This window comes from Passer domesticus, chromosome 13 (assembly GCF_036417665.1).
Source record: "Passer domesticus isolate bPasDom1 chromosome 13, bPasDom1.hap1, whole genome shotgun sequence".
NCBI lineage: Eukaryota > Metazoa > Chordata > Aves > Passeriformes > Passeridae > Passer > Passer domesticus.
In genome coordinates this window covers 495,653-636,383 of record NC_087486.1, presented here as the reverse complement: position 1 = coordinate 636,383, position 140,731 = coordinate 495,653, and the positions used below count along the sequence as shown (strand labels likewise).

At 55.0% G+C, this 140,731-nt stretch overlaps 2 protein-coding genes and 1 long non-coding RNA gene across 4 annotated transcripts; 1 reads left to right on the top strand and 2 right to left on the bottom strand.

Annotated features, from left to right (window-relative positions):
• Positions 1 to 51,766: 51,766 nt before the first annotated feature.
• Positions 51,767 to 58,218, bottom strand: YIPF5 (Yip1 domain family member 5). Its single transcript, XM_064387783.1, has 6 exons — positions 58,061 to 58,218; positions 57,759 to 57,867; positions 56,414 to 56,586; positions 55,372 to 55,517; positions 53,633 to 53,814; positions 51,767 to 52,815 (listed from the first exon to the last, which is right to left on the bottom strand). Exons 2-6 carry the CDS (start codon positions 57,857 to 57,859, stop codon positions 52,653 to 52,655), a joined length of 765 nt encoding a protein of 254 aa, XP_064243853.1. The 5' UTR covers positions 57,860 to 57,867; positions 58,061 to 58,218; the 3' UTR covers positions 51,767 to 52,652.
• Positions 58,219 to 63,795: 5,577 nt separating this feature from the next.
• KCTD16 (potassium channel tetramerization domain containing 16) lies at positions 63,796 to 118,871 on the top strand. 2 transcript variants are annotated; one of them, XM_064388370.1, is made up of 3 exons: positions 63,796 to 64,590; positions 65,811 to 66,956; positions 117,922 to 118,871. In XM_064388370.1, exons 2-3 carry the CDS (start codon positions 66,125 to 66,127, stop codon positions 118,371 to 118,373), a joined length of 1,284 nt encoding a protein of 427 aa, XP_064244440.1. In that variant the 5' UTR covers positions 63,796 to 64,590; positions 65,811 to 66,124; the 3' UTR covers positions 118,374 to 118,871. The 2 variants fall into 2 exon arrangements, with proteins under 2 accessions (XP_064244440.1, XP_064244439.1); XM_064388369.1 differs by lacking the exon at positions 63,796 to 64,590 and adding an exon at positions 64,937 to 65,539.
• On the bottom strand, positions 89,468 to 91,314 carry LOC135280453 (uncharacterized). The gene is made up of 3 exons (XR_010347387.1): positions 91,150 to 91,314; positions 90,930 to 91,035; positions 89,468 to 89,604 (listed from the first exon to the last, which is right to left on the bottom strand). It is a non-coding gene; the product is annotated as an uncharacterized LOC135280453 (long non-coding RNA).
• Positions 118,872 to 140,731: the final 21,860 nt, after the last annotated feature.

Sequence of the window (140,731 nt, the reverse complement as noted above, 5' to 3'; positions counted from 1 at the left end):
GGTTGTGAAGTGAATACAGAACATCCCAGAACCCCAGGGTGGTTTGGGTGGGAAGGGACCTGAAAGTCCATCCTGTGCCAGCCCTGCCATGGCAGGGACACCTTCCCCTGCCCCAGGGACACCTTCCCCTGCCCCAGGGGCTCCCAGCCCCAGTGTCCAGCCTGTCCAGGCTGGATAACCACACAGCTCCATGGACAATGGACATCTTTGCAACTCTGATTTGTAGGTACCAGCCTGGTCCTCCTGCTCCTGGGGCAACCCAGGGATGGCCATAACTGGACACAGCCATTCACTAAAAAAGGACAGAGTGGTTTTGTACAGAACATTTTGCCTCGTTCAGGTGTCTCACAGCCTGTCAGGGCTGAATCTGAGTGGGAAATGAGCTCTGAGGTGCTGCTGGCTGCAGGCTCACAAGAGCCCAGCTTCTGCTGGACTCAGTAGAAATGCAGAGGGGTGGAGCAGAACCCTTCCAGTGCTACACGGTTGTAACCTTTACACACTCTTCCCTCTCTGCCTGGCCTGGCCTGGGTCAGTGGGTTTCATTTTCTGAAAAGCGTCCTCGCCTGGAAAAGCTGCCGGGAAATAAAACCCAGAGTGGTTTTATTTGGCTAAAGCTCACCAGGCAAGTTTTGCACATCCTGAAGCCAAAATCACTTGTGTGGTTTGCCTAAATATTCTAATTCCAACTTGCAAAGTCACGGGAATTTGGAAAGTAACTCCAGCTTTGGCCCACCTCTGTCAGCAATCCGAGCTGGGGTATCTGCTCTCAGGGCTGTGGGTTTCTGTCACTGCAATATTGCAGCTTGAGCGAAGTGCAATGTCTGGAAGGGCCACAGACGTGTTTGAGAGGTGACACGAGCTGTGATGTGAGGCTATCGGTCACTCCCAGCACTCACAGTGCCCGTGGGCCGTGGGTGTGAGGAGCTGCTCCACACTGGGTCTGCCCTGCCCATCCTGCAGGCAGACAGGAGCAGCCCCAGCACCCTGTGTGCAGCAGCTGCTCCTGGAGGCATTGTCAAACACAGGGCTGGGATGTCCCCTCTGAACACAGGCAGTGGGACATCTGTATCTGCATCTGTATCTGCATCTGTATCTGCATCTATATCTGCATCTGTATCTGCATCTGTATCTACATCTATATCTATATCTGCATCTGTATCTGCATCTGTATCTGCATCTGTATCTACATCTATATCTGCATCTGTCTGCATCTATATATCTATATCTATAATTATATCTGTATCTACATCTACATCTATATCTGCATCTGTATCTATATATCTGCATCTGTATCTGCATCTGTATCTACATCTATATCTGCATCTATGTCTGCATCTATACATCTATATCTATATATCTATAACTATAACTATAACTATAACTATAACTATAACTATAACTATATCTATATCTGATCTAATCTATATTATCTATACTATATATATCTAACATATCTATATCTAATCTATATCTATATTTATAACTATATTTATAGCTATATCTAATCTATATCTATATCTACATCTATATCTATATCTAGGTCTATAACTCTATCTATCTATCTATCTATCTATCTATCTATCTATCTATCTATCTCCTTAGAGCCTGGAGAAGCAAATGTAAAGAATGACTAATATAACTGCTTTTTTAAATTAGCAAATGAGCAAATGATAGGTTTCATGGAGGTTTTCAAGGTCAAGCACATTGTCAGCACTGTGCAACAACACTGTGCATCAGTCACTTCACCCGAGGGGTTAAAAACCAGCCCTGAGACCAGAGCTCAGGGCAGAGCCCCCTCCTCGCTGCTCACTCAGTCATTTTCTGAATGCTCAGCTCCTCCTTGAGCTCAGCTCAAGCAGGGTTTGCTTCAAGCCCTCTCTGTTTGGTTCTTGCTGATGGAACTGAAGGTTTGGCTCAGCCTGGCTCTGCTCAGTGGCTGCAGCTCCCCCTGCCACCCCATCCCCACGTCTGGCTTCTCTGGGGAAACACCAACCCAAGGCCACTCTGCACCACAACAAACCCACCAAGCCATAGGAGAACAGAGAATATTTAAATATTCAAATATTTAGAGAGGTGGAGCTACATCCCCAAGAGGTTCAGACCTTGACATGTGTGAAATTACAGATTTTGTCCAACTATTTGCACGCTCAGTTGAAATGTAGTAAAAAATTCCCCTAAAAAGAGGGGAAGGAACATTTGGAAATACTGAACCATCTAAATTCAACTCTATTTTTTGAGAAATTCTTGGAAATCATGCAAAACAAGAAAGAAGAAGTCATGCAGTCCATTCTCTTGCTCCAAGTCAAGATCAATTATAGTTAAATCATTCCTGATAATAACTGCCAAAATGATTCTTAAAGACTTCCCCTGATGGAGTTTCCTTAAGCTCTGCTGGCAGCCCAGCCGTGCCTCACCATTTCAGTCATTAGCAAGGTTTTCCTGATGTCTGGCCTAAACTGCCCTCGCTGAAATGGGATGTTTCATCAGATCTGCTCTCCTGAATAAAGAGCCTGATTATATTAAAATGCATCTGCACACACAAATCCCAGATTTCTTTTGTAGGAAACTGCTCCATCAGGACAAGCGTTCCCAGCTGCTCAGTGCCAAGGCAAGGAGCTGCACCACGGGTGCCAGGGCTCAGCTGAGCACCCAGGGAGCCAGGGAGCCAGGCCTTTTGTCACTTTGCTTGCAGGTGACACAGGGAGGGGTCCCATGGCACATTCTGGAATGTTCTGGGACGCTGCTTGGGCTGACAGCTTCTAACCTGGCCCCAAAACAGGGGCTGGGACAGGAGGGCACAGTGAGCTGGGATTTCTTCTCCAGAGCCCTGTGAAGCACAGACCAGTTCCCTTCCAGTCAGGGGGACTGGGACAGGCTGGGGCAGGCTGGGACAGGCTGGGGCAGACTGGGATAGACTGGGATAGGCTGGGGCAGGCTGGGGCAGGCTGGGACAGGCTGGGACAGACTGGGATAGACTGGGACAGGCTGGGATAGACTGGGACAGGCTGGGATAGACTGGGATAGACTGGGACAGACTGGGACAGGCTGGGATAGACTGGGACAGGCTGGGATAGACTGGGACAGACTGGGATAGACTGGGACAGGCTGGGATAGACTGAGACAGACTGGGACAGGCTAGGACAGGCTGGCAGGGGGCTGCAGGGCAGGGCAGGGGGCTGCAGGGCAGGGCAGGGGGCTGCAGGGCAGGGCAGGGCAGGGGGCTGCAGGGGCTGCAGGGGCTGCAGGGGGCTGGGCTCTTCCACCACTCTCATTTGGTCTCACTGTTCAAACTTTGCTGAAGCAAAGCAGATAAATACTGTTTTGATCAAGCTCTGAAACAAATGATAAAAGTAATGCTTTAAATACCATTTTGTGACTCCCAGCCTGCCCCCTCCTTGTGCAGTGCCTCACAAGAGACAGCTGCTCTTGGATTCCCTGGGAATGAATAGAGGCTGCTTTTGTACTCTCAAACCAGTCTAGGAGAAGAAAATTGCAAGAATATTTTCAGGTTAATGAGTCTGAATTACAAAATCCAAGACGAACATGACACTAATCACCAAATCAATGCTGCTCAGAGCACAGTTTCACCCTGCAAGTCTCTTCTTCTTGTTATTGTGACAGCGTGCAAAGAAGCGTTTGTCAAATAAATGACATTTCTTTAAAAAAGAACATGGATTTCAGCAAATCATGCAACAATTATCATGTTACCAGTCCCAGTGAGAAACACTTGGGGCCAATTATGATGGATTTGGAGATGGGCTGGGAGGGTCTGGTGCTCTCTGGCAGGCACGGCCCCGTTCCCTGGGCTCCTGTTTGTGGCAGACCCTCTGGGCAGGGACCCCAGGGACCAGCCCCGAGCAGGAGAGCACCCCAAGCTGCAGGGGCACCTGGCCAGCCTGAGGAGGACAGCTGGGCCCTGGGCAGGACAGCAGAGCCCCTCTGCCAGGGCGAGAGGGGTGGAGAGGCCACGGGGGGGCTGGAGGTGGGTGAGGGAACCCTGCAGGGACACACACACAGCCAGGGTGACACAGGGACAGCCAGGGTGAAACAGGGACAGCCAGGGTGAAACAGGGACAACCAGGCACAGCCAGGGTGACACAGGCACAGCCGGGGTGACACTGGCACTGCCAGGGTGACACAGACATTGCCAGGGTGACACAGGCACTGCCAGGCACAGCCAGGGTGACACTGGCACAGCCATGGTGACACTGACACTGCCAGGGTGACACTGGCACAGCCAGGCACAGCCAGGGTGACACAGACACTGCCAGGGTGACACTGGCACAGCCAGGGTGACATAGACACTGCCAGGGTGGCACAGACACTGCCAGGGTGACACAGGCACTGCCAGGGTGGCACAGACACTGCCAGGGTGACACTGGCACTGCCAGGCACAGCCAGGGTGACACTGGCACAGCCAGGGTGACACTGACACTGCCAGGCACTGCCAGGGTGACACAGGCACTGCCAGGGTGGCACAGACACTGCCAGGGTGACACTGGCACTGCCAGGCACAGCCAGGGTGACACTGGCACAGCCAGGGTGACACTGGCACTGCCAGGCACAGCCAGGGTGACACTGGCACAGCCAGGGTGACACTGGCACTGCCAGGCACTGCCAGGATGACACTGACACTGCCAGGGTGACACAGACACTGCCAGGGTGACACTGGCACTGCCAGGGTGACACAGGACATGTTCTTGGGGAAAAGCAGAATAACCCACAGGTCCCCCAGCAGGGCCAGCCAGGCCTGGTGGCACAGGGGGGGACAGACAGACAGACAGACAGACAGACCCTCTGAGCTGAGGGGCCCCTCCTGCCACGCTCCCACCGAGGACAGGCGGCCAAAACACCAACATCCCTGGGCAGGGCTGGAAACAAAACCAAAGGCAGGAGAGGTGGAGCCCAGAGTGCCCAGAGCCTGCGGAGCTGGGGTTTCCCTCCCGGAGCTGAGTGTGGCATTAAAGGCACACAGGAAACTGTCCAGCCCAGAGAACCACAACACCACTTCTTCAGCTGCTCCACAGATTGCTGACATTTCCAGGGACTCTGTATTTTGAAAATATCCTTCAATAAGTGGTATTTTCCATAAGTATTTTTTGCATCTTTCCCTCTACCCAGCAAATGTTTTTCTCCAGCACTTTTACCAGGAGAGAAGTGTCTGGTACTAGAGAAAATTCAGTTTTGCACTTTCAAATGCAAATATTAACACAAGCAGCCTGGCTTCTCTTGCTGCTTTTGGCAACACAACATGAGTTTTTTCAACTGCAGGCAGAACTGTCACAGTATGAATAGCAAATATTAAATAACCACGGAAAAATACTCAGAATTAACTCAAGGAAATAAAAATAGGGAAAAAATATTATCCTGGTATTACAGGAGGAGGAAAATAGAGTAAATTGGAAAAATTAGAGCACCAGAGATCAAGTTGCATAGGTTAATTCTGGAAGACACTCTCCAGATTGTTAAATTCCAGAGGGCCCAGCGGTGGAGGCTGGAACAGTTGGTTTCTTTCCCATTGCTTTGGTTTGGTTGGTTCTCCCTCTCCTTGAGTACATTCTGCTCCTATTCCATACAAGGTGAATGCTTTTTAGTCTTTTCAGTCCCTTTTGTTCTACTCAAATGTGCTTCTGAAGCCGAGCACGTCAATTTATGTCCAACGAGCCTTCTGCCTGTATTTTCAGTTTCTAATTGCACACAAACAGGGACAAAAAATTCCCCCAAGGATGAGCTGAAAGATTATGTTCCTGTGGAGATGCAGTGTGATCATCTTTTCTCAGAAACCATCCTTTCCAGTGGCCACGGGGAAGTCTGGTCCCTGCAGGGTGAGAGCTGGGTTAAGGCAGCACCCTGGTGGTGCTGGGGCTCCTCTGCCACCACAGCCCTGAGAGCTGCCCCAGAGGCACAGGGCAGCACCAGGGCAGCTCAGAGCCCTGCTGAGCCTCAGCCTGGCCTGGGGACGTGCCCCAGGTGTGCCCCAGGTGTGCCCCAGGTGTGCCCCAGGTGTGCCCAGAGCTGGCACTGCTCACACAGGCTGTGATCCCCGCTGCCCCCTGCCCAGCCAGCTCTGGCTCTGAAGGGATCCCGAGCATGTTCCTGGAGAGGGAAGGGCTCCAGGGGCACGAGAGCTTTGGGACCATCCACAGAACACCCACAGAACATTCACAGAACATCCACAGAACATCCACAGAACATCCACAGAACATTCACAGAACATCCACAGAACATCCACAGAACATTCACAGAACATCCACAGAACATCCACAGAACATTCACAGAACAATTCACAGAACATTCACAGAACATCCACAGAACATCCACAGAACATTCACAGAACAATTCACAGAACATCCACAGAACATTCACAGAACATTCACAGAACATCCACAGAACATCCACAGAACATTCACAGAACATCCACAGAACATTCACAGAACATCCACAGAACATTCACAGAACATTCACAGAACATCCACAGAACATTCATAGAACATTCACAGAACATCCACAGAACATTCACAGAACATTCACAGAACATTCACAGAACATCCACAGAACCATCCACAGAACCATCCACAGAACCATCCACAGAACCATCCACAGAACATCCACAGAACATTCACAGAACATCCACAGAATATTCACAGAACATCCACAGAACATTCACAGAACATCCACAGAATATTCACAGAACATTCACAGAACCATCCACAGAACATTCACAGAACATTCACAGAACATTCACAGAACCATCCACAGAACATTCACAGAACATTCACAGAACATTCACAGAACATCCACAGAACATCCACAGAACATCCACAGAACATTCACAGAACATTCACAGAACATCCATAGAACCATCCACAGAACATCCACAGAACATCCACAGAACATCCACAGAACATTCACAGAACATTCACAGAACCATCCACAGAACATTCACAGAACATTCACAGAACCATCCACAGAACATTCACAGAACATTCACAGAACCATCCACAGAATATTCACAGAACATTCACAAGCTTTCCCTGTTTGCTGTTGCCAGCCCCAGCTCCTGTTCCCACCAGGGTGGGCCAGGCTCTGCATTATTTATCCATCCCTGATGCTGCTGGGGCTTTAAACATTATTACAATTATTTTCAGATGGTAATACTTTAAAACAATAATTCAGATTTCTTTCTGGCATGGTCCATTCCATGTGCAAACCCATGAAACATCTATCCATGGAGGAGCTGCTCCAAGCTGAGATCTGCTGGTGCTCAGGAATCTCCATTCCTGTGCTCCAGCTGCAGCTTCACACACTCAGCGCTCAGACCTCAATGAAGTGTTGATGAGGGCAGCAGTTGGTTTCGTTTTGACTTTTGCAGCCATAACAGTTGTAACCACAGCCTCACCCTCAGCCAGAAGAGGCCAGAGAGCAGCAGGGCCTGGCTGGGTGCAGCTCTGCTGGAGTTCACCCAGTGCTCACTGCCCAGCACATGTTTGTCATGCAGATTAAAAGCTTGTTCCCCACTTGGAACAACTACTGTGCTTTGCTTTTGAAAGAATTCAAGTTGGTGCAGAAGAGTGAAAACCTGGGAACAAACATTCACAAAACCATCTAGAAACTCAGATGCTTTTTCCCCCGTGTATCTATTTATGATGAAATAGAGACCCTGAATCTGAAGATGCAATTTAAGAGTTGGGTTCATGGTCATAGAGGAAGAAACATGCCTTTCCATTGATTGCCACTGTTACTCATCATCCTTTCACTGTTATCAACAAGACAGGAATAGAATGAACAGACAGCTAAACAATAAGGCAAAGTTCTGCAGCTGCTTAAAATAAAATAACTTTTATTGACGAGGTTATCAAAATGTCAGCTGTGCCAGCTCAGCTGGCATTCTTCTCTGCCTTTTCATTAAAATCTCCTAACAGAATGGAACAGGCAAGCAGAGAGTTCAGCATTCAGAGCCTTCCCTGACCTGATGGTTTAGGATCTCTTTTTAAGAATTAGTTTTCAATTTGCATCTGTACACAAATAAAATGCACAGATGGATGGGCGCAGTGATTTGGTTTGGGGCTTTATTTTGGTTTTTTGGTGAGCAAGAACCCCGTCTCTGCTGCAGATGCAAATTCCCACTGTCTCTCCCCCATGGTCCCAAAGGAACAGCAGGACTGGGGAGGAATTCTCTGTTTCTGGGCTGTTTGGAATGGATATTGCTGCTGAGCACAGACACTCCTTCCCGAGGAACCTGCCTGCTCCTTCCCAAGGAACCTGCCTGCTCCTTCCCGAGGAACCTGCCTGCTCCTTCCCGAGGAACCTGCCTGATCCTTCCCAATGAACCTGCCTGCTCCTTCCCAAGGATCCTGCCTGGCTTCCAAGGATCCTGCCTGCTCCTTCCCAAGGAACCTGCCTGGCTTCCCAAGGAACCTGCCTGCTCCTTCCCAAGGACCTGCCTGGCTTCCCAAGGAACCTGCCTGCTCCTTCCCAAGGAACCTTCCTGCTCCTTCCCAAGGAACCTGCCTGCTCCTTCCCAAGGACCTGCCTGGCTCTTCCCAAGGATCCTGCCTGGCTTCCCAAGGATCCTGCCTGGCTCTTCCCAAGGATCCTGCCTGGCTCTCCTGCCTGCTCCCCCTGCCCTGAGGAAGGGGAGCCCCCAGCCCCCAGCCGTGCAGCCCCCGAGCTGAGCCCTGCTCTGCTGCCAGCCCACGGCGAGCAGCTCCGGCCCTGGCATTGCCTTGGCAACATTTTTCATGCTTTGGTGAAGGAGCAACTGATGCAATATTTCAGGAGACAGGGGGAAAATGGTTTGATACTGAGAAAAACATTCTGGCTGTTCTGTATTGTCCTTGAGGACTTCGGCGTGTGCCGTCACCCAGTGCTTAGCAACAGATTGGTAGTGGCTGCAAATCAATCTCTGCAGAGCAGCAGGCACAGTTTACAATGCAGCCTGTTCCCATTCAAGAGATGCTATTGGGGAGCTATATAGGCATCAATTATGGGGTTTTAGATGGAGTTAATTATAGCAGGGAGAACTCTGATCAGAAATCAGCTTTCCATACTTCCCCTACTGCCTTTTAAAAATCACAGGAGAATTACTATAGATTAGCAAATTAGAAATCGCAAAAATGTAATTATCCAAAATTAAGATGGGTTGTCAGGCTCCATTTCGGAATGGATTTGTGCTAGAAAAGTGAAGAAAAATAAACTTGCCATCCTTTAAAAACTTTTAAATTGAATTGTAATTATTCTGTGGTTTGGGTTTTGATTTTTTTTAATGTACTATTAAAAACTATTTTTTAAAATTAAAACTATTTTTATATAGGGCTCTATTCCCAAAATATACACAGATATCAAAATAGAAAAAAAAAAGCACAGTAATATTGAATGGAGAGGAGTTAAGGAGAATAAAACATGAGAATCAGCCACATCCCTGAGGAGCTGGCCCTGGCACAGGGCAGGGCCCCTGTCCCTGCTGTTTGTTGGGATGGGAGCTGCACCGGGCACAGCCTCCATCCCGGGAAAGCCACGGATTGACCCTAAAATGTGAATACTCTGGGTCCTGCAGGAGCAGCAGGGCAGGGACTGAGTCCTGTGCAGGACCCACGGAGCTCTGCTGGCCCTGGGCACCCACAGCCCCAGGGACAGACCCCACAGCCCCAGGGACAGACCCACAGCCCCACGGAGAGCACAGACCCCACAGCCCCAGGGACAGACCCCACAGCCCCAGGGACAGACCCCACAGCCCCACGGAGAGCACAGACCCCACAGCCCCAGGGACACACCCCACAGCCCCAGGGACAGACCCCACAGCCCCAGGGAGAGCACAGACCCCACAGCCCCAGGGACAGACCCCACAGCCCCAGGGACAGACCCACAGCCCCAGGGACAGACCCCACAGCCCCAGGGACTGATCCCACAGCCCCAGGGACAGACCCCACAGCCCCAGGGACAGACCCCACAGCCCCAGGGACTGATCCCACAGCCCCAGGGACAGACCCACAGCCCCAGGGACTGATCCCACAGCCCCAGGGAGAGCACAGACCCCACAGCCCCAGGGACAGACCCCACAGCCCCAGGGACAGACCCCACAGCCCCAGGGACTGATCCCACAGCCCCAGGGACACACCCCACAGCCCCATGGACAGACCCACAGCCCCAGGGACAGACCCCACAGCCCCAGGGACTGATCCCACAGCCCCAGGGACACACCCCACAGCCCCATGGACAGACCCACAGCCCCAGGGACACACCCCACAGCCCCACAGCCATCCAAGCACCAAGTGGGATTTCTCATCCCTCTTGGCTCTGATGGAGTGAAAATCATGGAATGGAGTTTGCCACTCTGAAGGCTCAGCCAGTGCCTGAAGAGTCCAACAACGTGTGAGCTTACAGACTCTCCCCTGTGACTTCCATTCCCAAAGGCTTTCTTGGTGGGTTCACGTTCTGGCTGATTCACAGTTGGACAGAAAGAACAAAATAAGTGGAAATTACAGCACGTTAACAAAAAGGAATCTCACTTGTGCTCCTGTATTCAAAGAGGATTTAATTTCTCTTTTGGAGTTTCTCCTGGTTTAAAAGCTTGAAATGGAGATTAAAAGCTTCCCTTTCCCGGCTGCATCTTATCAAACACGATTTCATATCTCCACAGCTTTCTGGAATCCCTCAACTATATCCCTTAAATTCTGTGCTAATTGAATTTAAAATTAGTCCCCAGTGGGGACTAAGTAGAAGCCAAGTAATTTAATGGTCAGACAATTAACGGCTCTGCATTAACCAGAGCCCTGAACAGCGGTGCTGGGTTCTGCAGGCAGGCTCACCCTGGGCAGGCTCTGCCTCCCTTCAGAGGAGGGACACCACAGCTCAGAGAATGAAAAATGCCACTTTTACTGCCACAGGATGATCAAATGGCGCTTTTTTCCCCAAACAGAACAGCTCTGTGGGCCCCCTCAGGCCGATTTTATCTCAGCAGCTTCTTGCTCTGTTTCCATGTCTGCCAACCATATCTGGGCCATTTGCAAGGGGTTCACTGCAGGCTGGGCAAAACGTGCTTTGGTAGCAGCAAATGCCAGCTCACAGCCTGGCACTAACTCCGTCAGCCCTGGCAGTGGAGTTTCCATCTACTCTGAGTGTTCTGGAGCCATGGAAATGTCAGGGCTTTAAAAACAGGAGCCGTCCCACATGGATGCAAATATACCAGCATCGCTGCCCGCCGTGTGGGTACACACACCACCCCTGGAACTCAAACAAAGCCTCCTGGAGAGGCTGTTGTTGCTAAGAGCTGCTCCTGCAGCAGAGGCTGCCTGCCATCTCACAGGGAGCAGCCTGCACAGCCTCGCTCCCTGCACCCCCAGTTCCACCAGTGGAGCCCAGCAAGGCTCCAGTCCCTGCCGGGACCCCACTGGGGATGGGACCAGCCCCTCACCCCTTCCCCAAAGGCTTCCCCCTCTCAGAATCCCAAACGGTTTGGGCTGGACCCTGAAGATCATCTCGCTCCACTCCCTCAAACCTGTTTTTAGATACATTACAGCAAAGTATTATTTCCTGCAGTGGTTACAGCTCTGTTTGCTGGGCTCAGGACTGCAGCCCTGGTCTGGGACCCAGAGCCCCCCAGACCCCTGGAGGCTGCAGCTCCCAAACAATCCAGGAATTCCACTTTTTCATTTATTTGGGACTAATGAAGACAAGACACGCACTCCAGAGCCTGAAGGGTGGAACTCTTGCAGCTTAAAGGGTTTTTTACAGCCTCCTCCCTGCCTGCTCCACAGGAACACCAAATTCCCTTCCCCTCTTCCCAAAGTATCAAAAACACCTTCAGAAAGTTCCATTCCAACCCAAGGATCCAGCAACAAAACGGGCCAACCTTCACCACAGTCATCTCTGTCAGCACAGGCTGTGCCCCACTATGACCCTCCAGCCCTGAGCCACACACAGCAAAGGTCACAATTGCTGGGAATCCTTTCATGAAATCCATTTGTAAAGTCCCGTTCACTGCACGATGCTCCAGCAGAGCGGAGGTGCCTTTCACACTCTCCTGTCCCCCGCTGGTGCCCTGTCTGTCCCGGCCCCAGCTCGGGGGTTGTCCCTCGGGGAGGGCAGGCACGGTGCAGGGGAGCAGGGAGAGCTCTCCAGCCTGGGATGGCAGTGGGAGCAGGGGGAGCACCAGGGAGATCAGCACGGGAGCAGCACAGCCACAGCCCTGGGGGTGCACAGGAACCTGTCCCAGCAAGGCTCCCCTGCCTGGAGGCAGCACAGGAGCGTGACTGCCGTGGTTTCACCCAGCAAATAAACCCTGCTCTCCTGCTGGCACTCAGTGAGACACCACTGATGGCAAAATTACACACAACCACTCATTAGAGGGGGCACACACCAAAGCAGAGCTGCCACCTCAGTGCCTGCACCCCAGAGCCCTCGGTGCTGTTGTGGTGACCCTGGAGCAGGAGCCCCCCTGTGCAGCTGCCTTTGCTGTCACCAGAGGCAGCTCTGGCTGAAGGTGGCACTGCCTGAGTGCCCAGGGGTTGGGGACACCCCGGGGCAGGGGCTGGGTGGGGAGCAGGGCTGGGGTCTGAACATGGAATATGAAATCCCCCTCCTCAGCACAGCCTGGCACTGCTCTGCCCTGCCTGAGTGCCAGGCAGCCCTGGCACGGGGGTGAGGGCTGGGAGGGGGCATCTGCAAGGCCAGTGTCCCCACAGCCCTGCCACCAGGGCCACCACAGCCACCAGGGCCACCAGGGCCACCAGGGCCACCTGCCCTGGCCTGGCCACACAATGTTGAAGGAACAGGACATGTTCAGCTGCTCAGGCAGATCTGGCAGGTAACTGCAGTCATTCCTTAATTAGCTCAACACCTTCCATCCATAATTAAGCAGCGTGGTAGGGAATGGACTTTAAGGTCCTAATTGTGCACGTTCACAGGAGGGGAGATAATTGAAGCACAAATTAAACAGGCTTTCCTTTAAAAAAAAAGTAAACAGCTATTTTTTGTTAACTTGAAGCTCTGTCAAAGCCAGAACTTGTCTTTTCTAAACGCATTTCCCCTGCAAACCCTTCGGTGCCAGCCTGTGCAGATTTCCTCTTTGAGCAGGCACGAGGAGCGTTGCTGCCTCCTGGAAAGGCAGTTCTCCTTTCCCCAAAAGCACTTGGGACAGCCTTGGGCACTTCCAGAGAGATGATTCTTTCCCCTGCAGAGCCCAGGCAGTGACACGAGGAGGAGGAAGAGGAGGAGGAAGGAGCAGCTTGGTCCTGCTGGCCTGGACCCCTGGCACCTGTCCTACCCTGTGCACACACGGCGCCAGTCTCAGGAGAGGGCAGCCAGCCCTTCCCTGAGCTGCAGCACCAGGAACGGCCCCAGGCCAGGCTCACCTGCTCAAGGGCAGCCCGGGAGTGTCCCCTGCCCTGCCCTGCCCTGCCCTGCCCTGCCCTGCCCTGCCTGACCCTGCCCTGCCTTTACTGTCCCTCTCTGGGTCTGCAGCCTGTCCCCTGCCACCCTGCACAGCTCCTCTGCCATCCCAGCCCCACACCAAGCCCAGGAGTGTCCCTCTGCTGCCTGGCAGCTCTGGGTGACCTCTCCAGCCCCTCCCCAGGTGCATCCCAGGGCTCAGCAGCCCCTGCTCCCTGCTGTGGCAGCAGCCACCCCCGGGCTGGAGCAGGGCTGGCACCGAGGCCCCTTGGAGGAGCCTGGTGCACCAGGGACTCCCAGGTGTGCCAGGAGCACCCAGGTGTGCCAGGGACACACAGGTGTGCCAGGAGCACCCAGGTGTGCCAAGGACTCCCAGGTGTGCCAGGGCTGGAAAGGGTTTTCTCCATAAAACCCCGCTGGGATTTGGGCAATGATCAGCAATGGGTTTTTGTTCAATGCACATCCCACAGGTCACACCCATGCCGGGGCAGAGCCGTGCCTGTCCCCACTCTCACCTCACAGCTCCTCTCTCCTGGCTCCCCATGGCAGGAGCCTCACTCCTCATGGTTTTACCCCACTGGCAGCAAGTGCCATTTATAACTCAGACAGGCTGTTTCCATTTTTACTCTGACCAGGCTCCATGGGTCTCTGCAGAGAAATCCCTGCACTCTGAGGCAGGAGGAGCCTGTCCAGCTCCAGGGATGCCACTCGCACAGGCAGAGGGTTTGAGCCCCGTCCTCCTGCCCCTCCTTCATCCCCTGCCTTCAGGGCTGCCAGTTAAACCCTTGGGATCCACTGAGACATTTATTCATCTTCCCCATCTCTTGAATGGTGCAAAATGCACATCTGAAGGATGAGAAAAGGCAAATGGAACGAGCTGAGTGTGAATGTGGGAGGTGATAAATGGGCACAGCATCAATTTTGCAGAAGGAGGGATGATCTAACGCGCTGCTCTGTGCAGCCCCACGTGGAGCAGCTTCACCTAAACCAGCCAAAGCCCTCCCTCCAGCCCCTGCAGGGTCCCTCACCTTGCCCTGGGTGCAGAGGGGTGCAGGGGGGCACCCCCCCCGGGATGGGCACAGTTCTGGGGGAGAAGGGGCAGTGCCACAGCGTCTCAGGGTTTGTCACCTCCCCTGCCAAGCTCTGAGAGCAGCCTGTGGCGAACACGAGCTACATCTGCATCTCATTCTCACTGAATCCTGCATGGGCACCTCCAGCTCCAGGAGCTGCCTTTGAAGCTGGAGCCTCATAATTTCATGAGAGGAGTTGGAAAAAATTGTTTCACTCCTTTGAAAATTAATGAAGATTTTGCATTTCATGCTGACGCTGGGTTTGATCAGAGTGTTGCCAGCCTCTGGTGAGCAGCTCCTGGTGTCCATCCTCTGGAATTTGGGATATTTCAGAGCTGCCCCAAGTGGGTGGCCCTGCAGGGGTGTCCTCTTTACCACAGGGAAGGAAGGGACTGGGGGGAAGAACCCGAGGGCATTCCAAGAGCTTCATAATTGTCTAATGCTTAAACAAGTGAGTGAAATGAGCTGGGAAATCAAGGAGGAAACCAAGGTGAGTGTGCACGAAACTGAGCAGGAGCTGGGCTTCCTCCCCAGCCTGCCCTCCCGGGAGGAGCAGGGGGAGCAGTGCAGCTCCCCGTGGCTCAATGGCAGCAGCTTTCATTATCACAGTGACTACATGCCCTGCGTGGAGATAAGGTGCTCGTGCATGAAAAATAACAGAAAATATTTTATTGAAGAGACTTTCTCAGGTGAACTCATTTCCTTTTGCATGGCATTAATTTTTTAATCTCTCTGCTGCTTTTCTTCCACTTCTCATTACAGCACAGTTATTTAAAGCTCCAGTTTATGGTTACAATCCCTATGCAAAAATTTTAATAAATACTAATGCATCATTAAATACCAATTAATAAATTCTTTCCACGTATCGTTGCTATTAACTTCCATTTGAAGTTAGCTCTTCTCCTCTCTGCATGGAGCAGGATTTTGCATTGCAGCAGCCCTGATTCACACACAGAACCATCTGCTTGTGCTGCTCCATTCGCAGTTGGACTGGGCAGAGAAATTCTGCAGATTCAGAAAAATCAAGAGCCTGAGCGCTGGAAGGCTCTGGGAGCCTGCACTCGCTCAGCTTTTCAGTCCAGAACATTCCTTGAAGAAACACCCTGTACCTGTATCCTTGTGCCTGAGCAGGCAGAAAACGTTTTCCTTTCAGCTGCGTCGTGGTGAAACATTCTGAAATTTCCATGCCTTGGCAAGCCAATGGATCCAGAGAAAATACAGCATCCACAGCCAAAGTATGAACTTTCCCCTGACTGCAGGGGAAACTCGCTCCCTGTGGAGCTGGGACCCCTCCAGCCCTGGGGGCTGCTCAGCCCGGGGGGGTCCCAGGGCTGGGGGTCCCTGATGGGATTACTGACAGAAACCCCAGAAAGCTCTCTGAGTACTGAGCAGCCACCAAACCTGCTCCAGGAGCTCTGTTCCTAGCACCTCTGCTGCCAAGCTTTGTGCTCAAGTGTCTGCTCTGTTCGCTGCCTCCCAGCTGACAATCCATCAAGGGCAGCGAAGAAAATCCTGCAGGAACCACAACAAGCCTCGTGCCAACAATAATTGCTGTCTCTGTTAACACAGGCTGAATAACGCTGCCATTCATGCTGGGAAATGCAGACTTGCTCCTTCTCCTAAGAGAGGTGCCTTGCAGAAGCTTTTTCTGCTACACTGGGTTTCAGTTGAGCTACCAGAGCAAGGAGATACGTCTGCAGGAGTCACCTTGTTTGTACTCCAGGGGAACAACACAGCCCCAAGAAAAGACACCCTGATCCTCCTCTCCTCTCCTCTCCTCTCCTCTCCTCTCCTCTCCTCTCCTCTCCTCTCCTCTCCTCTCCTCTCCTCTCCTCTCCTCTCCTCTCCTCTCCTCTCCTCTCCTCTCCTCTCCTCTCCTCTCCTCTCCTCTCCTCTCCTCTCCTCTCCTCTCCTCTCCTCTCCTCTCCTCTCCTCTCCTCTCCTCTCCTCTCCTCTCCTCTCCTCTCCTCATGAATTCTGCCTCAATACCAGATTTCTTGAGCAGCCACGTTCCCCAGCGTTGCCTCTGAAGGTTTTTACTGGTTTATCCCCGTTGCTCTCCCCACACCAGAGACCAAGGCTGTCCTCTCAGATGAGCACAAGCACAATTTCTGAGCAGCAGCGAGGGGTGTGCCAGTGACACTGCTCAGGAGCTCCTCGTGGGCAGTGGGGATGGCCTGGGGAGCTCTTGGGGAGCTCTCCCCCCTCCACCCCCCGACTCCAGCCACTGTTTTCAGTGCTGCTCCAATAACAGCACCCAGCCAAGCGGACCTCAAGCCCTGCAGCTGTACTTTTTAGTTTTTGTGCCTTCTAGGAATGTTAAGCTGGCTGGCTGTCCCTGCCGTGGAGCTCTTCTCACAGGCTGAGGTGGGGATTTCAAAGTGTGGATTCCAAAGGAATTACCCACGGGGAATAATTCCAGCCTGAGGACTCAGAGACGTTATTTATTTTTAACCGAGGTGAGACTGTGTCTGTGCTCATTTTGTTGCCTTGCAGTTCAATAGATTACAATTATATTTTGGAACAGCCTGCGCTCAGTTTACCTGCACACAGCTTTGGAAATGGCGTTTCCTGAGGGGAGCTCTCAGCCCTGCCCAGGGAAACCCCCCTGTGCAGTGACCCAGAGAGACTGGGGGTGACTCCAAGGCAGTGGTGCCATCGAGGTTACCTCCCCTGGAGTGATTTCCTTTGCTGTCAAAGGCTTTAAGGGTGAGGTACAAGGTAAAGGGGAGCCCAGGTACCAGAGGGTGCCCATTCGACCAAGCCACCAGCAGAAGAGGAAGCTGGAGCTGGAGAGGAGCCACCAAACCCCTGCCCATGGCTCGTGGAGCAATGTTTAACATTTTACAGCTGCACTCACTTAACCAGGAGGATAAATGTTTGCTCCAGATCTCAGGGAAAAGTCAACAGCTCAGGACAAAAATCCAGGTCTCCCTGACTGCACTGTCGTCAGCTCTGGGATCAGAGGAATCCCAGGCTGCTGCTCCCAGCTAACGAGCTGCTCACAATTAACCCCGGGCCCAGGGACCCCCCACCTGGACAGCCGCACCAGGGACACCTCTGCTTCCCTGGCTTTGGGATTGTCACCACTGCTGGGGAATGGATCTGATTTTAATGTGAATTAAATACTCCATATGACATCAAACCTTGGAATTCTTTTTCGTTCCAGGTGCTGATTGATAGGCTAAATCCATATAAACTCTGGAAGTAAACCATTGTGAAATAGATTCCTGCAATTTCTTTTTCTTAAATCTCAAAAGCTCAACCCCTCTCTAAAACAAATACAAGCCTCATTGTGGTTTTCTGAAAGTTTTATCCTCCTTTTTTAAAAATGAAAATAATTGCTAGCTTAAGTCCCAAACAGGTTTTCTTCTCTTGAATAGAAACTTTGCAGCTGAGATTGAATAAATATTCACATGTTATAGAAGAAATCAGTTAAAAATGAATTCAGGCTTGTCCATTTGTCCTGGAGGGGGATAAATGGGGATTTTAAGAGCAAGGAAGGATCTCTCCCACTTCAGCTTTTTGAGCCTTTTCCTTGTCAGCACAAAGCAGATGTTTTTCAGCAGATCAGCCTGGACACTCCATTGAAGACAAACAAATAATATCAATTTCAGGAAATACGGCAATCGCTCAGGCTGACATGGATTCTGCACAGGCAATTGTGAATTTAACTCCTAATAATGGCATGAAGAGCCACCTTTCCCCAGGCTGAGGCACACAGCAGGGCAGGGTATAAACAGAACATCTGGAGGACACAGATAACTCCTGCTCTACAACACAAATAAACTCCCTTTGCCTTGGAAGCTTTCCTTCCCTGCTCCCGGAGCCTCAGCCAAGGATCTCAGAGCTGCTCAGAGCACTTGAAACTGGAAATTGATTTCTTTTAGGTGCCCTGGATTGATTCTGATCCCGAAGCACATAAGAGAGGCCCTGGCTTGGCCCCAGGCTGGTTTTCACAGCCCTTTTGCTGATCAGTAAACACAGTGTAATTTGTGTCACAGAGATGATTTGCAATTAAAAACTTATTAACGAAGTGCAACGATAACAAGAGCAATAAAATGCCAAGATGTGGAATTGCTTAATTATGTGAAATAGTTCTAGCAAACCCAGGGCTCCGCGGAACATTTTCCCCCTCTCTGGTGAACAATCAGTTCTCTCTGAATTCTAATTAGCCTCAATAACGTTGATCCCTCCCGATATTAGCAGCAGAAAAGCAAAGTGCTCCGCTGAAGCGCTGCCTTCAGGTGGCAGGAGCTGCGCAGAGCCAGGGCTGGGGTGCCAGGCAGCTGCAGAGCGCCCAGGAGGAGCAGGGGACCCCTCCTGGCAGGGCACCTGTGACTGCAGCGAGCCACTGGCACGTCAGCCTCTTGCCCAATCTGTTCCTCCCGAGCAGATTAAGCCTGTGAGCTTATCCAGACCTGTTTTAAAGCCTATTTGATCTTGAAATAGGACTGAAGAATCCAACAAGAAGAGGCTTGCAGGAGATTTTCTTGTTTAATTGACACTGGAAAGGCAGGAATTGGAAACTTAAGAACAGACCCCCTTCAGCACCTTCCTTTTGCCAAGATTACAAAGTACTGAAGCACTTGAAAATGAGATGACAACCTCTCTGATCTGCCAAGCCCGAACTGCTCCCCAGCCCCAGCAGCCACGGAGCACAACAAAAGCCACTCGGGAGGAAGTTCTGGGAATTCTGGAGTTACAAAAGCAGATCCCCCGTCCTCTCTGGGTGTCACGTCCCCTCCTTACCGTGGGACACGCGCTCTGCCTCGCTAATCCTGTGAATCTCCTGCCTCTGGTGCTCGCAGCACCCTCACCCTCCCCTCCTCATACAGATCAAATGTTGTATTAAATAGGAGGGGAGACCTGCAATACAGCCTGCAAGAGTGACAGGAGTGAGAAATCATTCATCTGCTCCTGGGCAGTCCAGCAGGGTTTTATTCCTGGGACTCGGAGGGGATTTCATCCACATTCCAGCTGAAGTCCAGCGTGTCCATGAGCCCAGCACCAGGGGCTGCGGGACCCGAGCAGGCTGTGCCAGGACAGGGAGCAGAGCTGCTCAGAGCTGCTCCTGCCCGGCTCTGACCTCGGCTTAGAGGTGCTCCCATTTCCATCCCCCAGCTCCCACAGCCCCCGGCAGGCAGAGACACAGAGCAGGGAAACCCTCCTGCCCTCTGCCCAGCCACAGCAAACAGAGACTGAATGTGCCAGGCCCAGCCTCTGCAGGGGTGCCCTGCCCTGAGCCACCTCCCCTGGCTCCAGCACCTCTGGCTCAGTCACATTTGCACCATCCCATCCCATTATCCCATCCCATTATCCCATCCCATTATCCCATCCCATCCCATCCCATCCCATCCCATCCCATCCCATCCCATCCCATTATCCCATCCCATTATCCCATCCCATCCCATTTCCTTGCACTGCACCTGCAGAAATCAGGTTTTGTTTGCCACTGTGGTGCCCCCGGAGCCCAGACATGGTCCAAGACCTCAGGCTCCTTCCCAAATGAATTCCTCTCTTCGATATTCCATGGGGAACAGCAGCTGCAGAGAGGTGATCTGGTTGATTACAGCTTGATTTCTGTAGTGCAGTGTTTGGAGAGCTGAATACACAGCTCCAACAAACCGAAGGTGCACAGAGCCCCAGAGTGCTCACACAAAGGGGCCTTTGTGTTATTTTGGCATTCTGCTCATCTCAGACCTGTTTTCTGTCTGAAGCACCCTTTTATCCCAATCTGATGCAGCACACACAGCATCTGGCTTTGCCCACTTGCCTGGATGTTCTCAGAGCATTTTCCACAGAAACTTTTGCTTTTTCAGCTCCGAGAGCAGTGGGGGAGCCCTGTGCTCCCAGGAGGAGCCTGCCTGAGGTGGGGACCCTCAGTCCAGCCTGCACCACCCTGCACCCTGCCTGAGCAGGCAGGAACTGCAGTTCAACCACAATTCTTCCACATTCCCTCTGGGGCACCCAGACTTTTCTCATACAACCCGAGCAAAACTATTCAGGGAACATTTGGAACTTTCTCAGGCAGCAAAGGGGGGATCCTGAGGGCTGTGGTGTCAGCTTGGCAGGGATATTTACCCCAGTGATGCCCTTGGGAGCCCGTGGGCAGTGCAGCACGTGGCCACCTGGGAATGCTGTTTCTGCCAGCCTGGGCTGCTCACCCAAGGTGCCCGTGAAGAGTGACCCTCACCCAGCTGCGACTCAGGAGCATTTTCTGTTCTTATCATCCACTTTTCAGCACAAAAAATAGGACTAAGATCAATCCTACCTGAATGTCTGATTACAGCTGGAGATGTTGTCTGTCATCCCTCAGGGATCCCATAAAATCCATGAGCTCAGTCCTGCCAGGATCCTTCTGCAGCTCTTCCATCTCCTCCTGGGCACGGGGGTTTATTTCCAGCTGTGCAGATCGTCCTCTCCTGGGCCAGGTCTCTCCAGGCAAGGGCAGCACAGCAACCCCTCTGTTCTTGCTCCATCTCTTTTTGGGAGTCCTGGCAGCAGGCAGGATGCTCCTGTGCCGTGGAAGGGAGGCTGGAATCCTCACCAGGCCAGCAGCACCACTGGATTTGGGGCTGGAATCCTCACCAGGCCAGCAGCACCACTGGATTTGGGGCTGGAATCCTCACCAGGCCAGCAGCACCACTGGATTTGGGGCTGGAATCTTCACCACTGGATTTGGGCTGCAATCCTCACCACTGGATTTGGGCTGGGATCCTCACCAGTGGATTTGAGCTGGGATCCTCACCAGCCCAGCACCACGCTGCCTGGGTTCAGGGCTGCATTCAGGGCTGCATTGGGGCGCTGGGAGCTCCGTTCAGGCCAGCAGAGGTGACCCCTGCTCTGGCAGCAGGCAGTGCTGCAGATGGTTTCCCATCTCCTGCTGGGGAAAACAGCTTGGATCAGATCTAACATCACCGTGTGTGTGTGAGCTGCAGTGCAGTGCCATCCACAGCAGGGACAGCCAGGGGAAGGGCAGAGGTGCAGGGGCTCCTGGGGGAGTGAAGGGCACAGGGCTTCCCTCAGTGATGGCTCACAGGTAAATCTCAGAGCGCAGAATGAAGCACAGTCTCCCAGTGAAAGCCCTCTGCACAGGGGGGTTTGTGCTGCAGGTTTGCCCTGTCAGTGCTGAGGAAACCTTGCTGCCATTCACTGAAAACCCAAAGTCCCCGAATTCATTACTGGCATCCCCTCCCCTCCTCTGGGCACCAAGCACCATCATTCACTTCTCCAGGCCCCACCTGCATTGAGTTCATAAAAGTAAAACTTTGAGGCAGTATTGTTTAAAATCAAAGAAGATGATAGGTAATACTTAATTTTTATTGCAAGTGGTGTCTGTTTGTCACACTGGGAAGTGTTTCCACCTGATACTTTGAAAATGAAGTCATGACCTTTAATAACTCCATTTAGCCTGAATGAATAAATAGAGCTGGGAGTGAACTGCAAGCCTTCCCCAGTGCTAACCACAGTATATTCTCTATGTCTTGCTGTCATTAATAGCTGATGAATTCAGCTAATAATGTCAGAGGACATTGTCAAGGTTGATGGACCCAAAACTTGTCCTTGTTTCGACAGTGTTTCCATGGAAGAGGGCTTTTTAGGGAAAGCCATTACCCAGGCAGTGAGAGTGCTCTCCAAGGAGCAGATCTGATGGATGGGCACGGGGAGATGGATAAAACAGGATTTATTACTTCCTTTTCTTTTACAACCTCAGATTCTGATCCACCCTGATGTTCAGTTCTGCTCTTTGCCAGGACTCAGTGTCAGCTCTTGGGACTCCCCACGGTGCCATGAGCAGCAGAGCAGAGCCAAGGCCTCCCAGATTTTGTCAAGAATTGTTTTTTCCTAATGCTGCTTTTTTCCTAATCTGTCACCAGGTCTTTTCTGACCCCTTGGCCTCCCCTGCCTGGCACGAGCCCTCCCCCTGCTCTGGGTGCCCAGTGCAGCACCCTTGGGGTATTGCAGAACGCTGAACACATTGCAGAGCTGCTGGTGGGCACTGGGAAACCACCAGCCAGGGCTGGGAAAGACAAACTCCCCAGGCTGGGAAAGGCTGCCCTGGCAGCTCTGCTGAGGGGAGTGACAAATCCCAGTGTCAGTGCCAACCTCTCACCCAGGAGTGCCACCAGGGTAATCTGTAATCTGACTTTTTGTGTTTATCACACTGACCTGCCTTCTACCAAACACTCCCAAGGCAGCAGAAGCCGTGGGAGCTGAGCACTCACCTCAGGGCTTCCCTCACTGAGGGGCTGGCTCAAATGTTCTAATGGCACTGCATGCTAATTGTTAAATCAGGCACTACAGCTGGGACATGGGCTTTAAAAAAATCTACATCAATCTTTAATTTTACAGAAAAAATACATTTATTTTGCCAAATTTTTAATCTAAAGCCACTTTACATGTCAGGGAAATAAGAATCGTGGCTATAAATCACTCAGCATTGGTGTGGGGAAACAAATAGATACTGGACATGCTTTTATGTTTTTCATATCATTCTGTGCAAGATAAGGTCTTACTTTATTTGGAATATCTCTGCCTTGATCTCCCCAGTGAAACAAAAAGGCTTGGTGAAGTCAGGAGGAAAAATGTGTTTGTGGGGTGAGTGCAGGTGGAAATGAAAAAAGAGCACAAAGAAAAAGGAGTGTCAGCAGCAGCTGGGGCTGGGCTTCACTGCCGCTGCTTCCCAGCAGAAGGTGGGAAGGAAGGAGACAAGAATGTTCAACTACTTGGATTCGTTTCAGATTTGCAAATATCTGTGATTTTGCAGGACCCCACAAGTTGGGATTTTTCGTTTTTTAATTACAGCACAGAATCCCAGACTGGTTTGGGATGGAAGGACCCTAAAGCTCATCCCAGTGCCAGCCCTGCCGTGGCAGGGACACCTCCCGCTGTCCCAGGGACACTCCCGCTGTCCCAGGGGCTCCCAGCCCTGTCCAGCCTGGCCTTGGGCACTGCCAGGGATCCAGGGACAAGTGCTGATGTCACCTAGAGTGGGAATGGTGTCACCTAGAGTGGGGTCACACAGGAAAATCCCCCCAAACCTGGAACTTTTGTCCTTCTAAGGTGAGGATCCTCTCACGTTTTGCCTACAAGAGGGCTCTCTGTGGAGCTTTGAATTTTGTGGCCCCAACTAAACTGTGAATGCATTATGAAGTGACCCTGTATAAATTAATAATCATTAAATAAAATGCTTTGAACTGCTAAACACCATTACACAGCGTGCACTCTAATTATTTAAGTGACAGAGGCCAAACTCTCATCTCGACACCAGCACCAGCTCAAAGCAAATCCATTATTTAGTGGGGAATTACTTTGTGTGACACGAGCGCAGCTGAGATGGAAACCTGGCCCCTGGTTTTCCTGCTCTAATGAAGTTCAATTGTGCAGAGCACTTGAAAGCTTTTTTCCTCCAGTCTGCAGTGTGTACAACCAGGAAAACTGGTCATTTAAAAGACAAAAAAGCTAAACACCAAACCTGAGCATATGTAGATGTTTAGGCCACCAGGAATAAAATTCTACAATTAAAATACTAATAAATGCAGAATATCCCCTCCCTTAATTAATTGGTTAAATAAACAGTGAGACTAGGTGAAATACTGCCATGATTATTTAACACAGAGAAAAATCAAGAAGCTTGACTGAATAACAATTCCTCAATTAACACACAATGAAGAACATTTGAGTTTTAATTAATCCTTATTGGCACTGCAGTAACTTCCACGGAGAATCTATTCCGACTCATTTCATGGGCAGGCCTTTCAAGTTTAGGCAATTTTAACATTTGGTGTCCAATATAAATCTCCTTATTAAAGCTGATACAAATACAGGATTAAACTCAGCCCCCAAGGGCACTTGGGGAGTTATTTCCTCACACGGAGCATCGCTGCTGTTGACAGAACACGGCTCCATTTCCTGCCCTGCTGATGAGAAATGCTTTGCAGCATCATTATTATCAGGGCTATTATTATTATTATTGTTTGAAATGCTTTCTTGTGAGTGGTCAGAAATAGATAAACTGAACTGTGACTGGGTGCAGCTGGGGCTGCCCCGGGGTCCCTGCAGTGCCCCAGGCCAGGCTGGAGCAGCTGGGACAGTGGGAGCTGTCCCTGCCATGGCAGGGGTGGCCCTGGGTGGGCTTTGAGCTCCCTCCCCACCCAAACCGTCCTGGGATTCTGTGCAACAAATAATTTTAATTTCTGGGTTTTGTTGGCATGAACATGGGTAATCTAATGGCAAAATATATTTAATATATATTGACAACAGTGTATATTTCATGTACATTGTATAAACGTATTGTTGTATAAATAATGTACATGATATAAAATGTATTAAATATACATTTTATGTATATTTAATATACATTGACAACAGTGCTACAGGTAGGACTGGGTAACAAATATTGTAAAAGCCCTTTCAGGTAAGATCCAATGACTCTGTAACTAAATGTTGCTTTTATGAACAGCACCTGCAGCAGATTTGCTGCTGTGCTGCATCTCAATCCTCAAACCAATTTCTGAGCTGTGAGTGAGGAAGCTGAGAAGTAGTTCCTTGATACCACAGACTTTTTAAAATTTTAATTCTGATCTCTCATAACCTTAATTCCTCTTTCTTGCTCAACAAAAGTCTTCATGTCTGGATTTATGGCTATCTCACAGAATTCTTTCTGTGTTCTAGGCTGGATAAAGAAAGGGAAACTCGGTGAAGTCCAGAGGCAGGATGGGGCTGGGCAGGGCTGGGAGAGTCTGGACATGTCCCTGTCTCAAGGGAGGTGAGGCTGCTCCCTCCTGACAGACAGAGAATTCCTGGACTGATCTTGGTTTTTACTGTGTGTTCACTTAGAACCAAGACACGCTCAGAGCTATTCAATAGCACAGGACATTCAACACCATTCGAATTCCATAAGCAAGAGCAGGATGGACAACAGAACAGCAGAGAAACTCTTCAGAAAATCTGCAGAGAGCAGATTTCCCCCAAACTGCAGTGCTTGGCAAAGAGCCCCTTTCAAACTGAAAATCTCTCCTTTCTTTGGCTCCCGATGATGCAGCCCAGCTCCCCCACCTCAAACCCCTCGTGGGGAGAAGCTCCTGGGTCTGGCCAGGGCTCTGGTGCCTGGCCCTGCCCTGGCTCCAGGCTGGGGGCACTCAGAGCCAGCCCGAGGGCGTGCAGGGCCCTGTGCTGGTGTGCTGCTCAGTTGTCCTGTTCCATGGAATCCCAGAGTGGTTTGGGTTGGAAAAGACCTTAAAAATCATCCATCCATCCATCCATTCATCCATCATCCATCCATCCATCATCCATCCATCCATCATCCATCCATCCATCCATCCATCCATCCATCCATCCATCCATCATCCATCCATCATCCATCCATTCATCCATCATCCATCCATCCATCCATCCATCCATCCATCCATCCATCCATCCATCATCCATCCATCATCCATCCATCATCCATCCATCCATCATCCATCCATCCATCATCCATCCATCCATCCATCCATCCATCCATCCATCCATCCATCATCCATCCATTCATCCATCATCCATCCATCCATCCATCCATCCATCCATCCATCCATCCATCATCCATCCATCATCCATCCATCATCCATCCATCCATCCATCATCCATCCATCCATCCATCCATCCATCCATCCATTCATCCATCATCCATCCATCATCCATCCATCCATCATCCATCCATCATCCATCCATTCATCCATCATCCATCCATCCATCCATCCATCCATCCATCCATCCATCATCCATCCATCATCCATCCATCCATCATCCATCCATCCATCCATCCATCCATCCATCCATCCATCCATCCATCATCCATCCATCCATCTCCATCCATCCATCCATCATCCATCCATCCATCCATCCATCCATCCATCCATCCATCCATCCATCATCCATCCATCTCCATCCATCCATCCATCCATCATCCATCCATCCATCCATCCATCCATCCATCCATCCATCCATCATCCATCCATCCATCATCCATCCATCATCCATCCATCCATCATCCATCCATCCATCCATCCATCATCCATCCATCCATCATCCATCCATCCATCCATCATCCATCCATCCATCCATCCATCCATCCATCCATCCATCATCCATCCATCCATCATCCATCCATCCATCCATCCATCCATCCATCCATCCATCTCCATCCATCCATCCATCATCCATCCATCCATCCATCCATCCATCATCCATCCATCCATCATCCATCCATCCATCCATCCATCCATCCATCCATCCATCTCCATCCATCCATCCATCATCCATCCATCCATCCATCCATCTCCATCCATCCATCCATCATCCATCCATCCATCCATCCATCCATCCATCATCCATCCATCCATCCATCCATCCATCCATCATCCATCCATCCATCCATCCATCATCCATCCATCCATCCATCCATCCATCCATCCATCCATCCATCATCCATCCATCCATCCATCATCCATCCATCATCCATCCATCATCCATCCATCCATCCATCCATCCATCCATCCATCCATCCATCCATCATCCATCCATCCATCCATCCATCCATCCATCCATCCATCCATCATCCATCCATCCATCCATCCATCCATCCATCCATCCATCCATCATCCATCCATCCATCCATCCATCATCCATCCATCCATCATCCATCCATCCATCATCCATCCATCATCCATCCATCCATCATCCATCCATCCATCATCCATCCATCCATCCATCATCCATCCATCCATCCATCCATCCATCCATCCATCCATCATCCATCCATCCATCATCCATCCATCCATCCATCCATCCATCCATCCATCCATCTCCATCCATCCATCCATCATCCATCCATCCATCCATCCATCCATCCATCCATCCATCATCCATCCATCCATCCATCCATCATCCATCCATCCATCATCCATCCATCCATCATCCATCCATCATCCATCCATCCATCATCCATCCATCCATCATCCATCCATCCATCCATCATCCATCCATCCATCCATCCATCCATCCATCCATCCATCCATCCATCATCCATCCATCCATCCATCCATCCATCCATCATCCATCCATCCATCATCCATCCATCCATCCATCCATCCATCCATCCATCCATCCATCTCCATCCATCCATCCATCATCCATCCATCCATCATCCATCCATCCATCCATCCATCCATCCATTCATCTCCATCCATCCATCCATCATCCATCCATCCATCCATCCATCTCCATCCATCCATCCATCATCCATCCATCCATCCATCCATCCATCCATCCATCCATCATCCATCCATCCATCCATCCATCCATCCATCCATCATCCATCCATCCATCCATCCATCATCCATCCATCCATCCATCCATCCATCCATCCATCATCCATCCATCCATCCATCATCCATCCATCATCCATCCATCATCCATCCATCCATCCATCCATCCATCCATCCATCATCCATCCATCCATCCATCCATCCATCCATCCATCCATCATCCATCCATCCATCCATCCATCCATCCATCCATCCATCCATCCATCATCCATCCATCCATCCATCCATCATCCATCCATCCATCATCCATCCATCCATCATCCATCCATCATCCATCCATCCATCCATCCATCCATCCATCCATCCATCCATCCATCCATCATCCCTCCATCCCTCCCGGTTCTGCTGCTGCCTCAGCAGGGCAGAGCCCAGAGCTGCCTCTGTGGATGGCACCAGGTGGATTTCCGTTCACTTGCTCCATGCAAAGCCCCGTGTTTGCACAGCTGCAGCTCTCTGCTAAATACCAGCACTTTCTGAGGGGCTCAGCATTTTCACCTCACCCTTTTTTTTCAGGAAACCTAATGCCTAAATGGGAAAGATGAAATTGTATCCGTAGTGGGGAATGGAACTGCATTAATCCAATCGCTCCTTCCAAAAAAGGGGCTTTTGTACAAGAAATGCCACGGCAGAGTTATGTTATTAGGGCATGTTTACATTAGAGATGAAAAAGCCTGTCTCATAATCAAATAGGAACCAGAGCATGGCTCTCTGCAAGGCTTGTCTAGACAGCCCAGCAGCGGCCAAACCACAGCGGGGCCGTGGCAGCTGCGGGGCTGTCCCAGCACTGCCGGGCTGTGCCCCTGCTCAGCCCTGGGGCTCGGGGATCACCGGGGCTGCAAGGGACCCACGGGACTCCCAGTGCAACCCCTGCCCTGCCCACACCCCAAAATCCCACCCTGGCACCCCTGGAGCTGTGCCCAAACCCTCCTGGAGCTCTGGCAGCCTCGGGCTGTGCCCATCCCTGGGGAGCCTGGGCAGTGCCAGCTCCTCTGGGATGAACCTTTCCTGACCTCCAGCAGCTGTGCTGAGGGGGAGCAGAGCTCCCTGTGCCCCAGCTGTGTCAGAGATGTGATCCCAGCATCGCTGAGCTCACACACTGCTGGCAGCAGGACCTCAAAACCTTCTCCAAAAAGCCTGAACTTTGTTATTACACTTCATTAAGAGCCCTGCAGAGCTAAAAGGAGAGGTGTGCGAAAGGCTTTGCAAGCAGCAGAACACTTGACATCCACCCTTGACTGAATTTGGTAAAGATCAGGCGTGAGGAAAGCCACAGGCTGCTCTGGGAGCAGGAGTGTTTTTGGAGGAGGGCTGCAGGGGTGCTCTAGGAAGGAGGGCTGCAGGGGTGCTCTAGGAAGGAGGGCTGCAGGGGTGCTCTAGGAAGGAGGGCTGCAGGGATGCTTTAGGAAGGAGGAATGCAGGGATGTTTTAGGAAGGAGGGCTGCAGGGGTGCTCCAGGAAGGAGGAACGCAGGGATGCTTTAGGAAGGAGGGCTGCAGGGATGCTTTAGGAAGGAGGGCTGCAGGGATGTTTTAGGAAGGAGGGCTGCAGGGGTGCTCCAGGAAGGAGGAATGCAGGGGTGCTTTAGGAAGGAGGAATGCAGGGATGTTTTAGGGAGGAGGGCTGCAGGGATGCTTTAGGGAGGAGGGCTGCAGGGGTGCTCTAGGAAGGAGGGCTGCAGGGGTGCTCTAGGAAGGAGGAATGCAGGGATGCTTTAGGAAGGAGGGCTGCAGGGATGCTCTAGGAAGGAGGGCTGCAGGGGTGCTCTAGGAAGGAGGAATGCAGGGGTGGTTTAGGGAGGAGGGCTGCAGGGATGCTTTAGGAAGGAGGAATGCAGGGATGCTTTAGGGAGGAGGGCTGCAGAAGCTGCCCGTGCCCAGAGCACAGCCCACGCTGCTGTCCCAGCTCCAGCCTGCCTGCCAGGGGCAGCTGGAGTGGCCCCAGGCCGGGCTGGCCCTGGCACGGGGAGGAGCAGGGGGATGAGCAGGTGTGCTTCACCCTGGAACTCCCAGCCCTGCTTTTCTTTGGTAGCCACGTGCTACACACAGAGTCATTCATTCCACTCCCTTCCCTGCATCCCCATCCTACCGAGCTCTGGGCAGGATTTTTACCAAGCACCAACAGCAGCCTGTGTTGAATTACTGAGTCTGAAAGAGCCTGTTCAACCCAATTTAGTCAAACCAGCCCCCAAACTGCACATGCTGTAGGAGTGGGAGCCTTTTTCACACTGCTTTTGTCTTAATTCTGCCTGGACACCTTAATTTCAAAGTTTCTTTTGCTTATCTTTAACTTCCAGCTCTTACAGCAGAATGTTCCCCTTCCTCAATCTCCACCTGGAGCTCAATGATTTCTTCATTATCTGCTGTCAGTAGCAGAGCTGAGAGCTGAACCCGTGCAGAGCTGCTTCCACAGTTTCACACAGCTTGGAGAACATTAGGTGATAGATTTGTTAATGTCTCCTCTCATCCTGGCCCTGCTAAAATGTCTTTGTGCACCCTTTAAATGTTCAATAACTGGAGTATGAGGTTAGGCACATCCAGTTTGGGGGCCAGGAAAAGGGAAATAAAATCCCAAAACTACCTCTAAAAAAACCGTCCTAAGGTAGCTCTGAGCAAACGGAGAGGTGCCAGGGCCTGTGCCCTGTGTGCTGCCCAGGTGCAGAGGAAATGCCTTTGCTCCCTACAGGTGCAGCAGTACAGCCAGCAGCGAGGAGCCAGGAGGACCAAACCTCCAGGAGCTGTTCTCAGTGTTCATGTCCCTCTGGTTCTGAAGGAAGCCCGGCTGAAGGGGCTCTGGGGCTCACAGCAGCCCAGAGCTGCCCAGGAACAGGCCTGGCACAGACTCGTGCAGGGCATTGCCCTGAGCCATGGGAAACCCTGTGCTGGCTGAGAACACCTGGAAACTGGGAGGCTGCAGCCCAGAATGACCTGCTCAGCACCCACAGCCCTCCCAGGCAGAAACCCCAGAGCTGTGAGCCCCTGTCCCGCTGTGCACAGCTCCAGAGCCTGGCCAGCCACGGGGGCTGGGTGATGCCTTTGGGGTCACTCTGGGTGTGCAGAGCACTCTGCCTTCAGCAGGGCGGCTGCAGGAGCAGCCTGGGAAGAGGAGATGAAAGTCAGAGCCTGGGGATGGAGCTGTGAGGGGACACTGAGCTCCCTTTGTACTCAGTCATGGGCACGAGGAGTGATGCTCCTGGAGCTCCAGAAATGCCACAAGGACCTGGGTCCAGGCCCAGCAGGGACCTGCCACTGCCTGCCAGCAGGGTCACAGAGGTCAGACAGGATCTCTCTCCATCTCCCAGCCGCCAGGATAACATGAAACAGCTTGTGGGGAGGATTCTGTTTTATTTAAGGGTGTCCTCCAGCTGCTCGGCAGCGGCCGAGCCGCATTCCTGCCAATCCTGCCTGTAAATGATGCAGCTCCTTGCGTGACCAGAAACTGTAAAGAAACCCATGTAAGGGCAGGCAGGCAGCACCGAATGCACAAAAGCAGCACCAGACTTCATACCCCGGCTTCAGGCAGGAAAACTTCACAAAGTTTTGCTCGTGCAAAAGCTCTGATTCCAGCAGAGGACACAGGGCAGGAGCTGGCCTGGGCACAGCCCTGCAGGCACCTCCTGCTGCCCCTCGGAGCTGCAGCTCTGCCCCTGCTGCCCCTGGGAGCTGCAGCTCTGTCCCTGCTGCCCCTGGGAGCTGCAGCTCTGCCCCTGCTGCCCCTGGGAGCTGCAGCTCTGCCCCTGCTGCCCCTGGGAGCTGCAGCTCTGCCCCCGCTGCCCCTGGGAGCTGCAGCTCTGCCCCTGCTGCTCCTGGGAGCTGCAGCTCTGCCCCTGCTGCCCCTGGGAGCTGCAGCTCTGCCCCTGCTGCCCCTGGGAGCTGCAGCTCTGCCCCTGCTGTGTTTGGGCTGAAAGGAGCCCTCTGCCCCCTGAGCCCCTGGCACTGCAGCCCGGGTGTCCCCTGGCACAAACACAGCGGGCAGGGGACACTGGTGTCACTGGGTGTCACCCCTGCTAGCAGCCCTGCCAGCTCTGCTGGGACAGTGGCACAGCTGGCACCCTCACAGCAGGTTTGGTGGCAGATGACAAATCCTGGAGGAGGCACAAGAAGGGACCTGGTGCTCCATCAGAAAGCTCCAGCTTGAAGGCATAGCTGTGGCTCTGCCCAGAGGTCTCAGTGTGACTTCCACGATTCCATGGGCAGGAGTGTTTATGACAGCTGCATAAATCAGAGCTAACTGGAGATGTTTACTCCAATGCTGAAGCTGAGGAATGAGATATTTGACCTGGGTTTGAATGCCAGCCATCACATTTAATAACTGCAGGGAGCCCATTTATTCCTTGGGCTCTCCCAGCACCCACGGCAGCGTGATCCATCCTGTGTGGAAAGCAGGGGGATGTTTGTGTAGGCTCTCAAGCTGCGAGCCCGCAGATTGAATTATCAACCTCTCGTTCTGGCTGTGCCCCAGAAACGTGGATGTTTGTTCCTGCTGCTGTCCCTGCCCGCTGCAGCGCCGGCCGGGGCACGGCACGCACACAGCTGTCAGCATCTGCACAGAGCTGCCACTGCAGCAGCAGGACCCCCAGCACAGGAGACGAGGGGGCTGCCACATCCCCGAGCTGTGTTCAGTGTCTCTGCAGAGCCAGGAGATCAGGGGAAGGAGCTGCGATCAGAGCTGGGGCAGAGCCCTGCACAGCAAACACATCCCTGCTCACCCCCCTGCCAGCCTGCCTCACCCTGCTGCTCACACCCCAGCAGCGGCTGCCACCTCTTCCTGTGGCTTGCAACCCGAAATCAATCGGTGTTCTCAGGCTCCCTGAGCAGCACCTCGCCCCCAAGGAGCAGCAGCAGCATCCCTGGCTGCTGGTGAGGGCTCAGACACCACAGGAACACGGCCCAGGAGCAAAGCCCCGTGTAAACAGGGCTGCATGAGTCATCCCATTACAGCTTTCATTTAAAAGGAAAATAAATTAAACACCTCCTCAGAAATTAGGAGGTTTGAGGCCCTAGCAACAACAAAGTGCACACGTGTGTTTTGATGTTAGAACAACGCTGGGCTCCATCCTCATCCCTGCCTGGCTTCCCTGCTCAGCCTCTGCAGGTTCTGTGGGCACCTGTTGGCAGGTTCTCTGAGCTGGAATCTCTGGAAATGATCTGAGACAGAATCCCAGGACTGGTGAGGCTGGAAAAGGCCTTGAAGACCATCAGCTCCAATTGTCACTCAGCCCCACCACGTCCTGCAGTGAGCACAGCCCAAACCCTGCCTCTGGCCCTGCAGCAGCAATAAAACGTAAACCCTGCAGATTTACACCTCTTCCCCAACGCCATTCTGCTAATTGCACCTTACGTCACCGCAGCTAAAATAGTTCTGTGACTGGGCACATGCATTGCTTCAAAAACAATTATAGAAATTACACAGATTTCCCCCCATTACCTTCCTTACACCCCTGGTGATTTTAACTCCTGGCAAAACACGCCTCAAACTTTGCTGTGCTGCTTTGGCAATACCTGGAGTCAGATATCTATCAATCAATCAATCAATTAATCAGTCTCTCTCCTCAGGTTCCTATTGGTTTCATTGGACAATTTATGGCCCCTCTGTCCAGCTCAGTGCCACCACTCTGCCTGTCATTGTCCCCCAGCACCAGCGCTGTTCCCTTTTGTCCTGCTGACAGCACAGCACCAGTGGCAGCAAGGATGTTTGGGTTGTTTTATGATTGGATTATACAACCCCAGATTAATTCACATACATTATCCTAAGCCAAAATGGAAAAAGGAAGCAGAATGTCCTCTAGCCAGTTAACAAAGATGATTAATTAAGGAGCAATTCAAGAGTAGAGAAACATCTTTTTGCTAAATATTTTATTCCAGCTGAGATTTTAATCAAGATTCTAAAGAGCATCTCTCCAAAGGCTTCACAAGTTACTGAAAAGATTTGCATAGGTAAATTGCAAATAGTTACTGTCACTAATATAAATATTTTCATTCTTAGCCTTTTCTTTTTTTAAAGGACAAGTTTGTGATGTTTGTAAAACTGTTGTGCTATGCTTTGAAAGCCAAGATGACAAATCTCCCTCTAAAAACAGCAGAACAAAACAAATCTGGCCTGATAAAAGCCCAAACACAAACAATTGTGGAATCATCCTCAAGCACCAAGAGATTCCCAGGTGAGAAATGGGCACAGAACCCCAGCCCTGCCCGGCCAGGGCCCCCCCTGTCCCTCGGAGAGCTCACACAGCCTCCCATGGGGTTTTGGGGCTATTTCTGCAGAAATGCTTGAATTGCCCACAGGTTTTAGACATGAACGTGCAGAATTCCTTCCCCAGGGTTGACTCATGAGCTTTTAGAGATCCAGTGGCAACACTTTAAAATAATGGCCAGGCCATTATTCATCACCACATTTATTTTAATAACATTAATCATAATGAACTCATTTGGTATTAATGCAGGTGTCACAAGGCCTTTTCTAGAATTCCTCAGGCATTCATTAGGCTGGGCCATTATTTTTATTATTTCTCTAAAAGTTAATTGAACTGTGCCTGAAAGGTTCTGGACTGGCAGAGCCCGGCTGGGTTCTCTGTTTACCCAGGGAAAAGCATCAATCAGCTCCTGGGGCCCAGAGCTTTGGCTGCTTCAGGGGACGTGGGGCCAGGAGCCATTTCCCTGCCTGTGCCCAGCCCACGGGCACCTGCTGGCACCAGGAGCTCCTGAACCCATCCCTCCCTTACAGAGTCTCTCTGCTAACAACCTTCTCTCCCAGGCAGGCCCAGGTTGCCAAGCAGCTGAGCAACGGTGCCAAATGCTGCATCTCTGCAGGAAGCTGTAAAATCACAAATCCCAGAGTCCCCGGGGCTGGAAGAGCCCTCCCAGCCCATCCAGCCCCAGCTGTGCCCCATGCCCAGCCCAGAGCCCCCAGTGCCACCTCCAGGACCTCCCTGGGCACTCCAGGGATGGGGATCCAGACCTCCCTGGGCAGCTCCAGGGCCTGATACTCCCTGCCATGGAGAAATTCCTCCTGAAAAACGAGCCTCTCTTCCTCTGGGCTGCTCTTTAAGGAGTCGAGGCTGGGATGGTGTCTCAGAGCACAGCCAGGGCTCCTCAGAGCCTTTCTGGGCAGCTCTTTGAGGAGTCGAGGCTGGATGGTGTCTCAGAGCACAGCCAGGGCTCCTCAGAGCCTTTCTCTGAACCAGATAAGCAAAGCAGCTGATGCAGACTCCTCATTCCCTAATCCAAACACTGCCTCGTCCATAAATATTTGTGTTTTACAGTTCCTCGCTCTGCCAGGAGCTCGCAGGGAGAAGGAAAACACTCTAGACATTAAAACTACAGTCTGGAGATCCTGAGAGAGAAACCTGCTCCTCAGGGAAATCCTTCTTAAAGGAAAAATGTCCCGTTTGGAGCTGGATCCCTGAAGAGGAGGGTGCAGCCAGCCCAAGATGGAAAAGTCAGAAATACAAGAGGGATAGAAGAGAGAAATCAATGCAAAAGCCACAAAAAGAAACCCCCAGTACTGCTGAAATCTCTTCAGCTAAATTTTAACTCAACAGCCACATACCCCTTGGATGACAGCTCCTGTAGGGTGTAACAAGGAAATAATGTGAATTCTGGCTTCCTTTGCTGCTTTATGGCACATTTCAAGGGAGACTTTATAACCACCCACATCCTTGAAATTCTCGGATTGTCATAATCTTGGAGAAAGCACCCAAACCTCCCAGCAGTAGCACATTAAAAGACTGTTTTTCAACTCGGAAAGAATTAAATGCGAGGGGAAGGCAGCCTCCCGACTCCTCTGTGATGGGAATCTCAATTTTGGCAGCACCAAGAGCACTGACATGGGAGCAGGAAGGAGTTCAGCACTCGCTGCTGCTTCTGCAGTTGTGCAATTACTGTTGCACAGCCGGGCCCTGCTTTTACAGCGAGCTTTGTGTTATCTGAGGCAGTTTACAATCAGAATATTTTCAGTTTTATATTCCAAGCCTCTGCAGAAAGAACTTTCCAGTAACAGCACGGTGACTAAAAAGCCTACATAATCCTGGAATGAGTCACCCCGAGAGCAGCAGATGATAACACAGGAACCCCGAGTGGTTAAACCGCAGCGGGCTCCGCCGGCCCGGGCGGGACGAGGAGGAGGAGGAGGAGGATGCTCGGCAGCCAGACATCGCTGACGGCTATCAGGGAGCGGGACAGCCCCGGCTCAGGGGTTTTCCTGCCCGAGGAGAGCAGTCCTGCCCCGCGGCGTGGCACGGTCCCTGTCACAGGCACTGCTGCTCCAGCTGTTCCAGCTGTTCCAGCGGTGGAACCGGAGCAGCTTCCCCTGGAGCAGCAGAGACCCCTGCCCAGCCCCTCCACCTGATGGCCAGCACTGCTGCCAGCAGCTTGCCCTGCTCTGATATCAGTGGAGTTTCAGAAATTCCAGCTCCCCTTAACCCCTGCAGACCCCTCCAGTCGCCCCGTTGGGCACAACCTGTGGCACTGCTAATTCAGGTTATTGAAGCACAGCAGTAAATCATCACCAGTTTTGCACCCTTCTGTGCTGTGGGAATAAAGACACCAGGGACTGGAATTGCAGCAGGCTGGCAGAAGCAGCTGAGCCAAACCACCAGGCCACAATGGGCCCGGCCGTGCTCGGCAGGGGAGCCAGGGGTGCACGAGGTGCCTTTGTGTCTGACATCGCAGGGGGCTCGGCATCCTCCAGATCCCAATACTTTAAAAACCCTGTCCCTGAAGAGGTAATGGCTGTGCCAGACAATGAGGCTGAAATAAGAAATGTGAAGGTAATAAAGCACCCTCGGTACGGCGGAGCAGCCCCAGCCCTTTCACCTGACACACCAAGACGTCTCCTTCCCCAGAAGATAAGCTGAGAGAGATCTCTATTCTGAAAATTACATCTCAGCTCCAATGATTCACATTTTCCAGCTTGAAGTCGCTCACAGTGAAAGCACTGTGTGCCCAAGGACTCTGGATTTCCAGAAATAATGCTTGGGGTGGCTGGGAAAAGCCCAGAGTGCAGCGGCTGTAGGGATGCAGGGACTCTATTTAGATGTGCCTCAGAATTTCCTCCAAGGACCACCATCATCCCTCTGTTTTTAATCCTCCAGGGTCTTTGGCAAAGGACATTTGCACTCATTCTTTTACCAGCCCAGCACAGGGTTATAAATACCCAGAGGCAGAGAGCCCAGGCAGAGGAGCACAGACAAATTGTCTTTTCTTGGTGCTCTCACATAATTTACCTTCCCCCTTTCCATACTTTGTTTTCTCCCTCTGCTGCCTTCTCCATGTTCTGCTGGCAATGGTAATTATGGTTTTAAATGCAAGATGAAAGGGATGAGCTGGTTGCAGAAAATCATAGCGCTTTATGTACTCACCAAATTGAATGTTTTCCTTTTCTTGGATGTTCACATGAGCTATTAATTTTGTTTTCTTTTAGGTATGGAAGTCGGAGCTTCAAAATAATCACTTGGCTTGTTTATTTGCAGAAGATTTTCTGATTTAATTATTTATAAGAATTATGAATTAAGAATGATGAATAAACATGTGTGACAATTAATGGATTCTTTGTTGAATTCTCCTATGGAACCAGATGGTCTGACTGATGCATGTAAACAGATCATTTATTTCATTTGGAATTCTGAATATTGAATAAGAAATTAGATATTTGCAATTGAAGACCTTACAAACGTTTAAGCTAATTCAGAAGAGAGCTGGGGAATGGGTTGTACACGGAAATCAATGCAGAGCCTCAGCAGAATGACCACAGTCCAAGAGGAGCTCATCAGCTGCCCAGTGTGCACAGGAGGGAGAGGTTTGCCTGTCTGCGCGTTTTAGTCACCCCATTTTCCATCGGGAGGATTTGCTTTGTCTCTCCCCGGGCTGCTGAGCTGGCACACAGACTGGTGGAGCTGGCTGCCCCTGCATCCCTGGCAGTGTCCGAGGCTGGGCTGGCACAGCGGGAGGGGTCCCTGCCAGGGAACCAGCTGGGCTCCAGGGGCCCTTCCAGCCCGGGCAGGGGCACGGGGACAGCCCCGGGCAGCAGCCAGGCGTGCTGGGCCAGGTGTGGCAGCCCCTCAGGGCAGCACTGCTGTGCTCTGCAGCTCTGCAGCAGAGGAAACCGCGGGCTGGGAGAGCCGGGCTGCGTGACACGGCTGCGAGCAGGCACAGCAGTGGTGGCAGATAGCATCTCCCTGCCGCCCCCGGACTGAGAACTGAGCAGGGATCACTGGGGTCATGCTCCCTGCCCACCCCACTATTGATCAGTGATCGGGGATCAATGGGCTCCTGCTCCCACCATTGGTAATTGAACGGGGATCACCCAGATCCTGCTCCACCATCAATCAGTGATCAGGGATCACCCAGATCCTGCTCCAGCACTGATCAATAACAACGATCCCCCAGGTCCTGTTCCACCACTGATCAGTACCAGAGATCCCCAGGTCCTGCTCCCACTATTGATCAATACCAGGGATCACTTGGAGCCTGTTCCAGCACTGATCAGTACCAGGGATCACTTGGAGCCTGCTCCCACTATAGATCAGTACCAGGGATCCCCAGGTCCTGCTCCCACTATTGATCAGTACCAGGGATCCCCGGGCCCCTGCCTGCCCGGGCACACAGAGGGGGCTGTGCCTGGGCCCTGCCGGGCAGCTCCTGCTCTCTAATTAATTGGCCTGGCTGATTACTCTTCACCCGTTCTCAGGTGACCCTGCAGGGCTGGGTGCTCCCACCCTGCTCGAGCTGCTGGATCCTGGGGCAGAGGGGCTGAACCTGGACAGACAGACGGACAGACAGACAGACGGACAGCTGATCCCCTCCCTCTCCTCGTGAGGAGGGGAAGCCCCCTGATGGGGGCTGTCCTGGCCTGACACTGTGCACATCCCAGAGTTTCTCTCAGCCCAGCTTCGCTCCTCGTCAGACGAGCTTCGTTTGCTCCTCAGCCCCAGCCCGCACTCCTGAGCTCTGCAATAACATTTACCTGCTTCTAGGACAATTAGCATGTTTAATTAAGGACCGTTGAGCCTTGAGATGCTCGATGGCAAAGTTTATTCTTTATTATCAGAATAATCAGCCCTTAACGAGGAAAAACGCAAATTACTGCCAATAAAGTCACACATGCAAGTCCATCAAGCTTTCTTTGATGGGATTATTGTGCAGTCGTGCTGGGTGGAGCCTCCTCCAGCCCTGGAGCTCACCCACAGCTGTCAGTACCCGGGGGTGCCCCCGTCCCCCACACCCCCAGGGCCCCCCAGCCCTGCCAGGCTCATCCGAGTGCCCAAGCAGAGCAGCTGCAGCTGGGCAGAGCCGGGCCAGCCTGCTCCTGGGGCTGAGACCCCCGGGCTGGCTCACAGGGGCTCTGCCTCCCCAGCAGCGATCTGACCGAGGCAGGGTGGGCTCTGCCCTGAGCAGCTGCTGAGGCACAGCCAGCCCTGGCCGGGCTGCCCCTGGGCCACACTGCCCAGGAGCCAGGGCACAGACACTCTGTTCCCACTCTGCTCCGCTCTGAAGCACTTTGGTATTGACTACAACACGATTTTCCTGGGCAATTACTGCAATGAAGCTATTGAAAAAGCAAGGATTTAAAAATGAACTCCCCAGCTACAAAAAAAAAAAGTAAAAAAATTCAATAGTTAAAGTGTCATTAGTGATAGAAATCACAAAGATTTTCACAGCTTTTAACTGTAGATGGAAGAATGAAAATTTTCTCTCTAATTTTGAGGTTTGGGAGGGCCTGAGGTCCAGCTGGGATGATTGGAGTCAGCAGCACCAGTGGAAATCAGCCCCTATTCAAGCACTGAACAGAGGTTTAAAACAGCAGCATTATTGTTTATTTGACAGCTCATCAGCCTTGGGTTTAAAATTCTAGGAAACTCTGGGCACACACCTGGAAGCCCCTGTCCAGAGCCAAGGAAATCTGCCTTTGTAGGACAGCCTGGGCAGCAAGAACCAGTGCCTGGTACACAAGATTCATGCAAGTGGAGATGAAACCATCCTCCCTTTCCCCTCCCCACATCCAGCACCTCCAGTTACATCCCAGTCTCACTGCAGGAGAAGCCCAAGCCCAGTTTTCCTGTGGATTTTTATGGATTTGCTTTAGCTGTGCAATGCAAATGGCACAGAGCAGTGACCGAGGGCTCGTGTGCCCCCCTGTCAGCAGTGGCTGTGCCTGCAGCACACACAGGGGCTGGCACCAGGACCAGCAGGGCAGGAATCCCTCAGAGCCGTGCCTCGGGGCACACTGCAGGATCCCAGGATCCCTGAGGCTGGAAAACAGCTCCAGGACCATCACACCCAAGCTGTGCCCATCCCCACCCTGTCCCCAGAGCCCCAGTGCCACCTCCAGCCCTTCCTGGGACACTCCAGGGATGGGGATCCAACCCTCCCTGGGCAGTTCCAGTGCCTGAGCCCCCTTTCCATGGGGAAATTCCTGCTGTGCCCACCCTGAGCTGCCCTGGCCCAGCCTGAGGCTGTTCCCTCTGCTCCTGTCCCTGCTGGCCTTGGGGAAGAGGCCAAGACCCACCTGAGTACAACCTCCTCCTCCTCAGCTTCCTTAATCCACAAATGGAACAGCTCACTTGGGAGGGGGGTTACTTTTATCTTTGTTTTCCATTTCTAACTTTCCTTCTTGCTTTCTGAAGAACTTCAGCTGCCTTTCAGACACAAAGCACCCCAGGCAGCCCTCGGGGCAGCGTCTGTCCCTGCAGAGCCCCTCACTGGCTCCTGGCTCTCTGTGCCAGAGCAGCTTTGGGGTTTTGGGGAGCCAAAGGCACCCAGTGAACAGTGCTGGGGGCTGCAGCAAAGCAGTGCCATCACCAGAATTTAAACGATTAGCTGAGCTCAGGAGATGCAGCCACCTCTAAGTGCCTATGAATATTCAGGTAAATATGTTTAGCTGAAATATTGAGTCAACAGCAGACACTACATGCACAAAATGTACTCCTGCCTATTTGTCCTTAATTTCAGCACCGTGCTGGCCAGCACTGCTGCAGCTGCACTGGCAGGCACGCTGCCTTTCCCCTGGCATGCACAGGGCACTGAGGGCACCAGCTGCACTCTGCACTGAGCCTCCTTCTCCACAGAGACTGCAACTCAACTGGGGGCCTGGAGCCCAGGGAAGGAAGAGCTGGGCGGCCTGGTTCTCCTCACAGGGGAGAGCTGCGGTTATTGTGTGTATTCCTCCCAATCTCTGGTTTGTGCTGCGTGGAATCTGTGCCTTTGCTCAGCTGTGCGAGCCCAGCCCTGGCTCATTCCCTGCCCTGATCCCCACAGGAAAGCCTCACCCTGTGTGCAGAGCCTGCCCTGCTCTGGAGCCCACCTCTGCACCCTCCAGGGGCAGGGCACAGCCCTGCTCTGCAATCCCCGTCACCCCTTGGAAAGGTGGCACCAGCAGAGACACAGCTGTTCTCTTGCCTGGTGTCCCCTGCTGGCCCAGGGCCCGGCCCAGGTGAGCCCTGCTGGCTCAGGTGAGCCCTGCTAGCCAGAGCCCGGCTCAGGTGAGCCCTGCTGGCTCAGGTGAGCCCTGCTGGCCCAGGGCCCGGCCCAGGTGAGCCCTGCTAGCCCAGAGCCCGGCCCAGGTGAGCCCTGCTGGCCCAGAACCCAGCTCAGGTGAGCCCTGCTAGCCAGAACCCAGCCCAGGTGAGCCCTGCTGGCTCAGGCGTGCCCTGCTAGCCCAGAGCCTGGCCCAGGTGAGCCCTGCTGGCTCAGGTGAGCCCTGCTAGCCCAGAGCCCGGCTCAGGTGAGCCCTGCTAGCCCAGAGCCCGGCCCAGGTGAGCCCTGCTGGCCCAGAGCCCGGCCCAGGTGAGCCCTGCTGGCCCAGAGCCCGGCCCAGGTGAGCCCTGCTGGCCCAGAGCCCGGCCCAGGTGAGCCCTGCTGGCTCAGGTGAGCCCTGCTAGCCCAGGGCCCGGCTCAGGTGAGCCCTGCTGGCTCAGGTGAGCCCTGCTAGCCCAGGGCCCGGCCCAGGTGAGCCCTGCTGGCTCAGGTGAGCCCTGCTAGCCCAGGGCCCAGCTCAGGTATCCCCTGCTAGCCCAGAGCCCGGCTCAGGCACAGCTGCTCTCCCTGGTTTGGGAGGAAGGGAGGGTGATGTGTTCTGGGTGAGGAAGGGATTCCTACAAAGCTCCCATTTATTGCTTTACCCGTTCCTAGCACAGAAATCCAGGGTTAGGAACACCGGCCTGGAGAAATGTAACAGTCCGGACAGAGGGCTAGAAAACAAACTGGCAGCAGAAAAGGGCAAACCCAACACCTAAGCAGGGCAAACTTCCCTTAATGCGAGAGCCGGGGCTGTATCCAATGTGAGGAGGGGTTCAGCCAAGGAAAGCTGGAATGGGCAGGAACGGCTGCAGCTTTCCAGCCCTGCTCTCAGTGCAGCGCATGGATAGTGCTGGGCTGCCTGGAATCTGCTCCCCCTTGGCAGGAGAGCTGATCCCTGCCCTCCCACAGCTGCCAATATACAAGTCCTGTCCTTTTTCACACATCTAACATCTAATTTAATGCCTATAAAGTGTTCTGGGTCAGGTGTCAGCTCTGCACAGGGGCAGAGCCAGCTCAAACCCAGCTCAGAGAGAACCCCAGAGCTCCTGCGGGGCTCCCACAGAGCCACCCCTGCCCCTGGCTGAGGGGGCACCCAAAACGCCCCGCAGGCAGCATCAGGAACACAAAACTCCAATTTCACACTTTTCCTGTCAACCCAGCACTGCTAGCCAGGATGATTCCCAGGCGCTCACCTGGAGCCACGCTGGCCCAGCCTGGGCTGCCCCAGTCAGCAGCACTGGGAGCACTGGGGGGTTTGGTGGCCACAGCATCAGCCCCAAAGCCAGGGCTCCCTGTGGGACAGGGCAGGCGAGGGGAGCCCTGGAGATGGGCACAGCCCATCCTGGGGGGCACAGACCCATCCCGGGGGGAAGCACAGCCCCCTGCCATCCCGGGGGGCACAGCCCCATCCCATCCTGGGGGGCACAGACCCATCCTGGGGGGCACAGCCCCATCCCAAGGGGAAGCACAGCCCCATCCCATCCCGGGGGGCACAGCCCCATCCCCACCCCAGAGGGAGGCACATTCCCCCTCCATCCCCATCCCGGGCCATCCCCTCCCGGTTCCCCAGCCCTCCTGGCAGAGCAGCCTCTCCCCTCTCTCCGATTTGCCATTTTTCATGCAGCTGCAATATAAACAGCCCCGGCTCTGGGTAAATGTTAGCTCTCCCTGACAGCCCCTGCACGTATAGATTGCATACAGTTTACTCTGCCTGTTTTGCTTAGAAGGTCACAGGAGTGCTCAAATATTTGGAAGAGGCAGGGAATTTATAGCACCTAAGGAATTAGAGCCCACGGTAAACACACATGCACCTATTTGTGTGTCCATACATCCAGAGGGGAGGCTCGGCCGGGCAGGGAGCTGCTTCCTGCTGGCAGCAGGGGCCAGGCAGGGAACTCCTGCTCCTTGGCAGCTCCTTCCATCTGTGGCACACAGCGGGCCCATGCACATTTCTATTTACATTATCGTTATTTAATTAAACGCTGCTTTTCGTACACACAGCTGACACTCACAGCGCTCCCTCTGTACCGAGGAGAGTTTCCTCTCTGCGGCCCCTCTCCAGATGTTTGTGTTTCAGAGGGTGCAGGGCTCCCCCAGCTGTGGGGGGACAGGGGGTGCCGGGACCACCCCAGCCCTAGGGCAGAGAGGGGCAGAGCTGGGCCTGGCAGGGGCAGCAGGAACAGCCCCAAGCCCAGCACTCCCCTCCCTGGGCGAGGATGGGAGCCCTTCCTGCCCCGGGATTGCCAGTCCTGGCAGTGCCAGACCCACCCCAAGCCCTCCCTGGCAGCTCCAGGGAAGCTCAGCCGTAATTAATGACAGGATTGCAGCTTGGATTCCGACACAAAGCTCTCCTCTCCCCAGAGGTTCCAAGCGTGGCTGAAGTTCAGTGCTGCCTGCAGCCCAAGGCTGGCCCTGGGCAGCCCCTGGAGGTTTGGCAGTGCCAGCAGCACTGGGTGACCCCAGAGCAGCACTGGGTGCCGTGCTGTTATTAAAAGAACAGTTCCAAGCATTGCCTTTCACAACACAGAACCAGTGGGAACAGCAAAGGAGTCCAAGCTGCTGCCTGGGTGGTGAGGGACAGGGAGGGCAGCCAGGCTGGCACATCAGAGCAGGGTCCCTGTAGAGCCACTGGCTCCAGGGCCAGGAGATGATTAATTGTCACCCTTTGCCTGCACAGCCACCAGCCCACAGCCAAGGCCTGCCCCAGCACTTGGGGGTCAGAGAATGCAGACTGGTTTGGGTGGGAAGGGACCTTAGATCCCGGCCAGTGCCACCCTGCCATGGCAGGGACACCTCCCACTGTCCCAGCCCGTGTCCAGCCTGGCCTTGGCACTGCCAGGGACCCAGGGCAGCCCCAGCTGCTCTGGGCAACAGAAACCAAGCCATGGCACAGCTTCTGCTGCTCCAGCTGGCCCCAGCTTCCAACAGCAGGGTGTGCTGAGGAAGGTTTTTAATTGAACCCAAGATGAAGTTGTTCCTCAGATGGAGTTCCAGGACTGGGACACTCCGAGCAGGGCCCCCACAGGCTGAGCTTCTCTCTGCTCCCTCCCAGCTGCTCAGCCCCAGCTGAGCCCCGGGGGTCTGGGAGCATCCCTGCAGTGCCTGACCCTTCCAGGCTCAGAGTCACAGCCCAGCAAAACTCACACAGGAACTTCAGGATTCTTCACACAGAAAGCATTAAAAACCCCTCATAATTAAAAGGTGGTCATTTTTACGTACATCATCTTTGTCTCCTTGCTCTATTTTTAGAATTTGAGTTGCCATAACAACATCTTTTACCATATAGCACATCCTGAAATGAGGCTGGTCTTCCTCGGGGTGCGCAGAGAGCCCTGACCACCTGCACAGCCTGAGGGGAGGGGATCCCCCACCCCAGGACACCCCAGCAGCAGCACTGGGCCCACCCAGAGCAGGACCAGGGGCCAGGCACTGCCCCGGGGTCCCAAAAACACGGGGGACACAGCCAGGGGAACAGCCCGGAGCGCCAGGCAGCTCTGTCCTGCTGCAGCCGCCACTGCACAGCCCCCAGGAGCCCCCCCTGCCACACCCCGGCCCCCAGGAGCCCCCCACCACCCCCAGCACACCCTTACCTGCACCCAGGGCCCTCCTGCAGGCACAGTGACCCTCGGGGGAACAGGCAGAGCCCCTCTGGCTGCGCTGATAACCAGGGAAGGGCAGGTGGGGCACGGCGGGCAGGGGGCACCTGTGGGCATGGGGCACCTTGGGCACTTTGGGCACACCTGTGGTGATGGGCAAATCCAGCACATTGGGCACACCTGTGGCATGGGCACATTGGGAACACCTGTGGGCACTCTGGGCATATTGGGAACACCTGTGGGTACATTGGGAACACCTGTGGGCACTTTGGGCATATTGGGAACACCTGTGGGCAATTTGGGTACATTGGGCACACCTGTGGGCACTTTGGGAACACCTGTGGGCACTGTGGGCATATTGGGAACACCTGTGGGTACATTGGGCACACCTGAGGGCACTTTGGGTATATTGGGAACACCTGTGGGCAATTTGGGTACATTGGGCACACCTGTGGGCACTTTGGGAACACCTGTGGGCAATTTGGGTACATTGGGCACACCTGTGGGCACTTTGGGAACACCTGTGGGCACTGTGGGCATATTGGGAACACCTGTGGGTACATTGGGAACACCTGTGGGCACGTTGGGCACACCTGAGGGCACTTTGGGTATATTGGGAACACCTGTGGGCAATTTGGGCATATTGGGAACACCTGTGGGCAATTTGGGTACATTGGGAACACCTGAGGGCATATTGGGAACACCTGTGGGTACATTGGGAACACCTGAGGGCACTTTGGGAACACCTGTGGGCAATTTGGGTACACCTGTGGGCACGTTGGGCACACCTGTGGGCACTTTGGGCACATTGGGAACACCTGTGGGCAATTTGGGCACATTTGGCATACCTGTGGGCACATTGGGCACACCTGTGGGCACTTTGGGGCTGTTGGGCACACCTGTGACAATGGGCACACCGGGCACACCTGTGGCATGGGCAGATCAAGCCCGCGGGCAGCCCTTGGCTCCAGGAGCCGCCTGTCCCCGGGCACTGGGAGCAGGGCCCAGCTCAGCCCGGGGCTGCTGGACGCGGCGCTGAACACTGCAGTCGTTTGTTCTCTCTGCACTCCCTCCCTGACAGAACAGCCGTGTTCTCTCCCACCCGGGCAGGCAGGGCAGGGCAGGGCAGGGCAGGGCAGCAGGTGAGCCCCCCGGCTGCTCCTGGGGTCCCCAGCCCCGGGGAGGACGTGCTCAGAGCAGCACGGGGCTGGGGGAGCACGTTCCGTGTTCGAGCAGCTGAAGGCTTTAATGAAAACCAGGGGGGAAAGTTTTAAGTATAGAAAACGCTGTTTTCTCCAAAATTATTTGCTCTGCTTGAAAGCTAATGCTCTGTTTAAAGTCTCGTTTTATATGTCTCTTGGACTTGAGTTACGGCACATTAATTATGGCCAGAGGCAATGAAGAAGTGTTATTTCTTTACAAAGGAGATGGAGAAATTCAGTTAAAAATAGATTATAAGGCAGTGCTGTCAGGCAGAGGCATTTTCCTGCTCCGCTGGATTTCTGTTTTCCATCGACCAAGGCGGAATCTGCTTGCAGAATATAAGGAATTTTTTATATTACTCAGCATAATTAAGTGGAGCTGGTTAAATGACTGTGGAGGTCACTAGAACAGCCAGCAACTTTTCCCTGCTAAGGGAAGTGGCAGTTGGCCAGATCCCATTATCCTCTCCACCCCTTTCTGGTTTTAGCATGGCTGCAGAGGATTTGGAGCTCCTGTGGGGAGGAGGAGCGGGGTGCACACGTGCCCTGGGCCCCGGGGTGCTGCAGGCTCTGGAGTCAGACCCCAGTGAGACCCCAGTGACCCTCGGGGGCCCGGAGCCATCGCTGGGCTGGCTCAGCAGGCAGAGCCTGGGAACAGAGAACGCCACCATTCCCCACAAATGAACCCCTGCATCCACCAGCTGAGGCCCTGGGGCTGGGCTTGGTGGTCGTGAAGGGCTCCTCCACCCTGGCCATCCTGTGAATTCTGTGGACTGGGGGAAACTGGATAATTCTCAGATCAAAGCAGGGTTTCTCCCTTATGCTCTGACATGTTAAATGTCCCAAACAAGGAGTACCCAAAAGAAGCCCCATCCCTGGCTGTGTGTGCTGGGCTGTCCTGGGCCAGCTCCTGCCTGGCTCCTGCCCAGCTCCGGGACCAACCAGCTCCTGCCAGCTCCTGCCCAGCTCCTGGCCCGGCTCTTGCCCAGCTCTTGCCCAGCTCCCGCCCGGCTCCGGGACCATCTCCTGCCAGGCTCCTGCCCGGCTCCGGGACCGGCTCCTGCCCGGCTCCTGCCCCTTTGGCACGGCGGGCAGTGCCCGGGCAGCCGCAGCCGGGCCATGGCACCTGCAGCATCGCGCAGCTCCCGCACCCCGGCCGGGATGCGCCCATCGCAAGGCGCCGGTTGCCATCTAGTGGCACCCGGGCTGGCCTCCCAGCTGTGCCCAGCTCTGCCGGGCTGCTCTGGGCTGCCCCGGAGCCGGGACCCGGCACTGCCAGCCGCTGTCCCCGCTCCCAGCCCCGTGTCCCCTCCGTCCCCGCCGGGGTCACCCCGGCTCCCCTGCTCGGGCACAGGGGGTGCCCCAGCTGCCAGGATGACTTTAGGGCAGGGAAAGAGCCCCTGTCGGTAAAGCCTGGGGTGAGTTACTCAGCTATGGACATCTGCCCCACAGATCTGTGCCTGACCAGGAGAATCCCTGTGGAGGTGTGCTGAAATAAAGCCTGCAAACAGTGAGAAGTACCGAGAACCACAGCAATAAAAAAGCAGCCAGAAATTCCCGGTTCAGAGAGCGATGCAGGTGAATTGCTGATGTCAGGACTGATGAGCAGAAGGTAAAGACACTCTGCTGTGCTGGGGCTGTTTTCCCAGCAGACCTGGGGCCTGGCCCGGGGTCCTGCTCAGTGACCTCCCAACAAACCTTCCCCCGCTCTGTGCCCCAGTCCTCCCCCTGTCATGCAGAAATTAGCACAATAATTAACCAACACCTTTGTAAGCTGCTCTGCAGGGAGAGGTGTCAGTGCCCGAGGGGCTGCAGGGGCTGGGCAGGGGCTGGACAGGTATGGACAGGGGATGGAGAAGGAGAGGAGGGGACACAGGAGGGGACAGGACAGGGGATGGACGAGGTCTGGGCAGGGACTGGCAGCGTTCCTGCACCTGCAGCACCCCCAGCCCACCCCTGCCCGGCTCATTCACCACGGAACGGGCACAGCCCGGCCCCGGCTCCCTGCGGGGCTCCATCCAGCGGGGTCTGGAGAGAAAACGGGGCCATGGCAACCAGGCCAACAGAGCTGGGTGGGATCTAAACACGAGCCCGGCGGCGGCGGAGCGCACGGAGTTGTTTGGGGGATCACACTGCAGGTTTCCATGGAAAAAGCTCCCTTAGAACAGCCTTCCAGACAAATTACTGGGTAGGCTGCAGAGGTTTCAGAGCTCCAGCCTGATGGTTTTAATGGGTGTTATCTCGCTGCTGCCAGCACTTTACAGGTCCAAGACTCAGCTTGGCTGTCTTTCCTCCAGGGTCCAGAATTGTGCCTGTGTGTGCCCTGAAATAATGAAGGCCCAAGAAAGGGAGCCCGTGGTTATTCCACAACCTGCTCAGCAACCCAGGGAGCAAAGAGGGAATGAGCAGAGGCAGAAGCAGGGAGAGAGCTGAAGGCAAGCCCTGCTGTTCCCAGCAGGAGACTGGCTCTGTGTTCTGGGTGGCCCCCACAGCTCCCTGTGCTCACTGAGTTCCCCCCAGCCCCTGTGCCAGCCCTGGGGCTTTATTTCCTCCTGGCACCCTCTAGACAAAGCCCCGTGTCTTGCAGTGGATCTGAGGAGTGGGGGGATGCAATCCCACTCCATCCCTCAGCTCAGCCACCCCACATCCTCCCACCCCACCTGGGAATGGGGAAACTTAGTGGAAGCACGGACTGGGTGGGGAACTAACCCCAGCTAGGTGCAGGCAGGAGGATCATCTTCAAATTCAAACTCTACATTCAGGTCTGAAACAGCACTAAGAATAGATCTGAGGCAGAAATAGGCCTTTTAAGCTCAATTAAAGCTCAGGGAGAACATGAGGATCATCAGCACATGAGTGAAGATCTCTTGATTGCTTCAAATTTATTCTGAATTAACAGTGGTGGGAAGGAGGGAAGAATTAATCCAATGATGTGGGCTTGCACTGATCAATCATCTGTAATTATTATCTTCTCCTTTGTCAATATGCACACTGGAAACTTAATTCTGGTGGTGTATCCAGCAATGACAGGGAAATCACCAGGGATGAGGAAGTGAAATGAGGAGAGGCCCATGCAATTAAAAAACAACAAACCCCACACACAGACTTTGATATTTAAAGTGAATAATTAAATAAATGAATGGAAATAAACTACCCCATGGTGTTAGAATTGTCATCTTGACTGTGCAGACATGTGAGTGCATCAGTGCATTCCGACTGAAGATGCTGAAAGCCCCTCAGAACGATTCCCTGCTGTCCAAGGAATGAGACACAGCAAAGGTTCCCCATTCCCAGAGGGATCCCGGGCCCTGCAGCACCCCCTCCATGGCTGGAAGGGATCCCCTCCCCTGCCAGGGACAGAGAGCTGGATCAGGGCTGTGGCCACAGGGAATGGCGCTGCTGTCGGTGTGGGACACCAGCAGGAGGGGGGAAAGGCTTCCCAAGCCCTGCTGCAACCCGCAGCAGCGAGATGAGGTGGTGATGCTCAGGTGTTTGTAGCACAGCACAGACCTGGCTCCAGCAGGAATTGCTGCCTGGAGAAGGTGCTTAAACCCTGGCAGGGAGGTGTGGATCCCCGTCCCTGCAGGTGCCCGAGGAATTCCTGGCCGTGGCACCCGGTGCTCTGGGCTGGTACAAGGTGGGCTCAGGCACAGCTGGGACTGGATGGGCAGGGAGGGCTTTTCCCCAGCGCTGCCGGGGCTGTGTGCCCGGCTCGGGAGGGCAGCGGGAATGCTGCACACAGGGAATGCTGCTCCGGGAGTCCTGCACACCGGGAGAACATCGGGAGTGCTGCACACATGGAGCTCTGCACACCGGGAGCACACCGGGAGAACATCGGGAGTGCTGCACATCGGGAATGCTGCACATCGGGAATGCTGCACACCGGCAGAACATCGGGAGTGCTGCACACCCACCCAGCGGAGAGGCTGCGAACAGCAGCGCCGGCCCCGCACGCCGGCTCTGCGCAGCCCGGGGGCACACGGGGGGCTCGGCACGGCTGCCCGGCTTTGCCCCGTGTCCAGGCTGTGGTGCCAAAGCTCGGCTGCTCTTTGACCAGCCCAGTCCCTAAAACCAGTACAAACCCCGGAGGCTGCTGCTGGCAGAGCCCGGGGGAGCAGCAGCAGGTGCCCTCCCGGCCGTGCCAGCCCAGCCCTCGCCCCCGGGCTCGGTCCCAGTCGGTCCCAGTCAGTCCCAGTCGGTCCCAGCTCGGTCCCAGCCCAGAGAGCCCCGTGGAACGTTCCAGCGCTATCCCTGCAGGACAGCCAGGGCTCGGGCTGCTCCAGTCAGGGGGCACAGCCACAGCAGCACATTAAAAGCACGGGCTGGCACAGGATGTGCCCGGGGATGTGCTGGTACAGGAACAGAACCGAACAGAACCAAACAGAACCGGGGGCAGAAGCTGCCTCACAGCAAGGGGAGCTGAAAACAGAGCCACTGTCACTGTCACCAAGAGCCTGGGGTGACCACGGACACCCTGGGAAAGGCAACTCGCAGCTCCTGCAGGGCAGGGCACGGTTTCAAGACTGGGGGCAGTAACAAAAGTGGGTTTGGAAAGGCAACTGCAGCGTTTGTTTGAGTGCTTTAAGCTGAGCAACGCAAAGGGAGCCAGAGCAGGATGATGTGGGGCTGGCACTGCATCTAAACCCAGGTGAGAGGGGTGGGGGACAGACTGTGGGGCAGCTCAGACATGGAAAGAAAAGATCTAATTGAGAAAGGCAAATGTGGGAGTGCAGAGCTACAGCCTCAAATCCCAGCATTCTACAGGAGGGGGAGATTGAATCATCTGAAATGTAACTGAAATGGAAGCAAGAACTAGGACAAAACTTCATTACGGAAAATCGATGGGATTGATTTTGGAAAGGCAATAAAGAGTCAAGGCAATCACATTAATTACTGAACCAGAAGTTTGGGATCTTTAAGGCAAGCACTCTGACATAACTGGTTTTTATCCAGTCCTCCATGAAGTCAAGTGTTTGACCTCCTGCTCCCATCTGCTTCTCTGCTCCCCAGGGACCACTTAGAAATCCAGTTACCAACTGCTGAATTCTGTGCAGAGGAACCTCCTGGGCCAACCCTCACTGCTGGGGTAGAACGTGCAGTGTCCTCCACTGCTGACTTGGTGAGCATTTCAATCTAAATAAATCCCTTTTCCTATGGTTTCTCCAAACTCAGCAGCGCTATTGCCAGGGCAACACTGAGTTGTTCTTCCTGTGCACTGAAGTTTGCTCCTGCTGGTGAAAGAAAACATTATTTATAGTATTTTAATACCAGGTGATCACCCTGGAAAGTACCTATGGAATCACTGCAAGGCTTTAAGAACTTCCCTCTGGAATGTGCAGGATAAGCTGAATTAGCTGTGCTCAAAGTACAATATTAGTGTTAGAACCTGACTTGCTCAAGCAGCTGAGGGAGCTCTTCTATGTCCTGGAACTGTGTTTAATTAGGTTCATTGGCAATCAATGCTATTGATCTGCACAGAGGACAGGAGCTCCCTCCTGCTCTTCACTCGCTGTAGCCAACACCAAATCCACCCAAAGAATTAAATTTTAAATGTGTTTTTGTTTCAACATGAGAGTTTCTATTTTAGTAACTGAACATCAAAAATAAAGGTTAGGAAAACCAAACACCTTTTTTCAAAATTTAAGGAAAATTTAATCAATATGCCTTAAATTATTTTACAATAACTACAATACTGACAAGCATAACGTTTTCCAAATGGTGTTTTCCTTGGAAGCACTGTGAGAGAGATTCCTCTTCATCCATCCAGCAGAATGTGCACCATGAGGGAAGGAACCTCTGCCCACGTCCTTCAGAAACCCCAGTTAACATAAAGCTACAGACACCCCAAGGTGGTCATGTTTCAAGTGTGACAGAATCACAGATCCCTTTCACTTTTAAGCATCTTGTTTTCTACTTCATAATTTAAGTATCTCAAATCCTGAAATACTCTCACAGCAAATGAACAAATAATTGAGACTGGAGAGCTTAGGAGGATATTGGTTAAAATACAGGAAATACTCTAATTACTTTTGTTCATTTGTGCATTTTTGGTGAGAGGGGTCAGGAAACAGGTTCCTCTTTCCTGCAGATTTATCCAGAGTCCCCCAAATCCATGGCAGCTCCTTTAACTGTTTTGGATAAAAATCTACCAATTTGTAACTGCAACCCTTCGCCCTCCCCTACAAAACGAAACAAAACAAAATGAACAAAAAATCACAACCCTCAAATAAACAACCAAAAGTTACTTTTTCTAAATATCTAGGAATGGGAAAGAAATCACAGGAACTTGATAAGCATGAACACGTATTAAAGCTCTGGACTCTCCAGGTCATTGAAAACAGTATTCAAGGTCCTAAAAAAGTGAACACGAGACATTTTCCATTGTTCCAGGTGATTCAAACAGGTCTAAGTTTCATGATAGCAACACGAGACAGTTGTTTGCAGCTGTTTGTGGTCCAAGTCCATGTTCCAAGCTGGGATTTTCCTTTTGGCCCTGGTGTCCCCCAGAGTCTGTTCAGAAGACGGAGATGAGGGCGAAGACTCCGTACAGCAACGCGCAGGGATAGGCCACGAGCAGCTGCTGGCCCTCCATGGCTAAGGCAGAGATAAAGATCTTGGAAGCAGAAAAGCTGCACCAGCCAATAATTCCAGCCGTGAGAATAATCCCCATCATCCCCCTGGAAAGGCAGAAAGAAGAGAATTCCTGTGAGCCCTGTGCATATCCACCTGCAGGGGTCACACCTGGACTCATCCAACACCTTGTGCAGGTTCTGGGATGAATTTCAGCATTTGGCATTAAATGAAATATTCCCACCAAAAGCACTGGGAAAGCACTGGCACAGAGTGCCCAGAGCAGCTGTGGCTGCCCCTGCATCCCTGGCAGTGCCCAAGGCCAGCCTGGACACTGGGGTTGGGAGCAAACTGGGACAGTGCAAAGTGTCCCTGCCATGGCAGGAGTGGCACTGGATGGATTTTCCCAACCCAAACCATTCTGGGATTCTAGAATTTTAGAACAGTATCAGTCAATTCTGACGGTAGAAAGCCCCCTCAAAATTAACTCTATGCATATGATAATTTCAAAGCAATGACTAAAAGAAGTCTGCCAAGCTGCTTCTTTTTAGTCCCTAAATTCACAGAGCCAAGACAAATCATTCTCATTTTCTTGTATTTGTAAAATCCTAATTTGTGTCATCAATAATAATTACTTTCAGAATTTATAGATGCTGAGACCTGTCAGACTCAAAACTGGCTGAAAAAAAACCTGAGATTGCTCTTAGAGTCTAGATGCTCAAAAGCTGTTTAATGACTTAGGGGTAAAGCCAGGATTCACCCCCTTTCCCCAGTAAATACCTGAAGCCATTGATAATTAACCCTTGCCCTTCCTGAAGATTCCTGTCCCATTCCAACGACACACAGCCCCAGCAGTGAACGTGCAAACTCCTCTGAGTGACTGCCCTCCCCTGGTGAGGAGGCTGTGCCCAGGGCAGCACTTACTGCAGCGAGAAGACGATGGCGAAGGAGGAGAGCAGGATCATGGGCAGCAGGCAGTAGCCCAGCACGCTGGCCACGCAGCCGAAGGACACGCCGGTCATGCTCATCAGGTTCAGCAGGCAGAACATGCCCAGGCAGCCGATGGCGCTGATCCCGTACACGTACCCGAACTGGATCTTGCCAGCCTGCAGCGGGCACAGCACGGCGTCAGCACCGGAGGGATGGGGATGGGATGGGATGGGATGGACCCGGCACGGGATGGACCCGGCACGGGATGGACCCGGCACGGGATGGACCCGGCACGGGAGGGACCCGGCACGGGAGGGACCCGGCACGGGAGGGACCCGGCACGGGATGGACCCGGCAAGGGAGGGACCCGGCACGGGATGGACCCGGCACGGGATGGACCCGGCACGGGGATGGACCCGGCACGGGATGGGATCAGGATGGAAACAGCACGGGATGGGGGTCAGGATGGAACTGGGTCAGGATTGTGGTCAGGATGGAATCAGCACAGGATGGAACCAGCACAGGATGGGATCAGGATGGAACCAGCACGGGATGGAACCAGCATGGGATGGGGGTCAGGATGGAACTGGTCAGGATTGCGGTCAGGATGGAATCAGCACGGGATGGGATCAGGATGGAACCAGCCCAGGATGGAACAGCACAGGATGGGATCAGGATGGAACCAGCACAGGATGGAACCAGCACAGGATGGAACCAGCACAGGATGGGGTCAGGATGGAATTGGGTCAGGATTGCAGTGAGGATGGGAGTCAGGATGGAACCAGAATGGAACCAGCCCAGGATGGAACAGCACAGGATGGGAGTCAGGATGGAACCAGCCCAGGATGGAACAGCACAGGATGGGATCAGGATGGGGCTCAGGATGGAACCAACCCAGGGAGCAGATCTACCCACCCTGGAACACAGCAGGGTGGGCACAGGCACTGTTCCCCAGCCCCAGCTCCCTCACTCCCATCGCACGTGGAGTGTTGCACTGGATGTGCCTAGACCCAGCTCTCCTCCTTCCAAGCAGCACAGGAAACAATCACGCCTCCTGCAACCTCTGTGCCAGGCTCAGCCCACTTCCTTTCACCACATTCCATGGATTTTTTTGAGAAGCACACAGGAGAAATAAATTTTTAGGAAAAGAAAATCCAAACGTGTCTATTATAAACATGTTCATTAATTTGACTGGCCTACTTTCCATAAATAGAAGTTGCTTATTAAAGTAGGCTTGAAGGCCCCTTGGTACCAACGTGTGTTTTAACTGTCAAATCAATGTGAAATTTTAGGCAGAAATGACAAGCAGTGCCTGAAGCATTTAAAGCTAGAACAGATTAAAACCCCTGAAGCTTTCAATGCCAAGGAACACTGTTTGCTGTCATCTGTGAGCCATTAAAGCACAATTATTCCAATTAAGCTCAGTTAGAAGAAGTGAGCAGGCTCCACTGAACAACACAAAGAGTGTGAAAGCAGGTTTGCTCCAGTGACCTGACACTGGTGTGACAAGCTCACCCATCCCAGCCCTGTGAGTGCCCAGCACCTCTCCCATTCACACAGATTCGTGTCCTGTGCAGGGTGAGGAGCTGCACTCTGATCCCCCCGGGGTCCCTTCCCACTCAGGACACTCCAAGGAAAGGAAGAGCTCTCCTGGCCCCCATGGCCAGTCTCCAGGAGCCCTGTGGCACGTGTCCCAGCACAGTGTGCCAGCAGCCCCCGTGGCAGTGCCTCACCAGCAGCAGGGTGGCCCCAAAGGCCAGGCAGAAGACCATGGGCCCGGCCAGGTCCGTCTCGTTCATGATGGTGCCATCAGCCACCTTCAGGGGGTGCAGCACCGTTAGTGTTTTCTGCCAGATGTGGTCGAAATTGATCCCCAATTCTGCAAGTGAACAGAACATGGATTTCATTTCTTCCCTTCCTGGCTGCCCCATTTACTCCCCTCTTTGTCTTCCCTGCTTCTCCACTCCCCATCTGCCCCAGATCTGGGTGGGCACCAGGGAACTGAGCCCTCCCCTCCTTCCTCCTGCTGCCTCCACACATTCCCAGCCTCAGGTGCTGGGAAGTGCCCAGGTGGTTTCTGAAGGACCAGGGAACAGCCCAAACACACAGTTCTGGGTTCACAGAGGTCCTTTCAGCCCAGTTCCAGTTTTATTTATGTAAATAAAGTCATATTTAATAAAAAAGCCCAGGGGGTGGAAGGTTAAAATGCCTGGGGACAGGTGACAGATGCCTGTCTCTGCACCCTGTAACAGTGACAGTTTATTCAGTTGTTTGGAACTGAAAAATAACAGAAATAAGCTGGAAACTGATCCCAGCAAGCCAGACTTAGCTGAACATCCAGCCTGGCACCCTGCACAGGCTGTACTCCACACAGGCATTTCTGCAGGGTTTGGCACTCCTTGTTAGCAATGAAACACTGCTGTTCTAACCAAGAATCAACCCACAGCACCTGCAGGCACTTATTTTACAAAGTGGGCAGTTACAATTATCATTTGCAACATGAGGAATATTAATATTTTACCACAAAGTCAGGTCTCCCAGTTAGCTGATTTAATCTGCCACACAGCAGCTGGTGTGAAGCAAGAAAGCACAAATTTCCAACTGCAGAAGTTCACACAAGAACAAGGATTTCACATGCCAAAATGCAGGTTTAAAAAAAATCAATGAGAATTTCGAAGGCACTGAGCACTCCCAGCAGCAGGGAATCCACACGCTGCTCCCAACTTACCCCCAAACTAGGAGGAGTTCTGGATTTAGGCCACAGCAAAGTTATACCTTCTAATAGCGGAGGCTCATCCTCGAAGTTGCTTCCATAAAAAGACTGTGCTGAGGCTGGAGTGTAGCCCTGGGTGGGCTGGTAGATCTGCCCCGTGTAGGGCTGCTGCTGCTGCATCATGTCGTGGGGCACAAAGCCAGCCTGCTGGGGGTACTCGTAGCCTCCATAGGGCCTGCAAAGCACAAGCCCACGTCAGGGCACAGCCAGAGCTGCTGCTCCAACACCTCCTGCACGGCACAGCTTGTCCCAGCCAGGACGTCACAGCCAGCCCTTCCTTCTGCCTCAAAAAGTTCCACGACCTGGTCCCATAGGTCCCCCACAAAAAGCCCCAGTCAAAGCCACCCTCTGCCCTACACAACTCTTCAGGTATTCCTGCCACTCATCTGTCCCATGTCTCACCACAGAGATTTCCATAAACATTTCCAAAATCTTTAGCCGTGGAAAGAGAAGGGAAATGCAGAACTCCTCGTGTTAGCAGAGTCCAGCTGGGCACCTTTGTTCAGGTCACCAAGGGCACTGACCTGCTCCGTCCATCTCAGGGATCACAGGGAGGGAGCAAAGCCCTCAGCCCGAGGCTGGATGCTCACACAGGGCTGCCAGGACCCCCTGCCCCAGGAACACCCCCCACGCCTCCCTGCAGGGCCTGGGAGTCACCAGGACATTGCAGGCTCCCTTAGGTGACACTCATTCCCAGCTCCCAAGTGAGTGACTGGAGATGGAGCTGCAGAAGAACAGTATTTCTTCCCCCAAGGACATGCAGATCACTCATATAATTAAGATTGTTCTTATAACTTGTCCTTCAATCTTCTGACACTGGCTCTGAAATCTACCAGGCAGAGAACTGAACACAAAACTCCTTTAGATTGCCATTTACGGAGAGTTCAGCTCTCCATCCAACAGAACAACTGGGACTCATTTCCAGAAACCAGCAGCTGGCTGAAGTGCCAAACCTTTCCTGCAGACACAGACTGTCCCAGAAGTACCCTAAGGAAGCCTACAGGAGAGCTGGAGAGGGACTTTGAACAAGGGCCTGCAGTGCCAGGACCAGGGGAATGACTTCCCACTGCCAGAGGGCAGGGATGGATGGGATATTGGGAAATAATCCCTCCCTGGAGGGTGGGCAGGGCTGGCACAGGGTGCCCAGAGCAGCTGGGGCTGCCCCTGGATCCCTGGCAGTGCCAAGGCCAGGCTGGACACTGGGGCTGGAGCAGCATGACACAGTGGGAGGTGTCCCTGGGACAGGGGAAGGTGTCCCTGCCGTGGCAGGGGTGGGACGGGCTAGGATTTGGGGCTCCCCCAAGCCGAGCCCCGCGGTGCCGAGCCCCGGCAGGGCACACGAGTTACTTGCTGTACGGCCGCCCGCTGTAGTCGTAGGGCTGCGCCTGGTCCTCGATGCTGTAGCTGGTCTGGAAGAACTCGGTGTTGAAGCCGTCGAACCCGGACATCGCCCCCTCTGCAAGAGACCGGCCAGGCGGGTTGGGGCCGGCCCGAACCGGCCCCGCGCGCCGCCGCCGCTCCCGCCGCCCGGCCCCGCCGCGGGCCCGGCGCCTCGCGCCCGGCCGCCGCTCCGACCCGTGCCGCGTTCCCTGGGCCCCAGAGCGCCGCTGCCTCCCCGGGCCCCGCTGCCTCCCCGGGCCCGGCCCCACCTGCGGCCCCGGCCCGGCCCCGCTCCCGCCGCCGCGGCCCCTGCGACGTGTCACGGCCGCGCCTCCACTTCCGGGACACCGCGCGCCGCTGCGCGCACGCGCGGGACGGGGCGGCCCCGGCTCGGTCCCGCCTCAGCCTCAGCCCCGGTCCCGCCTCAGCCCCTCCTCAGCCTCAGCCCGGCCCTCCCTCAGCCTCTCCTCAGTCCCGCCTCAGCCTCAGCCCCGGTTCCGCCTCAGCCCCGGCCGTCCCTCAGCCTCTCCTCAGTCCCCCCTCAGCCCGGCTCTCCCTCAGTCCCTCCTCAGCCCCTCCTCAGCCTCAGCCCGGCCGTCCCTCAGTCCCTCCTCAGCCCCTCCTCAGCCCGGCTCTCCCTCAGTCCCTCCTCAGTCCCTCCTCAGCCCGGCCCTCCCTCGAGGCCAGGCTCAGCCGCACGGGGTCGGTGTGGCTCCGGTGCAGCGGCTTCGCTCCATTTCACATGTCCGCAATAAATATTTTCCTGTGCCACACGAAAAGAGCTTTGCTAGAGCTGTGGATCGTTTCGTCTCGTTACAGCCCGGCTGTTGGCCCGCCCCTCCCAAATAAGCTGCCGGACCTGGGAGTGCGGAGCCGCTGAGGAAAACATGGCTGGCACTGTGAACACACTCATGTGAAGAAACTCCTTTTAGGGTCACTCGCTGTTTATCCCCAGGGCTGGGGAAAAGGATTTCAGCAGCCTTTGGGAGCCTGTTAACCAGGATTTGTTTTTATTAACTCTCCCATGTTCCAGAGCTGAGCACAGCGAGCAGCAGCCGTGCTTTGCTGGCTTGGGTGGGCTTTGAGGTGGCAGCCAGGGAAAAGCCCGGCTGAGGCAGCGCAGCTAAAACTTCCGAATGAGCTGATCAGGACTGCTGCTTTGCCCCTGTTTCACACCTCGCTGAAGGGGTGATGAGGCTCAGAGCTACACCAGAGCCAGTTTCCATGGCGTGCATGATGTACTCTGAGCTCTGGCAGCCTCCTGGAGCCGAGCACCAGCCGTGGCGGCACACGACATTTCCCAGGCCTTGTTTCTGGTTTAAGTATGTGTAGGTTTTTCCTTTGGTTTTTGAAATTCGTTTTGGCTCAGAACACAGTTACAGTCATTTTGTTACAACTCGTGTAGGTACTATTCTGCCGGTGAAATGACTGTATTTAAATTGCAGCCCTGTTCCAAACCTCACCTACAAAGCAGATCTGACGGTGCAGAGTCCACGGCCCTGCTGAGAACAGGCTCCCAGGAAAAGTGTCACTTTGTAGAGCTGAATGGAGTACAGTGCAGAATTACAGCCACGGAAAACAGAGATCAGTAACTGTGCCGTGAGCTGCTCCATGCGAATTTACACTTTAGGAGAATTAGTGTTTGCAGGCTGAGAAGATGCCAGCGTTCATGCAAGACCTGCACAGTGTGCGGGCTGCATCTGCTGGCTGCGGCTTAGTGCCCCTCAGCTGAGCTGTGTGACTCGCTGCAGCTCACTGGGCAGGGAAATGAGACCCAAACCCTGGCACTGGGCCGTGTAATTGGGACCTGCTGGGGAAACGCTCTTTGCTGTGAAACCTGTTTGGGTTTGCTTAGATTATTAGAATTTCCTGTTGGCTTGGGTTGGGCTTGCATTGATGAGCTCTCCCTGCACCAGGCATCCCAGCACTGCTGTAGGGAGTCACGGATGGACTCCCAGCCCTCCGGGGCAGGGGATGCTCTGACACAGCCCCTGGGCTCCAGGGGAGGGCAGGCACTGCAGCTGCACGGCTGCTCCTTCCCCGTGGTTTGGGAAGGGCAGGCACTGCAGCTGCATGGCTGCTCCTTCCCCGTGGTTTGGGAAGGGCAGCCCGTGGACTGCCTGGAGCCTGGGGAGGTACCAAACACCAACCAAACACCAAACACCACACACCACACACCAAACACCAACCAAACACCAAACACCACACACCACACACCAAACACCACACACCAAACACCACACACCAAACATCACACACCAAACACCAAACGCAACACACCAAACGCCACACACCAAACACCAAACGCAACACACCAAACACCACACACCAAACATCACACACCAAACGCCACACACCAAACACCAAACGCAACACACCAAACACCACACACCAAACACCACACACCAAACACCACACACCAAACACCAAACACCACACACCAAACGCCACACACCACACACCAAACACCAACCAAACACCAACCACCAAACACCACACACCAAACACCAAGCACCAGGCACCGTCCCTTCACCAAGGCACCAGCTCCAGCTGCACTGCAGACTACCACACAATGCCAGAATCCCACACTGCTTTGGGGTTGAAAGGACCTTAAAACTCATCCCATCCACAGCCCAGATTGCTCCAGGCCCCACCTGGCCTTGAACACCACCTGGACAGGGAATTTGGATTTGCAAGAGACCTTGAAATGGCTCCAACCTCGAAAGAGTAAAAGTACTCAGTACATGGGTTACACAGTGCTGGTGTCATGATAATGCTACCAAAGCTTTGTTGTAGCTGTAATGTTAAAAAGCACAGTGTTAATAACAGAATAATTTGAATTAGACTGAGAATAAAAGTGTTATTCAAAGACCTCTGGAGGAATGGGAGGAGAGGAGGAAGATGTCTGCTGAAATAGGCCTTCTTTGGCAGAACTTGAAAGGGAGGAAGGAAGCGCCTTGCAGAGGGGAGACTGAAAGCAGCGATTTTTGTTTGATTTTCATCTTTGGTTGCCAGTGTGTCCGTGAGGTCTCTGCCTGCCTGCACGTGCTGGCTCTCTCGCGGGGTCAGGGCTGTTTGCGTAGCAGATTGCTTTGTTGAACAGTGGCCATGGAATTCCAAAGGAGTTGTCAGCACACATATATCAGTTATTCTCCAGAATGTTCCCCGATGTGCAGTGATTGATATGGAGATCACTGGAACATGGTTCCCTGGTACTGGCAGCTTTCGGAAGGCTCAGACCTTGTGCTGTGTGTGTGCTGTGGGTCTGGTGTTCGCCAGAAGGAGCAAAGGGTTTCTGTGCAGGAGCTGTGACCCCTGTCTGTGTGATGCACGGTGGCAGAAAGCGATGTCGTGTCTCCATTTGAGCCTTGCTCCCAGCCTGTGCTCGCATCCTGAGCAGCTGGGAAAGCTGCTCTTCCCCTTCGCTTGTTTGGGATGAAAGTACATTATGCACTTGAGTTATGAATAAAAGATCAAGGGCAAATCTGTGTAATGCTTTACTCTGTGAACAAACCCGCCTTCATGGCACTCATGCTCTTTGCTGGAAGATCCTTTCTCAGGGACACTCAGCCATTTAGTGTGGCTTTATGCTTTTTCTTCAAAGTGAAAGATTTGTTAGGGCTTCCCATTCGCACGTACTGCTGGATTTGAGCAGATGAGAATTTCACTGTGTGTAATTCACACTGCTGGATCAGGGGATAATCTCTGATTTAGCTCGGTATCACTTGTTCTTGCCTGGCTTGCCTTGCAGGGAGCTCAGTCTCTGGAGCTGGGTGATGGGAAGGATACCCCCCTGCTGGAGAGGTGTCTGGGTTAGGGGCCTGGCACTCACAGGAATCTGGGTTCCTCCCAGGCTCTGTTCTGTGCCGTGGGTTCAGGCTGGATTGGCAGTCCTGGCTGGGAGCACCAGTGCAGGACACGGTTCTGCCTCTCGGGGAAACCACGGCCCTCATGACAGGCCCAGTCCAGACATTTGCTCTGCCATGCCAGCATTGTCAGAAACTGCCCTCTTCTCACTGGCTTGAGGGAATTCTGCCCTGGGAAACATTGCCTGGGCTCAGTACTCAGACACGAGCCTGCTGAGAAGCACAGAATGTTACAGGGAACAGGGCTGAAGGATCCTTAGGAGGCACCTTGAAGCTGTCCCTGAATCAAAGTGCAAGCCTGGAACTGGAAGTGCTGTTCTTCTTTCTTCCTTTTTTATTTTAACTATTGTGTGTAAAGATCACACACAGCAATAAAAGTTCTCATGTGGCTTTTTAGGTGGAATCTTCTATCCAAAATCCAACTTGAATGTATTTTTTCCTCAGAATTGCTACTTCAGATTCTGCTACTTTCAATTGCTCCTTCTCCAGGCACCTCAAAGCTCTTGTGTTGTTGCTGATAAACAACTTCCACATTTCTCACTATGTGTGGGTGACTTGATTCGAATTTCTAGCCTGTGTGTTTCCTCTGGAGATGGGAGGTGATACACACACACACACACTCTCTGCTACTCCAGCCCAGGTAACGCTGCCCTTCCTTTCTAGCCCCCATTGCTGCTGCTTTTCAGACACCATTTCTAACACCCACCAAATTCCATAAAGTCAGTTGTTCCATGACTTCCTGAAATGCCAATTTAGCGCTTTGTCATAAGGAACGACCTCGAACCTGTGAATGATGTCACAGCATTCATGGACTGGCTTCCAGCACGGCTGTGCTGGGGCTTTTGGAACATACACTTCAAGCTCAGGCTAAATTTTCCCTTGCCTGCCCTGAAAGCTATCGACGCATCTATCAGAAGTGGGAAGTGCTTCATCCTCCTCCCTTTGATGGACACTGCTTTTCTCTTCCATCAGAACTGTAGCTGCTCCTTGGTGTGGTCCTGTGGTGTGGTCCTGACACATATTTTGCATTTAGGTCACCATGCATTTAGCTCAGATTTTAAAGTTTCACTCTCTCAGACAGCATTTTGATGGATTTGGCCCATGGCTTGTGGCTTGTATTTAGCTGGGGAGCATTACGTGGTGCTTTTACTCCTGAAGTCATTTCATCAAAGGAAATTGTGTTACAGTGAAATGATTGGAACGTCCCATGTGAAGAAATAAAAGCAGGTGCTGAATTGCTTTCATTACTATTTGAAAAGTGCAGTTGCATTTCTAAAGCTGTTGTGATTAAAATTCTATGGTTTTTGTTCTTTTCAAAGGGCAATTCTGATGATAATGTTTCAAAAAGACTTCGAGCTTAGAGCTGTCTCTCCTGGCTAATCACGGGGAATCCGTGCCTGATGCTCGTTAGAGCTTGTCAGGAGTCCCAGGTGTGGATAACTGCTGTCCCTGCTGGCTGAGCACCTGCACATCCCGCTCGCTGTGGCGTCCTGGCCCCCAGCAGCCGGGCTGAGCTCCACCCCAGCCTCGGGCCTCTGGTTGCTGTCACGGGGACATCACAAACGCCTCCGTGCTGGTTTGGGCACCCTCAGCTCCTACTGGGGAGAGGGAATTGGTTCTCCAAGCCCTGCCAATATGGCACCCCTGCCTTTATGGAAATGGATTTTAGTTAGATTGCAGCATATGAGCTAGCATGGACAACTGAAATATTTGCAAGAGCTGACGCAATTCTCCCTGCTTTGAACAGGGACAGCGCTGTCACTCCCAGAGGCAGCTGTCATCCCTCTGGCTGGTCATGCAGGGGTTAAATCCTGTCTGCACCGACTGCACCAGGCTCTTAAAAAAGTAATGAAGACATTTAAGTGAACATGATCTCACATCCCACCTTTAAATCCTCTGTGCAGGGGTTACGGAGCACTTGACCTGCACTGCTTCAGCTGCTCTGCAGAGCCCCAAAGGCAGGATGCAGGACTTGGGCTTGTCTGAGGCACAACCAGCACACCCTGTAGTGGCACCACACTCTGCTGGTTTGAAAATAAGGATGCTGAACAGTTCATCAGTGCAGCAATTGCTTAGAATTAATGAATGAAGGTAAAAATCAAGGGTTTGATTAACTGTTCAGCTCTCAGATTTAATTTGAAAAGTCTGTAGGTACACAAGTAATGATTTTTCTGTCTTAGCCTTGAAAAGTATTCTTTTTGGCTATTTTGTTTTAAGTTACCACTATGTTTTTAGAAGAATCTCACTGAAGTATCTGCAGCCTCAGCTGGTGTAATACACCAAGGCTGTGGATTCAATCCCCGTGTGGATTAATTTAAGAGCCAGACTCCATGATCCTTGACCCTTCCAACTCAGAATATTCTGTGAATCTGGGAACTTAAGTGCAGTCAGCAAAAGCTACCCCTGCATGGTGACTCCATCACACAGAGACTTCACTCTAAAGCTTTTAGCCAGCGTTTGAGTAAAAGGCTTTCTTTTCTCATATGCTATCATTCCGAGAAGGGTATTTTTGCCCAGAAGTGGTGGGAGCTGTCACGGGGCCGTGCTGCCCCGTTCCCGCGGACGGCCGGCAGAGTGGGGTGCTCCGGGGAGCCTCTCCCGCAGCTGCTCCGCTGGGTTTCGGCCGCCGCGGGGATGCCGGCTCCTCTCTCCGTGCCCGCAGCGCCCGGGCCAGCAGCGGGGACGGACACGAGGTGGCGGTGCCGGCGCGCCCGCGGCTCTCCCCGTTAGAGACCCACAAGTAGAGCGGGTCCTCCGCACCGCCGGAGCCGCCCCCGGTCCCTCCTCCTCCCTCCCTGCCGGCTCCGGGGAGATGAGGAGCGGCGGCAGCGGGAGCGAGTCCCGGTGCTGCCCGGCAGCCGCGGCCGCGCGCTCCGGGAGCCCCCGCGCTGCCGGCCCGCATCGCCGCCGGGGACCCCGCGCAGCCGGGACAGGCACGTTGCGGGCGGGCAGGGGTCGGGCGCTGCCGGCCGAGGGGACGGAGCGGGAGGGACTGCACCGCAACTCGGGCGGAGAGCGGCGGGCGGCGGCGCAGCCCGGCCCGGCCCGGGCGCGGCGGTGACCGGCGCTGTCCGCGGTGCTGCTGCTGTCCGCGGTGCTGCTGCTGTCCGCGGTGCTGCTGCTGTCCGCGGTGCTGACCGGTGCCGTGCGCGTCCTGCTGCGCTCTCCAGTGCCCGAGCCCGGCGCTGCCCGGCTCTGCCCGGCGCTGCCCGGCGCTGTCGCTCGCGGCGCTGCCCGGCGCTGCCCGGCGCTGCCCGGCGCTGTCGCTCGCGGCGCTGCCCGGTGCCGGCGCGGGACGCGGGCGCCCACCCCGGCCCGACTCCTTTAAGATGATGCAATCGGCCCCGCGCTCCGCGCTGCCGGCCCCGCGGCGCTGAGCGGAGCGGAGCGCGCAGCGGGGCGGAGCGCGGCGCGGCGCGGGGCGGCCCCGGCGGTGCCGGCGGTCCCGGCGGGCCATGAGGGAGCCGCCGGCCGCGCTGCCGCCGCGGGAGCCGCCGGAGCCCGGCAGTGCCTAGCGCGGGCTGCGGGCTTTCTGCAAGTCATCGGGGCCGGCGGACGCGCCCCCGCTGCCCTCCCGCTGCCCCAGCCCAGCTCATCCACTCGGGGATTATTTAATTTATTTATTTGTTTGTTCATTTATTTATTTTCTTCCGCCGTGCTCTATGTACTGGTTTCCTCGTCACCCGCCACGGTTAACTTCCCTGTGACTCGGTTTAACACTTGAGACGTCCGTGGATGCTGCTAAGAGCACTTCTCTTGCCTTTGCTGTCCCTTGCTGGGATCGGATTCACACTACCCGGACCCTGTGTGCCTGTATGTGTGTTCTGAGTGTCTTGACATTTTGGTTTTCTTTACAAGAACTATGCATTAATTGTAACCAAGGTAAGACTCCCCGTTCTTGTTCCCTCATGTGCATGTCTAATTTAGTTGTTTCGTTAAACATGAAGTATGCAGTTTCTTTTAAACAGTGGAGTCATATGTAGCCCTTCCATTGATGAATACTTGTGAAATAGAAGCGTAGAACTTGCCAAAAAAAGAGACCTATTTAGCAGATTTAGCTTGGCTCTACAAACTGCTCTGCTTTTCTCTGTTTGCAGCAGCTGTGATGTTTAGAAGAGTAATTTGTGCCTTGTTTTATTTTCCCTTTTCACAGACCTGTGAATGACCATAGGCTTGGCTTGACCTTGATTTTGATGGCTTTGTTGGAAGATCTGATGATGTGATTGCATGTCATGAGGTGATTGCTCTCCAGCCTCCAGCCTCCGTGGCTCAGTGCATAAACCACTTCTGCCACACTGTCACTCATGGACAATTCTGATTTTTCTTTTAAACAATCCTTTTGGCTGTTTTTATCTTCTCACTCTTATTTCCCCCTTGTTTCTTCTTAATGTTGGGAGCTTTATTCTACCCTCTGATGTGATTGATAGTCCTGCTTCTCCGTGCTGCTGATTTCCAGTTTCAACTACAATGGCTCTAAGTGGCAACTGCAGGACTTACCTTCCTGCCCGGGAGCAGGGCACGGGGCTGCACTCCTTCCCCGAGGTGGTGGAGCTCAACGTGGGCGGCCAGGTTTACTTCACTCGCCACTCCACCTTGGTTGGCACCCCTCACTCCCTGCTCTGGAAAATGTTCACCCCAAAGAGGGACACAGCCAACGATCTGGCCAAGGACTCCAAGGGAAGGTTCTTCATTGACAGAGATGGTTTCCTGTTCCGATATATTCTGGACTTTCTCAGGGACAAGCAAGTGGTTCTGCCCGACCACTTCCCAGAGAGGGGAAGGCTCAGGAGGGAGGCTGAGTACTTCCAGCTCCCGGACTTGGTCAAGCTCCTGACTCCCGACGACAGCAAGCAAAGCCCTGATGATTACTGCCACAGCGACTACGAAGAGGTGTCCCAGGGCAGTGACACCAGAATATGCCCCCCCTCGTCGCTCCTACCGCCGGACCGCAAGTGGGGATTCATCACCATCGGCTACCGTGGCTCCTGCACTATTGGCAGGGAGAGCCAAGCAGATGCCAAATTCAGGAGGGTCCCAAGGATTTTGGTTTGTGGAAGGATTTCTTTGGTCAAAGAGGTTTTTGGAGAAAGTTTGAATGAAAGCAGAGACCCGGACAGGGCTCCAGAGAGGTACACCTCCAGGTTTTATCTCAAGTTCAAGCACCTGGAGAGGGCTTTTGACATGTTGTCCGAGTGTGGATTCCACATGGTGGCCTGTAACTCCTCGGTGACGGCTTCCTTCGTCAACCAGTACACAGACGACAAGGTCTGGTCCAGCTACACCGAATATGTCTTCTACCGTAAGTACCGGCGGCGCGGGGAGAGCGCACCGAGCCGCGGCCAAGCGTTCCGGGGAGCGCCGGCCCCGTGCCCAGCCCCGGGGGGACACGGTTCCGGGGGGCTGAGCGGGTGGAGCGGGGCTGAGCTGGGCTAGGTGGCAGCACAGACTGCCGAAAGCGCCGTGCCCGGAGGACGCGGTGCCTCCGGCGCTGTAAATCAGCGCCCGAGTGCCTCGCACGCTGCCCGGGACGTGTGGGACACGAAGCGAGGGGGCAAACACTGCGAAATTCATTACGGAAAACCTTCGACTGGGATGCGCTTTGCAAAGGTAATAGAGGCTTGGTAATCATCAGGCACAGGCGGCCAAGCCATCTGTCGGCAGCCTGACACGCTTCCACGCGGGGAGGGGAAAACACAGTTCCATCCCTCTGGCCGCGTTTCAGCGGGGCGCTCCCAGGGCAGCTCTGCGCTCTGGAATGAGGCTCGGGGCACAGAGGGGCAGGGGCTGGGCCTCCTTACGCAACACGCCCGTGGAAAAGCCAGTGTCCTCTCCAGGAGGAGTGCGTGCCCTGATCCTGCAGCCACGTCGGCCCCGCGCTGCGCGCTGCCCTGAGCTGCAGTGCTCAAGGGCTCGTTAAGCTCAGCGCTGATAGCCGGGTACAGCCTGGTTACCAATGGTGACACCGGGGTGACTGGATCCCGGGAGTCTGCACCAGAACATCGCTCCACATCTGCTGTGCCGAAACGTCTGAGAGGTTCGAGAGGCTGTTTGCCTCCATTTGCATTTGAGGAGGACGAAGGATGGAACAATTTCCCCATCCATCAGTGTAGCCAGCTGCTGCTTTGGCTGGTGGCCTTGGGACAGAGGGACACAGGGACAGGAGGGATGGAGGGAGAACGCAGAGCTGCCACCCTGGGTGTGGTGCTCACAGTGAGCAGGCTCCTGGTGTGGGCAGCTGACAAAAGTTTTTGATGGAAGATGCATCAGGAAGTGAACAGCTTGGGTGTAACTCCATGGATTCAGTGCCATCTACCCTTGTGTGGGGCTCCACAGGCAGCCCTAATCTGCTTATGCAATGAAGCTTAAGTTAGCATCCTGAAAAGCCATCTGGGTTTTTGACATCTGTAGATTTACTTAAAATTAGTTTTCTAGCTGGATTTCTTAGCAAAATAGTTCTAAGGTCATGGATCCGCTTATATTCCAACAGGGATGGATGATTTGTGTTATTAAGAAGCTTCTGCTTGAAATTACAGTGTCTTGTACAAGTTCTAGGAGGAGAATTAATGTAGGTAAAGGAATGGATTAGAAAAATTGTGCTGGCATTTCTATTTAAAATAAGGAAAAAATATAAGTTCTTTATAGGCACAATGATCTCTGCTAATTGAAGAGAGGATGAACACAGGCTTTCCCTAAATTCGTAAAACAGACTCCTGATTTTCATATTTCTTGAATTTTTACTTTAAAGGATTGAACACTGCTCCCACATCACTTCAGCAAGGGTAGGGACCAACAGGAGAGGCACTGTAGAAATTCTGGAGAATGAAAGTCCATAGCAGGTGTCACAAAATCTTCTCTCATCAGTTAAATCCAATTGAAGTTCCTGGAATGATTCCTATCCAGCTCAGCAGGATTTGGATTTGGCTCTGGTGGGTTTTGTGGGGGTTTGGCACTGATGCAGGTTCAGAGGTGGATTTTTCAGAGGGTCCTTCCCCAGGGAAACGCCAAGGCCGTGGCTGTGGTGCCAGATGACCCTGTCCTGCCCCAGCCCCAGTGGTTCAGCTCTGCCCGGTGCTGGTGCTGCTGCCGTGGAGCTCCAGCTGTGGATCCTCGCTGGCCCACACCCAGGGCTGGCTGCAGCTGATGACCTGAGAGCAGGCTCCACAATTCACCTGCAGCAAAGGAGCTCCCTCTCCAAATCTGAAATAATTCCACTCCTATTGTCCCAAAGCCTTTCATCTGAAACTTTGAGGACCAATAAAATTGCCATCTGGCTTTGCAGTGAACATGGCATCTCCTCTGCAGCTGCTGAGCCATAATTATTTCTTTAGATGCTGCCAGCTGTGTCTGTGTGAGCATTAATCATGGAGCTGCTGTGAGCAGGTCAATGGGCCTGAACCTCAGAGCTGTCTGACACAACTGGGGACGCAGAGCTGTCTTTGCAGGGCTGCTCAGGAGCTCCTGTGAAAGGCCTGTTGGAGGAAATCTTCCTAGCTGGAAATGGATGATTAGTTGCAAAGAAGGAAGAATCCAGGGAGGAATGGTGTTTCAATACACCAAACACATTGTATGCTCCAAATAGCACTGGGGAGGAAAATGCCTGTGGTTGGCACAACGATAAAGAGCATTTGTCATGTTCAACTCCATCTGAAAGTGGCTGAGGTGGAGGGGAGGAGCAGCTCTCACAGTACAGCGTGTGCTGGTGAAGCACTGCCCCATCAATCCTGCCTGGCCCTTTGTGCCACGGGCCCGTTCTGGTGCTGGCAGGGGCTGTACGGGACAGACAGAGCTCCCGTGGGGGAGGCTTTGCCAAGCTGGCCCTGCAGGGTCAGCCTGGCACTGCCAGCCCTGAGCCCAGGAACAGCCTGGCACTGCCAGCCTCGAGCCCAGGATCAGCCTGGCACTGCCAGCCCCGAGCCCAGGAACAGCCTGGCACTGCCAGCCCCTAGCCTAGGATCAGCCTGGCACTGCCAGCCCTGAGCCCAGGAACAGCCTGGCACTGCCAGCCCCGAGCTGTTTGCTGAGGAGAGCCCAGGGTGTGGGCACAGCAGGGGCACTGCCAGGCTCCAGCCAGCCCCCCATGGGCCGAGGCTGGGACGGGCCAGCAGAGCCACCCCTGAGCAGTGCTGTGACACAGCTCCTGTGGGGTGGCACGGGGGTGGGCACGGGGCACTGCCAGGCTCCTGCTCGCAGAAGGGGAGGGGGGTGAGAGCTGAGGGGCTGCTCACGCATTTCCTTTCCCTCTGGCTTCTCCTATAGCAAAGACATTTCCTTACATTTTCTACTGGCTATGTATGTCTGACCAGGACCATTTTGTGGGTCCCCCCCCACTATTGTTTGAATGATCTTAAAGTAAAACCTCATCTCCAAGCTCTCTCATTTTTGAAGAGGGTGAACAGCCTCTGCTTGGGTCTTCATGTCACCTGTTTTCAGCCTTTATAATGTGATGAACTGGGAGTGTGCACTGGAACATCTGGTGACATCTGGTGGTGCTGGGGGCGGGGGCTGTGGCAGCAGCCGGGCTGGCTCAGCCTGGCCCCGCTCCTGGGCTGTGACAGCACCGTGCTCCTCTCCAGCACAGCCCACAAACCAGCACTGTGCCTCCTCCCAGTCCCACAGCGCTGCCAGCACTGGGGTGGCACCCTGAGCGTGGCTGCTGGGCCTGCCAGGAGAGCAGAGCAGCGGCGTGGGAAGGGACAGGGCCTGAGCTTCTGCCAGCAGCGCCGTGACACAGCGGGATGGGTGTGCCCGTGCCTGCGGGCAGCTGGCACCTCAGGGGCACGGCATGGCATGGCATGGCACGGCATGAAACTGCCTGCCAGCCCCTTCTCACATGGCTGCTCCCCAGCACCCTGGAGCCGTGTCCCTTCTCTCTGAGAGGGGCTGACAGCCAGGGTGGTTGTTGTGATTTGGTGGAGCCTTCCCTGCACTGGAGCCATGTCCCTTCTCTCTGAGAGGGGCTGACAGGATGGTTGCTGTGATTTGTGGAGCCTTGCCCTGCACTGGAGCCATCCCTTCTCTCTGAGAGGGGCTGACAGCCAGGGTGGTTGCTGTGATTTGTGGAGCCTTCCCTGCACTGGCCCTTTCACAGCTGCACACAGGGAGCATTCCAGGCACTGCAGATGTGCAAAGGAAACGGTGAGGTGTGGCTGGTGCTGTAGCTCTGGAAGCCAGGGATGGATGAGTGATGCTCCTGCAGGCCCTGTGCTGGCTCTGCTCGCTCTGGGACCCTGGGGATGCTGGGCCCACCTCGCTCTGTGCAGGAGCTGGCCAGGTGTGCCTTGCAGCTGCTGGCAGGGGGCTGATGGGCAGAGGTGTTGCTGAAGTAGGCTTCAGAGTGTCCTGGGATAAACAGATGAATCCTCTTGGGTGGGGACTGAGGCGGATGGAGAATTGCCAGGCGATATTCCCCGATGCCTGTCCCTTGGACACCGATCCCTGGGATAATCCTGGTGTCTGTTTACAGCAGGATCCATTTGGGATTGCTGCAGCCAGCTGGGGCCTGTCACTGTGCATGTGTGACTGAGCTAAGGATCCCATACTGATGTGCCTACCACTGACTCATAAATTCATTGTGTGGCAGAAATTTGACTCACAAAACGGAGCAGCCTTTGCACGGTGACACCCACAGCTGTGCTGTCAAACGGGCAAGATGTGGGAGAGGAACATCTCCCAGTTCTCTTTAAACCAATACTGTCACATGGTCCAGGAGTGCTTCTGTCTGGTTTTAAATCAGTGAAGATCAAAATGACCCCAAAGTGAGCAAAATGAAGTCTAATCCAATGAATAATGCAAGCTTCTTCCCCGCTGACAGGAGATGTTTCTGTTTCCAGGTAATTATTGTCATCATCGGTGCCTCTGGTTCCTCTTGCCAAAGCAAACCCTCTCACCAGGAGGATCATCTGCAGGTGCTGGGGCTGCCACCAGCCAGCTCTGTCAGTCTGTTCATGGCTGAAGGACCTTGCTCCAAGCTTTTCTGCTCTCCCAATTTGTCAGGGCAGACTGAAAAACCTGCAGAGTTGTTGATTAGAGTTATTCCACAGATGAGAACAGCTGTTATTTATTGGAAACCAGTTGTGTCAAATCTGATTGTCAGACTAGGCCAAGAATCTGCCGCTCAGTGAGCGAGCAAAGCAAAACTGGACAAAAGACTCGGCTGGATTTAGGGCTCAGAGTTTGTTCTAGCAGTGTACAGAAAGTGACGCTGGGGAGCAGCAAGGATGGCTTTGGCTCCTGGCCTGTCTCTGCCCACTGCTCACGGCCTCGGGTGTGACCCTCGTGCACTGCCGTGTGTCTGTCCACACCTGTCCCCCTGCTCCCAGCACCTCAGTGTGGCCGTGGGGACAGCCCCTGTCCCAGCAGCTGCACAGCAGCCAGGCAGCTGCTGCCGAGGAGGAGCCGTGTCCCTCTGTCCCTGTGTCCCTCTGTCCCCTGTCCCTCTGTCCCCCTGTCCCCCTGTCCCTCAGTCCCCCAGTCCCTCTGTCCCTCTGTCCCTGTGTCCCCCTGTCCCCTGTCCCCCTGTCCCTCAGTCCCCCTGTCCCCCTGTCCCCTGTCCCCTGTCCCCCTGTCCCCCTGTCCCCTGTCCCCCTGTCCCCTGTCCCCTGTCCCTCTGTCTGTGGCTCTGGGGGAAGGAAGGGCTCTGTGTGTGAGGAGATCACCCAGCACTGCCTGCAGCCGTGTTCAGCGGGTTGTGGCCTGCAGTTTGTGTGTCCCCTCCCTTCCCGAGGTGCCAGGCGGGCAGCGTGCCAGGGGCACTGCAGTGCCAGGGGCACTGGGAGCACCCCGTGGGGCCGGTGCAGCCAGGGCCTGGCCGTGGGCACAGCTGTGGGCACATCCTCGCTGTCCCCAGGCACCAGTGCTGCCTCAGGGCAGCGGGGAGGGACTGGAGGCACGGCAGTGCTGCTGCTCCGTGATCCAGAAAAAGACCCCAGGGACTAACGGATTAACCAAGGAGAGCTGGCATTTAGGGGGGGAACAAAAACCAGTGCATTTGGAAGTGCAGCCTTGAGCTGGCCGTGCGCCAGGAGCAGCACCCGAGGTCCCACAGCCCCCGTGGCAGCTGAGCAGGGTTTGCTGGGTGGGAAGCAGCGGTGTGCCAGGCAGGGAGGGGGCATGGGCAGTGCCCGCTCTGCTGCCCCGGCTGGCACCCCGGCCGGGTGAGCCATCCCCTGGGCAGGGCTGAGAAGGCTCCTTCAGCCCGGTGAGCTCTGGAAGCTCCTTCAGCCCCTTCCGGAGTTTGCTGAGGTGTAGCTGTGGGTCTCAGGAAAGCAGAACCAGAAAGAGGGAAGGAGTGCAAGCGAGAAAACACAGCCCGACATTTGCCGCTCAGTAAATACCAGCAACATATTGTGCACACACACAAACACTTCCCTGCAGCAGGTTGGGTTTTTTCTGTCCAGCCATCCTGGATTTGTTTAATTTTGTAACCACAATATTTTCTCAGTTTCTCCTTCTTTTTTTTTTCGGCTTTTCAAGTTCAAGGCTAACGTACAATAAATATGGAGACATGAAGAATAATCTAAATTACATCTTTGCACACAGAAAGATGAACCCTTTTTTCTTTGAGCTTTCTTGCTCAAAATTGTATTTTTTATGAAGGAAGAAAATAGACTAAAGTGCTTTAGGCTTGGTGGAATCACTTCAATTGTCACTGAGGTGTAATGCTGCCTGAGCTGGCCAGACCCAAGGATCCTGTGGCAGCGATTGCCCTGCTACTTTCAGATGTACTCAAGTTAATTCTGAATCACTCAAACACTGCTCCATTATCGGCCTCCTAACGCTGCTCACGGTGCTGAGGGGCCAGAGGAGCTGGAGCTGCAGAGCTGCTCACTAAGGGAGGGTGCTGTGGGGATGGTTTGGGAAGAGCTGAGCACTGGAACTCCTCCTGGCCTCAGCCAGGACTCAGTTTGTACAGGAGCTCAGTGCTGGGGTGACGTGTCCCCTCCTGGCTGGTCCCGGGCTCGTGGGCCTGACTGAGCCTTCCCAGCACTCTGGGCTTCCACAGAGGCATTTTCACCAGGGCCTGGAGGGACAGGGCTTCCAACCAACCCCTTCCATGGTCCCACGGCTCCATGGCTTCTGGAACAAACATCCCTTGGAGTGATTGTCCCTTGGAGTGATTGCCCCTTGGAGTGATTGCCCCTTGGAGTGATTGTCCCTTGGAGTGACTGTCCCTTGGAGTGACTGTCCCTTGGCTTTGTCTCTGCTAGCAGGGTGTGTAGGTTAAGAAGGAAGTGAGTTTTTTGGGGATGAGGAAATGGAGTAGAGAATGCCCAGCAGAGCCCTGGCTGGGCTGTTTTCCTTGGTTTCCCCAAGTAGCTTGCTAAGTCAGCTGTCTAACAGAGCTTGAAGGAGAGTGAGAAGTCTGGAGCTGTCAGCACTGTTTTGCATTTCAGCAGCTGGTCCAGGCTGGGTTGCAGTGCCCACAAATGCAAATTGGTCACTTGGAGGGTGCCCCAGTGACCCCTCTCTATCGACTCCCACTCATGTCCTTCCCATCCAGGAGCTGCTCATACATCACTCGTGTTACAGATTTCCCTGCACTGCCCGTGACTCTCCTAACGATGTGATTAACGATTTCCAGGAGCTCATTGATTAGCTGTTAGGGCAGCTGAAAAATTCCTCTGCCAGGAACAAAGTGAGGGGAAGCGCGGCCATCCTGGTTTGCAATCCATCCTGGCAGTCCTGCTGCTGGGATGTTGGAAAGTGAGTACCACAGCCCCAAACACTAATCCCAGGGAGGAGAATGCTCCTGAGCTCTGGGGAGGGTTCCTGGAGCAGTCTGGGGGGAGCAGCAGCCTGAGGGGCTGAGCCAGCACTGCCCTCCTGGTTCAGGCTTTGGCCAGGGCCCCAGAGTCGACTTTACAGGAAAAAATCCTCTCTGCATAATTTGGAGGAGACTCATTTCAGCACTTCAGATCGAATTTCCATCAGTCTGAATCAGAGTGTATTTTTACAGTGGAATTAAATCGGGCTGAAATAGAACCCAGTGGAACATGCTGATTTTGACTGAATTTTGCACTTTAAATATTTCCAAAGCCAAAAACTCCAAGCGAAGCTTGAGTGAGGAAAGACCCCACCCCCAGAGAGCTTGGGAAAGTGTTTGTGCTCCTGCAAAGGGAATGGCACTGGATTTCTCTCAGCTCAGAGCTTTCACTGGTGTGGGCAAGCCCAGCACTGGTCCCTTGAAGGGTCTCAGAGGCTGATCCCGAGGCAGGGAGGTGAACATGGCTTATTGCAAATCTGCCCTTTGATGCTCCTGTAAAAATGTGATTTTTGACCACCACTTACCCTAAATCTGCCACCAGGACCCACAATGGGGCTTTCCCAGGCAGCTGGAACAGGATTTTCTCTCTCGGTGCCATTGCCTCAGTGTGTTACCGTGTGGCAGGTGAGTGTAGGGAAACACCGAGGTGCCTCACTGAAGGTCTCAAACCCCCTTGTTCTAATGTGCCAAAATCAGTAACAAGGAATTGGAGGAGTTACTGCTTGTTCTAAATGTTGGCTTTGCTTTTCTCTCCTGACCATCAGGCAGTGCAGGGAGCTGGGCCTCAAGAGGCTGCCTGGTGCTTTTTCCTTTGGTTTGATGTTACAGCATAATTGTGGGGAAAATAAATGACCATTGTCCTCCCGTGGAATTGCAGAGGGAATTCTGTTTCTGAATTAATGGTCCGGTGGTGGTCAGCGGTAACATCATTTTAATGCATAAATAATGCCATTTATTGTATTATTGATACCCTTTCTTGTTGATGCCTTTTAGAGTCAGAAGAGCAGCTCTGAGGAGCCCGGCTTAATGGCAGGGGCTGTGCTGGGCCCAGCAGAGCTGCAGCAGCTCCCAGGGCAGAGCTGGCCCAGCAGAGTGTGCTCCCAGGGGCTGGCTGGCTGGAAAGGCTGCCGTGGTGAACCCCTCCCTGTGACACAGGGAATGTGTTCAATGTGCTTTGCTTACAGCAGCTGGGCTGCCTTCGGGGTCACTGGTGGAAAAATGGTGCTGAAAACTTCTTGGAACTTGTGTTCCTTCAGTCTCAGGAGTTTGACCGTGACAAGCTGTCACAGAGTCCCAGAATGCCAGGATCCCTGAGGCTGGAAAAGCCCTCCCAGCCCTGTCCCCACCTTGTCCCCAGCTCAGAGCCCTGAGTGCCACCTCCAGGGATGGGGATCCAACCCTCCCTGGGCAGTTCCAGTGCCTGACCCCCTTTCCATGGGGAAATTCCTGCTGTGCCCACCCTGAGCCTGCCCTGGCCCAGCCTGAGGCCGTTCCCTCTGCTCCTGTCCCTGTTCCTGGAGCACAGCCCGACCCCCCGGCTGTCCCCTCCTGGCAGGAGCTGTGCAGAGCCACAAGGGCCCCCTGAGCCTCCTTTGCTCCAGGCTGAGCCCCTTCCCAGCTCCCTCAGGGATTCCCAGACCCTTCCCAGCTCCCTCAGGAATTCTCCAGCCCTTCCCAGCTCTGTTCCTGCCCTGGCCACTCTCCAGCCCCTCCAGGGCTCCCCAGAGCTGCCCCAGCCCTGGAGGTGCCCTGGCAGTGCCAGCGCAGGGACGGGCACTGCCCTGGCCCTGCTGCCACCCCCGTGCTCTGCCTGGCTCCTCCTGTACATGATGACTTTGCCTCAATCCTGCCATCTCCTCTTGAGCCACAGCCTCCTGGTGAGAGAGGTTTTGTACCTCTGAGGAGCTCCCCTGGGCACTGTTTAACCCAGCCCAGGGGTGCCTTTGCTCTCCCTGGCACAGCCACCATTACCAGGATGCAAAACCTCTCCTTTCTAGCTGGGAGAAGAGCAGTTTCCAGGTATTCTTGATTTCGTTAATTTGTGAGCATTCAGGAGAACAAACCCTCCATTCTCTCAAGTCAATGCACTTGTATTACGTGAGGATTAAATCATTGCCTTCCCTCAGAGCAGAGGCTGCAGACAGAAACCTTCTATGCCTTCCCTTGGGTAGACAAAGAATATTTAAATAAGGATGCTGATAAAAATGCTTTCACTGGTAAAGACTTGATGAAAGAATCTGCTGCTTTAGTCCTGTAGGTGAAGGCAGAAGTCAAGAGGTGCCATTTCGTGCAGAGATTGAAGAGTTTGTTCAAGTTTGGTGTGTGGGAAGAATTTTCACAACTCAGTGACATCTCCTTGCTGGGGAGAGCCCACATCTAGTGGAGGTCACTGGTGGGGAGGATCAAACCCTCCTCTGTCTTAATCCCATTTCTAAATATTCAAAATACTTGGCTGGTACCTAGGAAGCATCATTTCACTTTGCACAAGTTTTCTGGGTTTAAGAAGCCCTAATAATCCTTGCTGTGCTGAGACTCGAAGGACTGGAGCTGATCCACTTGAAGCTGTCAGTAATTGCCTCCCTTCCCTCCAGCAGAGCCCACGTGTCCCTGGCAGGCTGGCAGGAGGCAGGTGGCACGTTGGCAGCCAGGCCTGCTCCGGGGGAGGGTGGCACATTTGCCCACCTCTCCCTGAGCAGCTCACAGCCTCTTTGGTTGCTGCAGAGGAGCCAGGGGATGCATGCAGGGCTGGTGAGGCTGCTCTGCTGCTGCCAGGGGATGGTTCCCAGCCGGGGATGCCTGCTGCACGCTGTGCCAGCCCCACACGTTCACTCAGAGCTCGGGCATCCACGGCCGTGCATCCCAGCCCAGCCTGGCTGCCAGCAGGCTCAGCCCTGCCTCCACAGCATCCCCGGCTGCCAGCGCAGCAGCCTGGCCTCAGCTGGGCCTGCCTGTGCTGCTTGTGCTCGTGGCTGTGCACAAACACCCTCAGAATTCCAGCCTGGGGCTGAGCAGCTTCGGGATGACCCAACTGTGCCCTTCCAGTGCCTGCCAGGGCAGGGGTGCCACTGGCTGGGCTTTAAGGTCCAGCCCACAGCATGCGTGTTCTGGGACTCCGTGACACTGAAGTGTGTCTAAAAACACTCCCAGATTTTCTTTGCAAGAGGACAATCAACCCACAGGCAGAGAGGGAAGAGCAAACCCTCCCCCAAAGCCTTTGGAAGCAGCCTGTGCTGATGGAAATGCAGCAGAAATCCAGAATTCTCCCGAGGAAAGCTAAAAGCTACATGGCAGACAGTAAATAAATAATTGCAGGGAAACATTGCACATAGATTTCTTGGGGAACAGAACTTAATTAAATTTTGTGAACATGCCTACAGAGTTCCATTGATCAGGAAAAAATGGATATGGGCTACGTCTGTGAGATTTACTTGCTTGGTTGTGTTTTGCCTTTTTTCCCTCCCTCAGCTTCATTCACTTTATATCCTGCAGTGGTGAGGGAGCACATTTCTGGTTTTCCTCTGTGAAGAAATTGATTCTGGGCAGCACAGGACATGATGTATGGTTTGTAACTCTACAATATTGCTAGGCAAAAAAAAAATCACTGAAGAAGGCCATGTAGATATTATATTAATTTCCATTTTAAAATGGATTTCTTCCCACTAGGACCAATAAAAAATATGCAAAGACTTTCAACAACCTCTCTAGTAATGATTAATTAAAAGATGGGATAAATCTTGCTAGGCTAATTTAGCAAAGTAGGTTTTTTTAGACACCTCACAGGACACTTTTTGCCATTGAATCCAAACTTCCACCTGATTTCACTGTAGCAGCCACTCTGGCTCAGGCTGGGATCTCAGCATCTGTTTGTCACCACCACCAGAGGCAGGCAGGTGAGCGTGGCTGGTGCCGAGCAGAGGGGCAGAGGGGCTGGGCAGCCACAGGGCACAGCGTGGTGCCAGCACAGGGCACAGCGTGGTGCCAGGGGCTGCACCTGCACCATGGTGGGGATGGGGCCCCATTGCAGGGCTGAGCTCTCCTGGAAGGGCTGATCCCTCCTGGAAGGGCTGATCCCCTCTGGAAGGGCTGATCCCTCCTGGAAGGGCTGATCCCTCTGGAAGGGCTGATCCCCCTCTGGAAGGGCTGATCCCCTCTGGAAGGGCTGATCCCTCCTGGAAGGGCTGATCCCTCCTGGAAGGGCTGATCCCTCTCTGGAAGGGCTGATCCCTCTGGAAGGGCTGATCCCTCCTGGAAGGGCTGATCTCTCCTGGAAGGGCTGCACGTGCTGCTGACTCTGCAGGATGGCAAATGGGTGCTCCTGTGGAGAACAAAACGTATTCCATGAGAACCCAGAGGATTTTTTTCTGTCCATATTTTACTGTTCAGGTGTCCTGCCCAAATTTCCATCGGGGCTGTGGGGGCTCCTGGGGTGCTGCTGGTGCTGGTTCCCCACCCTGGGGAGCAGAAGCCCCTGGTTTGGCGTGCCTGAGCTGGCCCAGGTCGTTCCCCTCCCAGTAAAGCCCAGCCCCAGCAGGAGGTGGGTAAGTGAGGGGGCTGCTGTCCTTGCTGCAGGATTGGGAGCTGGCATATTGGTGAGGCATTAAAATTCCAATGGAACAGATGGTGTCAGGATTTTAACTTATGTTTATGAGATGCAGATGGTCCAAGGAGTGAACTTGTTCACCAGTTATTTTTATTTTGAACAGGTTAAGAACAAATTACTCTTTGACTATTGTTGTTACTGCTCTGCTTGTCATTTCTTCTTTCCCTGAGTGTGTTTATATCTGTGCACATACAAGTCTCAGAATCTCTTTTCCATGGAATGACAGACTGAAATAGCCCAATTTCTGCCTAAAACTCCTCTGTCTATATTTTATTTGCGGTTCCCACGTGCTCAGCCCAGCTCCTCTGGAAGGGCTGCCCTGTGCCCAGGAGGCAGGGCTGGCTCCCAGCCCTGCCTCCACACCCGAGGCAGGGCTCGCACACCTGGGGTGTTGGTGAGGATGGCAGGGCAGGCTTCTGCTCCTGGTTGCCCTGGAACAACGCCAGGCTGACCCCACTTTGACACCAGCAAGGATGTGATTGTCTGACCCTGTCATGAAGCACGGGGTTGTGTTTTTGTCATAATTTATAAGCTTGTTCCGTTTTTTATAGAAAGAAAATACATGTACCGCTACAAATAATTAATGTCCTCCTGAATATTTCACAGCCAGCACAGAGCACTAATTTTCCTGTGAAGGCCCCAGTGCTGTGTCACACACGCAGGGAGGGGCCCAGGAGCTCCCGTGCAGCCCATGCCCGTGTGCCAGCCCGGGCTGTGCCCAGGCTCTGCCCCTGCTGGGGCTGCAGCCCTGGGAGGGTGAGGTGTGCCATGGCCCACGGAGCTGCTCCTGCAGGTTGGCATGTGCAGCTGGGCACGGGAGCTGTGCCAGCTGGGACTGGTGTTTCATTCAGAGCCCAGAGCAGAGAGCAGGAGAGCCCCAGAGCTCCCTGCAGCTGGAACAAGCTGGAGGTGTTTGAGATCTGTAGATTGGGGAAAACAACATTTCCCAGGGGCTGAAGCACCGAGGAAGTGTCTGCCCAGCTTGCTCCTAGCAAGGGACGCATTGCTGAGGTCTGACTGTGATCAAGTGCCTGGGACAGCAAAAATAAACCTTCCTCTGCTCCCTGTCCTTGGTGCATTCCCTGCACCCAGCCTGGAGCAGGGGAGGGTCCCAAAAACCCCCCCAGCACATGGGCAAGGGCAGAGCAGCAGTGCAGGTGTGGGCTAATCAGGTTCACTTATTCCTCCCCCGTGCCTGCTGCCATTACTCATCCCTCTCCCGCATGCAAATGTGCAATCACAGCTCTGCTGGAGCCCACGAGCTGTGGGCTCTGCTCCCTCCCTCAGTGCAGCAGCTCTGGGCATGCAGCCCTGAGGGGACACGGGCACCCGGGACCCCCGAGCCCGGCCCCGCTGCCTCGCTGCTCTCACTCCGAGGCGGAGGTGGGAGGGTTTGGAGCTGCAGGAGCTGCAGGAGCTGCAGGGAGGCTCGCGGGTGCCTGGCCACATCTCCAGAGCCGTGAGACACCTTGTCCCCGCAGGGCTGGCACGTCCCCTCTGGCTGGGCCAGCCAGGCTGATGGGCTGACCCCCCAGATCACTAAAACCACCCTCCCACCTGTTTCTGATAATGAGTGTTCTCCATAATTATCCGGATAAGATGATGGCATTGACTGAGAAGGCCGCGCCACAGCCAGAGGTGCTGGAGATAATTCGGGTTCCTTTGGAGCAGCTGAGGGGGCTGAGGGCAGGGGGTGAGGGAAAGGGGGTGAGGGGAAGGGGCTGAGGGCAGGGATTGAGGGGCAGGGGGTGAGGGGAGCACTGCCCCTGCTGTGCTCGGGGCTGCAGTGCCCGTGGGGGCTGCAGTGGGCAATGGGCACACATTTCCTGGTGGACATCACGGCATTTCAGTGCTGTGAACGACAGCCACTGCGTGCCCTGCCATCTGCACTGCCCCTGCCCCGGCCACCCGGGTTGGCCCTGAGCCCCTGGCAGCTCTCCCTGTGCCCACCAGCCACACTCCTCCTCTCAGCAGAAATGCTGAAAGTTCCTCTTGCTGCTGCTGAACCAGGGGCTCAGAGAGCTCTGCAACATCAGCCTCTAGCACTTTGCACCTTGTCCTGGATCCCTGAGCCCCTCTGGCTGCGGGATGGGAGGGCTCTCCCTCTGCCCAGTGCTGACCCTGTGTCTGCATCCCGGGGACCCCCGAGCCGGGGGGGCCGTGCTGTGCCGTGCTGTGCCGTGCTGTGCCGTGCTGTGCCATGCTGTGCCGTGCTGTGCCATGCTGTGCCATGCTGTGCCGTGCTGTGCCGTGCTGTGCCATGCTGTGCCGTGCTGTGCCATGCTGTGCCATGCTGTGCCGTGCTGTGCCGTGCTGTGCCGTGCTGTGCCATGCTGTGCCGTGCTGTGCCATGCTGTGCTGTGCTGTGCCCGGTGTGCCCAGCCCTGCAGGGAGCAGGGTGCAGCCTCACAGCGCTCCTGTCCCTGCTGGCAGCGCTGGGATGCTCCCCGGACACAGCCTCGGGCTGCCCCATCCCTCCTCCCGAGCTGGCACTGCCCCTGCTCCCTGCCAGCCGTGCCCGGGGTCAGGGGGTTCTGCTCAGGGGCTCCTGTCCCGCTCTGCCCTTCCCTCACACCCTGCAGCTCATCCCCACTGCTGGGAACCGAGCCGGGCCTGAAACCAGTGTCCCTGCTTCTGCCAGGGAAACAGAGCTGAATTCCAAGTGTCCTCTGCTCCCTGGGGCATTGACCCCCACCCTGGGCCAGGGACCCTCACCCTGGGCCAGGGAGAATTCCCTGTACCCAAATTTCCTGCACTGAGCCTGCCAGGTTCCTGCACTGCAAGGAATAATCATCAGAATGTTTTGGTGAGCCGAGTAAATGGAATAATAAGTGGAATATCAGAGACACTGGGAAGTGTTTGCTCAGCTGGAGTGGCAGCCTCAGCCCCATACTATTTTTTGTTTGCAGATGCAGCTTTTATAGACCGTGGTTATAGGACAGATTAAATATTGTTTGAAAAAGTGATCAGAGATTTTGTTTGCAACTGTGCTGTAGCTCTTCTCCAAATATTGGAGGGATTTTAAATTGGTTTGTATTGATAATGGCACTGTAATGCCTTTCCTTGCTTGTACAGATCATCAGTGGTTTAATGTGCTTATTCCCAAGGGATGCAGAGACTGAAAAGAAGAAATTAAGATAAACCTTAAAGAATGTTTTGTGGGGGAAAATTGTATTTCCTCTGAGCAGGCTTTGTGCAAGGCCTTGGCTTGTATTTGTCAGTGCTGCTGTGAGCAGTGGGCACGGCCAGATCCCTGCCTGCCCCACTCTGAGCCCAGGGCAGGGAGAAGGAGAAATCAGGGATGTGCCAAGAGCCTTTCTGAAAAGGGGGTTCCCTCTGGGCCTGGCCCTGGGGCTGGGCTGCTGGGCTGTGCCCCCATTCCTGTCCCTGTCCCTGGGCTGGGCTGTGCCCCCCATTCCTGTCCCTGTCCCTGGGCTGGGCTGTGACTCTCTTCCTGTGTCCCTGTGTTCCAGCAGGGCCCTGGGGCTGCAGCCCCAACCCAAAACTTCCCCTTCCAGCTGGGAATGGAAATGGGGACACCTGGGCTGTGTGTGCTGTGCCCTGGGCTGTGCCCTGCCCTGCCCTGGGCTCTGTGTGCCCTGCCCTGCCCTGCCCTGGCTGTGCTGCTGTGCTCCCAGGGGCTGGGCTGGCACAGCCAGCTCTGCCCTGCTCTGTGCCAGCCTGCACAGGGACACAGCCACTCCAGAGCCACCCAGCTGATAAATGCAGCAGGACACGTCTGCCAGGAGCTGTTTGGACGTGCAGGACTCCCATCTTTACTGAGCTGTTCTGAGCTCCGCCTGGATGCAGCCCCGCACAGAGCAGGTCCCTCTGCAGGACAGGGACGTGCCCACGTGTCCCCCGAGCAGCTGCTCCAGGTGACAGCCCTCGGCCACAGCCCCTGCAGCTGATGGCTCCAGCCACGAGGGCCTGGGGAGATGGGTGAACCTGTGTGCCTGCAGGCCCAGGACTGCTGAGCCCAGCCTCCCGTGGGGCTAAGATCCTCCCAGTGAGACTTCGCTGGGTTTGCAGCCTTGCGGTTTGGGCTGGCACACCCTGACAGCAATGTGCCAATGGCACAGTGACACCCCTGTCACTGGGACCAGCCAAAGCCACCAGAAACTGTTCTGCTTTCTACAGCAAGGCAGGGTCTCCTTGGTTTTGGAGCTGCTGGTTAAGTGCAGGGTGGCACAACCCTGTCCTGTCACTGTGGTGTCTGCTCCTGCCCTCGGCTCTGGGCAGCTGGAGGGGCACAAAGCTCAGCTCAGGCCAGGCTCAGGAGCAGCCCAGGAGCTGGCAGTGCCCTGTGGATGTGACACTGGCTTTGTTTACTGCAGTAAAAATACAACAAAACCCCCACAGAACCAATATTTCAGCTGATCAGAACTGGTTTATTTGTTGGTTTTTATTGATGCTCTGATCTCTGGTGAGAAAATAATTGGCTTAAGCAGCAGAAGCCTATTCCATCTAAACCCCGTGACAGCTTTGTTCAGTGACAGCAGTAGGTGACCCTGCTCTGGGTAAACAAACAAACACTCTCACTTATGTACCAATTATGTGTTACGGAATGGAAACTCTGAAGCACCCGCTTTGCTTTGCTCTAATTATTGTGCTGCCTCCCTGCATATGTCTGCTCTTGGTTAATTGCAGTTTTAAACTTTGGGTTGCACTCTGGGATACGGGCTGGCCAGAGCTCTGTGGGAGGGCAGCCGTGCCTGGCAGCAGCTGGACATGGGGGTACATATTTCAGTGCATTTACATATTTCTGTGTATTTCTGTCTATTTTATACATCCACATTTAACCCTGGCAGTGCCTCAGCTGGGCAGAGCATGGTGCTGAGATGCCAAGGCTGTGGGCTCAGTCCCTGTGTGGGCATCCACTCCAGGGCTGGACCCGAGCACTTGTGGGTCCCTTCCAGCTCAGATTCTCTGGGATTTATCAAAGGCTGGTCTTTCCAGCCTCACTGTGCTCTGCTTTCCCTTACAGCCACCCTGGGGAGCTCGGGGCAGCGTGAGCTGTTGTACCCAGGCCCAGGCAGGGCAGGAGGTGCAGAGGCCACCCCAGTGCCTGCCCACTCCATGGCAGTGCCAGGGCGGGGTGGCAGCAGTGCCAGCACCCCGGCAGGTCACTGGGTACAGTGAAGTTATGTGAACTGAACAGGGAAGGACTCATCTTCTAAAAATAACTGGCTTTGTCTCCCCAGGTGATTTATTTTTGATGATGGCTCAGCCCCTGTTTGTCCAGCAGCAGGGCAGAGCCGAGGGGCACCGGAGCTCCTGGAGGGAGGCAGGGCTGCAGCTCTGCTCCGGGCTGGAGGGGGCACTCCTCACTGCTCTGGGTGTTTATGCAGGGATTTTCGACCTGTTTACTTTCAACACTAACTGAACTTGAGGGGTTTTTGTAGAGGGTGGGTCCTGAGCCTGTTTCCATAACCTGGAGACACACAAGATCCATTCCTGTGGCTGTCCTGTGCAGGGCCAGGAGCTGGACTTGGATGATCCTTGTGGGTCCCTTCCACCTCTGGATATTCTATAACTTTAAGTTTTATTTCCTTCTGATTTTACTGTATGTTCATCCGAGTCATTCTGCAGATCGAAGACATCTGATTCTCAGATGGAACACAAAGAGCCCTGTAGAAATTCAATTTTCTGTTAAGATAATCTGCAGGCACGTGCAATGCTCCCTGAGGAAGGCCAGGGCAGAGGAGCTGGAGAAGAGAGGCAGTGTCCCTCTCCTTGCAGGGCAGTGCCACTGTCACCCAGCTGGGTGTGGGCAGCTCCCGCTGGGCCCTGCAGAGCCCCCGAGGGTCTCTGTGCCAAGGCAGGGTCCCCCAGAGCCCTGGGCAGGAGTGTCAGCCCCCGAGCTGCTCCCCAGCATCCCAGCCCTTGCCAGCCTCCCTCTCAGTGAGACATTTCTGTCCCCAGCAGGGCTGGGCTGTCTCTCAGGCACTTCTGTTGGACTGGTGCTCGCATCTCACCCCCCTCTTCCTCAGATAACACAGCTCACATGAAAAGACTTCTTCACATTCTTTAAGTGCACATTAAAATGCAAATCGGCCTTCTTATTAAAGACTTCTGGAAGTTCTCTGACAACACATTTAAATGCAAATCAGTGAAACGTAGACTCAATATTAAAATCCAAACAATTACTTGATCCACATGCTGAAATTAAAGTGGGAGCACATTGTGTGTCTCCAGAAAAGCAGTGGCCTTCCCAGAAAAGCAGCTTGGAGGGGCTGCCCTGGCTTTCCAGGGGTCACCGAGCTCTCCTGTCCCACCACGGGGTGGCACAGGGTCAGGGCTGTGCCACACAGGCTCAGGGCTGTCCCTGTGGCACAGCTCCCAGCGTGGCTCTGTGCTGCAGTGCCCAGCTGGCATTTCTGGGACCCCAGCTCCTCTCTCTGCCTGGTTTCGGTGTATTCAGGTGTATTTGGGTGTATTCGGGTGTGTTTGGGTGTGTTTGGTTGTGTTTGGCTGTATTTGGGTGTGTTTGGCTGTGTTTGGGTGTGTTTGGCTGTGTTTGGCTGGATTTGGCTGGATTTGGCTGGATTTGGGTGTGTTTGGCTGTGTTTGGCTGTGTTTGGCTGTGTTTGGCTGTGTTTGGCTGTGTTTGGGTGTGTTTGGGTGTATTTGGCCGTATTTGGGTGTGTTTGGCTGTATTTGGGTGTATTCGGGTGTATTTGGCTGGATTTGGCTGGATTTGGGTGTGTTTGGGTGTGTTTGGGTGTATTTGGGTGTATTCGGGTGTATTTGGCTGGATTTGGCTGTATTTGGGTGTGTTTGGGTGTGTTTGGGTGTATTTGGGTGTATTCGGGTGTATTTGGCTGGATTTGGCTGTATTTGGGTGTGTTTGGCTGTATTTGGGTGTATTTGGCTGTGTTTGGGTGTGTTTGGCTGTATTTGGCTGTATTTGGGTGTGTTTGGGTGTGTTTGGGTGTGTTTGGCTGTGTTTGGGTGTATTCGGGTGTATTTGGGTGTGTTTGGCTGTATTTGGGTGTGTTTGGGTGTGTTTGGGTGTGTTTGGCTGTATTTGGGTGTGTTTGGGTGTGTTTGGCTGTATTTGGGTGTGTTTGGGTGAACCATGCGCAATTCCCCCGGGAGCAGCCAGGCTCTGGGGCTCTGCCGGGCAGGTGTGGGCTCATCAGCATCCAGGAGAAGAAGTGGCAGTGTGGGAGGCAGCACAGACCATTAAATTCCCTTTAATAAGTAAGAAGCCGTAGCTGGATTTGGAATTTCTCCTCAAACGATGCAGGCTGAGGTTAAAGCTGTGCCCCAGCCAAAGTGCTGGTAATTATCTGGTGGGGTTTTAGTGGCCATGGGCTGAGGCCAGTCCTAAAAGCTGGGGTGTCAGGGGAGGCAGCTCAGCTGAGCACATCAGGTCTGCCTCATTGTAAAGTGGGAGAATCCATTAGGAATGACCGGCTTTAACTCTTGAAATCCGAATGAGCCCCTTCTGCTTTGGCTCTGCAGTGCTCCTGGCGCTCCTCGAGAGGAGCAGAAGGTGCTTTCCCACCACTCTGCGTTCTCCTCTCTGAATTTACTGGCTGTTCCTGCTCAGGCTGGCTCTCAGGGGTCAGTGGGTGACCCTCAGGGTGTGACAGAAGTGTTTCTGTGCTGGGGCTTTTCTCCTGCTTCTCTCAGACTTCCCTTTTGGAATATGGCTGCTTTGTCTGAAAATATCACGTTTTACATCTCAGCCAATGATGTCTGGAGGACAGGGAAGGGACTCCAGGAATGTGGGGCCCATGTGTTTGGGAAAAGCAGAGCAGAGGGAGGGCTCAGAGGAACCGCCCCTGGTGACCCTCAGGTCCTTCACAGTGCTTGGGATTATTTCCTTTATCATCTGGAGCTGAGGGGACTGGGGACTCTGCAGGGTCACTCCTCTCGCTCAGGTTTCACTGCTGTGCTGGAGCCACACCTGAGGCCTCTCCAAGACAAAAAGGGGATTCTTTCCTCTCCTGAATCGGAGATCCCACAAACAAGCTTTGCCAACACCAACACTTTATTTATTTGGGGTGTTGGAGGGATCTGAAGCTCTGCTTTTGTTTGGATCTTTTATGTCATTTCATGTGCTAATCAGGGCTTTTTAACTTGACTCTGTCACTCAAAAGCTTCTTGATGATGATGAGCAAAATTAAGCTGTTTCACTGCTGAGTATGTATCATCAGTGAATTTTAATTTTAAAGGAAAAAGTGAGAAATTTTCCATTTTTAAAAGTATGACTGTTTTATAAAGGACTCATACTGGTTTTAGTTAATCTTCTAAGTAAAATGGAATCCAAAGCACAGAAAGGATCTTGTTGTTTCCTTTCCTCCACATACCATTTATTGCATGAAAATAAATGTCCTACCCAAGTAGATGTGAGTGATGCACAAGGACAAGGTGTCCTGCAGCTGGGATCCATCAGTATTGCAAAATGGAAGGAATGGGAAGTGTTTCAGCTGCTGATGCTCATGGGCTCCTTATCTCTGCCCCACTCTTGGTGGCAAATATTTCAGTGTTGGGGGAAATCGAAGATCAGGTCATGAACTGGAAATGAAAAAGGATTGTATATGTGAGCAGGTGGGGGCTTGGGAAAAAGGGGAAGAATCCCAGAATCCCTGAGCTGGAAAAGCCACAAGGTCACCCAGCCCCAGCTGTGGGGAGCAGCAGGGCTGAGGATGGAGCAGCAGGGCTCTGGGCAGCCCAGGAGGGCTGGGGATGGAGGAGGAGGAGGAGGAGGAGGAGGAGGAGCAGGCTCTGGGCAGCCCAGGAGGGCTGAGGGATGCTCCTGCAGTTCCTCTGGCCCTGGGCCGGGCTGGGTCCATCCCCACCTGGAGGGTTTTGCTCCGATGGGGAGCAGCCAGGCAGAATTCCTGCCCCTTGTCCCTGCATGGACCGGCGGTGCTGGCAGGGGCTTTGGGAATGTGGGGACGGTCCCTCCTGTCCTTCCTGATGGCCCAAGGAGCCCGAGCTGCTCCTGTGTGTGCCCTCAGCCCTGCAGGGGTCTGTGCAGGGACAGGCTCTGGCTTTTACAGCTTCAGGGAATGGCCTGTGCCGCTGCCCGGGGCGCTGCCACCCTGACATCTGCTCTTTGTTCTGGGCTTGAGGAGCCTGAGAAATCAGGGCCCTGCAATCCCTGGAATAAACCAGCCTGGAAACCGCGGTACCCTGCTCGTCCAGGGGCTCTGGGGCTGAGTCGGTGCTTTCTCATTCACAAGGAGACAGAGGCTCAAAGTGCCGTGTCCGTGGGTGCTGGGATCCGTGTGAGAACATCTGCTGCCCACCAGCAGTGCTTGCCTCGGCTCTGCTCTGCTCCCTGCTCGGCCCCCGCACTCTGTGCCACGCTGGGAGTGCCTCTGAGCCCTGGGAATGGGCAGCTCTTGGTGCCCCTGCCCGAGCACCTTTTGGTGCCCTTGCCCGAGCATCCCAGTGTGCCCCTGCCCGAGCACCTTTTGGTGCCCCTGCCCGAGCATCCCTGGGTGTCACTGCCCGAGGATCCCTGGGTGCCCCTGCCTGAGCATCCCTGTGTGCCACTGCCCTCTCATCCCACCAGCAGCGCTTGCCTCGGCTCTGCTCTGCTCCCTGCTCGGTCCCCACACTCTGTGCCACGCTGGGAGTGCCTCTGAGCCCTGGGAATGGGCACCTTTCAGTGCCCCTGCCCGAGCATCCCTGTGTGCCCCTGCCCTCTCACCCCTGTGTGTCACTGTCCCAGCATCCCTGTGTGCCCTGCCCGGCCCTGCCCGGGCTGTGCCCACCTCTCTCCCTGCTGGGCTCCTGTTCCCTCCCTCCCCGGTCCCTGTGCCCCCTTTGTCCCCAAGTCACCTTTCCCCAGCCCGTTCCCCCTGCTCTCGCGTTCCCCTGTGGTGCAGATATTTCCGTTTTCCTATTGAATTTCCCCTCCGTGCTTGACCCAGCTCCGGAGGCTGCTGCCTTGGGCTGAGCGGAGGTTTCGGGAGGAGCAGCCCAGCCCGGGGCCCGGCTCCGTGCCCAGCTCCCCTCTCCTGCCGCGTCCCTCCCCAGAAACCGCCCAGCCCCTGGCCGTGCCCGGGGAAACACAACCCGAACACATTTCCCTCGGTGAGCCCCGAGCAGCAGTCAACACCCAGCAGCAGCTCAGCAAGCTGCTTCCTGGGCTCCGGAGAGTTCCTAAGGAAACAGTTTGTAGGAAATGTATCGGAAAATTAACTTTGTGTTCATCAACACGTCGTTAGCGGCTCTCTCACCGCAACAATCGAACGTCCCCGGCTGTTCCCGTCTCGGGGAAAGGTGAGGGCTGGCACCAGGCCATCTGTTCTGCACCGTTTGCTGGTGGCAGCGCTGCTCCCGGGGGACTGCAGGCTCCGGGGGGGGCACGGCAGGAAAAGGCATCTGCTGTGTTCCTGAGCCTGTTTACAGCCCCGACTCCCAAATCTCTACGGGCTGGAAGTGATGAATTTTTTTAAAAAAACTTGTTTTTACGAGAAACAGGCATCATTCATGATTCCCTTTTGCCGTTCTCAGTTTTCCTTGCTTCTCCTTCCCAGTCTCCTCAGCCAGCCAGTGCAGCTTTTCATCTCCTCCTGTGTTTTCTGGCATCTCTTCATTCTGTGTCAGCCTCCTCTGCTGCACCAAGAACATCATTTTTTATTCTGTTTGGTTTTGGGTGCTGGTCCCCAACTGCATGATTTGCTAAAGGAGCCAAAGTTTAGTTTTTCTTTTACTTGCCTGGCATCCATGTGAATTCAAACCGCCCCCACCACCCCCAGCCAGATTTTTGAGTCATGAGCGAGTTGCCTGGGAGCCTGTGACTGCTCTGCACTGCTCTGGAGCAGTGACAGCCAGCAGTGTGGGATGGCTTGGCTGCTGGTCCCCGAGCCCCTGGGGCTGCCAGGGCTGCAGCTCCTTCCCCACGGCTCCGGGCTCAGCAGGAACCTTCCCCAGCAGGAAGGGTCACACTGCCCACAGGGCTCTCCAGGGCAACAGCCAGGGATGCTCCAGCCTGGCAGTGCCCGAGGAGCCCTGGGACAGTGCAAGGTGTCCCACTGGAATGGGATGAGGGGCAAGGTCCCTTCCAGCCCAGACCTCTGTGATAACCCCATTCCAGGAGAGAGGAAGGAGCTAGAGCAGTTATGGCTGTGAGGAAGAGGAGGCAGAGAAAGGGTTTGCAGGGGGACCCTGAGGTGGCACCTGGGGCTGTGACCTTCCCCAGGATCTTCTGGCAGTGTGTGAAAGGCAGGAGGGAGGAGCAGCCAGAGAAGAGTTCAGTAATGATGGAATGGGATTTTGTTTGCCAGGGAATAGCAGAGAGGCACCTTCAATCCTTGGCCAAAGAATGGCAGGGCGAGGAGCAGCTAGGCCATCCCAGCTGAGGAGGGTGCCCAGCAAGGACTGGGTTATCTGTGCGACCAGCATGGGGCCCAGCCATGGAGAGGAGTGTGGGGGCAGCTGGAAAGAGAGGGCAGTGTCCCCAGCCCTGCGGGACAGAGCTCCCAGGGGCCTGGAGCTGGGGCTGGGCTGAAGGAGAGGTGTCTGGAGCTGAGAGATGCATCTGTGAGTCATAGCACAGAACTGTTAATTAAAGATGTGTTGAGGGATGGAATTACGCAGAAATGAGCGAGGAGCAAAGACAAACGAGGCAGTCTGAGAACTGCACAGGAAGCTGGGGGAGCTGGGGAGAGGGGTCTCCAAATGAGGGATTTCAGGAGGGGTTTCGTGTCAGGATGTGGAGTCTGGAGGAGAGGAGCTGCCTGAAGCCCCGTGCTGAGCACTGCCAGGGTGCCTCCCCTCCTGTGGGCACAGCAGGGACCGTGCAGAAGCACTCGAGGGGGTGACAGGGACACTGCTCCCCCGACAGTGGGCTGCTGGGGCAGTGGGGGACTGCAGCTGCGATGGGAAAAGAGGAGTTCAGTGCAGGGGCTCAGCCTGGCCATGGACTTGGTGTGGGATACCTGTGCCTGGGCAGGAGCAGGTGCTGCCAGCCTGCTGCTCATTTCCATTTTAACAGCATTTTCCCTCCAGGGAGAGCACACCAGGTAATCTCCTGTTTTGCTTATTCTGACATTAAAAGGGAATAACAATAGGGTAACAAAAAAGAAAAAAAAAAAGAGAGAGATTAATTTTCAAACAGTAATTGCCTTTCTGTTGACAGCACTGACAACTCCCAGGCACCTTCCAATTACAGCATTCGTGTCTTCCCTTTGCCTCAGCTCCCGTGGCTGTGCCTGGAGCAGGACCTGCAGCATCAGCCACGAGCTGGTAACCTCCCACTGCTGCCCTGGTAACCTCCCACTGCTCCCCTGGAACCCACCACTGCTCTCCTGGAACCCACCACTGCTCCCCCTGGAACCTCCCATTGTGCCACTCTGGGCCATCCCTGTGTCACCCTGGGCCATCTCTGTGCCTGTCCCATCCCTGTGCCACCCTGGCCATCCCTGTGCCACCCTGGGCCATCCCTGTGCCACCCTGGGCCATCTCTGTGCCTGTCCCATCCCTGTGCCACCCTGACCATCCCTGTGCCACCCTGGGCCATCCCTGTGCCACCCTGGGCCACCCCTGTGCCTGTCCCCTCCCTGAGCTCACATCCCAAGCCGGGGTTCCCCCGGAGCAGGGCTGTGGATGCTGCAGTTCTGCAGCTCTGCCCGTGCAGGCATTCCCAGCACATCTGCAGTTTTGTTTCTCCCAATTTCCAGCAGCGTTTTAGTGCTGTCGTTTTATGGGCGCCGGTACCTTGCTGCTCAGAGGGGAAAAAGATCTTTATAGGGAAAGCAGAGAGGATGGAGCGTTGCTGTGCATTCGGTGACTCCTCTTCACTTCCCTTTTCACCACAAGACAGAACATGTGAGAGGAGCAGGATGACAGGGAATGACGAGCAGAGCCCGAGGCTGCCGGAGCTGCCGAGAGCATTTGGTGATTTTGTGAGCAGGGGAGTGCTGGGATGGGGAAGCTGGGGGAAAGAAGCATTAGCACAAGAGGCTCCACAGGCCAACAAAACCTAACAAAAGCTGCCTTTTAGGGAGAGCTGCTGGTGTGGTCTGTGCTTGGATCCACAGGAGGGTCAGTGTGGAGTTACCCGTGTGCAGGGAAAACCCCCAAACCCTCTGAGCTGCATCAGGCTGTGCCTGGGTGATCAGAGCCCCTCAGAGCTGAGCTCCCTGCTCCTTTAAATCACTGCCCACCAGCACTGCCCCCCGAGCCTCTGCTTGCTTTGGCTCCCTGTTCTCTTTGGAGAGGAGCTGAGAGTCCGTCTGCAAATACGGGAGCACCCAGAGCTGAGCTGAGCTGAGGATGGGAGGAGCCGTGCGGGAGCGGTGCAGGAGCGGTGGGACAGACGATGGGACAGACGGTGGGACAGGACTGCAGGAGCAGTGGGACACGCAGTGTGACAGGCAGTGGGACAGGGCTGCAGGAGCAGTGGGACAGGCGGTGGGACAGACGATGGGACAGACGGTGGGACCGGCGGTGGGACAGGGCTGCAGGAGCAGTGGGACACGCAGTGTGACAGGCAGTGGGACAGGGCTGCAGGAGCAGTGGGACAGACGGTGGGACAGGCAGTGGGACAGGGCTGCAGGAGCAGTGGGACAGGCGGTGGGACAGGGCTGCAGGAGCAGTGGGACAGACGGTGGGACAGGCAGTGGGACAGGGCTGCAGGAGCAGTGGGACAGGCGGTGGGACAGGGCTGCAGGAGCAGTGGGACAGACAGTGGGACTGGCGGTGGGACAGGGCTGCAGGAGCAGTGGGACACGCAGTGGGACCGGGCTGCAGGAGCAGTGGGACACGCAGTGTGGCAGGCAGTGGGACAGGGCTGCAGGAGCAGTGTGACAGGCAGTGGGACAGGGCTGCAGGAGCAGTGGGACACGCAGTGTGACAGGCAGTGGGACAGGGCTGCAGGAGCAGTGTGACAGGCAGTGGGACAGGGCTGCAGGAGCAGTGAGACACGCAGTGTGACAGGCAGTGGGACAGGGCTGCAGGAGCAGTGAGACACGCAGTGTGACAGGCAGTGGGACAGGGCTGCAGGAGCAGTGGGACACGCAGTGTGGCAGACGGTGGGACAGGGCTGCAGGAGCAGTGGGACACGCAGTGTGACAGGCAGTGGGACAGGGCTGCAGGAGCAGTGGGACACGCAGTGTGGCAGGCAGTGGGACACGCAGTGTGACAGGCAGTGGGACAGGGCTGCGGGGCTCTGGGGCCGCTCTCTGCAGCCCCCAGCCCGGCTCTGCCTCGCCCGCCCCGCACGCGGCGCTTTCCGTGCCAATTACACTGGAAATTATTATTTCATTACACAGTTCTTTGCTAACTGCTTTGCTCTCCGTCTCGGCTTTGCTCGGGAGCGTTTTGGGGTGGAGTGATTGCGTGTTAAGGGAATTCGCTTCGAAGCTGGTGATTATCAATTTCCCCATCCACTGGGGCTCCGTGTTGGTGCTCACGGGGACGGGGCTGCTCCTTCCCCGGCGGGATCCGGGCTCTGTTCCACGGCAGGGACATCCACCGCTGCCCTGCACCTCCTGTGCTCTGCACTGGGTGTTTCTGCAGCCCAGCTGCCCTGCGCCTTCGAGCTGCTGACTCCCATTTATTAGAGATGGTGTGCTAATGATTCTGGTTCTGTGTCTGCTGGTAATTGCTTCAGATTATGAGAGTGTAGAACGATCAAGGTTGGAAATGACCTCCAAGATCATCAAGCCCAACCTCTGACCAATCATCCCCTTGTCAGCCAGACCAGAGTCTGTTTAGTGTTGAACAAAGTCCAAGAAATTACTTTTAGTAGTTAAAAGTAGTTTGAAGTTCATGAATAATATGTGGGTCATCTCAGGAGCCATCATTAACCTGTGCTGAAGCCCACGGAGGAATTTAAACTCAGTTTAAATCTCCCATTTCCTGGGCAGAGGTGATGTCTAGGTGCGAGGAGTGTGACCAATCCTCATCTCCACCCCCTCCATACTCTCCAGCAAGTGCTGAATTATTCTTTCCCATTCATTCACAATTAGGCCCATCCTGAATTTCCTAACTGTGAAATCTAAAAATCCGGTTTCTTATGTCTCTTAAAATGATAGTGATGAACCTTTTGTGGCTGCAGGAGGGATGTGCAGGGGAGGCCCGGGGCCCCTCCTGGCCCAGACCCTGCATCCTAAAAACAGAACTGGAGAAGCCACTGTCACTGGGCTTTATATTGAATTTCTGCTTGGGCCTTCTTGGCAACCACTGTGAGTTTCCATCACTATCAGTGTAAATTCAAATTTCAGGGAAAATGCCATTGGGATGGAAGCACTTTGGGGGGAGTTTGGTTACTGATGGGAAGTGCTGGGGGAGTTTCTGGGGCCTTGCAGGCGCTTTGGAGGCAGATGAAGATCTTGACAGGAAACTCTGGAAGGACCAGGGGCAGGGAATGGAGTTTGTTAGGGACTCCTGCGTGTGCTGAAGCACAGAATTCTGCATGATTCCTTCACAGCCCTGAACCCCTTGTTTATCAGGGTCCCAAACGCAGGGATGTAAATGTTTATCAGGGTCCCAAATGCAGGATGTAAAGTGTCATTGCTGCCACTCCTGGCTGCAGCAGTGTCCTGCCCTGCCAGCCCTTGGGAAGGGACATTCCCTGGGAAGCTGCCCCAGTCTCTCACTGAACTTTAGTCTGGTGGTTTGACTTTTGTCTTTTTCCTTTAAGCCGAGATCAGTGTCTCAGCTTCTGGGGGGCAGGAGGGTGATAATTCAACACTTCAGCTCTCTCCTGTGCTTTGCAGGAGCTTGGGGAGCCTCAGCTGTGACACGGGAGGCAAGGCTGGGTAACTGCAGTTACTACCACACATTACTGTGTGATGTGTTCTGTGACAAACAGGAAACAAATTATGATTTGGAAAGGATTTAATTAACCTGAATGAATTCAGTTAAGTGGCATTAAAAGTTTTGCCCAGAGTACTTGCTGTCTTATTTTTTAATTTCTGTGTAAAAAGGTCCCTTGCTGGGTTTGTGCATGTTACCATGAGGTTTTCATTAACTTCAGTGTTTTCATTAGCTGTCTGTAATTAAATATTTATGGTGCAGTACGTCCACGTTCCTGCACAGCACTGGCAAGAGAGGAAATGGGGCTGGGGGCAGGAGAGGGGCTGCTGCAGCTGGGTCTGTGCTGGGGGTTTTTCAGCCTCTGGTTCTGCTCCTCCCAAGCCCCGTGCTCAGCCTGGGAGCAGCTGCCTGGGGAGGGCCCAGCCAGGAGCAGCAGAGATTCCTCTGCCCTGGTGCCTCCTCTCGGGCTGTGCAGGGAGAATTCACCTCTCCTCCTAAATCACCTTGTCAGTGCTTGGGATTTGGGCTCGCAAAACTGGCAGGAATTTCTGGTGTGGGAGACCTCGGGGGCCATAAAAACTGGGAGCTTTAGTTAGATTTAATTAGTGACAAAAAGGAGTTTTGTCAGACTCTTTCCTCACAGAACCCTGGCTGGCAAACCCACCATGGGCCTTGGGAAGAGACTCCTGGAGCTCAGGCTCCACACCTTTGTTTAAAAATCTTGACAATGATGGGGAAATGTCCTCAGGCTGCCCCAGGGAGGATCAGACTGGCTGTGAGGAGCAGACCCCAGGGCTGTGGGGTAGTGTGGGTCAGGAGAGAAGATCCCAGGGCTGTGGGTTGGTGGTGGATGGATGGAGCAGACCCCAGGGCTGTGGGTTGGTGCTGGGTCAGAGGATCCACAGTCACAGAGTCCTTCCAGCCACGATGACTCTGGGAGTGAGCTGATCTCGGATCAGGCAAAGCCTTCACAGCCCAGTTTTGTCCTGTTGGGTAAAAAGCAGAAAAGCTGGGATCTCTTTCAGGCAGAAGCTCGGCAGCTATTTCAGCACAGCTTTCTCTGTTTAAACAAGGAATGTGTTTCTGCTGAAAGCCAGGGAAACACAGATCTGCTGTTGTTCAGCAGCCAGGGTGGTGTTAGCAGCTGTGGAAATTGGTTTAACTTCATTGACTTCCCCTGAAATGAACCAATTCTTCTCCACTGTGGATCTGCTTCCATGGGACTTAGCTGATTTTCAAGCTGACATTTTTACTAGGAATAACATTTAAAGTTCAGATAATACCCATCAAGTGTTTAGTGACTGGTGCCCCCACCACCCTGCCCAGGTAAATAAGGTTACTGTATGTATAGAAATCTGATAAACAGATAAAAATCTGGATATTATGTTTATAATTAACCCACATGGGAAAGGTGAGACTGCCTGGGGAGAGCTGTGATTGGACTGAGCTGCCAGCACATCCTCGGGCCTGGGAGCTGTGTCATTGTCACCTGAAATGAGGGGGATCCAGTTCCCAGGGTTGTGGGATGCCCCTAAAAAATCGGGTCAATTTGGACTCCAGCACCACAGATCCTTCATCCTCCAGCAATGCAGGGTACCTGTCCTGTACATACCTGTCCTATGATGTACTAATGAGTACCAAGTGCCTGCTGCAGCAGTGGCTGCTGCCCTCATCTGCAGCCACAGCTCAGAGCAGAGCAGGCTCTGACACAGCAGGAGCAAAGCAGGGAGCACAGCCCCGAGGAGGGACCAGGGCCAGAGCAGAGCTCACTGACAGCGCTCAGTCCTGACTGCAGGGACAGCGGCAGATGTAAAACACTGGCTCTGGCACCAGAAAATTGTTCTTTGAATAATTGTATTAAGTACTTCAGTGCCTCCTTGATGAGGAGCAGTTTGTGTGGGGAGTTGGTAGTCAGTAATCCCTGGTTTTCCGAGGGCATTTTACAGGGAACAGGGCTGTGGATGAGAAGATCCATCCATGCTTTCTGGGGGGGAAATGTGCTCCTTTCAAGGGGGAAATGTTACAGCTGGAGTAAGGTGAGCCTTGCAATTAAAACTGGATCCACTCCAGTGGCTGGAAATGTCAGGGACGAGGGAGACCTTGAATCCCTGGCTCTGATAAGATTTTGAACTTCCCCATTTTCCTTGAGCAGAGCCACAGCAGCTAGGCAGGGCCTGTGCTGGGTGACCCATCCTACAAATGCCCCCAAGATGACTGTAGTGCCAGACACTTGGACCTCATGGAATTCCCTGTTACAGCTCCCCTTGCTCATTACTGCCAGGACAGGCAGCCCGAGGTGTCCCCAGGGCTGCTGTTTGCTGTCACTTCAGGATCTTTGAGGCGTCACATGCAGAAATCACAAACCAGGCAAACGCAGGTGATGTCAGGTATTGTCTTCCCTTTTATTCCTGCTGTACTGAATGCTGCTCCTCTAGAAACAAATGTGCTGTGCACTAATTTGGTTGAGCGCCAGGAACAGCATCTGCATTTGCATTCTGTGAATTCGAAAGCAATCTGTTGCTAAAGGGGAGCTGGTGTAGTCATTTCTAGCTCAGAGTGCTCCTGAGATATTTCACCCAAAATGCTCTGTCTGAGGCTGCTGCTGCCTCCTGTCTCGGATAAAAATGGCCACACAGGTGCTCTCGGAAAAGAATCATTCACAGCTATTTGTGTCACTTACCTCATGTTGCTCCAGAGGAACAACCACCATGCTTCCAAGGAAGACAGATTTATTTTTTTCTATGAAGCTTTTTTTAGTGAAATGAAGCGCTTGGGTTGTTTCACCTTTCTGCTTAGGAAACGGCAGAGTTCTACCTGCAGGAGGTGAGCTGGGGGTGCTGCTGACACACAGCCCCTGCATGATCACCTGGAAATGCCAGGAGCCTTCCCCATCGCCTCTGGAACGGGTTGGTGGTTTGATGGTTTGATGTTGTACAACCACATAAAATGGGTGAGGTTCCTCTGAGGTGGGGGTTTGCAGGGAAGGCAAGGCAAGCTTCACACACAGTTTGTTCAGGGGCAGCCTGGGACAGAAGAAGGTTCCTGCCCATGGCAGGGGTGGCACTGGATGAGCTTTAAAGCCCCTTCCAACACAAACCAGTGCATTCTGTGGTTCTGTGGCCTGCAGGGACATCCTGCTGGGTCCCCTCCCTGTGTCCCCAGGGACCAGAGCCAGCCCAGCCCCGGGCAGGTCCGGGGGGAGCTCCCCTCTTCAGTGTGGGTTCTGGTGATGATGATGATGGCCTGAAAAGCGCTCAGCTAAAAATGAAATGCAAATGCTGCCGAGGGCCCAGGAGCTGCCGGGCATCTGATGTGCTTTGTGGAAGGAAAGGGGACGGAGCCGCTCCTGCCGGGGCACGGCCGGTGCCCAGCAGGACGGTGGGGAACAAACCCCTGTCCGAACAAACCCCTGTCCGAACAAACCCCTGTCCGAACAAACCCCTGTCTGAACAAACCCCTGTCCGAACAAACCCCTGTCTGAACAAACCCCTGTCCGAACAAACCCCTGTCCGAACAAACCCCTGTCCGAACAAACCCCTGTCTGAACAAACCCCTGTCCGAACAAACCCCTGTCCGAACAAACCCCTGTCCGAACAAACCCCTGTCCGAACAAACCCTGCGGATCAGCTTTCCTGCTGCCCGGGGCTGGCACCCGCAGCCTCGCCGGCCGGGGTGTCTCAGACGGCAAATTTGAGCAGCCTTGATTGCAAAAAGCATTGGAGAGCCTGGGAGCTGCTCCTCCTGGCCGGCCCTGACCGCGGGCTGTCCTGGGAGCGGCTTTTCCTCCCCCTCTTTCAAAGGCAATAAGCAATCGGCTGTGTCGGGCAGAATTCGGGGAGCAGAAGGACAGGGAACAAAGGCAGCGGTGCCCGGTGAAAGCCAGCCGGGGGCAACGGGCACCTTTCAGATGGCTCGCTGCTCCTCTGTGCTCTCGGCTGTGTGGAAGATGAAAGCTCTCCCTCTCGGCTCAGGCTGGCAATTAGAGCGCTCCGCTTTCTGCCCAGCCCGGCTCAGCCCGGCCCAGCCCAGCTCGGCCCGGCTCAGCCCGGCTCAGCCCAGCGCTGCTCTCGCAGGTACAGCGGGCACGGCCGGGCAGAGCTGCAGCAGCGACCTCTGCTTCCCTGGGAGCGGGGTCGGAGCAGCCCTGGGAGCAGGATTACACAGCCCGGGAGCAGGGATGCCTTGGGACAGTCCAGGCGCTTCTGTTCCCCTCCTGTGCCATGCAGAGAGAGCAGGGATGCTGTGGGACCATCCAGGGCCCTTTGCTCCCCCCTGTGCCATGCAGAGGGTGGGCTCAGGTCTCAGGGTGAATTGGGTCCTGGCAGGTTCTGCAGAGGGCTGCAGTCCATCCCTGGGCCTTTGGGAGCCATGCAGAACCTGCAGAGCTGATGGAAGGAGTTCAGTAAACTCCGAGCCTGCTCCAAGTGCTGGGTTCCTTTCCCTGTGGAGGAGCAGATCCTGGTTTTGATGCCTGTGTTTGTCAGCATCCCTGGAGGCTTTATTTCCTTGAGCTGCTCTCACTGCAAACTGCACTGATTTGTTTGGCTGAATCCTTGTCGAGGCGCTTGAGCTAAAAATGAAATGCAAATGTACAGGAGCTATTCCTGTTTTTTTTCAGCTGTAAAAAGCAGGAATTGGAAAGATAAATTACCATAGTTCCCTTTAAGCACATATTGCTGGGAAGCAAACACTAAAACATCAAAATAAAGCCTTTTTTTCTCCTTCCCTCTTTTTAAAGCAAGAATATAATTATGCTCCGTGGCTCTCACCAGAGCACAGATCAAAGCCATTAAGCAACTGCTCCGGGCTGTTTTACTGTGGCTCTGGGTGGTACATCCAGTGTTTGTAGGGTGCCACGGGCTGCAGCTGGCATTGCAGGAGCAGCCCTGGCACGCAGGGAGGGCTCTGGGCCATGGGCAGCTCTGTGCCAGCCACCCCGGGGGTGCTGAGGGCACGAGGAGCAGCAGCAGCCCCAGGGAGGGGTGGGGGGCTGCCCTCAGCCCTCCCGGCTCTGCCAAGGCAAAGGCTGGGCTGGGGCAGGGGGGTGCCTGGGGCTGGTGGGGAAGTGGATGCAGCTTCAGTGTCTGCCTGGCTTATTCTCATTTAGGATAAAAATCTCTCTCTGAAGCTCAGGAATGCCCAAAATGCAGCTCCCCTGGCTCCCACTTTGCAGCAGGACAAATTGGATGCCAGGCACTGGCAGCCCTCACTCTGGAGCTCAGCAATGGCACCGGGTCATTTTCCCCAGCACAGCCAGGAGATTGTGCAGAGATAAGACTATCCATCATTTTTAACACGGGCAGGCTTGGCAAAAAAAAGCAAAAAAAAAAGACATTTCGAGACTGAAAGCCATTTATATTTCCCCACAGAAATGCTCCCCTATTTTAAAACACAATAGTTCCCTTCTTGCCTTGCTCCTGCCTGCATGTTCCAGCACTGGCTTGTTTCTGACTGCAGGGAGAATCCCCAGCTCCTGCTTCCCCACGGGGAAAGGAGCAGCCCCAAGAGAAAAGCAGCTCTGGAGAGGAGGCAGGAAGAGAAAGGATGAGGAAATAGGGAGTGATCCAAGTGGGGAAAGGACGGTGTCCCTGGCAGGAGTGGGAGATGCAGCACCAGCCTGCCCCCAGCCAGGCTCAGCTTAAACCTCCATTCAGAGAAGCTCAGCTGTGGCCAGGTTAATGGCACAGCACGTCAGGGAGGCCCAGACCCGGGCCAGACCCACAGGGATCCACTGGGATCCAGTTTTTGTGGGGTGCCCATCCCTGCGGTGCCCCAGGAAGGGCTGGAGGGGCACTCGGAGCTCTGGGCTGGGCACAGGGTGGGGACCAGGCACAGCTGGACTCCAGGGGCTGGGAGGGCTCTCCCAACCCCAGTGATGCTGGGATTCTGTGCCCCACGTGCCACAGAACTGAAAAGCAGCTTCAAACACCCTCGGTGGTGGCAGGGCTGGCATCTGCTCAAGGTGTCTTGGAAGAAGGACTTGGAGAATCGTCCTGGTGACCTCCCAAAAAACTGCACAGGGACATTTGTGCCACTGCAGACAAGGAGCCTTTGATGAGGGGATGGGAAATAGATCACCGCTTGGCTTGGGTCGCATCCAGAGGTTTTGTTTGGAAAAGAGGTTTTCAGAGCAGAAGAACAAAGTCATCCCAAGCAATGCTCTTTCTCATTTGCCCTTTCCCCGGGCTGCCAGAGGAGAACTCTCCATCTCTGCCACGGCTGCTATTGGGTCCCCAAAAAAGTAGACTTAAAGCCAGAGTTCCCCTGAAATGAACCAGGATATTAATTAAAACCTGTAATTGCAGAGCTCCTGAGCCAGTAATGATAGCATGTGTGAGTGTTTCTCTGTGATTCCTGTTAATCAAGAGGAGAGCCAAAGAAACAATGCATTAATCACAAAAGTGAAGATTTCTGAGCACATAATCGTTGGTAAGGACCCAACTGCCATTGATTATCCCCGGGAGTTTCACACATTTGACCTTTTGTGCCTTCCAGAGCCTGCCTGGAACGGAACCCCCAGATCCTCCTGGGGTGGGCACTGAGGGAGGGCTGGTGATTTCTCTGCTCTAATTGCAGGGTGTTTGGGGCCGAGCTTCCACTGGGCACCTGCAAATCTTGAACGCCTGCCACTGCTGCTGGTTTGCTGAAACGAAACCACAAACCCTGGCTGCCAGGGAGCCCGGCTGGGAGCAGCCTGGCCGTGCCTCATGCAGGGGTGCTGGGTCTGGGTCAGCACAGCCCTGCCCAGAGGAGCCCCCGTGCTGGAGCTGCCCTCCTGCTCTCCTGGAGGATGCAGGGCTGCCTGTGGAGCTGCCACTGCACCGCTGCCTCAACAGCTTCAGAAAGGGAACTGCTCTGTGAATCTTTCCAGGAAGAAACCCATCTCCAGCAGAGCAGCTGGAGAGGAGCCTGCCAGAACAAACTCAGCTGAATCCCACAGCGGGGCTGGGCAGCTCGTGGGCACTGCCCAGCTGGGCAGGGTCTGGGCAGCTGTGGCCTTTCCTCAGGGCAGCTCCTCCTCCAGGGCACAGCAGCACAAATCCTCTGACCGGACTCGGCAGGAGCTGCTGCTGCCTGGGCAGGGTGGTGGGTCCTCTCCTGGGTTGTCTGAGGCTCTCCTGATCCCTCTGCTCATTCTCTCGTCCCGTTTGTGCCTCTGCTCTGAGAAGCATTTGTTGAGCAAGCAGTAAATCTGTCACTCCAGCCAGCGCCTAATTGAGCTACTCAGTCCCGGGAAGTCTTTGTTTCCTTTCACAAGATAAATAAACTCCATCCAGCACAGTATTTCTTCTTCCTTGCCTCCTGCATCCGTGCCTTTTTCAAACCCAGCACAACAAACAAGCAGAATGCTCTTGCCCTGCTTGAACAGCCTTTGGAGGCTGTTTGTGGCCACCCCGAGCTCCAGATGGGCCACTGCCCATCCCACCATCCCACCCTGGCCTCACTGAGACCGACGCTTTCTGCTGTTATAATAATTCTCAGCGGCAGATGTTTTACTGTGGAGCTCACGAGACTGGCTCTAATGCTGGTTTGGGCCCTGAAATAAATTGCAGTTTCATCAGTTCCAGGATAAATCACTTAATGGAATTTCCCAGATGCTTTGAAATTAAGTTTGTATTCTCCTAAAAGAACGTCAGGCTCGTTGCTGTGATGGAGGAGCTCTCACAGGTTACCAGAATGTTAAACTTCTCTCTTTCCAGCTGGAGTCCAGCTGCTGCTGCCTGGGCTCCTCGGAGGGCTGAGCAGGGTCTCCCTGAGCTGAGAGTGGTGCCTGTGGAAGCACCAGCAGGCTCAGGCAGAGCAGATCCCAGCGGATTTGAATTCCAAAGCAGCACAGGCGGCTGGTGGGGGCTGGAGGGGTTGGCATGCACTTCAAGGATGTTTTTTGCTCTGCTGAGGGACCTGTCTGACCCCTCTGGTTGGAGGGGGGCTGGAATCTCCTGCTCCTGCAGAATGAGGTCCCTGCCCAGCAGCTGGGTTCTGTGGGAAGGGTCCCTGGGGGCTAGAGACACCTCTGGGGCTGTAACGTGACCCTGAGAGAGAAGAACCTTGCTCCAAGAGCAAATCCCAACGCTGCCAGCCAACTCGTAATGAGGACATGAAAATCAGTTAAATAAAGGTTACTGTGGGGTTTTGGTGCCATGGGAGGCGCTCAGTGTGTGAGGCTGGAGCTGTGTGAGGCTGGAGCTGTGTGAGGCTGGAGCTGTGTGAGGATGGAGCTGTGTGAGGATGGAGCTGTGTGAGGATGGAGCTGTGTGAGGATGGAGCTGTGTGAGGATGGAGCTGTGTGAGGATGGAGCTGTATGAGACACTCAGTGTGTGAGGCACTCTGTGTGTGAGGATGGAGCTGTGTGAGTCTGGAGCTGTGTGAGGATGGAGCTGTGTGAGTCTGGAGCTGTGTGAGCACTCTGTGTGTGAGGATGGAGCTGTGTGAGGCACTCAGTGTGTGAGGCACTCAGTGTGTGAGGCTGGCTGGAGCTCTGAGCTGACTCTGCCTCCCCAGGATGTCAGTGAGCTCTGGTCTCTCACAGCCTCTCCTTCAGCTCAGCAGGACAATGTTTCAAGCAGAGGTTCCCAGATGAGCCCTTGGGTGTGAGCCCTGCACCCCTGAGTGCCCAGGTGCCATGAGGCCGTGTGGTGGGCATGCTGGTGGATCTCTGGGTGACACCTGGGGGCTCCTTTGAGCAGGGGGCTCCTCTGGGGCTCGTTCAGGGCACGGGGGCTCGTTCAGGGTGGGCAGTGGGTGCTGGTGGGAGCACGTCCCTGCCAGCCCTGCCGGGATTCCTGTGCACTCCTCTCCACGTGTTGGGGCTTCTCCATCACTCCCAGTGCTCCCCCAGTGCTTTCATAACCGTTCCAGCCACACCATCAATATTTAAAGAGGCTCCAAGTGCTCATCTCCAGAGCTCCCTGGTGCAGGCAGCGGCTCCAGCCAAGTGCAGCCCTGCATAGAAAACTTCTGCTGGGCTCTCCGCCCTTCCTTTTCCTTGGATTTGACTGTTATTATGGATATCCTGAAAGGAGGATACCAGAAAACATACATTAGACCAATAACCATATCATAAATATGCATTTACACAGGAGCAGGCAAATTTATCTGTGGAATGATTTAAAACAAAATAAATTCACAGGCTAAATTATTCAGTGATTAATATTTGACCAGGCACAGTGTATGCAGAGTTACCTTAATCTGTTTGGAGGCCTGGGTATTGCACAGCGTTGTGCAGGATTTTTACAGCTGTTAAATATTAAGGGCCTCTTGGTCATGTGCACGGGGGCCCCATAAATCATTTTGTCTCTGTAAAGGGGCCTTGAAACACAAGTAAATCACTTTTCTGCTTGGTTTATGGCCCTTGTATGCAGCAAGAGAGATATAAAAAGGCTTAATGTGTAAATGAGGCTCTGATTCTGCTGCTTTGGGATCTGTGATGCTTTCCCAACACCAAACTCCCGCAGGGAGCATGGCCAGAGGCAGCACACGCTGAGGTGGAGCAGCTCCCTGGCCTGGCAGGGTCCTGGACCCCTGCCCTGCCCTGCCCCAGCCCCCTGGCACCCCTGGCCAGCACGGGGTGAGCCCAGTGCCAGCCCCGTGCTGGCAGGACGGGGCAGCCCGGGGCTGCTGTGCCCGTGACAAGGAGTCAGCCCAGCTCAGCCTCTGCTCACCAAGTGTGACTGAGCCCAGCCGAGCAGGAGCCTCTGCCCCAGATACTGCTAATGCTGCTTTTAGTTTTATTGTTGCTTACTATGTAAGAGAAATCTCTTAAACTCGGTGAAACCCATCAGCTGGCAGGATGGGAACTGCCAGAGCCAAGCTGTCACTGTGATATCATAACTAGAGCAAATGGCTTTTGATTTGGTGATGGCAACGAGACAGACCTTTAGCTGTAAATTATTCATGTACAGGACTAATACAGCAAACATTACAGACCATGCCAAAATACTCCGTGGATATTTGCTATGCTTGACTGCGATGCAGACGAACGATTCCTTTGTCGTCGGCAGTCGTTGGTGAATCCCCGACCTCCAGCTACTGCTTATCACAGCACAAATGCAAGTACCCATGAAATGAAATTTCACTCTATTAATTAAATATTTTGTGTTACAGATTAATCTCCCACATTGAGTAAGAGTTTGCTCTGTTTTTTGAAGGCAATAGGTGAAATTCGAGAGTGAAATACAATATCAGGTGAGCGGATAAACCCCGCTAGGCCTGGCACCCTCCAGAGCCCCCGAGCCCAGCGGCCCCCGGGTGCACGGGGTGCTTCCTCCTGGCACACAGCTGCTGAGCTGTCCCCTCCTCGCTGGCAGTGTCCCCAGGGCCAGGCCTGGCCCAGCCCGGCACTCTGAGCCATGGCTGGCGAGGCCTGGGCCAGGCCGCGTGTGGCACCGCGGGCAGGGCCCCGTGCCAGCCCGGCGCAGCCCCCGGCAGCGTCACCCGCTGGAGCTGCGGCTCTGCTGGCTGCAGGGCACGGCTGTGGGGAGCAGGACGTGCCTCTGGCCGGGCTCAGTGCCCTGGCATGGCGGGGCAGGGCTGCAAACCACGGGGCAGCCAGCGCGGGCCCGGGGGCACGCAGGCCTGGGCAGCGCTCAGGAAGCTGGGCACGGTCTGAGCAGCAGCTTCTGTCTCTCACTCAGCTGCTGAGCTGAAGCTGAAACGCTTACACTCTTCAAATTATAGTTGGGCCCTTTTTGGCCTGTTTATCCACCCGTCTCTGTCCTCACACATGGGTTCTCTGCTGGCCGAGCAGGGTGCTGGGATGGGGCTGATGCAGCCTTGGGGACCAGACTCTGCACCCCCAGGGCTTCCCCATGGCCGAGCCTGTCCCCCCCCAAAGCTCCAGCCTGGTTCCGAGAGCTCCAAGCACCCGATTCAGACCTCACAGCTGGTCAATAAATAATGACCATAAAACACTACAATGAGCCTCTTGACCAGCAGGTCACGCGTGCATTTACAGTGTAATTTATCTTTCCTCAGCGAAGGAACTGGGCTGCAGCATTTGGTTTTCACCAGATAAAGCTGAAATAAAGCAATAGGTGAGACCTGAGCAGCTGCTCCCTGTGTCAGCATCCAGAAATTACTCCCAAAAACGAGCTCTAGACCATTTCCTTATGGCTGGGGGCTGACTTGAGGAGAGCTGCAGGAGGGCTTTTAAACCATGGGCTGCTGGGGTTTCCACCCTTCCCCACCAGAGAAAGCCCCTTTGCCCTGCTGGGCTCAGTCTGTCTGTCAGACACGGGGTGGAAGGACCTGCTTGGGTTCTGTTTTCTTGTGCCACAGAGCAGCCTCGTTCCTTAACAAGCTCCTTCCCTGGCCAAATGACTTTGTTCCTGCAGCTGATTTGATGGCAAAAGGGCCCAGGAGGGTGCAGGAGGGAAGGGGGAAGGAAATGTCTCAGGCAATGGGTGTGATTAGAGCAGCTGAAGGCTCTGCTTCCCAAACCTGCACCGCTCTGAGGAGCCGTGTCTGCCTGAGGGATGGGGCAGGGCCTGGCCAAGGCTGCCCTGCCAAGGCTTGCTGAGCCCGGCTGATTTCTTGGGTGGTGCTGGACACCACCCATGGATCCATCTGCTGTAATTACCTTCCATTTTTAAGTGAAATCCCAGAATGGCTGAGGTTGGAAATGTCCAGGCTGTGCCCAATCCCCACCCTGAGCCCAGCCCAGAGCACTGAATGCTTCCTGGAGATTCCTGGAGACTCGGGCAGCCCTCACAGGGTGCACAGGGTGCTGCTCAGCACCTCCTCATCCCCTCAAACCCTCTGCACAGGGAAAAGCTTCTGATCCCAGAGCATTTAGGATTGCTCAGGCATGGGTAACTTAATTGGTCTTGAAACCGGTGCTGAAAATGTTTGGAATAAAGTAGTGTCTGGAGGGTCTCCCACTGCCTGCATTTATTTGATGCAAAAGTGCTTTGCTCAAGATGCTAAATCAGATAAACCAAACCATTCATTTCTGAAAGTTCAATTCACCACTTAGAGGATAGAAAATAAACCAAGCTAAGCCACAGCACCACTGAACAGCGAGATACGGGGTTTAAGGCAAAGCCCACTGTGCCCGGGAATGTTTCTCACATAAATCAAATTTATCTCTGCAGAGCAGAAGCCCAGTTTATGAGGTTCAGACAGGGAAAAAATAAGAAAACTTCCAGAGAGGGTGTCTTAAATAGCTCATAAAAACCGAGCATGTGCCCCTGTGGAAAGGGATATCTGATAGTCCCAGAAAAGTGCCAGCCCTGATGCAGAGCTCAGCCCCGGCTGCGCTCCCGCGGAGGGCTCGGGGCGTCCCCCCCTTCCCCGGCAGCAGCAGCAGCAGCTCTGACCCCGACTGTGCTCCGGGAATCGATCACCGGCAGCTCCTCCATCCCCTGCACCTCCCGGGGCCTCTGGAGCAGGGACAGGGACAGGGATGGGACAGGGACAGGGACAGGGACAGGGACAGGGATGGGGACAGGGATGGGACAGGGACAGGGACAGGGATGGGGACAGGGACAGGGACAGGGACAGGGACAGGGACAGGGACAGGGACAGGAACGGGGACAGGGACTGGGACAGGGATGGGGACAGGGACAGGGGCAGGGACAGGGACAGGGACAGGGCAGGGAGAGGAGAAGGGGCAGGGACAGGGACAGGGAGGGGACAGGGGCAGGGACAGGGACAGGGAGGGGACAGGGGCAGGGACAGGGACAGGGACAGGGAGGGGACAGGGGCAGGGACAGGGACAGGGGCAGGGAGGGGACAGGGGCAGGGACAGGGACAGGGACAGGGGCAGGGACAGGGACAGGCACAGGGACAGGGACAGGCACAGGGGCAGGGACAGGGACAGGGACAGGGACAGGGACAGGGACAGGGACAGGGACAGGAACAGGGACAGGGCTGGGCGTGGCAGGGGCACGAGCCGCTGTCCCCATGTCCCTGCTGCTCCAGGCTGGCACCTCTGCCCCACAGCAGGACCCTCTGCTGCCCCTGCCACAGCACGGGCTCGTCCTCAGGAGGTGATCAGGAAAATGCAGCTGGTTTGGGGCTGAGGGAAAGGCAGCCAGGCCCGAGCTGTTTGTCCCTGCCTGTGGGAAATGCCACTGCCATCCCAGGGGATAAATCAGCTGGGAATGCCCTGGGCACTCTGCTGGGCACTCTGCTGGGCACTGCTGGGCCAGCCCTGCCTGTAGAACCACAGAATCCCAGCACAGTTTGGGTTGGAAGGGTCCTTAAATATCAACTTGTTCCCACCCCTGCCGTGGGCAGGGACACCTCCCACTATTCCAGGTTGCTCCAAGCCCCATCCAAGCTGGCCTGGGACACTTCAGGGATGGGGACCCAACCACTTCCCTGCACAGCCTGCTCCAATGCTTAACCAGTCTTTCAGTAAAGAAATTCTCCCTGGCAATGCAGTCTGAGCCTCCCCTGGGGCACCGTGGGGCCGTTTTCCCTTGTCCCGTCCCTCACTGCCTGGGGAGGAGGCTGATGCTCTCCTCACAACAGCCCCTAATTAGGAGACCAGTAATGGCTTTAAGCAGGAAAGAGGGAAGTAATTTCCAAAGTAATTGTTTTCACAAGCATCTTTTCCAGCTGGATGTCTCAGCAGAGCCATTCCTGGCTGCTCTGCTGCCCTGGCCCCTGTCCTGTGCCCGGCCCAGGTGCAGCAGCCACAGTCCGTGTCCCTCGGTGACAGGGACATACATCATGTCACTGTGCCCAGGCAGCAGCAGCTGCTCCTGCTGGCTCTGCTGCTCCAGCCAGCCCCGGGCAGTGCCAGCACGGGGCTGAACGAGGCAGGGGAGAAATAATCACTCCTGGTGGGCTGAGGGCTCCAGGTTGCTCCTGCAGCCTGTCACCCGGGCAGGGCTGCTCCTGGTGCCTCACAAGTGACTTTGGCCAGTCCAGATGGGAGAGACGCCCTTGCAGGCCCTGGGGTACTGCTGGCAGAGCTGGTGTGCTCCGTCTGCCACCCTTCACGTGGCATCCAGCACGGGCACTGGGCTTTGCCAGCTGGGCGGGTGTGCCAGGAACGGGGCAGCCTGCAGACCCCTCCTGGGGGGCTCCTCTCCCAGGAGACAGCCGGGCCTGGCACCGGATCCTCTCCTCCCCTGAGCCACCCCGGGAGCTGCCAGGGGGAGCAGCAGGGCTGCATTCACTCACCTGCAGCAATATTTGCTTTAAATTCAATGAAACTCCTCCCACCACCTGCCTTCTTCAGCAGTCACTTCAGTTGTGTGCTGTAACAGCTTGCTGCCTGCTATAAAGCTTAATTATTGATTGATAGCCCTGTTATACAGCTTAATTATTGATTGCTAGCATGGTAACCCCTGCTGTGGGAAGGGAAGGCAGGACTGGCAAGGCAGAGGCAGGAAGCTGCAGCCTGAGGAGAAGGGGACTGCAGAGCCCTGGGGACAGCTCCTGGGAAGGGTGACTTTTGGGAACAGCACTGGAGCAGAGACAAAGGGACAACGGGAGGATACTCCCAGAATAGCAGATCACTTGATACTGAGAGTAAAAGATGAGAGAGAAGAAACTGGAGCGACTGCAAGAACAGAACAAATGAGAGGTGAAAGGGGTGAATTTCTCCATGTGACTGTGGCACAGAGGCCACGGCCAGGGCCCAAGGAGACACAGATTTATCTACAGTGCAGATAAGGACCAGGTGGGAAGTGAAAGGAAGAGAGTATGGCATTAAATCATTGGGGGAAAAAAGTGAAACTTGGGCCTTTTAAAAGGAGAGCTGGGCTTGTTCCAGCTGTATCCAAATGAAAATGTCATGAAACAACAGCAGAACTGTAGCTGGATTAAAAGCTGCCTTACTCTTGGCTGCTAGCAGAAGCTCCTCATTTAGGAGCTGGTTATCTCTCAGCCTGGGGATTTCCCTCCTGCAGTGATGGACCAGCCTGTCGAGCTGTGCCCGTCTCAGGGTGACAGTGAGTGACAGGCTGGCTGTCCCTGAGCTCTGTCCCTGCGGGGGCTGCCTGCCCCAGCACTGCAGCACACCCCAGCCTGGTGCTGAGCACTTCTTTGGGTGATTTGGGTCTCAATAATGTCACAATATGTCACGATAGCTCTGTTAGGATGTGGGGCCCTGGCTGTAAAGCCAAACCAAACTGCTGCCCCCAGCAGACCCAGTCCAAGCCGTGCCTCCTGTCCCCAGGGCTGCCATGGAATATCAGAGAGCTTGGCTTGGCAGGGATCTTAGGGAAAACTGAGCTCAGCTCATTAAAACAGAGATACCAGAGCTGCCATGCTGGCAAGGGCTGGAGGTGGAGCCCCCGAGCTGCCTGTGGCCCTGGTGCCTCTCAGCCCTCGTCTCTTCCCTCCTGACCCCAGAGCTGCTGTGTCACTGCACCTGCCAGGGGACAGGAGGAAACAGGAACCGGCTCCTGCTCCTTTCTCACTCTGTTTCCTGAGATCTCTTTGCACTGATGTCATTTGTGGTGGGGGTAAAGGGGAACATGCAATTTATTCTCCATTATGTTCAGAGTAATGACAAGTCTTAAAATAGCTCTCAATTAGCGATTGATTGCAATTAATTGGAACAACATAGGCTGACATGATAGCTTCGGATCTCCAGAGCATTTTTGAGTTCATGAGCTCTAATTTCCAAAAATTCAAGAATTCTGGCTCCCACATTACCACAACCATCTGTCAGCAGTTTCTCACACAGGTCTTGGAGAAGCAGGAGCAATAAACACTGTGGCTTTGCTAATGAAAGCAGGTGTCCAGAACGGGGCTCATTTAATGGAACTGGGGGGCTCCATCTAGGCATGGAAACATCCAGGTATTATTGTCAGAGAGGTGTGGGCTGCCAGCCCTGGAAGTGCCCACGGCCAGGCTGGGCTGGCTCTGCCCTCACCCTGCATTGCTGCAAAGCTCTGGCAGCAGTTCCAGAGCTGGGGCAGCATCAGGGACCTGTTTGATCATTCAGACTGATGTGGTCCTGCCTGTGCTTTAATTAATGCCTGATTGAGTATCTCTCTTCAGAGAGGCTCAGTCCCTGGTCCCGGGTCGCTCCCTGCACTGTGGCTGTGGCTGTGCTGGCTGAGCAGAGGGCTCTGTGTGTGCCCTGCAGGTCAGCCTGGCCAGGGGTCACCCAGGGCCCCCAGAGAGCACAAGGAAACCCCTGCTCCTCAGCCCAGGCTGCTCGCTTTCCATCAAACTGCACTTTCAAGGTCTTGAGCATCAATGGAAAGTAACAGAGAGCAAAAGGAAGGGCTGTGTTAAGGTACTGGGTTAATATGGCATTGAGGAATCAAAAAATACTCAGAAAAGTCTTAAATTTGAGGAAGCAAGGCTGAACTGGAAGAAGGAAGATGCAAATAGTGACAGCTGTGAGTTCTCTGTGCTCCAAACTTACCCGAGCTGGAGTTGTTTGGCAGAACAGAAAGAGCAAATGCTGTCGGCAGGGGAAAACTGAAGTGCCAGGTTTTCATACCAACATTGCTTTCCCAGAGGGAAATACACCGAAATGCCTCAGTCCTGATGGCCAAATATTGTTTCTGTTCACAGTCCTGGGAAAGGGGAGCACTGAGCCAGGGAGCCAGCAGCTCTGAGTTATTCCTCCAGGCACTGCTGCTGTGCTGGAGTGCAGAATGCTGAGACCTCAGCCCTCCCCACAGACCAGGCTCGTCTTGTCCTGCTCTCCTGCAGGCAGAGTCCCTGCAGAACCAGCAGGGAGGATCCCAGGGAGAGCTGGAGGGGCAGCACCCAGCTCTGCTCCTGCTGCAGCCTGGCCAGGGGCCAGGGGGGCAGCTGGGGCTGGGGGAGCAGCCTGGGGGTGCAGGGGGCACAGCTGGGTTTGGGGAGCAGCCTGGGGTGCAGGGGGCACAGCTGGAGCTGGGGGAGCAGCCTGGGGGTGCAGGGGGAACAGCTGGGGCTGGGGGAGCAGCCTGGGGTGCAGGGGGCACAGCTGGAGCTGGGGGAGCAGCCTGGGGGTGCAGGGGGCACAGCTGGGGCTGGGGGAGCAGCCTGGGGGTGCAGGGGGCACAGCTGGGTTTGGGGGAGCAGCCTGGGGTGCAGGGGGCACAGCTGGGGCTGGGGAGCAGCCTGGGGTGCAGGACCCACACTGAAGGCTTGGCTCTGCAGTGGTGGCCAGCCTGGGGTGCAGGGGGCACACTGAAGGCTTGGCTCTGCTGTGGTGGCCAGCCTGGGGTGCAGGGGGCACAGCTGGGTTTGGGGGTGCAGGGGGCACAGCTGGGTTTGGGGAGCAGCCTGGGGGTGCAGGGGGCACAGCTGGGTTTGGGGAGCAGCCTGGGGTGCAGGGGGCACACTGAAGGCTTGGCTCTGCAGTGGTGGCCAGCCTGGGGACACCAGCAGGGTCCAGGGTGTCCCCTGCCCAGCCCAGGAGGGTGAGAGCCCGGAGGAGCTGTCTCCAGCCTGGGGTGCCCACAGCTCCCAGACACGAGCAGAGCTGCTCCCCACTCTGCCTGTGCCTCACCACGCTGCTGCTCCTCCTCTCCCAGTTTCAACTTCATCACATGTTACTTTGAGAAGATCCCTATATAAATATTTTGGCTCATTAAATATGCCTTCTGGTATTTTAACACCAGGTCTTTTTTCTTCACCATTTGGGGAACTTATTTTTATTTTCAAACAAATCTGATGCTCTTACAGAAGTTCACTTCCAGAACCAAGTGTTTAGGGAAGATTGCAGGAGTGCTGATGAAACGACAGTGTGCTGGGAGACTCCTGATGGCAGTGTGTGTGCTGCTGGGCACCGGCTGAAAATCACTGTGCACGAGCAAGACAGACCCGGGAACAATTCTGGGCTTTATATTGGGTTGGCAAGTTCAGAATATTTAAATGGAAAATACTTTGAACTGGAAATGTTAAATTTTAATTTAAATTTCAATTGAATTCAAATCAGATGGCAGCAACCAGGTGTCCCCAGAAGGGTAAAAATTTGTGTGAGCTTCCTAAGTGTGCTGGAGCAGCCACAGGCTCTGCCTGTTCCCTTCCTCCCTTGGTTCCCCTTCTCCCCAGTTCCTGCTCTCCCCTGGTCCCTCTCCCCCACTCTCGGCTGCCTTTGAACACATGGGAGGGCTCAGACCAATGGTGTCACTGCCAAGTCCTTCCCGGGACTGTCTCACTGAAATTTTCCTGCAGATGCTTGATCCTAAAAGCAAATTAAAGCAAATAAATCCCGGGGTGTCTGTCCTGCTGCCAGGACAGACCTGCAGCCGTCAGTGCCTGGAGCTGTCATCACTCCTCAGCTCTAGCTGGGTCATTCCATTCAGACTGGGGCATTTCTGCTGGTAAATGTGGCCCGTTAGCGAGGCAGAATGGATTTATTAAAGCACCCATTGGAGCTCGGTCTCTCATCAATCCCAACCCCTCAGTTCCCCCGTGGACACAGACCCAGAGGCGCTGGGCACGCCCCAGAGCCTGCCCCCATCAGAGTGGCACTGCAGCAGTGTCACCTGTCCTCAGCCGGGCAAATGCAGCTGGGACTGACCCCAGCACAGCGGGGATGTGTCTGAGAGCTCCAGGCTGCACTCCTGGGTCCCCAGGGCTGGAGGCACGGCGGGGACAGGGCTGCAGTGGCACCGAGGTGGCAGGCAGCTGCTCCCTGCCAGCCCTGCCAGTGGGCACAGTGGGCAATCAGTGCTCAAATTAGTGCCATCAGCCCCAGCACAGCACACACAGGGAGGAGGGGGAGGCAGCAAAACCCAGAGGAGAGGTGAAAGCCATGGGACAGGAAGGATAAAAGGAGCGTGAAACAGAAATAAATCAAACCAACAACAAAGCCCTAAAGCAGAAAGAGAAGGGAAAGGAATAAAAGGTAAGAGGACAACATAAATGGGCCAGAGTGGATTGAGAACAGTGGGAAAATGGCTCAAGTGATGATCACAGGCTGGGAGGTTGGTACAGCCACACACGTGGAGGTAAATGAGCATCTGATACAGAACATGTCCCTGTCTGCCTCGGAAACGGGCACCAGATGTGTCTGAGCTGTTGCCTGGGGACATTGTCCCTCCCCAGCCGTGTCACCATCCCCAGCCTGCCCACAAACATCAGCAAAAAGGGCTGTGCAAGCTGCAGAAACCGGACACAAGGAACACTGTTGTGAGAAGGAGCCTGCGAGGGCAGAGCTGTGGGAGAGCTCAGTCCCACCCCAGGGAGTGCCCTCCCAGAGCTGCCCCTTTCAGTCCAAACTCAAGAGGAGTAAAACTGAAAATGTGGAGATTTCCCAGAGAACGGAAATTTGTAACATTTGTTCTGAAATATGACAGCATTTTATCTCTGGGCACAGGGCATGGGGCACTCTTGGACCCCTCGGAGTGTTTGTGCAGCCCCGCTGCCCTTGGGGTGGCACTGCCAGCTGGGGGCACAGGGGTGGGATAATGGGATGGGATGGGATGGCATGGCATGGCATGGGATAATGGGATGGGATGGGATGGGATGGGATGGGATGGGATGGGATGGGATGGGATGGGATGGGATAATGGGATGGGATGGGATGGGATGGGATGGGATAATGGGATGGGGGCCCTGCCCTGTGCCCCCAGGACTCTCCGTGCTGGGCTCTTCACCCCAGGCTCAGCATCTCCCAGTTCAAGCCCTGATCAGGGGTGTCTGAGCTGGGGGAGGTCCCTGGGCCGTCTCTCACCATGAAAACTCTTCCCTGCCTTTGTCACTCTGGTCTCGCTCCCAGCTCCTCCCCAGCTCTCTCACAGCATCTGTCCTCCTGCACAGGGATTCCCCATTCCCTCCTTGCAGCCTGCTTGGGAAAGACGGAGAGGAGAAGGGGAAAACTGGGTGGCTGCTGGCTCGTGTGTCAATTATACATCAGAGGCTTTGCTGCTGCTTCAGAAGATTCTAATAATAATTATTATAATTAGGGCACTGGGAGAGAAATGTGCTGAGATCAGGGAGGAAAGCAGGAAAGCCAGGCCAGAATTAATTAGCCACTTTTATCTAAGAATCTCAAAGCATTTAGACATTAATTACCGGGTGCTGTGGCTCAGTCATCCGATGCTCCTCTGCTGCTGGTGCCGGGCTGGGCTCAGCCCCTCCGTGCCCGCTGCTGCTGCAGGCATCCCCCGGGCACAGAGACGGCTCCGTGACCCCCTGGCTGTCCCCAGAGCCCCAGGAGCCCCAGGAGCCCCGGCCCGGGCAGCTGTGGGCTCTGCAGCCGGGCACACCCGGCCCTGGCACACCGGGCACCCCGTGCCCAGGGGAGCAGAGGCTCCTGCTGCCCCATCCACCTGTGCCACTGGCACCTGGGCAGCAACAGAACTGCTTGCTGGGGCAAAGCCTCTCTGTCTCCTGGCTTAGCCGTGGTGTGCCCATTGTTGGTGAATATTCATTAAGTGAAATTAGCATCTAATAGGTCTTAATTGACTTATAAAAACCCTGTTTTGTGGTAATGAAGCCTCTGCTGTAGCAGTGCCTGAGGCAGCTGGTGGGTCCCTGTGCCCCAGCTGCCACCCGGCTCCGTCCCTTCTCCTTCCCCACAGCCCCGGGAGATGTGCCTGCCCACCCGTGGGAGTGAGCACAGCCAGCCTGGAGAGACCCGGGCTGTGGGGGTGTCCCCCTGCCCCTGGTGGGTGTCCCTGCCCGTGGTGGGTGTCCCTGCCCCTGGTGGGTGTCCCTGCCCCTGCCCCTGGTGGGTGTCCCCTGTGCCCGTGGGGACTGTCCCTGCCCCTGGTGGGTGTCCCCCTGCCCATGGTGGGTGTCCCTGCCCGTGGTGGGTGTCCCCCTGCCCCTGGTGGGTGTCCCTGCCCATGGTGGGTGTCCCTGCCCATGGTGGGTGTGCCTGCCTGTGGTGGGTGTCCCTGCCCGTGGTGGGTGTCCCCCTGCCCGTGGTGGGTGTCCCTGCCCATGGTGGGCAGTGACACAAACGTCCCTCCCAGCCCTAAATCCCGGGGCCATGTGGCAGCCCCGAGTCCCAGCCTGCAGAAGGGTCCGTGGCCTGAGCACTGTGAGCTTGCAGAGCCCCACTGGTGATGCCAGCAGTGCCCTGGGCCCTGCAGGGGAGGTTTGGGCTCGGGTGAATGGTTTGGGTGCTCGAGGCACAGCCTGAGCCCTGCTCCTGGCTGGAACCCCTCTGGGTTTCAGCACTGTCCCACTGCTGTGGGCTGTGGGTGCCAGCTGCAGTTAGGAAGTGGAATCCACACAGATCCTGAAGTGTTCTCAGAGCACGTGGGTCAGGGTTTTACACGGGCTCAGCTTATAATGCCTTTGTGCAAGACTAGAAATGGATAAAAAATTTCCGTTTAGCCATTATTGACTGTTTTCAGACAAGACACAGGGCAGCTTTGAAGTGAGTCTGTAAATTAGAGTGGCCCTGCAGCTCCCAGACTGAGAGACTCCTTCATCATTGACAGGGAAGAGCAGGGAGGAGATGAGGAGGCTTCCTGGCTTCTGGTTTTCCGCCTGTTCCTGTAAATAGTGTGCTCTGTGTGCCTGCCTGGGTGAGGATGGAGACACAGGAGAGCAGGGCAGTGCCATGGGGCTCCCAGTGCTCACAGCCCCTTCCCCACCCCAGGCTCTGCCCCCGGCCTCAGGGGCTCTCAATTGGCACCAACATCTATTTCTCTTTTTCCTTCCTTTTCCCCATTTTTCAGTGGGGGTATGGAGCGGGGGCAGAGCAGCAAAAAGTCACCTGAGTCCATGGTGGGAGGATGTTTCCCCAGCTGGCCCCACAGGAGCTCTGGTGCAGCTGTGACCTGTGTCCCTGTCACCATGTGTCCCTGTCACCATGTGTCCCTGTCGCCGCTGCCAGCCCAGGGCAGAGCTGCAGCTCCAGCCAGAGCAGCCCCGTTCTCTGTTGCTCCTGCAGCCCCTGTCCCACCTGAGGGACCCTCAGGGGGTGACACTGGGGACAGGCAGTGGCTCCTGTCATGGTCAGAGCAGGGCTGCAGAGCCGGGTGGTGCCTCCGGTGGGCTGGGGGTGTCAGGGCTGTGCAGGGCTGTGCAGGGCTGTTCCCTGGTGGTGTTTCCATGGTCTGGGGGCTGTGCAGGGCTGGCAGGGGCTGTTCCCTGGTGGTGTTTCCATGGTCTGGGGGCTGTGCAGGGCTGGCAGGGGCCGTTCCCCAGTGGTGTTTCCGTGGTCTGGGGGTGTCAGGGCTGTGCAGGGCTGGCAGGGGCCGTTCCCCAGTGGTGTTTCCGTGGTCTGGGGGTGTCAGGGCTGTGCAGGGCTGGCAGGGGCCGTTCCCCAGTGGTGTTTCCATGGTCTGGGGGTGTCAGGGCTGTGCAGGGCTGGCAGGGGCTGCTCCCCGGTGGTGTTTCCATGGTCTGGGGGTGTCAGGGCTGTGCAGGGCTGGCAGGGGCTGCTCCCCGGTGGTGTTTCCATGGTCTGGGGGTGTCAGGGCTGTGCAGGGCTGGCAGGGGCCGTTCCCCAGTGGTGTTTCCATGGTCTGGGGGTGTCAGGGCTGTGCAGGGCTGGCGGGGGCCGTTCCCCAGTGGTGTTTCCATGGTCTGGGGGTGTCAGGGCTGGCAGGGCTGGCGGGGGCCGTTCCCCAGTGGTGTTTCCATGGTCTGGGGGTGTCAGGGCTGGCAGGGCTGGCGGGGGCCCTCCCTGCCAGGCAGGATGGATGCTCCCCGATGACCTGTGTGTCCGTGCTGGCTGTGCTGCCGTGGGCACGGAGCCGCAGTTCCCCGTGCCAGCTCTCCCCTCGGTCACGGACTGCTGCGGCTGGGCAGGGCTCCAGCTGGAGAGCAGAGCCCAGCCCTGCGCCGCAGCACCAGAACCGTCACTGTCCTGGCTTCCCTGGCCGGGCTCTGCAGGGGAAGGGCCCGCTGTCCCCAGAAGCTCTGGCTGGGTGTGCCCAGGCTGCTCGGAGGCAGGACTGGGGTGTTGGGGGGTGATGCCCGCCAGGACAGAGGCTGGCAGTGCTGGCTGCCCCAGCTGGCTCTGCTGAGGAGCCTCAGAGCAGGAATGGTGTCTGGAGAAGTCAGGGCTCAGTTGTGGTTCCTCCCTGGGGATCTCTGCAGAGGTTTCAGCCCACGTTGGATATGGAGCAGCCCAAGGCAGTGGGGTGGGTGAGGAGCTCCAGGCTAACGGGGATGTGCTGCTGCTGGGTCCTGGGGGAGCTGTGCTGGCGCTGTGGTGATGTCCAGGGGAGGTCCCTGCGAGGGTCCTGTGGCCCTGGCTGCCCTGCCAGCCCAAGGGGGCTCAGCAGCCTGTCCTGGGCTCTGGGGGGGTCTGGAGCTGCCGTAACCCCGGGCTCTCTGTCCCCCTGCAGGCGAGCCCTCCCGCTGGTCCTCGTCCCACTGCGACTGCTGCTGCAAGAACGGCAAGGGCGACAAGGAGGGCGAGAGCGGCACGTCCTGCAACGAGCTGTCCACGTCGAGCTGCGACAGCCAGTCCGAGGCCAGCTCCCCGCAGGAGACCGTCATCTGCGGGCCCGTCACGCGCCAGCCCAACATCCAGACTCTGGACCGGCCGGCCAAGAAGGGCCCGGTGCAGCTGCTGCAGCAGTCCGAGATCCGCAGGAAGAGCGACCTGCTGCGGACGCTCACCTCCGGCTCCCGCGAGTCCAACTCCAGCAAGAAGAAAGCAGTCAAGGAGAAGCTCTCCATCGAGGAAGAGCTGGAGAAATGTATCCAGGATTTCCTCAAAATCAAAATCCCAGAGAGGTTTCCCGAGAGGAAGCACCCCTGGCAATCCGAACTGCTGCGGAAGTACCACCTCTAGGCTTCGGGTGGGCAGAGCACACGGCCTTGTTACGCTAGAGCCAGATCCCAAGTGACACAACAGTAATTCCCAACAACAACTATTTGTTAGGTCGCCAAAACCAAAATCCATCTCTAGTACTGCCTAATTTGCCTATTTCACCTTAACATTTCTAGTCGTAGGGGAACGATATTTTTGCAGTCCTGGAAGCACAATGACAAACGCTTTTGTTTGTAAACTTGGAGTCTTACACAAGCTGAAAACCTTAAGGGCACCAGCAGGCCCACCCCGAGGGACGCTCGTGTGGCCCCGGAGCAGGCAGGGCATGGGGAGGGCTCCGTGCCCTCTGCACCCTGCCGGGGGCACGGTGCCCGCAGGGAGGAGCACAGCACAACGCCCCAGCTCTGCCCCGGCAGTTTAAGCATGTGTATTTATATATGTGCATATATATATGTGTGTATATATATCTCTGTGTATATATATATGTGTATATATATCAATATATATTGCTTAAAGATTTTCTGGCTCTCTCCTTATAACTGCACTTTCTCAGAAAAGAGCATTTTTTTTAGTCTGTGGATGTCCCGTCTCTTCTCCAGGCCTTTGAGGGCTGAGCAGTAGAGATCCATCTCCCTGTCTCTGTGCTGCTCCCCTGCCAGTCCTTCCCTTCCCTGGGGCACTGTAAAGGTGTCCCAGCAGAGAGCAGGTGCAGCCTCTGGGTTTGTGTTACCATCAGCAAATATCCCGTTTGTTTGGGGTGCCCTTGTCCCTGCTGTGTTTCCCAAGGCTGTTAGGGGCGTGCTGATCCCCCTGGAAAGCTGCAGGGGTGGCTCCGGGCTGTGGGGGTGCTGGGGAGGCGCTGGCTGCTCAGGTGCCAGGTGTGTGTGCCAGCAGTGGCTGTCCCAGCTGGCAGGGACAGTGGGCACTGCGCCCCTCTGCCCCAGAAATCCCCCAGCCCGCCCGGGGGGCTCTGAGCTGTGGCTGCAGGAGGGAGCAGGGCTGTGCCAGGGGGAAGCAGCCCCAGAGGAGCTCCCTGCAGCCCCTTCTGTGAGTGCCAGCCGTGCCAGGGCCGTGTGGCACTGCAGCAGAGCACGCCCTGTGCCCGTGTCCCCGGAGCTGTGGGAAGGGCTGGGCTGGTCCTGCACTGCCCCGAGCCCGGGAACGGCCAGGGGAGGGGGGCACGGACTGGCCAGAGAGGGGCTGGGGCTGGGGCTGCTGGGGCAGCCGGGGAGAGGGACAGAACACCCCAGTGCTCCAGCTGGGAGGCCACAGCTGGGAACACACCTGCTGCAGGATTGGGATCAATCATTTCTTTTGTAAAGGCACGGGAAGATTTTATATCTCTCTATATATATATGAATATGAAATGATGGGCAGTGCCAGTGCTGGTGGCTCAGAACTCGGGTTCTGACTCAGTGTCCTGCAGGCTCCAGGGCTCCCCTCCCACGCTGCAGGAGCTGCTGTGGGAGTGCAGGGCTGCTGTCCTGCCTGCACAGTCCCTTCTGCCCCTGCTGCAGCTCCGCCAGGGGAGCCTGCAGGGCTCTGTCACCCCGGCTGGGCGGGGGTCCCAGGCACCCTGGGGTCTCCAGGAGCCCCCAGCCCTGCTCGGGGTCGGGTGCACTTACAGCAGCTAAGAAAGGAAGCAATACTTGTGCGGGGGGTGGGTGGCAGGAGCTGGCTGCAGCTGGGGAGCCTGGCAGCAACGCCCTGCAGGTGCCTGGGCCCCCGGGCTCACCCTGGGGTGCTGTGGGTGCAGCAGGAGCCATCCCTGATGGAACTGTCCCCGCTGTGAGTGCTGCAGGGGGGCTCTGCCTGGGAAATGCTCCCTGGAGACACCCAGCCCTCCTGGGGCTGTGCTGCAGAGCCAGCTCGGGGCCTGGGACATTCCCTCCCACTGGAATTCAGGCTCTCGTGCCACCCTCTACTCACAGGCTCACAAGGCACATCTTCCCACGGAAATCAATGATTTGTGCAAGCTCCACAGATTTGGCCCTGCTTGGTTATGTCATGGTTAGTTTATAGCATTTTTCTCTCCCATTTCACTCAACATTTCCTGCATCTTGTCCCCCTGGGACCCCTGCCCCCCTGCTCTGGCACCAAGCAAGACCCAGGAGCAGATGGAGCTCTCCTCTGGATGCCAGCAGGGCACAGGGTTCAGGACAGGTCCCCTTTGTTCCTTGGCAGGAGACTGCAGCTAAAACCTCATGCTGGCACTCCAGATCTTCCCCCGGATCCCTCTCACATCCCAGCTCTCTGGGCAGCGTGTGCAGGGTGGAGGAGCAGGCTTGGGGGAGTGAGTGTGACCCTGTGTGAGTGTGAGTGTGGGTCTGTGAGTGTGAGTGAGTGTGTGTTCCCAGGGACACGGATTGCTCCATGATTAATCACTGGGGGAAAATTAGACCAAATGAAATGAGCCCAAGTGGGCTTGATTTATGTGGCCTTCACGTCTCCAGCGTGAGATGAAATGGTTATTGCTCTCCAGTGCTACAGAAATAAAGGTCTTAAACCTCAGCAATCACAGGCAGCCCCCCCTGCAGGGAAAGCTGGGCTGGGCAGGGCAGGGCAGTGCCAGGCTCTGTGTGTGTGTGTGTTTGTGGGACCTGCTGTGGTGTGACCCTTGCGCAGCTGTTCTGTGTGCTTTGTGCCCAGCTGGGGCTGTGCTGGCAGGCTGCTCACCATGGCCCCGAGGCTCAGGGCTGCGTGGTGGTGGGTCAGGGGCACCCAGACCTCTGCGGGCAGCAGGAGGGTGGCAGCAGGGTGACCTCCCCCATGAGCCCGGGAGAGCCCTCCCAGCATCAGTGCCAGGCACACAGGGAGGCACAGCTGCAGGGGCTGGGGACACAGCCAGCTGGGTGACACAGTGTCCTGCAGGGTGGGGACAGACCCAGCTGGGTGACACTGTCCCTGCAGGGTGGGGTTAGACCCAGCTGGGTGACAAAGTGCCCTGCAGGGCTGGGAACAGACACGGCTGGGTGACAGAGTGCCCTGCACCCTGCAGGGTGATGGCAGACCCAGCTGGGTGTCAGTCAGTGCCCTGCACCCTGCAGGGTGATGGCAGACCCAGCTGGGTGTCAGTCAGTGCCCTGCACCCTGCAGGGTGATGGCAGACCCAGCTGGGTGTCAGTCAGTGCCCTGCACCCTGCAGAGTGGTGGCAGACCCGGCTGGGTGGCAGGAGGGGCTGGTGCCTCTCTGGCAGGGCTGCTCCCCCTCTGTGGGAGGTGGCACCTGTCCCATGCCAGGGCAGGACATCCCTGCAGAGGGTGGGTGGCACCTCTGGCCCCTCCCTCCCTTCCTCCCCTCCCCTGGGGCTGTGCAGGAATGGGGCCGGGATGCAGGTGCAGCACAGGGCAGAAAGGAAACTGGAGCAGAGATTGCCTGAGAGGCCCCTGGGCTTGGGCGGAAAACATTCCATCCAATTCAGCTCGGTTCCAGTGAGAGAGCCCGTGTGTCTGCCTAGCACAGGTTTGGTAGCAAGCCAGAATTAAACTCCACTCGTGGAGTACTTTGTTCTTTCTAAAATACCTGGGCAGAAAACTGGACTTAGAGCTACTTTCCACCAGTAACAAAAAACAAGTTCTGTTGCAACTAGTCTGAGAACTTCCCTAGTAGGACTGAGGCTCAGCTGCCAGGGGCAGAATTCCCAATTTCAGGGGCTTTGCCACCCCTGAGACACCTGAGCAGGACTCAGAGCACTTGGAGCACACAGAGCACGTGTCATTCCACAGACCCATGGGGACCAAGTGCTCTTGTCCCCAAACCATCAGCACAGAGGCTCCACAGCCCCTGGAGAGCAGGGCGCTCTGCTGGGCTCACCTGGCTGGGTCCCTCTGCTCATTTTCTCTGCTGGGCTGAAGGAGAAGACAGGGCTGGGTTTTCCTGCCCATCACGTCCCCGAGTCCCCAGCCGTGTCCCTCCCTGCTCCCCAGCCCCCTCCCCAAGCCCCCCACCACTGCGAGTACGGGCTTGGCTTTCGGAGTACTTTATGCATCAGGCCCCATGTGTATCATGGTACAAAATAATTGTCCAGTCTTATGGATAGTTTATGCCCCAGCGGGGTTTTGTAGATTAATAGTAAAAGAACAAAAAAAAAAAAAAAAAAAAAAAAAGAAAAAGCACTTTTAAATTATTTATATTATAAAAAGACATTCTTTATTTTTCTTGGCATTGATGTCACTTAGCTAAAAAATCCGTTTATAAATAAGATATTGCAGATTTTGAACTATAGCAATGCTCGAGCAAACACGACTTCAGAGTTCCACAGAGAAAACGAGCGAGGTGAAGCAGAGGGTGGCAGGGCCCCCTGGCTCCGTGGGTGCCACTGGGGGTCAGAGGATGTCCCTGTGTGTCCCTCAGGCCTGGGCTGTGCTGAGGTGCTGCCAGTGCAATATTTCCGTGCCCACGCGGGAGGCAGGGGGGCTCTGGTGCCCCTGGGCTCTCTCTGGGGCCTTGCTTACGTTACATTTCCGGACCTCATTCAGCACTCAATGACCTCGCCGAGGCCGAGTCAGTCTGTTGCACATTGATGTAGATTAAGTGGCACCCACTGAATTACCTCTCGACTTTCCAGCGTGGTTCACTTGTACATAAGTGTAATGTCAAACTGTTTACAGGTTCTTTTGTGCGTAATTGTGGAAAAAAAAAAAAAGTTTTAACTACAAATTTAAAGGAATCGATTTTACTGGAAGGTGTTTAAAAAAAATGAATGTGCTTAATACAGTATAGACATCCTTGCTAATGGTCTCACCTGAATGCATGTATCCGTGTTGTCAGTCCCACCAGTGAGGTTATTGGCAATATTCTGCAGTCTGTGAATAGCAAATATGCATAAACTACTGTGACTCTGACAAATATAACTCGGTAACTGTTTCTACTGTGGTGTGTGAAAAAATCCTGTAGCTTTTAGCCTGCTGTATTTCCCTGGTGCAAGGAGCACCAGGAAGGAGAGAGATCTGGGAGCGATGAAGCCACAGGTGTGCCCTGGGCAGGGTGGTGACAGCCCCCGCCAGGTGCCCGTGCTACCAGGGCTGAAAATGCCATTTCAGAGGCTGCAGCTGGAAGGGAAGGTGCTGGGGAGGGCAGAGCCTGGGGCAGGGCTCTGGGACCCTGCACGGGGGAGCTCAGCCGGGCTCTGGGGGTGCTGGGGCTCACAGCTGCAGCCAGCTGCTCCCTGCCACTGCAGCTCACCGGGAATGGGCTGAACTGGGAGCTGCTCCCTGCCACTGCAGCTCACCGGGAATGGGCTGTACTGGGAGCTGCTCCCTGCCACTGCAGCTCACCGGGAATGGGCTGTACTGGGAGCTGCTCCCTGCCACTGCAGCTCGCAGGGAATGGGCTGTACTGGGAGCTGCTCCCTGCCACTGCAGCTCGCAGGGAATGGGCTGAACTGGGAGCTGCTCCCTGCCACTGCAGCTCACCGGGAATGGGCTGAACTGGGAGCTGCTGGTTGCCATTCCAGTTCACAGTGGTGTTGTGTACTGGGAGCTGGTGTTTGCCATTCGAGTTCACAGGGAATGGGATGAACTGGGAGCTGCTCCCTGCCACTCCAGTTTAGCAGGGAATGGGCTGAACTGGGGGCTGGTGTTTCCCACTCCAGCTCACAGTGGTCTCTGCACTGGGAGCTGCTGGTTCCCACTCCAGTCACAGTGAGAGCTCACAGAGGGCACAGACCAGGACAAAGGCTCTGGTGCCCCTCAGCTGTCTCACACACCCACAGAAGTGCGTCCACGGACACCTCCAGGCTTTCTTGCTCACAGGGGTTTAGCCCTGGCTCATGTTAACCCCTTCCCTCCCTGCTGGCTGGGCGTTATCCTCCCTCCAAAGCAGTGGGACTCTCCCCAGATTGTTCTGGGCTGGTTATCATTGTTTTTGATCTGCAGTGCTTGGCTGTGGTCGGGAGGAAGCCCTTTCCCTTGGCCCCTTCCTGGCAGGAGGTGAAAGCTCCGTGTCAGCAGCACCTGCCCGTGTGGTGCCTCCCCAGGTGGGTTGGGGTGCTGCAGTGCCTGCCCTCGGGGGTTTGGGGCTGTGTCCCTCAGGGTCGGGGGATGCTGGCTGAGCTGCCCTGTGGCCCCGGCCCAGCTGGCAGTGCCACGGGCCAGGTGATGCCAGCATTCCTATCCTGGCACAGCCCCTGCAGGGCCCCAGTGTCCCTGAAGTGCCCTCCCAGCTCTGGGACGGGCTTCCCCCCATGCAGCACCCCTGTCAGAGCCCAGGGGCTGGGGACAGCACGGGGCCTGGGGGACCCTGCTGCTGGGCAGAGGGGCTGCAGCCCTGCTCCTGTGCCTGGGCTGGGCTCAGCCTCCATCCTGCAGCCTGCCAGGGGGAGCAGAGCACGCCGGGGCTGCTGTGGCCCTGGCTGGTGACAGCTCTGCTCTCAGCACACCTCAGTCCTGGGCAGGGCTCCCCTGCCTGTGCCCACTCCATTCCGGAGCAGGAGCAGGATTTTGGTTACTCTGAGCACTGGCTGCTCTGCTTTCCGTGTCAGGGCAGATGTGAAAGAGCAGAGGGTGCTGAGGTAGAGCACCTGCACACTAATTACTGAGGATGTAATTACCTCCCCCACGCAGCGCGGGGTGATGTGCACGGGAAGGACGAGAGATTCCCTTTGATACCAGGTGATACAGAAAATGAATTTAATCTGCCTTACAACTATATAATTAAGAGAGCTTATATATAGAAATATCTATCTATCTATCTATCTCCCCACAAGTGTTTCTGGCTGGGACGGGGTGGGCAGCACCAGGCCTGGGCTGGCCCTGCTCCCTGCCCCAGGAGACAAACTCAAAGCTTGTCCAAAGCCTTTTCAGAGCAGAGGGCCTGCCAGGGACCCCCCTCCCCTGCCAGGGACCCCCCTCCCCTGCCAGGGACCCCCTCCCCTGCCAGGGACCCCCTTCCCCCCAAGGCTGAGCTGTCCCAGCACCTACACCTGGGACCAGCTGTGGCTGGGGAGGCTGTGCCAGCCCGTGCCACCCTTCTGCTCCTGACCCTGCAGGTGACAGTGACAGTGAGGGGTGGCCCTGCAGGTGACAGTGGCCCTGCCAGGGTGGGACTGAACTCTTGCCATGCCCCAAACCTGAGCACAGGAGGAGCCCCGTGGCTCCCTCAGGCAGGAGGGGCAGGAGGGCAAGGCTGGGGTGCAGATCATCCTCTGCCACCCTGCTGTGCCCAGGCAGGGCCAGGAGCAAACCTGCTGCAGGGAGGGGGCTGGGGCTGGCCTGGGGGGCACAGACACCCCCTGCTCACCCCTGGGATCCCAGGGACACCCCCTGCTCATCCCCTGGGATCCTGGGGACACCCCCTGCTCACCCCTGGGATCCCAGGGACACCCCCTGCTCATCCCCTGGGATCTCAGGGCACAGGACACCCCCTGCTCACCCCTGGGATCTCAGAGGACACAGACACCCCCTGCTCACCCCTGGGATCCCAGGGACACCCCCTGCTCATCCCTGGGATCTCAGAGGACACAGACACCCCCTGCTCATCCCTGGGATCTCAGAGGACACAGACACCCCCTGCTCACCCCTGGGATCTCAGAGGACACAGACACCCCCTGCTCATCCCTGGGATCTCAGAGGACACAGACACCCCCTGCTCATCCCTGGGATCTCAGAGGACACAGACACCCCCTGCTCACCTCCCACCCGTGCCCGGGGCTCTGGAGGGAGAACTCTGTAAATACAGCAGGTTAAAAACTGGTGCGGTATCAGCGAGTCTGTATTTAACGCAGATGTTTCCCCTGTTTTGTAGTATTGTTTTATTGATAAATAAAAATCGGCCAAAGACAAAGGCGGCGTTTGGCGTGGTCTGTGTGGGCACGGACAGAGACTGGCCCTGGCACGGGGGCTGCGGGCCCCCAGCCTGTCCCTGCCACCCCTGCCACACTGGGAATCCTCCTGAGCACCAGCCGTGGAAATGGAAACGGAGGGAGGGGAAAACCTGCCCTGAGCTCCATCAACAGCAGCCCCAGCTCGTCACCGTCCCGGGTGTGCCCAGCTCTGGGTGTGACCCTGAGCCCCCCACCAGGGCTGGGGCGGCACAAACCTCACGAATGGCTCCAAAAGAATCCCAAAATGCTCAGGATTTTTAAAGCACAGCAAGAAAAGCAAAACTTGCAGCAATTAAACTGCATCTTAATGAGCTGCCTCCCAAAGAAAAGCTTGAGAAAAATGGGTTCATCAGAGACTCGTTAAAAAAAATCACTAAAACCATTAATACTATAAACATCCTCTCTGTGGCATAAATTTTGCATCTTTCCAGATGTGTTTTTATTATTATGCCAAATTTATGGGAGGAGAAAACAAGGAGCAGCTCTTTGAGTTATTTTGTGCCAGGGATGCCGGAGGCAGCAGCCAGGAGGTACAAAAACCACCTCCTCCTACCAAATTCTGTGCCACACCAGGCTGCCACATCCAAACCCTTTAGCAAATTTTATTTGGATTTTACCAGAGCAAAAGATTCCTGATTTTGGGGCTCAGTGCTGCCTGAAGGGGAAGTGGTGTCTGTGACCCTGGGAGGGGCCACTTGCCCATGGAATGGAGCTGTGAGTGTCACAGCGTGATGTCCCTGAAGGGTTAATGATTAGCACTGACTCCAGAAGTGATCAATCACTTTATTGCACTGTAGTTATTCAGAAACCCATCGCCCTTACAGACAGTCCCGTACAGGTGCACCCAGCCGGTCCGTGAATCCAAACACCACCACCAGTGGCCAATTAAGGAATCACCCCTGGGTAAAGAAATCCCCATAGCACATTCCACATGTGCACAACAGCAGGTGCAGCCAGTGAAGATAAGAATTGTTTATTATTCTCTGATCTTCTCACAGCCTTGCCCAGCACAGTGCCTGGGAACATTGTGCTGTGGCCAGAGAGCTGCTGCCACAGCAGGGCAGAAGGAATTTGGGCAGGCTCTGCTTGGGGTTTCACCCCCTGAGCTGCCTGGGAAGGGCCTGCAGCCGCTCCCAGCTTGGGGCAGGGCTGGGCTCAGCTCTCTGTGCTGGGCTGGGCTCGGCTCAGCCTGGGGCAGGGCTGGGCTCAGCTCTCTGTGCTGGGCTGGAGCAGCTGGGTTGGCTCAGCTGTGTGACAGAGTGACACAGGGCTGTCCCTGCCCTCGCTCCGACACCCCAGCCCCAACCCCAGCCCCAAAACCCGGGGGTCCCAGCTGGGGCATGGGGCAGGGCAGGGCTGCTGGGAGAGGCGATGTTGGAATGTGGAGAGCAGGGAGGGAGCGGGGCTGGGAGAGCCCCTGGGCTGGGAGAGCCCCTGGGCTGTACTCCTGCACCTGCCCTGGCAGCCGGGGACAAGGGGACACTGCCCCCCTGCAGCCCTGGGGACATCCCAGCCCAGCCCTCCTCACCCAGCACTGCCCCAGTCCCTGTCACAGGCTGGTGTCAGCAGACAGAGCTCCAGCAGTGCCAGGACAGTGCCAGGACCGTGCCAGGACAGGGCTGCCCGTGGCCAAGGGGCTGAGGGGCCAGCCGTGCCCTTGGACCTGCAGGGACATCACAGCTCCCCTCTCCTGTCACTCCCTGGCACCCTGAGCTCCACCCTGCTCTGGCCCAGCTGGACACCGGGCAGCCAAAATGTGAGTTCTGCTTTCTCTGTGGCCTCTGCTGTTGAAGCTGCTATTAAGCTACCCCAATTATTTTTGAAATGCAATAAAGGCATCTAATATGTGCAATTTTAACATAATGTCTTGGGAATAGTAGTTCAGTGCTATTGCCAGTGCTAAAATCAATGGCTCTACTCATGGAGCTGTGAGCTTTTATTTTCATCATTGGGCCAAGAGAACAAGTCTGTATCTATGTCTTTATTATCTATATCTTTATTATCTATATCTCTATTATCTATATCTGTATCATTATTAATATGAAATAGAATAACATAAAATTTAAGAATATAAAACATCAATAATTATTCATTAGAACCGTGACACCTGGCCCCTCCTTCTGCTGCCCATGAGACACTGTGAGCCCTGGCAGCAGCCCTGGGCATTGCTGGGGTTGCTCTTGAGGTTTCTGCCATCACTGTGCCCAAACCTAATGAAAAAATTGCTTTTTAAAATTTCTGCTGGGCTAGATCCATCAGCTCTGAAGATCCTCCTGTCTCTGTGGCACCTGCAGCTCCAGAGCCCCTGGAGGTCTGAAGTTAATGAAGGACACAGCATTCTGCCTGGGTGCTGAGCCAGCCTCAACAAGTGAAACCGGCTTTTCTCCTTTGGCTGGGCCCCTCGCCAATACTTTTCTGTCCATCCCCCGTGCTGTGGCCCAGGGCTGCAGCTCCTGCCCACCCTGCAGCCCCAGGGGTGGCTGTGGCAGCCACAGGGCACTGGGGCAGCCAGACCTGGGCATCCCCAGCCCTGGGTGGGGCAGGAGCGAGGCCTTTCCCTCTGTTCCCTCTCCCTGGGGGGACACAAACGTTATCCAGCCTCTCACAAATGCCCTAACACGGTGTTTGGGGTCTAAGAGGACAAAGCCACCGAGCTCTTTTCCAGGAGGGGCAGATTTCCACCCTGCAGCTGTATTTTATCCCTGTCATGAGTGATCATCCCCACGTTCAACCCGCAAAGATGTCCCGAATCATGGTTTAGATGACAGCAGAAAAATCCCTGAACGCCTTAAAGTTAATGGCGATCTTCATTTTCATTTGCCACATATTCCTCTCCCGTAATGGCCATGTGCTAAATCTTCATGAGATTTTTTATCGTTTCACTGAAGGAATATTTGCATAATTATTAGCGCATAATCTGCTTTAATGGGCCCGCTGATTTCACTGTCACAGATAAAGGCGTGTGGTGCCAGATTGAAGCACACAAAGGCCTGGGCAGTGCTGGGCGTGCTGCAGAGCAGTGCCCGTGGCTGTGCTGGCTCCTGGGGACAATGCCCTCTGTGTGACAGCAAAATGCCAAAGGGAAACTGGGAATGCTGTCCCTCACGGTGCCTCAGAACCTCAAACCCTGGACCCTAAATCGCACCCAGTGCCACCCTGCCATGGCAGGGACACCTCCCACTGTCCCAGGGACACCTCCCACTGTCCCAGGGACACCTTCCCCTGTCCCAGGTGCTCCCAGCCCTGCCCAGCCTGGCCTTGGGCACTGCCAGGGATCCAGGGGCAGCCCCAGCTGCTCTGGGCAGCTGTGCCAGCCCTGCCCACCCTCCCAGCCAGGCACAGCCCCCAAATCCCTGCTCAGCCCTGCCTGGGCCTGGGGACAGAGCTGGGGGCTCTGGCCTCCTCTCACGCCCCATTTGGAAGCTTCCCCTGCACTGACGTGGGGAGTATAAAAAGGATCTGGTGAAGCAGGAGGAGTGAGGTGTGGGGAGGGTGTGATGACAGCAGCTATATAAGGAGGCAGCGCAGAATTCTTGAGGGAAAGCATCAAACTTCTGCTATTTTCCAACCAGATCATACCCTCACCATGAAATGTCATTTCTAGAATTTTTTTAGACTGTTCTAATAGATACTGATAAATGTTCTTCTCCTCGGGGCTTGTCAGGAGCAGACGTGATTGATGCTATCTTCAGAAGGAGACAAAAATGTTCTGTGCAGGATCTGCCACTGTGGCAGAGCTCAAAAACAATGGTCTGGGCTGAGCAGTAGAACACTTCCGAAACATTTAAAATTCCTACAACAGAGAGGATCCAAAACATTTGGTTTTGAATCCTCCCTCCTTCAGAAAGCCATAGTAAAGACCTTTGCTAAATCTGGGAAAGTTATAAGGAAAGAAAAAATCTCAAAATGTGTAGGCATCAGCCTAGCCTGAGTACATTCTGGGGCAAGCTGTATTTTCTGCACTCTTTTTGCAAGTGCCAATATTCAATTGATATTTTTAATAAAATATTAACATGTTTTAATGGAGAGATTCTGCAGGCCTGAGCCTGGAGGCAGGGAATGGCTCTGCTCTCCCAGATCCCAGCTCAAGCCCCACATTAAACTCTTAATGCCTTAATAAGGCAGAGAGTTGGGTGTACAATGACCTGTTCTTTAAGTGATATATTAAATTAACTTTCCCTATGTACTTTAGATGGAAGTTAAATATTTTCACATAGTTCTAGACCGCAAAAGACCATCAAAAGGGATTAGTTGAGATTTTTTTCTCTATTAAATGAGAAATCTGGTGCTGTGTGCAGCAGAGCCCTCCCCACAGCCACTCCCTGCCCTGCTCTTCTCTCCTGTGAAATTCCCCCAGAAATCCACCGGGATCCCTCCCTGGTGGGCACCTGGCTTGGCAGAGGCCGCAGGGATAAGGAGCCTCCTCCTGGTGTTTGTCACCCCTGGTGCTGCCCGGGGATTTCAGCTTGCTGAGGGCAGGGTCAGATTTGTTCGTCCATAAAAGCTGACAAAAACCCTTAATTGCTTTGTAGTTATCCAGGCAACAACCGGAGACGTTTGAGATTTCTACTGCTGCGAGCAGCACCTGCCAAGGTGCCGTGCTGAGTGTTGCTGTCACATCCCCAGACTGGCGCCCTGTGACCTGCAGCCTCTGGTGTTCTCATTCCCTGGCTGAGATCCCCGGGGCTGCAGCTGCCCCGTGGCTCCTGCAGCCTCTGCCCCGGGCTCCAGGGGTTGGGAGCAGGGATGGACTCCTCCCCGACCCGGCCTCAGAGCTTACACACCCAAAATGAACATTTAAAGGTCCTGCAGGAATGTGAGACTTTGTTTGGCCTCATCTATAGGGGCCAATTTAATAAGCACAGTCTGTGGTTATTAACTCTTACCTGTAGGACACAGGGAATGGCTCCCAGTGCCAGGGGACAGGGCTGCATGGGAGACTGGGAATTAGGGATTGTTCCCTGCAAGGGTGGAGCCCTGGCACAGGGTGCCCAGAGCAGCTGTGGCTGCCCCTGCATCCCTGGCAGTGCCCAAGGCCAGGTTGGACACTGGGGCTGGGAGCACCTGGCACAGTGGGAGGTGTCCCTGCCATGGCAGGGTGGCACTGGGTGGGATTTAGGGTCCTTCTAACCCAAACCATTCAGGGATTCTGGATTTTTGTATCAAGCTCTGCAGCAGGCTTCCTTTTCTGGGACTGGGGCATTTCCTCAGGACTTGCAGCAAAACTTGTGGAAGAGAAAAATTCCCCTCCACAAGGGAGCCTGAGCTGGAAAGCCTTGGCTGCCTGTGAGAGCAGCCGGCAGCAGAAGGGGATCCTGAGGGAAGCTCTGGAGCTCAGGAGTGTCCGTGGAACTCTCCTCTACCCTCACTCAGCCCTTTTGTCTCTTTGACAGACACAGGATCAGTCCTCCTTTGTAAGGGATGCAGCTGGAGGAGATTAGGAAATAACTTCTGGATAAATGGATTTATTGGTGCAATTTGGTTTTACATGGCCAGAATGGAGTGTTTATAAAATATTTATGGAGTTTTCCTTTGCAGTGATGGAACAAGAACCAGTTTAACAATGTGTGGGGCTTCATTAGTGCTGTTCCACAGTCAGGTTTGCTCCGTCTCCTCTTGCCACTTCATTAAGCTGGCCCTCATGATAGATTGGCCCAAATCACTAATTAATAATTACCTCTTCTGTATAAAATCAGATGCCTTGAGTTGGCACCGCTGGCCATGAATTTAAGATGATGCACAAACCTGTGTGCGTTTCTCTGCTCCGTGTTTAAGTCATCCCGCTATTCATCCAAAACCTCATCAGAACAGATAATAAAGCACTTCACGAGCAGATGTGCCACTTATTCATCCAGCTCTATCATGATAATGACGAAAATTTAATCTGGAGTGTCTGTGGAAGATGATCTGAAAGACGGATTGGTGTGAATGATGACAGCCTGCAGAGGGGCTCATCAGCTCCCCGAGCACGAGCAGCTCTGGCAGCGCCCAGCAGAGCCAGAGCAGCTCCCCGGGCTGGGCCCCTCCAGCAGCGCCTCCTCCTGCAGATGGGAGTGCTCTCCATTGCTCTGCCTTTAAAGGAGCATAAAAGGTAATTGCTCTTACAGCTGTGAGCAACATCTGACGCTGCAAAACGCTGAAAGCACGTGGAAGAGAGCTTGGAGAGGCCACATTCATCCAGGGTGAGGGGGACAATGTGCAGAGCTGAATATTTAGCCAAAACATGAAAAAATGCACAGACAAGTAGAAATGTATGAGGCCAACTTGCTCTGAAGAGCCTTTTACCCCTCGTTACCAGATATACATTTATTTATGTCTCCTCATACAGCTCTTATTGATCCTTGCCAATGGAAGCAGCAGGAATGTGGTGCAGGAGGGAGCCGCACTGCAGGTGAATGTTTGCAACTGGAGCTGCACAGCTCTGTAAATTCTGTTAACAGCCAAAAAGATCACTCAATCCCCAAAGTGCCTTTGAAGAACAAAAAGCCTCTCATTCAGCCTGGATTGACAGCTGCCATCCTGTTCCTGCCACAGCAGGAAGAGCACAAACCCTGCAGGGCAGGCACGCCAGAAACCAACAGCCTGCACTGGGGGGTGGAACAGGACACCATCCTGCTTCCCATGGGATGGCACTGACTGCCAGGCTGCCCTGTCCCTGTGCCCAGAGCAGGGAGACACCCCTGGACCTCCCCAGCCAACAGAGCCAGTCGCTCCCTCTCAAAAATGACCCAGAGGAGAACCAGCCTCATAACAGTAAATCTTGCCTTTAACAGCTTGTCAGCAAAGAAGTCCTGCTTTTCACACCAGAAACATTGTCAGCCTCCCTCAGCATCTGTCACAGCAGCACAGCAGCCAAGCCACAAATCTGGGTTAAAGAGAGGGGAAAGAAGAGGGCTTTGAGGGGCCAGTGTGGGAACTGGGCTGTGTGGGGCCAGTGTGGGAACTGGGCTGTGTGGGGCCAGCGATTGGCCTGGGCAGCAGAGCGGGGGAGGCTCTGGCTCCTTCCCTGGGGTGCAGGGATCTGCCAGGGCACAGCTCCTTCACTCTGCTGCTCCCTCACCCGATTCTGCCACATCCCAGCTGTGACTTTGCTGCAGTTTCCCCTTTGTTTGTTTGGAAGTGGGGTTTGCTCTCCTTCCCGGAGCCCTGCTGCTCTGGCAGCCCCCAAAGGCAGAGTCAGAGCTGGTCCTGCTGCTGGACACCCCCAGACCTGTGCAGGGCCAGGAAGGGACCTTGGAATTCCTGCCCTGCCTCCCTCAGCCCCAGCTAAGGAGCAGCATCCCCAGCCAGGAGCCTGTGCCTGGCTGGGGATGGAAACAGCCAGCAGTGCCTGTGCCTGCTGGGGATGGGAACAGCCAGGAGCCTGTGCCTGCTGGGGATGGGAACAGCCAGGAGCCTGTGCCTGCTGGGGATGGGAACAGCCAGGAGCCTGTGCCTGCTGGGGATGGGAACAGCCAGGAGCCTGTGCCTGCTGGGGATGGGAACAGCCAGGAGTGCCTGTGCCTGCTGGGGATGGGAACAGCCAGCAGTGCCTGTGCCTGCTGGGGATGGGAACAGCCAGGAGCCTGTGCCTGCTGGGGATGGGAACAGCCAGGAGCCTGTGCCTGCTGGGGATGGGAACAGCCAGGAGCAGCCTGTGCCTGCTGGGGATGGGAACAGCCAGGAGTGCCTGTGCCTGCTGGGGATGGGAACAGCCAGCAGTGCCTGTGCCTGCTGGGGATGGGAACAGCCAGGAGCAGCCTGTGCCTGCTGGGGATGGGAACAGCCAGCAGTGCCTGTGCCTGCTGGGGATGGGAACAGCCAGGAGCAGCCTGTGCCTGCTGGGGATGGGAACAGCCAGGAGTGCCTGTGCCTGCTGGGGATGGGAACAGCCAGCAGTGCCTGTGCCTGCTGGGGATGGGAACAGCCAGCAGTGCCTGTGCCTGCTGGGGATGGGAACAGCCAGCAGTGCCTGTGCCTGCTGGGGATGGGAACAGCCAGGAGCAGCCTGTGCCTGCTGGGGATGGGAACAGCCAGCAGTGCCTGTGCCTGCTGGGGATGGGAACAGCCAGGAGCCTGTGCCTGCTGGGGATGGGAACAGCCAGGAGCAGCCTGTGCCTGCTGGGGATGGGAACAGCCAGCAGTGCCTGTGCCTGCTGGGGATGGGAACAGCCAGGAGCAGCCTGTGCCTGCTGGGGATGGGAACAGCCAGGAGCAGCCTGTGCCTGCTGGGGATGGGAACAGCCAGCAGTGCCTGTGCCTGCTGGGGATGGGAACAGCCAGCAGTGCCTGTGCCTGCTGGGGATGGGAACAGCCAGGAGCAGCCTGTGCCTGCTGGGGATGGGAACAGCCAGCAGTGCCTGTGCCTGCTGGGGATGGGAACAGCCAGGAGCAGCCTGTGCCTGCTGGGGATGGGAACAGCCAGGAGCAGCCTGTGCCTGCTGGGGATGGGAACAGCCAGCAGTGCCTGTGCCTGCTGGGGATGGGAACAGCCAGCAGTGCCTGTGCCTGCTGGGGATGGGAACAGCCAGGAGCAGCCTGTGCCTGCTGGGGATGGGAACAGCCAGGAGCCTGTGCCTGCTGGGGATGGGAACAGCCAGGAGCAGCCTGTGCCTGCTGGGGATGGGAACAGCCAGGAGCAGCCTGTGCCTGCTGGGGATGGGAACAGCCAGCAGTGCCTGTGCCTGCTGGGGATGGGAACAGCCAGGAGCAGCCTGTGCCTGCTGGGGATGGGAACAGCCAGGAGCAGCCTGTGCCTGCTGGGGATGGGAACAGCCAGCAGTGCCTGTGCCTGCTGGGGATGGGAACAGCCAGGAGCAGCCTGTGCCTGCTGGGGATGGGAACAGCCAGCAGTGCCTGTGCCTGCTGGGGATGGGAACAGCCAGGAGCCTGTGCCTGCTGGGGATGGGAACAGCCAGGAGCCTGTGCCTGCTGGGGATGGGAACAGCCAGGAGCCTGTGCCTGCTGGGGATGGGAACAGCCAGGAGCAGCCTGTGCCTGCTGGGGATGGGAACAGCCAGGAGCAGCCTGTGCCTGCTGGGGATGGGAACAGCCAGCAGTGCCTGTGCCTGCTGGGGATGGGAACAGCCAGCAGTGCCTGTGCCTGCTGGGGATGGGAACAGCCAGGAGCAGCCTGTGCCTGCTGGGGATGGGAACAGCCAGCAGTGCCTGTGCCTGCTGGGGATGGGAACAGCCAGCAGTGCCTGTGCCTGCTGGGGATGGGAACAGCCAGGAGCAGCCTGTGCCTGCTGGGGATGGGAACAGCCAGCAGTGCCTGTGCCTGCTGGGGATGGGAACAGCCAGCAGTGCCTGTGCCTGCTGGGGATGGGAACAGCCAGCAGTGCCTGTGCCTGCTGGGGTTGGGAACAGCCAGGAGCAGCCTGTGCCTGCTGGGGATGGGAACAGCCAGGAGCCTGTGCCTGCTGGGGATGGGAACAGCCAGGAGCCTTTCCCTGGCTGGGGATGTGAACAGCCACCAGCAGATTTTAGTTTCCTTGGTGATCGCTGTCAGATCTGAAACACAAAACTGAAATGAAAATAGGAGCGTATCAGAACTAATTATATGCATTCATGTTAATTACACACCTTCTCTCACAGCCTTTCCTGAGTCAGTTTTAGTGCTGGTCTCTGCTTCTCAAGGACTGGCGTGAACTGGTCACAAGGATGAGCATTTAATCTTCCAGTGGCAGACCAGACATTTTAATACTGAAGATTGTTTTATTCTTTAGGTACCTTTGATACAGCATATGCATCTTCCCAAGGACAAATAATTACTGCAACAGCCCGGAGCAATTTGTCAGGAGAATGACCCTGAGAGCAGTTAAAGTTCATAAGGTACAACATGAGTCACCATTACCAAATAACAGAACTATTCCTCTCAATGACAAGAGGTGAAAATTCAATAGCAAAGGGAGCTGAAATATTAGGACCCCAAGTAAATCAGGGATGAGTAGATGAGGGATTACAGTTGGTGCTCATTTGGGAAGCAAATGTGAGACAATGTGTTGTGAGTGCTTGAGAGAAAATTTGGTATCTTTGGTAACACAGCTATAAAGGAAGAGCCTCCAAATAGTTTTCATTTCTTACTGTAGTCATGGAACTCAAAAAGGCAATGAATAATGAATGAGTAATCCCGGGAAGCATCTAAGGACTCCACACTGCCAGTGCTGCTGGCTGGGGACAGCGCTGGGACAGCAGGACAGGGGGACAGCAGGACAGGGGGACAGCAGGACACAGGGACAGCAGGACATGGGGACAGGGGGACAGCAGGACAGGGGGACAGCAGGACAGAGGGACAGCAGGACATGGGGACAGCAGGACAGGGGGACAGCAGGACACAGGGACAGCAGGACATGGGACAGCAGGACACGGGGACAGCAGGACATGGGGACAGCAGGACATGGGGACAGCAGGATGGGGGGACAGCAGGACACGGGGACAGCAGGACATGGGACAGCAGGACACAAGGACAGCAGGACACAGGGACAGCAGGACACGGGGACAGCAGGACATGGGGGCAGCAGGACAGGGGGACAGCAGGACACAGGGACAGCAGGACATGGGACAGCAGGACACAGGGACAGCAGGACAGAGGGACAACACACAAGGGGACAGCAGGACATGGGAGAGCCCGGCCCTGCGGAGGAGCTGCAGGAGGGGAGGGCAGTGCCCAGGATGCCAGGGCTGTGCACAGCTCTCTCCTTGCCCTCCTGCCCCGTGCCCGTGGCTCAGCCCTGTGCCAGCCGAGCCCCCGCCCTGTGCCCGGAGCAGGCAGAGCCCAGAGCTGCTCACAGAGCTGGCAGTGCAGGCCACAGGCAGCGCTGCCACTGCCCTGATGGATGGCACACAGCTGGAAATATTATAGCAGGGCGTATTTCATCCAGACAGCAAACTTTAAGCAGGACACAACAGATATTTTTCTTACAATATTAACAATTTACCGTCTGAACTTTATCTTCTCCTTGGATAATAACCAGCAGCCACGGGGTAAAGGAACAATTGATTTAAGATCTCAATCAAAGGAAAGCATTCCTCTTATCTGGATAGCCAAGCACCAGAGCAGCAGCCAGCTGGGGCTGGTCTGCATTTGTCAGTCCATTAAAAGCACAGGCTCCCGATCTATAGAAGGGCTGTAAGACATTTGTGGAAATGACTCTTGCAAAAATCTTTAGTGGTTAAGTGCCTGCCATCTAAACCTTCCCTTGATTTCCACAACGCTTACTGGAAAAGACAAGGGAAAAAATGATACTCCCTGTTCTCAAACTGTCTTCCCTTTCTCCACATGCTTTTCCTTGATGATTGAATTGCTCCATGATTTAATTGCTGCTCTGACAAGGAGCAGTCGGATGCACAGGGGACTCCCCCCAAGATCACTGAGGTTGGAAAAGACCCCCAGGACCACCGAGTCCCAGCTGTGCCCAATGCCACCCTGTCCCCAGCCCAGAGCCCTGAGTGCCACCTCCAGCCCTTCCCTGGCACTCCAGGGATGGGCCCTGATGCTCTTTCAGGGCTCACTCAGAATTATTCCTGCTCCAGGCCAGCAGTTCCAAGAGCAAGCGTTATTCCAGATGTTTCAGCACGGCAGCCCCGTGCCACCTTCAATACAGATGTGCCAGCAGCAGCAGCAGCAGCCCGTGGTGCCCCAGAGCACCCCCAGCTGTCCCAGAGCCCCCAGCCCCTCTAGACCCCCCCAGAGCCCCCCAGCCCCTGTGGCTGGGCAGGCACCATCTCCCCCAGCACAGCCCTGCACCCCGGGCTCAGGTGCCCAAAAACACTGATGGCACAGCTCAAAATACACGGGGAAGAAATAGAGAATGGCCACAAAACATTTACTGTCAAATAAGCTCCAAGTGCTTTTATAACTGTTACTCACATCATGAGACACTGCTGAGACACGGTGATAAACACTCCAGCCATAAAAACCTTATGTATTTGCTTTCTAGGTCACCTCCAAGTATTCCAGGGCAGAAAACTTTTTGCTGAGGTCATTGCACTGAGCTGTGGGAGCTGCTGCACCTCCCGAGCACACCCAGGGCTCTTGTGGGACGGCTGGACTCCACCATCTCAGAGCCTTCAGGAGTTCAGGACATGAGCAGGTCACATGAAGAGCCTTGCAAAGGGCACCAGGACAGGCTGGAAACATTCCCTGACTCCAGAGGAAACCCAAGCTTGCTGGACCCAGCTGCTGAGGGACAGCCTGGCATTGGTTAATATTCTGTGAGCTCCCTGTTTATCCTCCTTCCCCTCTCTCCATCCTTTTTCAGCAGGGGCCACACGGACCAGGACAACTTAATGTGGTGGGTTTGGTGTTTCAGGGCTTCAATCTGTTACAGGGACACCTTGGGACCGAAATCCAGATGTTCTCACTCTCATCTTTCCCTTTTTGTTCCTGCCTTCCCACCTCAGCCAGATGGACCTGAGCTCCTCATCCCTTCAAGCTGTGGGCAACGAGCCAAAGGGGAACTTCTCTTTTTCTTCCATCAGCAATTTTCTACAGTAAATAAGAAAAGAAAATGGAAAACCTTGTAGGAAGTCCCAGGCTGCTGAGGCTGTTTAAATGGGTTCAGGGCTCAGGCATGAGACAGATTAATCACAAAGCAGACACGGTGAGCCAGCACAGGAGATGACACCTGAGGGCTCGTGCAGGGATGAAGGATTAACTGAGGGACGGGGCTGGGAACAGAGCAAAGCTGAGCACGAGCCACCAGCTGCAGGAGGGTGGGGACGTGGCAGCCCTGAGACTGTTCAGCAAATACAACAGAGTCTTCCTTGCACGAGCACGGTGATCTCGCTGTGACACCCCTGCAAGGAGCCGTGCATGATGGATGGGATCATTCCCAGCCTGCTCGGGCAGGGAAGCGCTGCTGCCGCTGCCCGACCCACAGACGGGGTGCCAGCCCTCGGGAGGGGCTGCAGGGGGGCAGCAGGGTGACGAGCAGGGGCGTTGAAGGAGAGGAAACCGGGTGACAGAGAGCCCCTGAGCCGCAGAACGGATCCGTCCCCTCCCTGGGCCAGCGCTGTGGAAACACGCTGCCCGCAGCGTGCCCATGTGTGCTCTGCTCCATGGCCCTTCCCACTGCTCCAGAATGTTCCACCTCTGCTCCATGGCCCTTCCCACTGCTCCAGAATGTTCCATCCCTGCTCCAGAATGTTCCATCCCTGCTCCATGGCCCTTCCCACTGCTCCAGAATGTTCCATCCCTGCTCCATGGCCCTTCCCACTGCTCCAGAATGTTCCAGCACTGCTCCATGGCCCTTCCCACTGCTCCAGAATGTTCCAGCACTGCTCCATGGCCCTTCCCACTGCTCCAGAATGTTCCATCTCTGCTCCAGAATGTTCCATCTCTGCTCCAGAATGTTCCATGTCTGCTCCATGGCCCTTTCCCACAAACAGCACTGCTCCAGAATGTTCCGTGTCTGCTCCAGAGTGTTCCAGCTCTGCTCCAGAATGTTCCTGCTCCACAGCCCTATCCCAAAAACACAGCTCTGTTCCAGAACGTTCCATCCCTGCTCCATGGCCCTTCCCACACTGCTCCAGAATGTTCCACCTCTGCTCCAGAATGTTCCAGCTCTGCTCCAGAATGTTCCATGTCTCTTCCATGGCCCATTCCCACAAACAGCACTGCTCAGTCCCTGAGCAGTCTGAAGAGGTTTTTCCCCAGCCTAAACACTCCTCATTTGAAGTGGAAATTGAGTCTGATGGGAAAGATTCTTTTAATTTGCAAACCCAGAGAAAGTTAAAAGGGACGGAGCAAAAACAACCCCTAAAAACAACCTGCTCCCGCCTGTGACTGGCAGTTCTGGACACAGCAGTGGTACAAGGGCAGCTCTGTGCTGATTTAAAGAAGATATACCCAGAGGCACCTCCCCGAGCCCACAGAGGGCTGTGAGGGGACTCCCCAAGGTCAGGAACTTGCATTTGTTCGTGGCAGAGAAACCCTGTCAGTCACAAGCTGCTCCGTGCTCCCTCACCAACAACTCCAAGGCAGAGACTCATTTTGGAGAGTAAAGAAAGATGATGTTTGTAAAGATTGTTTTGTGCAGAATAATTCTAATTATTCTAATAGGATTATTATCTATTACTATTGTCTGTTAAATTATCTATTAATAACAGATTATTCTAAAAGGAGAACAGAAAGAAAAGGATGACAAAGAAAATTCAGCTTTCCTCCAGCTCCTGCCCAGGCACCAGCCAAGGGAAAAGCTTTCTGAAGCTGGGTGTGTTAGCACAGCTTTCCTCTGTTAGGCCCAGCTCAGGGCAGGGCTCTGACCTTCCCAGCACCTGAACCTTAAAGTGAGACACATTTCCAGGGAAAGCACTGCAAATCCCCCAGGCAGGGAGCACGGGGCAGGGGGCACGAGGGGAGTCTGTGCCGGGGGGCACAGGGAGAGTCTGTGCCAGGGCTGGGGGAGCAGCTCTCGGGATCAGGGATGGTGGGAAGGGCTGCTCCCACACCAAACCAGCCCTGGGAGCTGCCCCCACCCTATCCCTGTGCCCGGGAGCTGCTCCCACACCATCCCTGTGCCCGGGAGCTGCTCCCACACCAAAACTGTGCCCGGGAGCTGCTCCCACACCAAA

What these genes read in the sequence shown, in the direction of transcription:
- YIPF5 (XM_064387783.1), bottom strand. Translation starts at nt 57,859, where the DNA reads ATGTCCGGGTTCGACGGCTTCAACACCGAGTTCTTCCAGACCAGCTAC. An exon ending in AGCGGGCGGCCGTACAGCAA is followed by an intron (nt 56,587 to 57,758) that starts GTAACTCGTGTG and finishes TGTGCTTTGCAG; the next exon opens with GCCCTATGGAGGCTACGAGT. An exon ending in TGAGCCTCCGCTATTAGAAG is followed by an intron (nt 55,518 to 56,413) that starts GTATAACTTTGC and finishes GTTCACTTGCAG; the next exon opens with AATTGGGGATCAATTTCGAC.
- KCTD16 (XM_064388370.1), top strand. Translation starts at nt 66,125, where the DNA reads ATGGCTCTAAGTGGCAACTGCAGGACTTACCTTCCTGCCCGGGAGCAG. An exon ending in CACCGAATATGTCTTCTACC is followed by an intron (nt 66,957 to 117,921) that starts GTAAGTACCGGC and finishes GTCCCCCTGCAG; the next exon opens with GCGAGCCCTCCCGCTGGTCC.